At 45.6% G+C, this 144,179-nt stretch overlaps 1 pseudogene across 1 annotated transcript; it reads right to left on the reverse strand.

Annotated features, from left to right (window-relative positions):
- Positions 1-13,302: 13,302 nt before the first annotated feature.
- LOC147111748 (RPA-related protein RADX-like) lies at positions 13,303-112,856 on the reverse strand (annotated as a pseudogene). Its single transcript, XR_015079673.1, has 14 exons — positions 112,298-112,856; positions 83,736-83,878; positions 78,556-78,748; positions 64,718-64,826; positions 62,129-62,220; positions 59,122-59,244; positions 48,106-48,213; positions 42,557-42,724; positions 37,244-37,401; positions 31,890-32,083; positions 19,450-19,562; positions 17,199-17,483; positions 16,984-17,121; positions 13,303-13,472 (listed from the first exon to the last, which is right to left on the reverse strand). The product of XR_015079673.1 is annotated as an RPA-related protein RADX-like (transcript).
- Between the last annotated feature and the right edge of the window lie 31,323 nt (positions 112,857-144,179).

Consider the following 144,179-nt stretch of genomic DNA (forward strand, 5'->3'; position numbering starts at 1 on the left):
ATGGCCACTGCATTTTCCTGAACTTCTTTACCAAATTCTTTACCAGCATTATGCCGGAGGCGGATGCTGCATTGAGGAGGCAATTTAATTTGCAGGAGCTGAAGGTTTGTGTTGCTTCGGCTGTGTACAGCTCTGGACTCGAGCTTCTGTCAACAATCTTCCTGCCATATTTAGTCAGTTCTGTAGACAGTTTTGGACTGGGGACATGGATTTCTCTCTTTGAATCGCTGTATTCCTATATTTTGAATAGGATGAGGATATGGAAAAGGCCAGATTGGAGCTACTCAAAGTGAAGCACCACAGATTATGCTTGTCCCTACATTCTGATGCTCATTCAACAGGGTTTACAGACCAAGTTTAAGACTTCTCTGCCTCAGAAGCTATGCTTCCCCTCCCCCCACCTTCCCCCACCCCTTCCCCACCTTTCCATGCCCCCCCCCACACACACACACACACACACCACGAGGCAACTAGGGAGGTATGTCAACTGCTGGCTGAAGACCTGCAGCCTACGTCCACTAGGAGAACAATTATGTCAGTACCAAAGTCACCAATTTCTTTGCAACTGGATCCTGCCAGGTGGCATCTGGTGACTTTTGCCGCATTACATAGACAGCAGCTCACCGCTGCATAAATAAGGTTACTATGCTCTCTTTAGGGAGGCCGCACAGTTCATTTCTTTCTGAATGGAACCAAATAAACCAAGAGAGTGAACTATCCAACTCTACAGACTGCCAGGGTTCTCACAGGTGCAAGGAACAATGGATGGTATTCCAGCAACACACAAAGCCCCATACAAGAACCCCCTTAATTTCATGAACAGGAAGGACTTTCATTTGATTAATGTGCAGCTAGCATGCAATGCAAATCACCTTATCCTGTAAGTTAATGTCTGATGCCCAGTAAACTCTCTCAAAAGTACTGTTCTGTCATCCAACTTCAAAAAGTTTGAAGCATATTTGCTTTAGCTCCTAGTCTACCACTTCTACCAGGTGCCCCTGCATAAAAGTAGGTTGAGTGGTGGGTGGCTGGGATGGCTCTCCTAGAGCCTTAAGAAGCCTGAGGTGTCTTTCATCTCAGTGAAACAGCAGAGGGACCAATCTTCTGGGTCTGTCGATGGTTGCCAGGCCCATGTCTGAAACTCCCTCGTGTGCAGGCATTGTTGTTGGTCTTAAGGAAGCAAGCTCACTGCCACTCTCTGGACAATGGCATAGGCAGGATTTTGTTTGGTGGGGGTGGCGGAGGGGTTGCTTAGATATGAGCTTGCCAGACAAAGCAAAACTATTTCAAAAGGTCTATATCTGAAATAGGAATTTCACAATAAGGTTCAAATAGAAACAATATTACTTTAATTAATCTAACAATTTAAATATTGCATAGGATTGCATAGGATGTACAGCACAGAAACAGGCCATTCGGCCCAACCAGTCTATGCCGGCGTGTGCTCCACTCGAGAAATAAAGCAAATGAAAAGAAAAAAAATGTCTTGTCAGACAAAACTCTAAAGCACAAAGTCCAAGTACCAGTTATTTGTCGCTAGTCTATCAATAACTTTGATACTATTCACTGTAATATCCAGTTAACACCTAAAAGCACAAGCACAAGTACAACTAATTGTTTTTTTATTGGTCGAATTGTGGAACTAAGTATCTCTGGGAGAAATAAAAGCAGAAAATGCTGGAAATACACAGCAGGTCAGGCAGCATCTATGGAGAGAGTTTTTATTTCAGATTTCCAGCATCCGCAGTATTTTGCTTTTGTATTAGCTCTGGAAGAACATCTGTTGTTTTTGTGTTCTATCAAATGATCTAAGGCATGTTTTTTTGAAAGGAATAGTGTGACAAAAAAAATAGAAATTTTGGGGGTGTTTGAACATCCTGAATAGGGTGATCATTTCTCTACCCTCTGTGGTGGACCAACACTCTCTCCCTATTCCACTCCCAGATCTTCCTGCTCACTGCTTCGCTCAGCGAATATCTTTTGGCTTACTAACTACTTCCTATCGAGTAGTTGACGTACCATGATGGAGTTGACAAGGATGTTGCAGAGGTTGTAGATCTGGACGTGACAACAGTTGTGGATCTGAAAGTGCCCGGGTGGTCATCAGAATGGCCAGCCTTTTCCTCCAAGGAACCCCTTATGAGAAAAACAGAATAGCTTGTTTAGCTGTGCATGCAGTGATATTTCCCCTTGATAAAATAGCAGCTGATTTTATGGGCAGTGTAATACTTTGAGAAAGCACATTAAGGTGAGTACCCATGATGAACCTTGCCAAGTTTCTCACCACCTTGCCTCCAACCTCTTCATCTCCCAAAGCCTGCCTCGTCTGTCTGCTGTTACTTGCAGAGCTGCTTCTTCAACCTCTTTAGCTCCTAACCTAACCCGCAAACATAATTAGGGCCCTGTAGGAAAGTCTAGCAGGCTAGCCATTGGAGTCATGTGGGAAGTCTCAGTCTGTCGCTAACCTGCCAGTTGGAAGAAAGTCCAGGCCTCTGTCTTTCTCTCTCAGCTAGCCACACTTTTGAAATTTATGTAACAAAAGCTACAACAGGTGTGTAATTAGTCGTTACCTCGCTCCCTCTCACACAGAAACACAGAGCCTGTTAAAAAAAAAATCAAAATAAATTTTGCCTGATTAAACCTTTTGAAATTTATCCTCTAGCTATTCTTCAATGACATTTGAACAACAACCAAGTAGGTTTTGTCAGAGACTAGTTAAAATGCTACTAGTGTGTCTTGGGAAATTGTGCACACTGCATATGCTCAGACTGCAGGACCTGCAGACTCCAGACAAAAATATCAGGGGAGAAATTGGCTAACCCCCAAAAACGAGCGTGAGGATCATGGTACGCAATTAACCCATGCCTGTTCATTATGTTGAAGGCAGCTAGTTAAATTCATGCTGTCTGCTCCTTTACATGATTGCTGCATGCAGCCAGCGCTATCCGCACTGTTCATTGGCTGCACGCATCAGCAGCGGGCCCGATATTGCAAGTGGCTTGCGCTACTTAAAGGCAGCTTGCACCTCTTAAAGGGGAGGTGCGTTGTGGCTGCAAGAAGTAGTAGGAGTCAATTGAAAACTGAATCAATGCTGTGATACTTTGAGCAATGACTGAACATGGGAGAGAGCGTGCACCAATATTTTCAGACACTGCACTGGAGGTCTTGGTGGAAGAGGTGGAAAAAATGAGAGCCGTCCTGTATCCGTAAGGGGGCAGGAGGCCCTCCTGACAGATGCTCAGGAGGCAGTGGGAGCAAGTAGCGGTCAATGCCGGGAGTGTTGCTCCAAGAACATAAATGCAGTGCAGAAACATGCTTCACAATCTCACACAAGTTGTCAAGGTGAGTGAATTCATCTTCAACTGGCATAACCTACCAACTACACCACAACACAGCCTCATCCACTGCTCAATTCACGATACCCCCATCACCCATCTACTAACCATCTCTATCAATCAGTTCTCAACCCTAAAATTCATATGCTTTACCTCAACCTCACACACTTAGCACTGTTGCAAGCCTCACACCCACAACTCACAGTTCTTCAACCATGACAGCCACATCACTCAAACAAATTGCAGGACACTCATCGACACACTTCCCTCTTTCTTGCAAGAGAAGGTAGTGCAGGCAGCAGCAAAGAACTGGAGAAGGATAAGTGCACCTGCATGTTTTAACCCTCATTGAGGAGACAGTGGTGACCATCATGGAAAGAGGTATCACTGAGGCCATGGCCACTGACGGGGCTGAAGTGATCGATAATGAGGGTACCTGCATACCAAATCCTTCTTCTCTCATCCCACTTCTCCCTCATCCCTCAATCTCTTCTGACTTAGAAGCTGCAGATGGTGTAAGAACACACTTCTTACTTTTCCTCTCCCCTCACCACAACCCAATCCTTGTCTCTTTTTCATTTCAGATACTTAAGAACTGTAGCCTCCCATCAGTGGAGGAAGAGGAAGAAGACAGTGAAGATGAAGACACACCATTACTCGATCTTAGTCGCATCCACTAGATCAGACAGTGATACTGCGCATATTTTAGTGGCTGATATAGAAGGATCTGCATGTGGTGGGACACTGGCACAAATGCGCAGGAGCCAGAGCGGAAGAAAAGGATAGTACAGGTGCCAGTTCACTGGAGGGCGAGGTCTCACTAGTTCTGCTGCAGAGGACTCAGATGAGGATGTTGATGGACCAGGCTACAGAAGAAAGCTGATGCGCGTACATAACCAAATGCTTGGTGCATTGGAAAGTCTGTGCTCAATGTCAAAGAGCATGGAGGAGTCCTGCACCAACTTGGCACAGGGCTTTGTGCAGACATTGGGGCCCATCCTTTCCAACATGGAATGGATGGGCACCTACATCAGCACACCTGTGGAACCCACTTTGTCGCAGCGTCTGATAGCCGATGTCACAACTTCCATTACAGCACAAATAGCTTCCATCAAAGGTCTGAGTGCTGCAGTGGAAGCTCAGACTGCTGCCATTATGACTCTGGATACCACTGTTCAAAGGGACTTCCAGGGCGTCACAGCAGTCCATCAATTTGTTCTCCAACAGATCAGCAGGATTGCTGAGGCGCTACCCCAGGAGAGTGGCAGTGGCTCCATGGAGCACAAACCTGCTTTCTTCTCTCAGAATGACAGCATTCGTGCTCCCACACCTGCCACTCTGCCAGTGTCCTTGCTGTTGCCCATCAGCCAGCCCAGACCAAAATGGTACAGTCTGAAGCTGAGCCTTCTAGGCCCAGAGCTGCTCAAGGTCACCCTCCAAGGTCATCTGTAGTCTCCTCAACTGGAGATCATCAGCCTTCCGCCACCCATGCTGCAAACACTGGGGAAGCACCTCATAGGAGTACTCGGAGAAAAGGCACACAGAAAACAGGCACTAAGGAAATGCACAAAGGTGATTAGTTTATTTTTGTATGCATTATGTCATGATTTAATTAATACATTTGGATTGGAATGCACTTTCTGGTGGCTTTTATTTTTGTGTTGTCAGAAAGAGGATGATGTGATGGTCAGTGATAGAGGAAAGGTAAGGAGCATGAAACTGTTGGTGAATGGGGAGTTGTGTTTTAGGTTACTGGTATCGCTCATTAATTATTTCATCATGTAGAGCCCGAGCAAAAAGGAGCTGTCTAGGTTGTAGACTCCCTTCCTCCTCCTGTTCCTCCACTTCTTGTTGCACTTATTCCTCCTTCTTGTCCTCCGTACTGCAGGGCTCCTCCAGAGCGGTCAAGGCAGTGGAAGCGTTGCTTGAGGACGCCGATAGTGTGCTCCATCATGTTCCTTATGGCAGCATGGCTCCCATTGTAGGTCTGCTGTGCACATGTGTGTGGATTATGTGAGGTTATGCACTTTGGCAGGAAAAATCATAGAGCAAGTTATTATCTTAATGGCAAGAAACTGGAAAGTACTGTAGTACAAAGGGATCTGGGGGTCCTGGTGCACGAAACTCAAAAAGTTAGTATGCAGGTGCAGCAAGTGATCAAGAAGGCCAATGGAATGTTGGCTTTTATTGCTAGGGGGATAGAATATAAAAACAGGGAGGTATTGCTGCAGTTATACAAGGTATTGGTGAGACCGCACCTGGAATACTGCATACAGTTTTGGTGTCCATACTTAAGAAAAGACATACTTGCTCTCGAGTCAGTACAAAGAAGGTTCACTCGGTTAATCCCGGGGATGAGGGGGTGGTCATATGAGGAGAGGTTGCGTAGATTGGGACTCTACTCATTGGAGTTCAGAAGAATGAGAGGCGATCTTATTGAAACATATAAGATTGTGAAGGGGCTTGATCGGGTGAATGCGGTGAGGATGTTCCCAATGATGGGTGAAACTAGAACTAGGGGGCATAATCTTAAAATAAGGGGCTGCTCTTTCAAAACTGAGATGAGGAGAAACTTCTTCACTCAGAGGGTGGTAGGTTTGTGGAATTTGCTGCCCCAGAAAGCTGTGGAAGCTACATCATTAAATAAATTTAAAACAGAAATAGATAGTTTCCTAGAAGTAAAGGGAATTAAGGGTTACAGGGAGCGGGCAGGAAATTGGACATGAGTCTAGGTTCGGAATGGTCATGGCCCTGTGGGTAGTGGAGCGGGCCCAGGGGCCGTGTAGCCTGGTTCTGCTCCTACTTCTTGCGTTCTAATTCTGTGTTAGATTTCAGGAGATGGTTTTATTCCTGTTCCTGGCTGGGGTGGAGATCGCCTTTACAGAAGGTAAGTACTGTAGAAAATATAGGGACAGAGTGATCTCCTGGAAGAGTTTCGATTGCCTAGATGGGTCGGAGAGGAATTTCCCAGATTTTTTCTCCCAAATTGGCCATTGGGTTTTTTATCTGGTTTTTCGCCTCTCCCGGGAGATCACATGGGTTCGGGTGGGATGGAGAGTGATAGAAGATTTGAGGTTAGGATCAGATCAGCCATGATCTTATTGAATGGTGGAGCAGGCTTGAGGGGCCGATTGGCCTACTCCTGCTCCTATTTCTTATGTTCTTATATGTTCTTATGATTCCAGAACGGAGTCATGAACCATATCATTAGTGCATAACCCTTGTTGCCCAGTAGCCAGTCTTTGACTTGCTGTGGTGGGTCAAATACAGGTAGAACAGAAAACTGCTGCAGAATAAAGAAATCATAACTACTGCCAGGATAACAGGCATTTATTTACCTGCATGATGCACTGCCTGTGGTTGTACACCAGCTGCACATTGAAGGAGTGGAATCCCTTTTGGTTCTTGAAAATGGCCGAGTTCAGATGAGACGCACACAAGGCAGTGTGCATGCAGCCAATGGCACCCTGATCCATGGGGAAGCCTGCAGTCTGAGCAAACCCTCATGCTCGCTCTGCCTGAAAGGGGTAATGGGCTGAAGCTGTCTCTGTGTATATAGGGAGCCTCAGTTATGCAGCAGTGTATTACAAACTGCAAGATGTTGCTTACATCTCCAGCAGCAGCCTGGAAGGAAGTAGATGCATAAATGCTAAGAGCCACAGCCACCTTGACAGCCACAGGCAATGTGATCCTTGCCTTGCTTAGATGTTGCAGTTGTGGCTGCAGCAGTTGGCAGATTTCAGTTACGACCTCTTTAGTAAAGCAAAGACGTCTCAAGCATTGTTCCTCGCTGAAGTTCAATGAATTGCTCCCTATGCTTTATTAGCCATGCATAGAATATAAGAGCAAGGAGGTTATGCTTGAACTGTATAAAACACTAGTTCGGTCTCAGCTAGAGTACTGCGTGCAGTTCTGGTCACCACATTACAGGAAAGATGCGATTGCGCTAGAGAGGGTACAGAGATTTACGAGGATGTTGCCTGGACTGGAGACTTTTAACTATGAGGAAAGACTGGATAGGTTGGGGTTGTTTTCTTTGGAACAGAGGCTGAGGGGAGACCTAATTGAAGTGTACAAAATTATGAGGGGCCTAGATAAAGTGGATAGGAAAGAATTGTTTCCCTTGGCAGAGGGGTCAACCAGGGAGCATACATTTAAAGTAAATGGTAGGTTTAGAGGGGATGAGGGGAGATTTTTTCACCCAGTGTGTAGTAGGGGTCTGAAACTCACTGCCTGAAAGGGTGGTAGAGGCAGAAACTCTCACCACATTGAAAAAGAACTTGGCAGTGCACTTGAGGTGCCGTGGCCTGCAAGGCAACGGGCCAAGAGCTGGTAGGTGGGATTAGGCTGGATAGCTTTTTGTCGACTGGCGCAGACATGATGCACCAAATGGTCTCCTTCCGTGCTGTAAATTTCTATGATTCTAAAGATCCTGGGTGGATATGGCCTCTGCTGTGAGCTCTTCTCCCCCTCCGCCCTCTTCTAGCAGCTTGTCCTGCTCTGCGTGGCATCTCTTCATTCTCCCAGTCATGCTCAATTCCAAGAGGAAGACCTACCATGTCTGGAATCAACTTGTTTCAGCACAAGTTTTTAAATGAACAAAAAAGTACTCAGCACCAGCCAGACCACTCCCTGTACACTACTGAAACTTTAGGCAAGTATAGGAAAGCTCCAAAAACACATAGAATTGCACCAGCAGCCAGAGCAAATAACCTGTAAGGAGTTCATGATCCCTTTAAGTAGCACTGGTGGGGGTTCTTCATGCCATTTAACGTAGTGTTCAGCTGTGCAAGGCATTCAAAAATGGCACTTCTGGTGTCAAATCAGCGTGGCACACTGACTGACGTCATAATCTGCCTGCTCTGCATGCTGCCGGCGGTCATTAGGCACAAACCCCTTTACCAAGGTGGCGTCTGGCACTTCCCTTCAGGGATTTTTGAGCGTTAGGAAGCCACAGAAAACGTGCGTTACAGAGCCCAATTTATCCCCCATTAAGTTCAATCCCAACCTTTTGGAAGGTTCTGAGACCTTAAAGTAAAAACTTTGATGAAGGCATTAAAAGACATAAGATAGTTTAATTGATAAATGTAATCATGTTATTGCAGCATATTTAAATCCTTATTTTGGAAATTAGAACTGTCAATTACCGAGAGAAAAATTGGCAGTGGGAAAATGTGCAGAAAGCAATTTGAATGATACAGCACTACCTAGTGGATAGAGCCAGTAATTACGCAGTGGCAATGGCCAGTTGACCGATTACTTTTTAAAATTTAAATGAGGGGATAGAAATATATTGTAAAATATTGACACAAAGGGAGACAAAAACCATGACAACAGGAAGTAAAGTTTTATTGACAGGAAGTGAGTGCAGACTAAAATGTTTCATTTATTATAGATAGATATATAGGTGACTCATTTTTGTTTACAATGCCTATAATGTTAACCTACACTTTTTTCTTTTCAGATGTTGTTTGATCTGTGTTTCCAGCATTATATTGGCATTTTTTCCCTTTTGTAATGGTTGGCACATTTGGTTGCTGCCTCGAAGAGTGTAATCTGACTTAAACATTTGGAAAATATTTTTAAAATGCAACAGCACTTGTGCAGAGCTTGCCATCAAAACAAAAATAAGATAGCTTTACTAAATCCATCCACACAAATTCAATTACTAAATTGCCCCAGTCTCAACATGAATGAAGAGATCAATTTTGTTGAATTTCAACCATGTAAGACTCATCACAAATGATTTCTGTAAGTGGATTACTCAGCATCAGTGCAAGTCTGTATGGCAGTATCGTGGTCATGGCTAGGATTTAGGATTTAAACATACCATTCTGAGTTTTATAACCTGAGGAGAGTTGAGGTACATTCTCTATACTTTTCAGTGAAATACAATAGCAACTGTACAGCAAAATGATGCACTGAATTATTAAAATAGATCATCATGGAAATATAGCAACTGTGGCAGTAGAGCATTGAACTCCCAATCAGAGGGTTTGCAAACAAATTTTGACATCAACTAATGCTGGTTGCATTTTAATGCTGTTAGTTCAATTGTGAAATGCATTACATATTGCAGTATTTAAAAAGTCTCATTTAAAATCTTCAAATCTAGCACTACTGAAAGTTTATAATTTCTGTAAAAGAGTCTCCTTTTATTTACAGAAACTGTTCCTTGTAACAGAAAATGTGTTAATGTTAACTCTCTAGAGGTGCATTTATAAATGAATTCACTATACTTGTAAATATATTCCATGCTAAGGGCATTTTTCAGGAACCTTTTTTATTTTGTATTTCTTACCACTGTGATCGAAATCTTGTAGTTGGAACATAGCAATTTTTCATACAAAAATGTGAACACTGATACTGAGGTGCAAAAATGTGGATATATCGGTACAGATATAATTGGATTAGAATCTCCACCTATTCACCATGAATGGGTGGAAATTATGGCCCGATAAACCATGCTAAATTTAAAAATGACAAATATTTGTATATAGTTTGTGGAAATTATACATTTCTACACATATTTTATGCACTATAAAAGGCTTATGAAATACAATTTTAATATGTGAAATCAATTTCCTAAAACTTGTAACTGAATACAATGATTAGTGCACAATACAGTATGAGGGCTTATCAATGAAACCTTCTGGAGGATGGTCTTTAGCATTATCTCCTGCTTAACCATTGGCAGCAGACAACACAAATAAATCAAATCACTACACTCTTCTCAACTGATAAATAAGGAATTATCTTACATAATGCTAGGCTGATAACTTCCCTTTTGAGCTGTTAGATTAATTACTTTGTGAGAAAGGAAAAATGCACACCATTAATTTCCTACATTTTAAACAAAAACTACATTTGAGAAGAAATGCATTATGGATATCAAATATACTAATTTACTGTCTGTTTCTACTAAATTTATTGCATTCAATATTTACACATTACAACAAAATAGAATACAATATATAAAATCCTTAACACCATGAATGAAATAACACTTTAGATGAAAACTGACAATATTGCTAAGAGTAAAAACACATTTTATTTATATTTAAAAATAAACATAAGTTAAATACTAATGCCCATACTTAAATTAATATATTAAACCTATAAGTGTTAACAAGTTAAAATCTCTCAATACTTAATGTACCATGTGGAATATATGAAAAATATTGTAAACCATATATTTTTACATTAAACATGCGTGCAATATATAAAGCAATGTTTATTGGTATTCAGCAACCCATGCCATTTTCACAAATGTTTATGCTATAAATATTAAAGTACTTTTCACCTATAGAAAGCTAAATAGGGTGATCTCAAAAACCAGAGAGACTTAAAAGACTGAAGAAACAAAATCGCTGAGAAATATTTTTGAAATGTTACCACACTACCTCATTTGAACTTTGCTTCCATGGGGAAATGCCAAGCAGCGGTCAGTCACCTCCCAATGTTTTTTTGGATGGGAGAATGTGAAGGACATCCCAGGTTGCTTTTGCCATTTCATAGCAGTATAGGCAGAGGCCTTTGTTCACCCAACTGCATTGCTGTGGGAGATATGTGGCTCAGGGAGATTGGATATATAAAAGGGGCTCTCTCAAAACATTCTATGCTTTTTTCATTTGCTCTGAAATGGTGAAATATTAAACAGAACTTTTCATTTACTTTCAAAAGTTGAAAACACTTAGATAAATCACTGAAGGGCAGTCACTAGCTGATGAGCATGGTTGTAGAAAATTATACACATCACATCTTTTCAATGTAGTATCTGATTACACAACTACATAAATAATAATAAAGTATTTGGTGTGGATGTGTGCACGAGTAAGAAAGTTTTAAATATCTTTAACATTTATTGTTCATGTTAAAAAAAATAAGTTAAGGGAATAAACCTGAGATAAAGTTCTTCTCGCATTTATTATTTAGAAAAGAAAATTAACTGAGGAATATATTCTTCTATGTAAGAGGTGACTTACATGTAATTACTTTCCTTCCCATGAAGATTCACTTTAGGCAATCACTCACATCAGGAGGCACATTGATGCCAGATGTTACAGGACAATCCTAAAGTGATTCCATTCACTGATTTGCAAGTCACTGATTCAGTGCAGCTTGGATATCTCCAGCTTGGCATCCAGGTTATCCAAGTACAGGAAACTTTGGTTTATCCGGAGGTTGTATGTCCGGAATACTCGATCTAACGGCAAAAATCAGGAGCCGTTTTCTGTAAGTTTTTTTAGATCTCGTTCTTTTTTTTTCCCAGTCAGCCACTGCAAGGTCTGTAACTATAGCAACAGCTTCAGCTAGAGATGACTCTTTAGAAGCTGTTGCTAAGCAACAGTGTTTGTTGTCAGATACGGAGTTGAAAACCTCCGTATGCTTCAACATTAACTTTGTATGTCCGGCAGTTTTGATAGATCGGCAACACGCCAGTCCCGTCGGTGCCGGATATCACAAAGTTTCCTGTATTAACTCCCACACAAGTGAATGGAATCAATAGGACATCTCCTGTGTCCCAGTGTATTGGACGATTCTGAAACAGATCTGGGTGCAAAAAATTCAAAATAGCAACCTTCCAAGGAAAGGAAATTAACCAATTAAACTAAAGTTATTGCCCACAAGAGTAGGACATTAGTTGCTTACTTTTTTTAATTATATAGATGTGGCATACTTCCCTCACCCCACTAGTTTTATTTCTACTCTGTTCTCTCCCGAAGCCTATGACTTATGCTGAAGCATAAGTCTTCCAGTACCATGTTCAAGTGGCCATTCTTAGTATACAAACTTAAGACAGTGAGTGCTAGGAAGCTTATTCCATTATGGGGCTCCACAATCCTGCATTCACTCAGCACCCATGCTCACATGTTCCCCAGCAGGGATGATCCAAAACTGTGACTGGAAAAGGAAATGTTTTAGGACCTTGGTATTTAATCAGTTATGTTTTCCAAGATACAGATTTATAAACTTGCCAACATATAAAAATATCTTTGATCTAAAATCTACCAGTAGAAACAAAATATTAAGGAAAATATCTCAGCCTATGAGAATTACATAAATTAAATAAAAACCATGGGGTGCTTTTTCAATGAATTAATGTTTTTGAAATGCAAACTAAGTGTAGGTTTTGCTGTTTGATACTACACATTTAGCATTGAAATGGAAAACTTGCTATCAGTGCTTATATAAAAAGTTATAAGCTATCAAGTGTTAGTGGGTAAATGCACAATGTGGGGTGTTAAATTATAGAAGACCAGAAGGTCCTAGGTTTGATCCTCAGTCCATGCTGATTTAACAAATCTCAGCTACGAAAACATTTAGGATGTTACAATTGGCATCAGCACCCCAGGCTAAGAAGGATAAATATCAGCTAGGGTTTGTGTTCTTGATCAGTACACTGATGCCAGAATATTGAGTAAACACAGGATTTGGCTCAATTGTAATGCCCATCAGCACTCTCTGTCTGGGCTTGCATGTGAAGAATGGCCACGTGAGCTAGGTACTGGACTGGTGCCAATGGAAGCATATTCAGCAAGAGTCAGCACATTTGAGAGAAGAGGGGAGAAAAGTTGGTAAAACATTTTTTTAAAGTTTTTTTCTATTTCTGTTGATTTTATGAATCTCTGTTTAAATAATTACTGATGACATTATCAGGGCAACTGGCTGAAAAAACCTATTGAGCCAGATATTGTGAATAAACTGAATTAATGCAGAGTTGATTATTAAAGAACTGTCATTTTAATTCAGCACCTTCATATTATCAGGCTCAGTGATTCTTCAAGTCAACTTACAAGAACTTCAAACACCCAAACAAGATAAATGTGACAGTAGATCAATTTGTTGTAATGTTTTGATTTTTAAAATGAGTACTGAAGGGGAGAGACTCCTTTTTAACAAAAATGCAACTTGCAATACATCACTTGCAGCATCCACTGTTTTGTCATCCTTAATGAAAAATGCTTCAAGACATCTTCCTATATGTGACAAGCACTAGAGAAATGCAAGTTGTTGTTGTTTCAGGATTGAATTAGTTCTTTTCATATGCTCTGCTTAAAATAACCTCCGTTTGATCATTCCCATGATGGTAGAGATCCAAAATGCAGAGGAGGTGTTTTCCATCTAGCTCTGATGCTGTTCTCATGATTCCATGCGAGAGAGAAATCAATCATTAGGTTGATACATATTACAAAGCAAACAGATTAAAAACATAGGCCTAGAAATTCACTAGCCTTAGCGCCGCTTTTGAGGCGCTAGAGGGACTAGCGCCAGAGTTATGGCCAGTTGAAAAATTCCCTGGGGCCCTAAAGCGGCGTTGCACCGGTAGCGCTGCGCCGGCACCGATGACGTCATCGGTGTGCGCAGCGTCCCGGTTGCCATGCCGACGGGCCCCAGCGCCGAAATTCAGTTGCGGCCGCCTCGCCCGTGGCAGCCGCAACTAAGACTCTGGCAACAGAGTCCAACATGTGTTTGCGCCGGCGCATTAAAGGCCCCGCGGCGGCTGGCCGCTTTCCCGCCGGCCGCCTGCCCGCAGCTCCCTCCCCGGACTTCTCCCCCCGCCCCCCCCCGGAACAGATGCAAGCCCGGCACTTGTCCAAGGTGCCGGGCTCATTTTTAAACAGATTTGCGCGGGCCGCGGCCGGGTGCAGGCAGCTCCTCCTTAACGGAAGGAGGAGGCCTGCACTTCCCCAGCCTGCCGCACCGCATTGGGTGCCGCAGCGCCGGAATTGCGGCGCTAAACGGCAGTTAGCGCCCTTTTCCAGGCGCTAAGACCCTTCAGTAGCGCCGGCAGCCGTTTGGGCGCGGCGCTACTGAATTTTTGGCGCGCGCAGGGGGACTTAGCGCCGGCACTAACTTCCGGCGCTAAAGCCCTGGCTAAGCCAAAACCCAATTTCTAGGCCATAGAGTCATAGAGTTATACAGCACAGAAAGAGGCCTTTCGGCCCATTGCGTCCGCGCCGGCCATCAGGCCCTGTCTAATCTAATCCCATTTTCCAGCATTTGGTCCATAGCCTTGTATGCTATGGCATTTCAAGTGCTCATCCAAATGCTTCTTGAATGTTGTGAGGGTTCCTGCCTCTACCACCCTTTCAGGCAGTGAGTTCCAGATTCCAACCACCCTCTGGGCGAAAAAGTTTTTCCTCAAATCCCCTCTAAACCTCCTGCCCCTTACCTTGAATCTATGCCCCCTTGTTATTGACCCCTCTACTAAGGGGAAAAGTTCCTTTCTATCTACCCTATCTATGCCCCTCATAATTTTGTATACCTCAATCAGGTCCCCCCTCAGCCTTCTCTGCTCCAAGGAAAACAATCCCAGCCTGTCCAGTCTTTCTTCATAGCTGAAGCGCTCCAGCCCAGGTAACATCCTGGTAAATCTCCTCTGCACCCTCTCCAAAGCAATCACATCCTTCCTATAGTGTGGCGACCAGAACTGCACACAGTACTCCAGCTGTGGCCTTACCAGCGTTTTGTACAGCTCCATCATAACCTCCCTGCTCTTATATTCTATGCCTCGGCTAATGAAGGCAAGTATCCCATATGCCTTTTTAACCACCTTATCCACCTGTTCTGCTGCCTTCAGGGATCTATGTACATGCACACCAAGGTCCCTCTGATTCTCTGTCTTTCCTAGGGTCTTACCAGTCATTGTGTATTCCCTTGCCTTGTTAGTCCGTCCAAAATGCATCACCTCACATTTTTCAGGGTTAAATTCCATTTGCCACTGTTCCGCCCATCTGACCAACCCATCTATATCGTCCTGTAGCCTGAGGCTTCCCTCCTCGCTATTTACCACCCCACCAATTTTCGCGTCATCTGCAAACTTACTGATCATACCTTTTACATTCACATCCAAATCATTAATGTAGACCACAAACAGCAAGGGACCCAGCACCGATCCCTGCGGTACCCCACTGGACACAGGCTTCCAGTCACAAAAACAACCTTCCACCATCACCCGCTGCCTTCTGCCACTAAGCCAGTTTTGGATCCAATGTGCCAAGGCACCCTGGATCCCATGGGCTCTTACCTTCCTGACCAGTCTCCTATGCGGGACTTTATCAAAAGCCTTACTGAAATCCATGTAAACCACATCCACTGCACTACCCTCATCCACAAACCTAGTCACCCTCTCGAAAAATTCAATCAAATTGGTCAGACATGATCTTCCCTTGACAAAGCCATGCTGGCTATCCCTAATTAATCCTTGCCTCTCCAAGTGGAGACTAATTCTGTCCCTCAGAATTTTTTCCAATAATTTCCCTACCACTGATGTTAGGCTCACTGGCCTGTAATTCCCTGGTTTATCCCTACCACCCTTCTTGAATAATGGTACTACGTTAGCTGTTCTCCAGTCCTCTGGCACATCCCCTGTGGCCAGAGAGGTTCTGAAAATTTGTGTCAGAGCCCCTGCAATCTCCTCCTTTGCCTCACATAGTAGCCTGGGATACATCTCGTCCGGGCCTGGGGATTTATCCACTTTTAAGCCTGCTAAAACCGCTAGTACCTCCTCCCTCTCGATGCTAATATGTTCAAGTATATCACAGTCCCCCTGCCCGATTTCTATGTCCACATCGTCCTTCTCCATAGTGAACACAGATGCAAAAAATTCATTTAAAACCCCACCTACATCCTCTGGCTCTACACACAGCTTGCCACTTTGGTCCCTAATGGGCCCTACTCTTTCCCTAGTTATCCTCTTGCCCTTAATATACTTATAAAACACCTTAGGATTTTCCTTTATTTTGCTCGTCAGTGTTATTTCATGGCCCCTCCTCGCTCTCCTAATTTATTTTCTAAGTATCCCCCTGCACTTTTTATACTCCTCTAGGGCTTCCTCTGTCTTTAGTCCTTTGTATCTGCCAAAAGCCCCCCTTTTTTTCCTAATCCATTCTTGTATATCCCTTGACATCCAAGGTTCCCTGGGCTTGTTGGTGCCACCCTTGACCTTTATGGGAACATGTTGCCATTGTACTCTCTCAATTTCCTTTCTGAAAGACTCCCATTGCTCCGATGTGGATTTTCCTTCAAGTAGCTGATCTCAGTCCACATTGGCCAGATCCTGCCTTATCATATTAAAATCAGCCTTCCCCCAATTTAGAACCTTTATTTCCGGTCCATCCTTGTCCTTTTCCATGACTACCTTAAATCTCACCGAATTATGGTCACTGTCACCAAAGTGCTCACCTACTAACACTTCTACCACATATTGTTCAGCATTTGAAATTACTCATTTTAGAAATTAATAATTCCAAAGAATTCAAAGAAATGCTCAATTAATGCTCCTAATTAACACAAGGTATCTGTTTCTAACTTCTCTGATTACCGAATACTAACTGTAACTGAAGATTTAATTTTAAATATGGAATTAATTTCTAAGATCGGTATCAAGCACGTGTTGTATCGAAATTTGCTAAATGCTTTGCTAACATGGCTCAATTGCTCTTTGCAGATAGGGATCTACCATTGTTCATTAATCTCCTGAACAATATATAGTTGGCGTGATGATTCTACAAACATCAATGAAAGTCAACTCCTCTCTTTTGACACAGTGATTAGATGACCGAGAGCTGTGAAACAAAAGTTTATCTCAGAACTGTCATTTTTTTACATTAATTTTAAGATGAGATGTAAACATTCACATTACCATTTAAGATAGGGGTTTCAGAAGTGTAACCACCAGACAAGATGGAAATAAAAGCGGCATCATTTGCAGAAGTACTGAAGATCTTGTCAGTTTCCAATGGTAGAAAAACAACATCCATAGCAATTTCCTGATTTAGATCTGTCAAAGGTGACACAATGGTGTTGAATAGAACCAGGCACAAATAGTTCTTAATGATCAAAATTATAAATACATACCAACAATAGTCAATGTATAGTAACCATGACTCCAAGCAGTTGTGAACTCCCTAGCACTATTGGAGGAGTCAAGTAGATACGAGGCATATCTTGATGGATGAAGATTATGCTGGCTCATTATTGCTTCCTTCTTTGCATACTCAAACTTTTGTGGACAACTTTCAGGAAGCAGCTGGCCAAATGACAAGAATTCTTTCACTTGACTTTTAATCTCTGACCACTTTGAACTTTCCCACGAGCAATCTAAAGGTTTGGGTTTTCTAACTTCATCCATTTCGGAGACATCTAAAAGAAAATGTGAAAATATTTTTTCATCAAAATAAAATTTTAGTAACAGTAGTTAACCTTTAATCTTGGTAGGCAATGTAGGCCTTATTTCTGAACAATATTAGTGCATGATTTGTTTTGCTTATGTGGTACGATGAAGTATCTGCAATACTGGTGCAAACGTATTCCACTTTTAAAAACAATAGACAAATTTTATAGCTGCACATTATATCAGTAAACTGTACTGATCAGTAGTTCAAAAAAACACAAGTACAATTTTATAGAACTTCTAAGCAATATTAAATGTAATTTAAAATGTGCTAATTAGCACCAAAATTAGTACTGTAAATAGATTTCCATCTAGAACGAAAATACCGCACGCTACAGCACTTAAGGTAACATTGCAGAATTAATTCTGCCCACAAATTAAGAACTAGATTAACAACCATGGACTAAAACAAAGGCCATTTTGTGTAACTGCTTCGATCCATGGGAATTCAGTCTCAACTTCTCATAACTGTCCCTGCTACTTTGTGAGTTTACATACCAACTATGCTGATAACATATGGCTTTACATAGTCTTTTCGTTTTCAGTTATCCGTATCAATTTTTGTCACATGAACAATTACATTCAGGAAAGCCTTGATTGTTATTTTTTTTCTTTTCGCAATTATTCTCATGATGTGGCTGACAATGGCAAAGCCACATTTATTACCCATCCTTCGTTGCCCCAAGAAGGTGGTGGTGAGATAGGCTATACAACTGGGTGGCTTTATAGACCTCTTCAGAGGGCATTACAAGTTAATCACATAGTGCAAACTAGAGTACCCTTATGGACATTAGTAAACCAGTTGGGATTTTATAACAATCTGTCAGCTTTCATGGTGATTTTTCACAACTTGCCACGACGTCTGGGTTATCAATCTAGAATCATAACCATAGACTACAGCGTATGATCGTTAATCTGGGCAATCACAATTCAGAGCTATTATTTAATAGGCAATTCCATCAGTGAAAAAATAGACACTTTTTTTTAAATTCAGAATTTTACATTGGTTAACTTATTGGTGGAGTTGTACATTTTACTCTCAATATTTACCAAACTCCAGTAAATAGCACAACAGTTCCAATTCATTAACCTAAGTTTTAATTTTGTATGAAATGCTGTAGATATCATTTTCCTCATGTTCAAATATTATTCTAATTACCACATATGAACATAATTCATTGGTTCACAGGACAAAGTTAGTTCGGGATCTAGTGACAACATCCCTTTGATGGCTTTGCAAAATATGCCCCCAAAGGCCGCCATCGGTCCCACTCAGTTCCATACAAGGCCTAGTTTTGGACACTGACATGAATCAACTAAGCGGCCTGCGGGTGGCGCTGTCCAGGGAGAGTATAAATACTCGGGCACGGGCCCAGCTTGTGCAGGACATTCTTAACAGGAATTAGTGATGGACACAACTAGACCTCCATGTTGTAACAGTTGATTAAAGCTTTGTTTAACGCTTAGACCAAGTGCCGAGTAGTTTTCTTACGTCAGACACATTCTCAATTCCTTTGGATACATAAGGCGATAGAAAGGCTGAGAGTGCACTGAAACCATAAGGAATTTGTAGCCTAGTGTAGACATCAAAATCTTTAAAGTGAAAACCATGGCTGATATGATTGTTAGAGTTCCTAACAGCTTAAGAGCAAAGCATAATATATACCTCACCCTGGAAGTATTGCATATTAATGACAAAATTATATTGGCCATGTTAACAGCATTGTTAAAAAAATGATTGATTTCTGACTTGTAAGCGGCAAATACACAAACTACCTGGGACCCAAATATAGTCAAGTCTAGTCTGCTACTGAGAAGTAATTCAAAGTGGGTCAATTTTGATTAATTGAGGAGGATTTTGTTTTTGTAGTGAACTCCCACATGTAACTGTTTCTGAGAAGCATCAGCAGAAGAAAAGCCCATATTGAAACAAACCTTCATCAGCAGTAACATATTCATCTTCTGTTTCTTCACTATTGGACAATAAATTTGGATCAGGAGCAGGATTTTTCATGGTGGATGTCTGAAAAGATTCATATTTTCTGAATCTACAATCAGTAATATAAACCAGTTACTTTCAGTTTTCTTCTTAAGAATGCCAGATCTGTTCAGATTAATACGAGAATTAAAATACACGTTTTGTAAATTTTCAAATCAATTGTTTACATAATGCATAAGTTATTCAAGATACATATACTGCCCACCCCACCCTCACCACTGCCCTACTTAAGACTGGCTAAACTACCACAGACCGGAGATCTTCCTGGTCTGCCTGGCTCATTAACCCATTACAACAACAACTTGTATTTATATAGCAAAACGTCCCAAGGCGCTTCACAGGAGAGTTATAAAACAAAATCTGACACCGAGCCACATAAAGAGAAATTAGGGCAGATGGTCAAAGAGGTAGGTTTTAAGGAGCATCTTAAAGGAGGAAAAAGAGGTGGAGAGGCGGAGAGGTTTCGGGAGGGAATTCCAGAGCTTAGGGCCTTGGCAGCTGTAGGCACGACCGCCAACGATTGAGCAGTTAAAATCAGTGATGCACAAGAGGCCAGAATTAGAGGAGCGCAGATATCTCGCGGGGTTATGGGGCTGGAGAACATTACAGAGATAGGGAGGGACAAGGCCATGGAGGGATTTGAAAGCAAGGATGAGAATTTTAAAATCGAGGCGTTGCTTAACCGGGAGCTAATGTAGGTCAGCAAGCACAGGGTGATGGGTGTGTAAGAGTCATGAAAGTTTAAGAAAGAAAATACTTTAAAATATTAGTTAAATAGTATAATACAGTTAATTTACCTGACTGACTTATTGTATTGAGAAACCCCCTCTTTTCTTGTTACAATAGTATAGGCTGAGTGACCCCCTTTATTCTTGCTACAATGGTACAGTCCTTAAGCTTGTCACATGGTATCCAGCCATTTTACAGCTCAAGCACCACGAGGCTGGAGAAGGCAGAAGCTTTGAGGGCTGGAGCAATACAGTTTTTGATTGTGTACGTTTAAACATGTTTTGGTTTGTAATTCTGTTTGTAAGGTGTTACAGTAAACAGTTTAAAGATAAAGTTATGGTTTGGAACGTTTTATTTCGACACGCGTCTACTCGTTGCTAAAGCCTCAAAGCTCAGTGGCTGCATGTTTTGAAACTACGAAGCGCCACTATATTAGTCAAAAACTAGCTCCCTAAGAAGGAAAGGACGGAATTGTCGGCGAACATATATACATGAATGGTCACGGAGCCAGACAACAATATAAGAAAGCGAAGGTACAGTGACTGTTGCTTGCCTTGTTCATTCTATTGAGAAGCTAAATAAGAGCTGCTGGTAAAATGGCCGAGGCCTTATGGAGCCGTGAGGAGCTTCCCCCAGCCAGAAGGATTGTTGGCCAAAAGAGGGAAGTAAAGCTCACCCCAAAGGCAATGGAAGAAAAGTTACATAGAAGCATAGGTGCAAGGAGGGCTAAATTAGCTCAGATAACTGGAAAAATGAAGATAATTGATTGTCTCATGGAAGATAATGCTAATATTAAGAAAGTTGAAGACATAATGCGTTATGATTTCTCCAAGTTACATGAAGAATTTAATGTACTCAATGAAGATGTATTAGCACTTCTGTCTGAAGAAGAGGGAAACGCTGATCAGCACAACTGGTTTGATCTTAAATCATCCAGCATTAAGGACTATGTCAAGGTCACAGAACAGTGGATGTTAAAGATTCGTCAAGATGCTGATACAGCAGAGAAAGATAAAGATGACGATGAAGTCGGACCAGATGATAGCATTTCAGAGACTTCAGCCAGACTGAGCAAAAATCGAAAAGAAGGTAGCTCTGTTTCTGGACACAGGTCAGTCGCTTCTACCACATGCTCGTCGCGACGCATGAGAGAGGAGGTTGAACGGGCAGCGTTGATGGCGCGCGCAACATCTTTAGTGGAGAAGCAAGCTCTTGAACGGGAAGAGGCCCAACTGCAGGCCCAAGAGGCCCAACTGCAAGCCCAACTGCAGGCCCAACAGGCACAACTGCAGGCCCAACTGCAGGCAAAGAAAGAACAGCTGGAGCTAAAAACAGCTATTGCGGTCTCAGATGCCAAGTTGAGTGTGTATGAAGATTATGAAGGCTCACAGGATGGCATGAACGAATACTGCCAGTCAATGTTGTCACACAGAGTTGGATCCAGGGCACCTTCAAGAGTTAAAAGAGAGTCTGAAGGCCATCTCCTGACATTACAGCGTGGAAGAGAGGCCTCTCCACTAACAGGAGCACGTGATGCTACCCCAGACGTCAGACGGTCTAGACTAGACCCTGCTGATGACCACCAGAGGCCTGAAGACACAGGGAGAAGCCTATACCGAGTGATGCAACGTCAGAACGAAATTACAGAGATGCTTGTAAAACAACAGAATCTGTTTCGACTCCCTCAAAGAGACATACCAGTGTTCCAAGGCGACCCTTCATCAGATCCTTCGAACAAGCCATTGACTCCAAAACAGAGAGCAGCAGTGATAAGTTGTACTACCTGGGACAGTACACCAGTGGTAAACCACAAGACCTGGTCAGAAGCTGTGAACACATGAGACCGGACCAGGGATACATAGAAGCCAGGAAGTTGCTGCAGGAGCACTATGGTAACGAGCTGAAGATAACCACTGCATATATTGAAAAGGCTATCAAGTGGCCACAGATCAGATCGGAGGACGGGGAGGCATTGAACACATATGTTCTTTTTCTCATAGGATGTCGCAACACCATGGAGGATGTTGAATTCATGAAAGAGATGGACAATCCTACGACTATGAGAATCATCATCTCTAAGCTTCCTTACAGGATGAGAGAACAATGGAGAAGAACAGCCTTTGAGATAATGGAGAGACGGAAAAGTAGAGCCAGGTTTGCAGACTTAGTGAATTTCATAGACAAACAGGCTAAAATTGCTAGGGACCCATTGTTTGGAAACATCCAGGATGTCAGCCCAACTACTGATGGAAGAGTGAAAGCCAAGCCTGCTGAATCAAAGACTCTCAGGAAAGGTGGTTCCAGGGGAAGCAGCTTTGCAACTATTGTCACTCAGGCTGGGGAAGAAAAGTCTCAGAACTCATCTCCCAAAAAGAGCAGTACAGTGACGCCTGCTAATGCCTTTCAGAAGCCATGTTTACTCTGCCAGAAGAATCATACATTGGATTTCTGCAGTGACATCAAAGCACAGCCACATAAAGACAGAATCGAATTTCTGAAGTACAATGGCCTATGTTTTGGATGTCTCTCTCAGGGGCACCTGAGTAGAAACTGTAAGCAAAGAACAACATGCAGAGAGTGCACTCGGAAACATCCCAGTCTGCTGCATATCCACAAAGAAGAACAAGTCTCTAAGAAGAGTGAAGAAAACAATACCGACGAGAAGGTTGTTTCAAGTGCTCTGGTGTCGCTAGAACCAGAGACTTGTGGATTCACTGGGGCTGGTGACAGTGATTGTATTCTTGCCATCGTACCTGTAAAGATCAAGTCTAAGAGGAGTGAGAAGTTTGTGGACACTTACGCCTTCATGGATCCAGGTAGTTCAGCAACGTTCTGCACAGAATCACTCATGCGACAGCTGAACGTTAGAGGCAGAAGAACAGAAATCCTATTACGCACCATGGGTCATGAGAAGTCAATGCAAAGTTATATCCTGTCAGACTTAGAAGTGTGTGGACTTGAAGAGAAGGACTTCATAGACCTGCCTAATGTTTTCACACAGAGGGAGATTCCTGTTAAAATAGGGAACTTAGCCCTGCAGAAGGATGTGGAGAGATGGCCTTACCTGGAAAAGGTGCATCTCCCATATATTGAAGCAGAAATTGGCCTATTAATTGGAACCAATGCCTACAAAACTATGGAGCCATGGCAGGTGATAAACAGCAAGGATGACGGACCCTACGCAGTCAGGACAGCCCTTGGATGGGTAGTCAATGGACCGGTAAGGAGAGATGATGGCAACAAGTCGAACAAGGAGCAACGACAAAATGTAACAGTTAATCGTATCTCAAAGCTGAACAAGGACCCCGACTTTCACGAAGACTACAAAGGCTTCATGAGAAACATCATAGTGAAAGGCTATGCTGTAAAAGTGCCCGAGGAACAGTTGAACAGAGACGATGGAAGGGTCTGGTACATTCCTCATCACGATGTGTATCACCCAAAGAAGAAAAAGATCCGTGTAGTGTTTGACTGCACCACCTCATTCAGAGGAACTTCACTGAATGACCAGCTGCTTCAAGGTCCTGATCTTACTAATACCCTCATTGGCGTCTTGACGAGGTTTAGACAAGAGCTCGTTGCCATGATGGCAGATATAGAATCAATGTTCTACCAAGTCAGATTCCCTGATGAAGATGCTGATCTTCTGCGTTTCCTTTGGTGGCCAGATGGCGACGTTAGTCAAGCTATGGTGGAATGTAGAATGGCTGTACACTTGTTCGGAGCCACATCATCTCCCAGCTGTGCAAGCTACGCTCTCAGAAAAACTGCAGAAGATGGCAAAGGCAAAGCACCATCAGAGGCTGTGGAGACAATCTTCAGGAACTTTTACGTCGATGACTGTCTGAAGTCCGTGTCAACAGAAGACGATGCCATTGCACTGTCAAGAGACCTTAGAACTCTGTGTTCGATTGGAGGATTCCATCTGACTAAGTGGATAAGCAACAGCAGAGCAGTTCTAGCTTCTATCCCAGAAAAGGAAAGGGCCACTGAAGTCAAAGATCTGGACCTGAGCCACGATGTCCTTCCTATCGAGAGAGCTCTTGGTGTACAATGGTGCATTGAGTCAGACATGTTCAACTTCAGAATAATGGTGAACGAAAGACCATCCACAAGACGAGGGATTCTCTCCGTGGTCAGTTCCATCTATGACCCTCTTGGATTCCTGGCACCACTCATTCTGCCGGTGAAGCTGATCCTACGAGAACTGTGTAGAGACAAGAGAGGTTGGGATGAAGATATCCCAGAAGATCAAGCTCAGAGATGGCTCAGATGGTTGACAGATTTGCAACAACTTTCTAGCTTCAATGTCAGCAGATGCATCAGGCCTGTGAGTTTTGGAGTTACAAAGACGGCTCAACAACATCATTTCTCAGACGCCAGTGAGGACGGCTATGGCACGGCTACTTACCTCTTGCTGACAAATCAAAAGGGCCGGAAACATTGTTCCTTCCTCATGGGGAAATCCAGGGTGGCTCCGCTGAAGCAGGTCACCATCCCGAGACTGGAGTTGACGGCAGCGGTTGTTGCAGTTAAAGTTGACAAGGTGATGCGGAAAGAGTTACAGCTCCTACTAGAAGAATCTGTCTTCTGGACGGATAGCACGACAGTGCTGAAGTATATAGAGAATGAGAAGATACGCTTCAAGACCTTCGTAGCAAACAGAATCTCATCCATTAGAGAAGCTACACAACCATCTCAATGGAGGTATGTAAACACCTCATTAAACCCAGCAGATCAAGCCTCACGGGGATTGAAGGCTGAAAACTTCATGAGGAGCGAAACTTGGATACAAGGCCCAAGTTATCTGCTGGAAACAGAGAGATCATGGCCAGAAAGACCAGATATGCCAAGTCAGATTGCTGAAGACGACGTCGAAGTCAAGAGATCAGTCACAGCAAATCTCATAACTACGAAAGAGAACTTTGACACAGTGAACAAGCTTGTTAACCATTTCTCAGGATGGCACCAGTTGAGGAAAGCAGTTGCATGGTTTCTAAGGTTGAAAGAGTTGCTGCTACACCTGAGCGGTAAGAGAAAAGAGTATCGAGCCACTATCCATCAGTCTGAAAGTAACCCTGATAAGCAGAGAATGCTTCTACAACAATATATGCACCAGCACAAGACCACATTGGGTAAGAATTCATTGACCATGGAGGATTTGGCCAAGGCTGAGATGGAGATAGTTTGCTTCAGTCAAAGACAAAGATATCCAGAAGAAATCGAAGCTTTACAGCGAAATACTCCAATCAAGAAAGGTAGTCATATCTACAAGCTGGACCCTACACTGCAAGATGGAGTACTGAGGGTGGGAGGGCGACTAAACAAATCTGCTATGCCAGAGGAGGCCAAGCCTCCTGCTATCCTTTCTAAGGACCTCCGGGTTGCTACTCTCATTCTTCAGCATATACACCAGAGTATTGGACACAGTGGGAGGAACCACATGCTTGCGAAGCTAAGACAAAGATACTGGATTCCAGGAGCTAATTCTGTAATAAGAAAAATACTCTCTGAATGCATTGTTTGCAGACGGTTACATGCTAGAGCTGGGGAGCAGAAAATGGCAGACCTGCCTGAAGACCGTTTGTTACCAGACAAGCCCCCATTTACAAACGTCGGGGTGGACTATTTCGGGCCTTTCGAGGTAAAGCGAAGACGGAGCCTTGTCAAGAGATATGGTGTGCTTTTCACTTGTTTGACCATCAGAACAGTTCATATTGAGGTGGCACACACGCTTGACACTGATTCCTGTATTAACGCCCTGCGGCGCTTTGTCTGTAAAAGAGGACAGGTGTCCATTATGCGTTCTGATAATGGCACTCATTTTGTCGGAGCAGAGAGAGAACTACGGGAAGCTATTGAAGGTTGGAATCAGCTTAAAATACAGGAAGCCATGATGCAAACAGGAATTAAGTGGATCTTCAATCCACCGGCTGCATCCCACCATGGAGGTGTCTGGGAAAGACAGATACGCACCGTAAGAAAACTACTCAGTTCTGTACTGAAGCTACAAGTGCTTGACGACGAGGGACTTCAAACCGTTCTGTGTGAGGTTGAAGCCATCATTAATGACCGACCGATAACTAAGACATCAGATGATCCTAATGACCTCGAAGCCCTGACCCCGAACCACCTGTGGTTGTTGAAAACACAGCCAGTCATGCCCCCGGGAATCTTCAAAAAAGATCTGTATGCACGTCGGAAGTGGAGGCAAGTTCAGTATATGTCAGACCTTTTCTGGACCAGATGGACAAGAGAATACTTACCTCTGCTACAGGAGCGTCAAAAATGGTCCAAAGTAAAGAGGAACTTCATTGCCGGAGACATCGTCTTAATCGTGGATGATTCAGCCCCTAGAAATTCTTGGTTGATGGGAAAAATAATTAAGACCATGCCAGGCTCCAGAGACGTTGTTCGTCGCGTTTGTTTGCAAACCAAGACCAGTACCCTGGAAAGACCGATCACAAAGCTCTGCCTGCTACAAGAAGCAGCATGAAAGGTTCCTGAACAAAAAGGGGACATTTATATTGTAAATATGTTGAACTCATTAGTTTATGACTCTTAAGAATGTTTGAGTAATTGATATGCTTCATGTGCCTAGTCAATTAGGGGCCGGAATGTAAGAGTCATGAAAGTTTAAGAAAGAAAATACTTTAAAATATTAGTTAAATAGTATAATACAGTTAATTTACCTGACTGACTTATTGTATTGAGAAACCCCTCTTTTCTTGTTACAATAGTATAGGCTGAGTGACCCCCTTTATTCTTGCTACAATGGTACAGTCCTTAAGCTTGTCACATGGTATCCAGCCATTTTACAGCTCAAGCGCCACAAGGCTGGAGAAGGCAGAAGCTTTGAGGGCTGGAGCAATACAGTTTTTGATCGTGTGCGTTTAAACGTGTTTTGCTTTGTAATTCTGTTTGTAAGGTGTTACAGTAAACAGTTTAAAGATAAAGTTATGGTTTGGAACGTTTTATTTCGACACGCGGCTACTCGTTGCTAAAGCCTCAAAGCTCAGTGGCTGCATGTTTTGAAATTACGAAGCGCCACTACAGGGTGAACGGGACTTGGTGCGTGTTAGGACACAGGCAGTTGCGTTTTGTATGGCATCAAGTTTACGTAGGGTAGAACGTGGGAGGCCAGACAGGAGTACGTTAGAATAGTCAAGTCTAGAGGTAATACAGGCATGGATGAGGGTTTCAGCAGCAGATGAACTGAGGCGGGGCAGAGACGAACGATGTTACGGAGGTGGAAATAGACGCTCTTAGTTATGGCGGGAATATGTGGTCGGAAGCTCATTTCAGGATCAAATATGACACCAAGGTTGTGAACAGTCTGGTTCAGCCTCAGACAGATGCTAGGGAGAGGGATGGAGTCGGTGGCTAGGGAATGAAGTTCGTGGCGAGGACCGAAGACAATGACTTCGGTCTTCCCAATATTTAATTGGAGGAAATTTCTGCTCATCCAGTACTAGATATTCGTCAAGCTGTCTGACAATTTAGGGACAGTGGAAGGGTTGAGAGAAGTGGTGGCAAGGTAGAGCTGGGTGTCATCAGCGTACTTGTGGAAACTGATGCAATGTTTTCGGATGATGTTGCCGAGGGGCAGGATGTAGATGTGAAATTGGAGGGGGCCAAGGATAGATCCTTGGGGGACACCAGAGTTAATGATGCGGGAGCGGGAAGAGAAGCCATTGCAGATGATTCTCTGGCTACAATTAGATAGATAAGAACAGAACCAGGCGAGTGCAGTCCCACCCAGCTGGACGACGGTGGAGAGGCATTGGAGGAGGATGGTGTGGTCAACCGTGTCATGGTTGCAGACATTATGCTGTACCAACTGAAAAATCTCCACCTTGCATGGTTTAAAAAAAAATCATAGGTCAATAGCTCATTCTAGTATGTCTGTTTTCATTTACTTCTTACCAATTTTCTTCCCTGCCCCTCCAAAAGAAATTAATTCCTTTAAGTACCCATTCCCCATGTGTGAATCTAAACAGTGAGTCAGCAGGCTATTTGCTTGAAGGAGCCATTACAACCAAGGCAAATCCAATAACCTGACTCCCACAGATACACACTTCCGGAAAGGTGTCACTGGATCGTGATCAGGAAGGGAACCCATGCCAATTTTAGCTCTCTAACTCAGGGGCACTGATGCCAACTGTAGCCTTTACCATTACCCCACATGATAACAGTTAATTCAGCACAGGTCACGCATTAAAACTGGCATACTATTGGTTCGAATGACTAAATTCTGCACTACCATAACCAGCTGAGCTCTGGAGGGGGTGGGGGAAGAGGGGGGGGGAAGAGGAATGAGTCATTTTTATTTTTACGGAGGAACTGCTGCCGATGACCGGAAGCTGCGCAGGAGCATACTACTCATTAATCTAGAAGCTGATATTGATGATGTTCCTGCTTTTTCTCCTCCCCCCCCCCCCCCCCCCCCCAACCAGAGCCCACTCCCTTCCTGGCACTTTTTCCTACAGTCCCGAAGACCCGCTCCCTTCCCGTTTTCCCCCCCCCTACAGTCCCGAAGACCCGCTCCCTTCCCGGTTTTTTTCCTACAGTCCCAAAGACCCGCTCTGTTCCAGGCTTTTTTTCCCTACAGTCCCGAAGACCCGCTCCGTTTCCGGCTTTTTTCCCTACTGTCGCGAAGACCTGCTCCGTTCCTGGCTTTTTTCCCCCCACAGTCTTGAAGACCCACTCCGTTCCCAGCTTTTTTTCCTTACTGTTTCGAAGACCTGCTCCGTTCCTGGCTTTTTTCCCCCCAGAGCCAGTGATTCGTGAAGAGAACAACCAAAAAAACACTTGGGCTGCGCATGCACAACTACTTCAACTTTGTTGGCAGCAGTCGATATAGCCAGGTCAATCTTTAATCAAGTAATAGTCAACAGGTACTCCCTTCTTATGTCAAATCGACATCTATAAATGCTGGATTAAATGGTGTCAGCAATGAATCACCCTCACCCTCAGACGAGATAACTGATCCAAGATACATCAGGAGTTAAAAATAAGGCAGCGACTGCTTGCCAACATTACTTGATTAAAGATTGACCTGGCTATATCGAAGATGTAAGCCAAGATAAATATTTTCTCAGTGTGTAATTAAAGAAAAAATATTTGATTGAGCAGTCATTGCATTCTAACAACTTTAGCAAAACTATTTTCAATAACTTTAGACACATGAAAATATATCCCCCTTCAAACTTTACATTTCTAGGCATCAATTGGGTGATAACATGTATATTCTGAATTATGATTAATGAATCAGTTATCACCACAATTTTATCAAAATATAATGGAGGCATTGTCGCCTGACACATTAAGTATTTGCTTAATTTTCCTTTTATTTCATTTTTTTTCTTTCCTGCCTTATTTCCCTTTTTACTTCTTCATATTTACTTTTTTGTTGGCTTGCTTTGCATCCTTTTTACTTTGTTTTTCTGTCTCTCCCACTATCTTTGCAGCTTGAGAGAGATAATTTACTGAAGATGAAGTTTGTCCATACTCCTTACTATGTGCAAACACTCTCTAATTACTTTAAGTCATTCAGCACTTTATCCTTGTTGAGCAATATGGTAACCTCTGCCTCCTTAGGGGTCCGCGAGAAGGTTTCAAGGGGTCCGCCAAAAATAAGATTCTAGCAGCTAGTATTTTTGGCAGACCCCTTGAAAGCTTCTCACGGACCTCTAGCTGACACTGCCCTCCGCCCAGCACCACCTCTTATCACTGACTGGCAGTGATGCCCTTTGCGCCCTTATTTATAGCGGGAGGTTGGAGCTGTGGGAAAACAGCTCAATGCAACCAATAAGGATTGAGGACGAGGAACGCAGAGCCCATCAGAAGTTGGGAGTATCTCAACCTGCTACAATGCAGCTCACGCAGCACCAGCTCACGCAGCCTGAGCCCGGGGTGTCCACAGCACAGACTTGCACCTGACAAGTGGACGAGAAGCCGATGCCAACCCTCCGCATCAAAATGACAACGTGGACATAGATGTGCTAGGTTGTGAATGGCTGTTCAGTGCCATTCACAACTCCTCAGATAATGCAGTCCATGCCCACATGCAACAAGACCTGGACAACGTTTAGGCTTGGGCTGATAAGTGGCAGGTAACATTCGCGCCACACAAGTGCCAGGCAATGACTATCTCCAACAATCGAGTGTCTAACCACCGCCCCTTGACATTCAATGGCATTACCATTGCCAAATCCCCCACCATCAACATCCTGGGGGTCACCATTGACCAGAAACTTAACTGGACCAGCCACATAAATACTGTGGCAACAACAGCAGGTCAGAGGCTGGGTATTCTGCAGTGAGTGTCTCACCTCCTGACTCCCAAAGCGTTTCCACCATCTACAAGGCATAAGTAAGGAGTGTGATGGAATACGCTCCACTTGCCTGGATGAGTACAGCTCCAACAACACTTGAAGCTCGACACCATCCAGGACAAAGCAGCCGCTTGATTGGCCCCCCCATCCACCACCTTCAACATTCACTCAAGGGGAGGAAGGCCTGCAGTACCACAGCGCACCGTGCCGCAGGCCTTCCTCCCCTTTTTAAAGGGGAGGGGCCTTGTGCAGCGCGATCAAGGATCGCGAGTGCCGGCAAAAGAGCCCGGCACTGAGGAGAAGTGCTGGGCTCATGGAATGCAGTCAGCACTCCGCAAGGGGGGGGGCGCTCAAGAGGCCGGGGACGGCAGCGCGGAGAGGTGCTGGCAGGCGGCCAGCAAAAAAAATGGCCGCCCCGCACCTCTCCTTTAATTAGCGCCTCTACCGCCGCAGGTAGGCCCCCTGAACCATTCGCAAATAGCGTCCGGCGTTAAAGCAGGTGGCGCAACTAAATATTGCGATCGGGGCGGTAGCGGGTTGCTGCGCACACCGATGACATCATCGGTAGCGGCGCAGCGCTAATGGCTAGCGCCGCCGTTAGCGTCCACGGGAGGTGTGGCCAGTGGCTTCCGACCCACTTAGCGCTCTCTTAAGGCGCTAACGGGTGGCGCAGCCCACTGAATTTCTAGGCCAATGACTTCAATGTTAACACCCCTCCTCTCCCACCACCCCCCCCCCACCCCTCACTCACGGTGGGCGGCAGAGGGTCGGAAGAGTTAAATATTTTAATATGGGGAACGTGTCCCCAACATGTCGTGCACGTGCCCGCCTTTTTATGCCGGCAGATCTCCTACAAAAAAAATGATGAGGTCTTGCCGTTAAGTTAGGCAGGACCTCAGAGTCCCCCGCCTTGCTGGATTCTTCAGCCGCTTTCAGCCTCCCCCGCATCCTCCCCGCAAATATCAGGGCCAATTAATTTATTTTTAGCAAAATTGTCCCTCCCTGTTTCATGAAATCACACATTTTATATTCCAGTAAATCTCCTGGTCACATCACATGAAACCATACCACAAAAATATGCAACTTCTAAAATAGTCAATGATAACACATACAGACATTATATAAAACTGATGGGAAAACCTGAAAAGAAAAGTTCAACAATGATAATATGATGTCTCGGATAAGTACTCTTCATCAGACCATTAAAAAAGATATTTCGTAGTTACTTGTGTGTACAAGTGTCTGAACTTCCCAGGCTATTAGATAGTACATATTTTCAACATCAACTGAGGGAAATAAAAATAAATCACCTTAGGTTGTAATGATCTCTTGTGAGGGGCATAACTTCTTCCTCAGACTCCAATATTTGCCTGAAACTTTGAAAGGTCTTACTGATGTTACAGAAGTAATCCTGTGTTGACGATTGGTTACCAGCCACTTTGTCTTTATATTCAGTGGATGAGTCTCTGTCTAACTCATTAGCAGCTTTTTCAGTCTGTATAGGCTGTGTGTAATTCATAAATATCAACAGTCAAAACAGGCAAAGTAGATGATCATCAATTAAGGAATTCCAATAAACAACCAGATTGGACATAATGTTCCTTAAATTAAAAAAATATAGCAACCAAATTTCCAGTAGATAAGTTGTTCCCTATTTAATAGTATTTAGTAAAAGTGTGATTTATACATCAAATTTACACGTTAAAAAAACCTGCACAGATGGCAATTTTCTGTGTCTAAGAAACATAGAAAAATAGGAGCAGGAGTAGGCCATTCAGCCCTTTGAGCCTACTCCGCCATTCAATATGATCATGGCTGATCCTCTATCTCAATACAGGAAACTTTGTGTTATCCGGTGGCTAAATGTCCGGCAAGCTCGAGCCACCAGCAAAAATCAGGAGCCGTTTTTTTTCTTTTCGTTGCTTTTTTCTCAACAGTCAAGCTCTGCAGCTAAGCAACAGCTTCAGCTAGAGACGCTTGCCGACTGTTTAGAAGCTATTGCTAAGCAACAGGGTTTGTTGATTCACACGGAGCTGAAAATCTCCGTATGTTTCAACATTAGCGCTGGAGTGTCCGGCAGTTTTGAGGGAACGGCAACAGCTCGGTCCCGTCGGTGCCAGATAGCACAAAGTTTCCTGTACCATATTCCCACTCTCTCCCCATACCCCTTGATGCCTTTTGTGCCTAAAAGTATTGTAAAGAAAAATACATAGCAATACAGTTCAGTAGACCATAGAGTATTAAGTTGAGGAACAAATAAAAACAAACCACATATTAAAATTGTAACCACGTTTATATTCATTTTAGCATGAACTTATAGCCCGTTTACTTTAAAGAAGCTATTTACTGTATATTGAGGTTCTCAATTCACCCTTCTTACACCATGCAGTGGAATTCAAAGCAATGGTAGCAACCAATTGTGAGCACGTGCAACTCAAAATGATGATTGTGCCTTTAGGATTTGTGAAAAGTAGATCATGCCTGACAAACCTAATTGAATTTTTTGAAGAGGTGACTAAAGTAGTGGACAGGGGAATGTCTATAGATGTTATTTACATAGACTTGCAGAGGCATTTGATAAAGTCCCACATAAGAAACTGTTAACTAAGGTAGAAGCCCACAGAATTGAGGGCAAATGATTGACCTGCTTAGGAAATTGGCTGAGTGGTAGGAGACAGAGAGTAGGGATAATGGGTAGGTACTCAAATTGGCAGGATGTGGCTAGTGGTGCCCCGCAGGGATCTGTGTTGGGGCCTCAACTATTCACAATATTTATTAACTTAGATAATGACATAGAAATTCATATATCCAAATTTGCTGATGACACAAAGATAGGCAGCACTGTAGGCAGTGTAGATGAAAGCATAAAATTACAAAGAGATATTGATAGATTAAGTGAATGGGCAAAACTGGCAAATGGATTTCAATGCAAGCAAATGTGAAGTCATCCACTTTGGACCGAAATAGGATAGAAGAGGGTACTTTCTAAATGGTGAAAAGCTAAAAACAGTGGAGGTCCAAAGAGACTCATGGGTCCAGGTACATAGATCATTAAAATGTCATGAACAGGTACAGAAAATAATCAAAAAGGCTAATGGAATGCTGGCTTTTATATTTAGAGGACTAGAATACAAGGGAGTAGAAGTTATGCTGCAGCTATACAAAGCCCTGGTTAGACCACACATGGAGTACTGTGAGCAGTTCTGGGCACCATACCTTAGGAAGGATATAACAACAGAAAACGCTGGAAAAACTCAGCAGGCCAGGGCAGCATCCGTGGAGAGAGAAACAGTTAACGTTTCAGGTCGATGACCTTTCGTCAGAACTGGAAAAAAGCAGCTGCTTTTTTCCAGTTCTGACGAAAGGTCATCGACCTGAAACGTTAACTCTGTTTCTCTCTCCACGGATGCTGCCCTGGCCTGCTGAACTTTTCCAGCGTTTTCTGTTGTTATTTCGGATTTCCAGCATCCGCAGTATTTTGCTATCGTATTAGGAAGGATATATTGGCCTTGGAGGGAATGCAGCGCAGGTTTAGCAGAATGATACCCGGACTTCAAGGGTTAAGTTACGAGAAGAGATTACACAAATTAGGGTTGCATTCCCTAGAATTTAGAAGGTTTAAGGGGTGATCTGATCAAAGTTTTCAAGATATTAAGGGGAACAGATAGGGTAGATAGAGAGAAACTATTTCTGCTGGTTAGGGATACTAGGACTAGGGGGCATAGTCTAAAAATTAGAGCCAGACCTTTCAGGAGTGAAATTAGTAAACACTTCTACACACAAAGGGTGGTAGAAGTTTGGAACTCTCTTCCACAAACGGCAATTGATGCTAGTTCAATTGTTAATTTTAAATCTGAGACCGATAGCTTTTTGCTAACCAAAGGCATTAAGGGATATGGGCCAAAGGCGGGTATATGGAGTTAGGTCGCAGATCAGCCATGAATGGTGGAACAGGCTCGCGGGACTGAATAGCATACTCTTGTTCCTCTAGGTTTTTGGCTGTACATTCCAATCTCAGAGGAGGGTTTGTACAAGCCACCAATGTAAAAACTCAATTCCTGACCTGTTTGACCAAAAGGAGCATACAGTACTTTAAGTGCAGCCTCTGGTGCAATCTCAAAACACTACTTGCTAAAGTGGTTCTTGGCTCCTTCAGTGGCAATAATATTGATTCATTTATATTACAGTGCTACTTCCACCACTGACTACACCTCAATAGAAACGGGGTACAAGAGGACCCACGATTAATTGGGAAGCTGTCTATCACTATGTCTATAATAACAGTACTGTGATAAACAACTTGAAAACTCATCTGTGTACAAAATATATAAAACACCTCGGAGTTATTTTAGCAGTTCTCAAAGGCTTTGAATATACTAAAAAAGGCATAACATTTGATTCTATGTAGAATAGAACGGTAGTAGAGGCATGGTAGCAATAGCTGCTGATGTGAATCTCCAATAGCAAATATCGGGGTCGATTCTGTGTGGAGCACAGATTGGGACAGGCGGGGCAGATGCCCCATCTGCCGATTAAATCAGTGGAATCCCAAACAATTTTGGTGGTCATGCTTCATTTAAATAGACCAGCTCAGTTGCTAATGTTAGTCAAACTGCTTATTAGGCAGCTCACTGTTTCAGAGGGTGGAAAATCCAGCAAGGCAGACGCTCATCAATAACAAAACAAAAATCGGCCCCATCGTGTTTAATGTGCATGTAGCTGTGTTGGTGATGCAATTGACTGTAACATGAAGGTTTGGTTTTATACAATGATGAAAATATGCAGTTAATAAAGCCTGTGTAATAAATGAGCACAGAACTGTAAGCACAAAGAAAATGCTTCATAGAGAGAGCAAATAACAAAGAGGTAGTGGGAATGTGCCAGAGAAAGATCACCGTGAATTCCTGAAAATCCAGGTTGTCATGTTCCTCTCTTTGCAGCTCACTTACACTACTCCAAGAATTTGGGCAGAAATATAGACTTATGGTAATGTAGTCTACAACCCCCACCACTATTGTTCTACAGTGGGTCAAATACTCTTGCTATTTTTTCCAAGCAGTACACCAAATGAATGGGTGAAATTTGAAATAGCAAGCCAGGTAGCAGAAGTAAAGTTTAAATCTCTTTCCCAGACTTCCTTCCCCCTCACAGAAAGCAGAACCAAACAAGTTACCTCAACCCCATGACCCACATTGCTCCAAGCGTAAACATAGTCATATCAATGCAACCTTCCCGCAAGCACTGTGCCATCATATGTGAATATATATTTGTTGAGAATTCAATAAAAAATCTGTGCATCAAACCTGCAGCAGTATAGCTGCTGAAAAAAATTAAATGTTCCCATTAGTTCCCTTCTTCCAACAATTCTCAAGGACTCTTACTTCTTTCTAGTCAGTCTTATTTACCTGGAACTGCAGGGCAGATTATACCAGTATGCTGCCAGTGCTATGCATTGATGAGTTCATAGGGTATATGCTTTTAGTCGGGTGACACAGATAGATTTAGTTATCTATTTCCTCAGAGGTGGAATGCTAAGTTGTCATCAGGCTCTTCAGTTTAAAGTCTGACCGAGAACTTATGAACCTGACATCATCAGAGACAAGGGGGGACGATTTTGCCAGCCCTGGGGAGGCGGGTAAGGAAGCGGGACTGCCGGGAAAGTGGCAGAATCTGGGGGCGGGTACCCATCCCGCCCCCAACCCACCTCCGTGCCATCTTCCCAGAAGGCGGGTACCCGACTCGTGCTGGGAGCCGCCTCCCTGAGGCGGGAAGGGGATTATTGCCAATTAACTGCCTATTAACAGATAGTTAACAGGCAGTTTTTTTGAGAATCCCTATTTTCAGCCCTGAAGTGTGGGCTTCAGGACGGCTCCGAACCACGTCAAGGTCAGCGAGGCGGGCCGTCGCTCTGCGGGGCTCGAGATGTCCAATGTGCAGGTGAGTGATGGGTGCAAGTGTGGAGAGATGAGTGTGTGAGGTGAGTGTAAAGTGTTTTAATAAGTTTTACTTACCTGCAAGCTTCAATCCTTCAGGTCTCGGGAGTCCCTCATCTCACCGGCACAGAAAGCAGAATGGCCATTAAACTGTCAAAAGCTGCAGCCTTCTGCTTTCTGCTCAGGAGAGATCTCTAAGTAAGCCGGAGTGGAAGGGCTCAACTTAGAGGACAGATTGTCAGTGTTTCACATCTTCACAGAGCCGTCAAACGCTGACACTTCATCTGTCAAAAGCTCTCGACAGATGAAACATCACTCGCTGATGTCACCTGTAACCGGCTTTCCCTTAATTGGCCTGCTAAGCGGGCTTAACAAGGTCAATCAAGGGAAATTAGCGTGAGTTGGCCACAAGTCGAGGAGGCGGGACTAAAACCCAACAAGTGGGAGTCCCGCCTCCAAAAGCTTCCCATTGAGAAAATCCAGCCCAAGTAGTCCAAAAATTCATACAACAATCTAACTATGAAGCCTTCATTATAATGAGTATGCTACTTGGTCGCATCTCATTAACTTTTTTTCTATTTTAACTGGGGAATAAAGATATGATGGAAGGCAGGTGAAAAATAGTCAGAGAGACCATAATTGATGAGCAAACTTGAATGGGGTATTCTCTCCTAAACACTTGAAAAGGCAATTGGAAAGGGGGTAAAGGGGGTTACAGATATGGTTCATACCTGAGTGCGTTTCTTGTCCATTAAACAGCCAATGGAAGTGGTGTGGGTAATATATCTGATAGCAGTAATGATTCCTTGAACAACAATATGCTTATGTTCCCTATAATGCAAACTTTCTACTTTTTCCTTGAACTCATGCAGTGATGTAAGAGTGACCTCTGTTATGTTGAAAGAAAAAATATAAAAATGCAACTCATTACTACATTTCATATGGGAAAATACATTAAAACTCAAAAAATAAAGTATCTGTACAATTTGCTAACAGAAAAACATTACATAAGCTATAATTCTAGTCTTAATTATGGCCTTTAATGCACAATGAGATTCATACCAGTGTTCAAAACTATAAATATATACACAGAGTGGCTAACCTTTTGGGTTTCAAGAGCCAGACAAAAAATATATATTTGGCAAAGAGCTGCACCTATTCAGGCCGTTTAAAATTATAGAGTCATAGGCCTAGAAATTCGGTGGGCTGCGCCACCCGTTAGCGCCTTAAGAGGGCGCTGAGTGGGTCGGAAGCCACTGGCCACGCCTCCCGCTAAATTTAGCGGGACGCTCATGGCGGCGCTAGCCGTTAGCGCTGCACTGCTACCGATGACGTCATCGGTGTGCGCAGCGCCCCGCTACCGCCCTGATCATGATATTTAGTTGCGCCCCCTGCTTTAACGCCGGACACTATTTGCGAACGGTTCAGGGGGCCTACCTGCGGTGGTAGAGACGCTAATTAAAGGAGGTGCGGGGCGGCCATTTTTTTTGCTGGCCGCCTGCCAGCACCTCTCCGCGCTGCCGTCCCCAGCCTCCTGAGCCCCCCCACCCCGCGGAGTGCCGACTGCATTCCAAGAGCCCGGCACTTCTCCTCGGTGCCGGGCTCTTTTGTCGGCACTCACAATCCTTGATCGCGCTGCACAAGGTCCCTCCCCTTTAAGAAGGGGAGGAAGGCCTGCAGTACCACAGCATGCCGTGCCGCAGCGTGTGGCGCTGCGGCACGTTGCGCAGCGATCTTCAGCTGCAGCGCCCCAAGAGGGATGCGGGGTGCCTCCAGTAGCACCGTGCTTCCCTCTGGGGCGCGGAAAGTGAATTTCCGGTGGGCGGCCGTGACTACTTCCGGGGCGCTACTTTTGGCGCCCTGGCGAGGTTGGCACCCCAAATGGGGCGCTACTGAATTTCTAGGTCATAGTGTTATACAGCACAGAAAGAGGCCCTTCGGCCCATCGTGTCTGCGACAGCCAGCAAGCCCTATCTATGCTAATCCCATTATCCAGCACTTGGTCCGTAGCCTTGTATGCTATGGCGTTTCAAGTGCTCATCTAAATGCTTCTTGACTGTTGTGAGGGCTCCAGATTCCAACCACCCTCTGAGTGAAAAAGTTTTTCCTCAAATCCCCTCTAAACCTCCTGCCCCTTACCTTGAAACTATGCCCCCTGGTTATAGGCCCCTCTACTAAGGGGAAAAGTTCATTTCGATCTACCCTATCTATGCCCCTCATAATTTTGTACACCTCAATCAGGTCCCCCCTCAGCCTTCTCTGCTCGAAGGAAAACAACACCAACCTGTCCAGTCTCTCTTCATAGCTGAAGCGCTCCAGCCCAGGTAACATCCTGGTGAATCTCCTCTGCACCCTCTCTAATGCAATCACATCCTTCCTATTGTGTGGCGACCAGAACCGCACACAGTATTCCAGCTGTGGTCTAACTAGCGTTTTGTACAGCTCCATCATAACCTCCCTGCTCTTATATTCTATGCCTCAGCTAATGAAGGCAAGTATCCCATATGCCTTCTTAACCACCTTATCTACCTGTCCTACTGCCTTCAGGGATCTATGAACATGCACACCAAGGTCCCTCTGATCCTCTGTCCTTCCTAGGGTCCTACCATTCATTGTGTATTCCCTTGCCTTGTTAGTCCTCCCAAAATGCATCACCTCACACTTTTCAGGGTTAAATTCCATTTGCCACTGATCTGCCGATCTGACCAACCCGTCTATATCGTCCTGTAGCCTGAGGTTTCCCTCCTCGCTATTTACCACTCCACCAATTTTCGTGCCATCTGCGAACTTACTGATCATACCTCCTACATTCATATCAAAATCATTAATGTACACTACAAACAGCAAGGGACCCAGCACCGATCCCTGCGGTACACCACTGGACACAGGCTTCCAGTCACAAAAACAACCATCGACCATCACCCTCTGCCTCCTGCCACTAAGCAAATTTTGGATCCAATGTGCCAAATATCCCTGGATCCCATGGGCTTACCTTCTTGACCAGTCTCCCATGCGGGACTTTGTCAAAAGCCTTGCTGAAGTCCATGTAGACTACATCAACTGCACCACCCTCATCCACACACCTAGTCACCCCCTTAAAAAATTCAATCAAATTGGTTAGACATGATCTCCCCCTGAACAAGCCATGCTGACTATCCTTGATTAATCCTTGCCTCTCCAAGTGGAAACTAATTCTGTCCCTCAGAATTTTTTCCAATAATTACCCTACCACTGATGTTAGGCTCACTGGCCTGTAATTTCCTGGTTTATCCTTACTACCCTTCTTGAATAATGGTACTACGTTAGCTGTCCTCCAGTCCTCTGGCACCTCCCCTGTGGCCAGAGAGGTTCTGAAAATCTGTGTCAGAGCCCCTGCAATCTCCTCCCTTGCCTCACACAGCAGCCTGGGATACATCTCGTCTGGGCCTGGGGATTTATCCACTTTTAAGCCCGCTAAAACCGCTAGTACCTCCTCCCTCTCAATACTAATTTGTTCAAGTATATCACAATCCCCCTGCCTGGTTTCTATGCCTACATCGTCCTTCTCCATAGTGAACACAGATGCAAAATATTCATTTAAAACCTCACCTACATCTTTCGGCTCTACACACAGATTGCCACTTTGGTCCTTAATGGGCCTTACTCTTTCCCTGGTTATCCTCTTGCCCTTAATATACTTATAAAACACCTTGGGATTTTCCTATATTTTGCCTGCCAGTGTTTTTTCATGCCCCCTCTTCGCTCTCCTAATTTCTTTAAGTACCCCCCCTGCACTTTCTATACTCCTCTAGGGCTTCCATTGTTTTTAGTCCTTTGTATCTGCCAAAAGCCTCCCTTTTTTTCCTAATCCATTCTTGTATATCCCTTGACATCCAGGGTTCCCTGGACTTGTTGGTCCCACCCTTGACCTTTACGGGAACATGTTGGCGTTGTACTCTCTCTCTCTTTCCTTTCTGAATGACTTCCACTGCTCTGATGTGGATTTTCCTACAAGTAGCTGATCCCAGTCCACTTTGGCCAGATTCTGCCTTATCATATTAAAATCGGCCTTCCCCCAATTTAGAACCTTTATTTCCGGTCCACCTTTGTCCTTTTCCATGACTACCTTAAATATCACCGAATTATGGTCACTGTCACCAAAATGCTCTCCTACTGACACTTCTACCACCTGCCCGGCTACATTCCCTAGAATTAGGTCCAGTATCGCCCCCTTTCTTGTAGGACTTTCTGCATGCTGGCTCAAAAAGCTCTCCTGGATGCACTTTGAGAATTCCGCACCCTCTAAGCCTTTCACAATCGGACTATCCCAGTTAATATTGGGGAAGTTGAAATCCCCTACTATTATTACCCTATTATTTCTACACTTCTCTGAGATTTGCGTACATATCTGTTCCTCTATCCGCCCCTGACTGGGGGCCTATAGTACACTCCCAGCAAAGTGCTTGCCCCCTTTTTGTTTTTAAGTTCGACCCATATGGCCTCATTAGAGGAACCTGCTAAGATATCATTCCTCCTTATTGCAGTAATTGACTCCTTGATTAATATTGTGACACCCCCTCCTCTTTTACACCCCCCTCTGTCTCGCCTGAAGATTCTATACCCCGGAATATTGAGCTGCCAGTCCTGCCCCTCCCTCAACCATGTCTCTGTGATAGCAACAATATCATACTCCCAACACCTTCAATTCAGCTGCCTTACTTGTAAGACTCCTTGTACTAAAATAAATGCCATCCAGCCTTGCCATACTCCCTTGTGCCGTTACATGTTTGCTCAGCCTTCCAGATTGACTTGTTTTTTCCTCTATATTTGGCTGTGTATCACCCCCTACTATAGCTCTACTCCGTATCCCATCCCCCTGCCAAGTTAGTTTAACCCCCCCCCGCCCCCAAACAGCACTAGCAAACCTCCCGCAAGGATGTTGGTCCCGTTCTGGTTCAGGTGCAACCTGTCCGACTTGTACAGGTCCCATCTTCCCCAGAAACAGACCCAGTGATCCAGGAAACTAAAGCCCTCCCTCCTGCACCAACTCTTTAGCCACACATTCAGCTGCTCTATCCTCCTATTCCTATACTCACTTGCACGTGGCACCGGGAGTAATCCAGAGATTACAACCTTTGAAGTCCTGCTTTTTAACCTGCTACCTAGCTCCCTAAATTCTTGTTGCAGGACCTCATCCCTCTTTCTACCTATGTCGTTGGTACCAATTGTGAACCACGACCTCTGACTGTTCGGCTGCAGGGCATTCTGAAGGGGGAGGGCGTTCAGTGACATCCTTGACCTTGGCATCAGGGAGGCAGCATACCATCCTGGAGTCACGTCTGCGGCTGCAGAAACGCCTGTCTGCACCCCTCACTATTGAGTCTCCTACCACTGTTGCCCTCCTTCAGAGATTCCTTTTCAGAGGTCCTGATCCCAAAACTGATGCCATTCCTGTTCCTGTGCCCTTTAAAATGTAACCTTCTGCTTTCTAACTGGAGCATGCATGAGTGTGGATGACAGAATCGCACTTAATGAAATCCTGGCCAAACAACCATATGCAGATGCTAAAGAATCACATGCAGCTCGCAAGCTGTTCGTTGGCCACAAGTGATAATAGTCTATGATCTTCACAAAGGTCTTATTATTCCTCTTTGAGACCAGGCAATTAAAAAAAAAATTATACACAGTACTTTGGTCCTAAACTGCCAATCAACTCTCATCATGGAACTGATAAATCCAAATCACAGTGCATCTTCCAAAGCATTAGGCTTTTGCAAAGAAAATAAACCATTAAAATCAGAAACATAAAAGCTGCTGTGAGTTAAATATTTACAAAATGAACTCTCACTTTTGATTGGAATATGTTGTAATATATTTATAAAATGGAAGCATTGACAAAGTGCCAAAAGTACACTTTATATGACACTGAGATTTACAGCACAACATGCTGCTCAAGAATGTTCAGATAAAAACATCTATGTGCAATACATAAAAAAAAAGAGTAAATGCTTTGCTTCTCCGGAAACAATGAACTCTATTATACAGCATCATCTTTCAAACTATACCTTTCATATTTTGACTGTAGACCTGGAAGCTTGATGGCAAGGGAGGAAAGGAATAATATCCTCCAACCAGAGACTTTTTCAGAAAATCTCTTTCATGTTGTGATTTTGCCCACTGAATAAATCTTTTGACTACAGTATCAGTTGTGTATGGTCTTCCCTTGTGATAACCTGCATCCAATATGTTTTACAAATTAGTTAAAGTATTTGCAACTGAAAAATCTTACTATCATATATGACCTTAAAAAAGTAATTCAATGGTTTGTTTTAATTTGCTTATTAGTCTGAAGCTACAATTGAAACATTTGGGCCTAGAAATTCAGTATAGCCACGTTTGGGGCGCTACAGCCGGGCGTTCGCTAAATTTTGCGCCCGGCGCAACTTAGCGCCACCTTCGCCGATATTCAGTTGCATCGCCCCAAGAAGTTGCTGCTGCGCTAAAGCACGTGATGCACGACTATCATAAGGCGCTAAGCCGGCGAGCCGGGGCACTACCACCGAGGGCAAGCGCAGCGCAGGTGCGGCGAGTTGCTGATTGAAGGCAGACACGCTGGCGCCGGTCAGCTCTTAAAGGGGGAGGGTGGATTTGTTTGGCTGCCACGCCTTGCACACTGCAGCCCTGAATCAAGGCCTGAACATAGCTGCTTCAACAGGTCAACGCTCACGACTATGGAGAAGGCCAGGGAGCGAGCGCAGCGCTTCAGCGAGGGTGCCCTGAAGGTACTGGTTGGCGCAGTGGAGCGCAGGCACCTTGTCCTTTTCCCTGATAGTGGCAGGAGGCCGCTGCCCAACGTGTATCGAAAAGCCTGGAGGGAGGTGGCAAACAGGGTGACCTCCAACAGCGTGGTTGGCAGGACTCCTGTGCAATGCAGAAAAAAGTTCAACGACCTCACTCGGGTTGTCAGGGTGAGTACCCTTTCCAGTATCCTCCTCATCCCTGCATGTGCACCTCACTTTATGGCCAAAGGGACCTGAAAGCCCTAATGCCCAGCCTCATCCAGCAGCTATGGGACTGTCATGAAAATCACTTGCACATTCAGGACTTTACACTGTCAGGGCTATTCCACCATGGGAGGCAGTGCAGGCAAGATGAGGGCTTCACACTGTCAGGGCTATTCCACCATGGGAGGCAGCGCAGGCAAGGTCAGGGCTTGACACTGTCAGGGCTATTCCACCATGGGAGGCAGCGCAGGCAAGGTCAGGGCTTGACACTGTCAGGGCTATTCCACCATGGGAGGCAGTGCAGGCAAGATCAGGGCTTCACACTGTACTTAGAGACCGTCCTTTCTCTTGCAGGGCAAGCTGGCCCACAACCGAAGGCAGCAGCGACAGACCGGGGGAGACCATCCTGACCTCAAACAGCTCAGCGACCTGGAGCAGCCTGTGGAGCGCATTATGGCAGGCCGGCTGATTCGCCCCGTCGCCAGTGGAGATGCCGACCCTGTTCTGGGCCCCAATGGTAAGTGCATCACCTTTTTGACCTCTCTCTTTCCACTTGCACCTCACACCAGCATCCTTTGCCACTATCGAACCAATGCAGTGCATAGCAGCACTCATGCCTCCCTCGCTGCCGCCCTGTCCTCACTCTAAAGCAACTCTTGTGTCTCCCTGCTTTCAGATGGTGAATCGCCAGGTGAGGAGGCAGGCCCTCAAGCTGGCACTGTGTCTGATTCAGAAATCGAGGAGGAGGAAGAGGAAGCCGGCCCATCAGTGACACCCTCAGCCGAGGCAGCCCATGGCCATGATGGGGACACGTCTTCCCTGGAGGGGAGCAGGGGGGAAGGGTCTGAGGAGAGTGAAGCTCCAGGGCCCAGCGGGCTGCAGCAACGCGGAAGGGGTGGGGAAGCTCGGCGGCCTTCTCCCCGGAGGGTGAGTGCGGCCTCCAGTCCTGCTACAGTGAGCGCAGAGGAGGTGCGGCTCCTTGCTGAAATGGGCGCCCAGGCTGAACGCAGGCACACTGAGCTCATGGCTGCAGTGGCAAGGATGCCTGACTCCATAGAGTCACTGGCAAGGAGTGTACAGGAATTTGGGGCAGCACAGGCCAGGAGTCTGCAGGATTTCGCGGCAGCACAGGCTAGGAGTCAGCAGGACTTCGCTGCATCACAGGCGGCTTCCAACCAAGTGCTCAGTCGTGCCGTGCATTCACTGACTGGTGTGATGCAGACACAGACCAGGGCCACACGGGCATTAACTGCTGCCACCCTCGCTGGTTCGGTCAGGCATCGCCGGGGCACTCGCCGCGCCGCAGCAGCCCAGCAGTCTGTGCTTCAGCAGATTGCTGCGCATGCTGCAGTGCTGGCACGTGCGAGTGCCAGTGTATCAGCCGACCAGGGAGTGCCTGTGCTGTGTCAGGTTGGCAGCATTCCTGCAGCCAACACTGTCACTCCTCCACTGCAGCTGCCACCACCCGTAGGACAGACTGCTGCCGCCCAAGCAGAGTTGGTGCAGTCAGCAGCCGGCCCCTCCAGGCCCAGAGCTGGTCCAGGCCGACCCCCAAGGGCATCTGCCGTCTCACCATCTGACCCTCAGCAGCCTTCCCCCAGCCTTGCTGCAGCCACTGGGGTCCCATTGAGGAGGAGCTGCAGGGCGGGAAGGGGCCACTTGCGGAAGCGAAACGGATCACCCTCGCAGGGGAAAAAGTAGGTGTGGCCAAATGATTTTTTTATATATGAGGCCGAGAGGTTTTTTTTTTATATATGAAGGCCGAGACTACTGTGTTCTTTTATATATGAAGGCCGAGACTGCTGTGTTCTTTTATATATGAAGGCCGAGACTGCTGTGTTCTTTTATATATGAAGGCCTAGACTGTTGTGTTCTTTTATATATGAAGGCCGAGACTGTTGTGTTTGTTTTTTATGAAGGCCGAGGATCATGGTCATTTTTGTTTAACTGCTTTTTGCATTTTCTGAAGGTTGTGAGAGCCAGTTATGTCTCTGACTGTTTTTTGGGGGGTTTCTCTGAATTAGTTTGTCATGCGGGAAGGGCACAGAGTTTGCACAGTAAAACATTTTCTTTACTCGCATTGTCCATGTTTGCTTTTGGAAGTATTTGTTGCCTTGACCGGCTGAGGGCTTGCGGAGCGGCTACATTCATCTTCTTTCATTGGCACAAGCCATTCCCTGAGAGGCGGCCTAGAACCGAGTTGCAATAAGCCGCCGACGGACGGCCCTTGCACTTTGTGCCTCCCTCCCGTGTTGGTGCTCCTCCTCCTCCTCCTCTGGTGGTCCTCCAATGTCTGCTGGCAGTGGCCGAGTCCTGCGGATAACCAGGTTGTGCAGCATGCAGCACACTACAACGAAATGGGAGACTCACTCAGGCGAGTACTGCAGGGCTCCCCCGGAACGATCCAGACAGCGGAACCATTGCTGGAGCACGCCGATTGTGTGCTCAATGATGTTCCTGGTTGCTTGATGGCTGTCATTGTATCGCTCTTCAGCAGGGGTGCTGGGCGCACGGAGCGGGGTCATCAGCCAGGTGCACAAAGGATAGCCTTTGTCCCCGAGAAGCCATCCTCGTGGGTGAGCCTGGGCTTCGAAAATGTCTGCCACAGAAGTCTGGCGCAGGATGAAGGCATCGTGGCTGCTGCCTGGAAAGCGGGCATTGACAGCTAGTATGAGCTGCCTGTGGTCACACACCAACTGCACGTTGAGCAAATGGTATCCCTTCCGGTTGCGGTAATCCTCGGCATTCTGTAGAGGTGCCCACAAAGCCACATGCATGCAGTCAATGGCGCCCTGCACCATGGGGAAGCCCGCTAATGCTGCAAATCCTATTGCACGCTCTTGCTGCTTGTCCAGGGTCATGGGGAAGGAGATGAACTGACATCTCCTTCTGAAAAGGGCATTGGTCATCTGGCGGATGCAGCAATGTACCGCAAACTGGGATATGTTGGCAATGTCCCCAGTAGCGGATTGGAAGGAGCCGGTGGCATAGAAGTTGAGAGCCACCGTCACCTTCACTGCCACCGACAGAGACGTCCTGCTCCTCAGCTGTGGCTGCAGATCTCTGCGAAGCAGGTGGCAGATCTCAGTGACCACCTCCCTTCTGAATCGCAGCCTCCGAACACACTGCTCCTCAGACATGTTCAGATATGAGAACTGCTGGCGGTATACCCTGGGTGGGTAAGGCCTCCTGTGCCGATGCCTGTTGGCCCTTCTCCGTCTGGCCATGACTGGCACTCTCTCACGGTGTCTCTGAGCCCTTTGAATGCAATGCAGTAAGCCAACGTTTCCACCCATTGCAGCCCCCATTATATGTTTCGAATCAAGGCTATGGCACTGAAAGTTAAATCCAAGTGCAAAGCTCTGGCCTGAAGCCAGAAGTACCTGTGCGAGTGTTGAGTCAAACCAGAAAGCTCTCTCCCTTTGTCTCTCTCCAAATATCTGTCTCTCACAAAGAAGGAGTGGAACAAAATGGCTGCCACTTATACTGCAGGAGTCCCCTTTAATTAGCGCCCCCCGCAGCGACTGGGAACCGTCCCCCTCTACCAGTCGCTGGGGGCGCCAGGCGCACATAAGGGCGGCGCCACTGAAGTTCCGGTTTGGGGTGCACCAAGGGCGTTGCACCATGAAATGACGTCAGGATCTGCGCGTGCAGCTGAGCGGGCGCTGCGGTTTTGTGCCGCCACTAAATCTTAAGTGAAGTTCGCGAGAGGCGCAGATCGCGCCACGCCCGGGCGCTAGCCGCTTAGCGCCCCACTTCTCCTCCTCCTAAGGCGCTAACAACTGAATTTCTAGGCCTTGATTTTTAAACAAATAAAAATTATGTTGGAGATTTGTAACTCACACCAGGCATAACACCGGTGTTGTGGATCATCTGATTAAAATAGAAACCACCTGATTATCATTTCCACTGATTGAAAATCAATGGTTTCCATAATGGATGGTTGATCCGCAATGCTAATTTTACGCCTGGGCAAGTTGAAAATCTACCCCCATATCTCCAAAACATCAGTTTATCTTAACCATCCCTAAGTGAACACATTCCAGGGACACTTATTATTCCCATATATAAATGTACCATTTTCTTTCACAAAATAACAAAACATAAATTGAAACAGAACCCTTCAAAATTAGTATATACTAGCAGAAAAGAAAACATCTCCAAGTTACATAGCTGATTTTATAGTGGAAACAATGCATAGAAAATCCTGAACGGCAATTTTCCGCAACAATTTGTATTATTTAATGCAAAACTCACATAGCAGTTATAGAACGACTAGAAATTTGAAAAGGCAGCGCGGGAATTCCTACATAAAATGTTAAACAGTCTATACTTGAAAAATGATACATTGCAAGGTTATAATGATAGATGCACAATTATTTTGTGAAATACGTTTCAGAAACATTATTGTTGGCACCTCTGATGAGATAACTCCCTTAAACCTTCGAATGCAAATACTTTGGTGACAGGCATCTAAAGTATTCTCATTATAAAGGTATATCTGCCTAACCACACTTATTAAGCACATATTTTACTGTAAAGTACTATCAATCCATAAATACAATCAAATTTAGCAATATGAAACACAGATTTGTTTGGCTACTGTTTACCTGTGATATAAATCTGAGTCTCATTGGATGAAGTCAAATATGTGACACTGCATCCATTATGGAAGTTGTTCCTGACGATCCTCATTTGAGTACACACCAAGAAGGTCACTAAAACAGTCCCAAAAAGAAGTAATCAATTGCTTTAAACCTTAGTGTAGTGTATGTACTTTGCAGAAGGAACTATATTCTGCAGCCCCTGTATACTATAGTACCAGTAGTGACCACCCCTGTATATAAGCTTGCGTAGTAACATTTGCATAGCAGTTCCAGGTTGCCTCCATTCAGTAAAGACCTGTTATAACCAACTCCTGCAGTCGGTGTCTCAATTATACACGGACATAATACTGGCGACGAGCAGATACGAACTTACCTACAGTCTGCACCACCTCATGGGGATCCATCCCTGAAGCGAAGTTATCAGAGGTCGAGGCCAGAAGGAAGAAAGAAACAGAAGAAACGGGCATCGACCATGGGCATCCGCCTCTGAGTCAGCGGAGTTGAAGAATTGCAGGAGAGGCTGTCGAGAGCGGGGCTTGGTTATCCTGTCGATGGTGCTTCAGCTAATCGGGTTGGTGGCAGGTAGTACACTGATCCTTCCTGGGCTGCGGCGGCCTAGAGCGCGAGCGGGTGGCTTTGCAACGGGGCCGAGCAGCGTTGTTGGGAAGAGGAGAGAGAGAGGGTGGAGCACACAGGGCGCGGCCGGTGCTACGAAGCCGGGCAGCGCACAGACCCGAGAAGAGGGAGGCAAGAGTCCGCAGGGTTGTTCCGACGACGGGGAAATAATAAAAATTAAATGCGCAGAAAGCCGCGAGGAGCTGCAGTTTGCCACGGGAACTGCGGAGAGCGGCGTTAGCAGCAGCGCGGGGGGAAGTGCGCGAAGACCATAGGGCGTCGCCATCAAGGCATAAAACGCCAGCAACAGCGTCATCTTAATCCAGCGGGGAAGAAGGCAAAGCACGGGGGGCGCCATTTTGTTAAATCGGGGAAGAAGGCAAAGCGCGGGAGGCGCCATCTTAGATTTCCAAGATGCCGAAGACTGGCAATATCACTGCCTTCGATAATGCAATAGAAGACTGGACCACGTATGTGGAAAGAGTGGAGGTATATTGCGAGGCAAACGAAGTAGCCGATGAGAAAAAGGCATCGGTACTGCTAAACTTAATGGGCGCAAGAACGTACGGCCTATTGCGGGACCTGATTACTCCAGCCAAACCGAAGGCGAAGAGTTTTAACGAAATTGTTGCTATCCTACAGGAACACCTAAATCCTACACCGCTGCTGATAGCAGAAAGATTTAAATTCCACAGGAGAAATCAGCATAACGATGAGAGCAATGCTGATTACCTTACGGAACTACGCAAGCTATCAAAGCACTGCCAGTTCAGCGCAGGACTGGCAGATACCTTACGGGACAAATTTGTCTGTGGACTCCTGAGTGAAGGAACCCAGAAGAGGTTACTGTCAGAGAAAGAGCTGACGCCAGATAAGGCTTTCAGCGTGGCAGTATCGTACAAAGCAGCAGCAAGGGGAGCTGCGGAAATACAGCAAAAGCCACAGGAATACGGCACCCACGAAATGACACGGGAATTTGCAAAATGTTATCGCTGCGGCAGAACAAACCATGACCAGAAGGACTGCTGGTCCAAGGACAAAATATGCAGGCAATGCGGAAAGATGGGACACATTGCACGAGTTTGCAGGTCTGGGAAGAAGACCAACGACAACAAAAAGGCTACTAAGGAACCGTACAGGAAAGTACAAAAGATGACGGACAGTAGTTCCAAAGACCAGATGAGCAATAGTGAATCCGGGAACAAGAGACTAAGCTGTCTCAAACTTCACAACGTAATCGCAAAAGAGGATCACCGAACCATTGTCACCCACACGATAGCAGGGTCCTAAGTCAAAATGGAATTGGATACAGGATCAGCTCTAACCGCCATGAATCGACGAGACTACGAGTGGCTATTCTCACACATACCCTTGAAAGAGACATCCATTGTCTTGAAGACGTATACGGGGCAAAAAGTATACCCCAGAGGAAAAATAAGGGTGCCTGTCGAATACAACGGCAAGGAAAGACAGAAATTGTATCTGTACATACTGCAAGATGGTGGACCACCGTTATTGGGACGTGAATGGATCAGAAAGATAAGTTTAGACTGGCACTCCATTCAGGCACTGACGGTGGCTGGTAAAAAGGATGACAACGTCACTCCTGGACGATTGTCAACAATCTTAGCTAACGCCAAAGAGGTATTTCAACAAGAACTGGGAACTCTTAAAGGCGTAACCGCCTCGATAAAAATAGAAGAGAATGCAATTCCCAAGTTTTTCAAAGCAAGACCGGTACCATATGCAATTCGCCCAGCCGTCGAGGCAGAGCTGGAGAATCTGGAGAATGCAGGCGTGTTATCTAAGGTAGACTGGAGCGAGTGGGCGACACCCATCGTGCCTGTCATGAAGAAAACGTTAAACAATAAGTCTGAGAAGCCAAGGAAGGTTCGCATCTGTGGGGACTTCAAGGTGACGGTGAACCCAGTCCTTCACACAGTACAATATCCTCTTCCAAGGATAGAAGATATCTTCGCCTCACTATCTGGAGGGAAGCGTTTTTAAAAAATTGACCTAGCACAAGCATATTTGCAGATGGAGGTTGAAGAATCCTCTAGGAAGTATCTCATGATAAACACTCACAAAGGTCTTTACCAGTATAATCGACTGGTACTCGGAGTAGCATCAGCTCCGGCGATATGGCAAAGAGCGATGGAACAAGTCCTGCAAGGGATTCCGGGGACTCAGTGTTATTTGGACGACATCCTAGTGACAGGTGAAGATGACAGTGAACACCTTGCCAACCTAGAGCAGGTGCTCACTAGACTACGTGAACATGGGCTACGGGCCAATCGCCCCAAGTGCGAGTTTTTTAAGAAACAGATATCGTATTGTGGCCATGTGATTGATGAAGAGGGGTTACATAAGTCTCCTGACAAAATTGAAGCGGTAGTTAAGGCTCCAGCGCCTGAAAATGTGTCGCAACTGAGGTCATACCTCGGATTGGTGAATTACTACCATAAGTTTTTGCCGAATTTGTCCACAATTCTGCACCCACTGAACGCCCTACTACAAACGGGAGTAGCATGGAAATGGAGCGATGAATGTAAGCGGGCCTTTCAGAAGAGTAAGGACCTAATCACTTCAAGAGAAGTATTGGCTCACTACAACCCATCACTACCGATAAGACTGGCGTGTGATGCGTCTCCCTACGGCATTGGGGCGGTACTGTCACATAAATTCCTTGATGGTTCAGAGAGGCCGATAGCTTTTGCGTCACGCTCGTTAACTTCAGCCGAGCGTAACTACGCCCAGATTGACAGAGAGGTCCTCAGCCTGGTGTGGGGGGTGAAGAAGTTCAATCACTACCTGCACGGTCAGAAATTTACTCTACTTACTGATCATCAACCTCTTGTCTCCATTTTCAACCCTCAGAAGGGCGTACCGATAATGACAGCACAACGGCTACAGAGGTGGTCCCTTTTCCTAGGGGCACACCAATATGACATCGAGTACAAAGGAACTAAACAGCATGGGAATGCTGATGGATTGTTGCGCCTACCGTTGCCGACGGTGGAAGAAGAACTTGCAGTGGATCCAGTGGAGATATTCCACTCGACCATAGTCGAATGTCTCCCTGTGACGAATGCAAACAAAGAAAAGGAAACACGAAATGACCCGACACTCTCCTGGGTCTATGATTTAACGGTGAAGGGATGGCCAGCACATGGCGAACCACTGCTGCCAGCATTCTTGCCGAGAAGAGAACAGCTGTCAGTGTGCAGAGGAACCTTGATGTGTGGATCCAGAGTAGTAATTCCACCCAAATTGAAGGATAGAGTGCTCAATGAGCTTCATGAGAGTCATCTGGGAGGGGTAAAAATGAAGAACTTAGCCAGAGCGTTTGTGTGGTGGCCGGGAATCGATAGAGAAATCGAAGAGATGACCAAGAGCTGTACAGGATGCCAGAAGGTCCAAAACGCCCCACCACAAGCCCCTCTACATCCATGGGCGTGGCCCTCATCTCCATGGCAAAGGGTGCACATTGATTTTGCTGGTCCATTTATGGACTCGATGTTTTTAATTGCGGTGGATGCACATTCAAAGTGGCCAGAGGTAATAAAAATGTCCTCAACCACCACAGAAAAAACTATCACAGTCTTACGAACCATATTCGCCAGGAATGGGCTGCCTGAACAGATTTGCTCCGACAATGGACCACAGTTTGTGTCTGAAGAGTTCCGGAGGTTCTTAAAGAACAATGGTGTTAAGCATTACACATCCGCCCCATATCATCCGGCCACTAATGGATTGGCCGAGAGGTTCGTTCAAACATTCAAGAAGGCTATCAAGGCAGCACGGTGGCATAGGTGGCAGCACGGTGGCATAGTGGTTAGCACTGTTGCCTCACAGCGCCAGGGACCCGGGTTCGAATCCAGCCTCGGGTAACGGTCTGTGTGGAGTTTGCACATTCTCCCCGTGTTTGCGTGGGTTTCCTCCGGGTGCTCCGGTTTCCTCCCACAGTCCAAAGATGTGCGGGTTAGGATGATTGGCTATGATATATTGACCCTTAGTGTTAGAGGGATTAAATACGTGGAGTTACGGGGATAGGGTGGGATATGTGTTGGTGTAGGGGTTACGGGGATCGGGTGGGATATGTGTCGGTGCAGGCTCGATGGGCCGAAATGGCCTCTATCTGCACTGTTGTGATTCTGTGAAGGCAATGTGTAATGAAGATATACCCCTACAGCACAAGGTGGATAACTTCTTCTTTGCCTACCGGAATGCGACACATGCGGTTACCAACCAAACTCCAGCCATGATGTTCTTCAATCGAAGACTACAATGCCACTTGGATTTGGTTAAGCCAAACATCAGAAGAGATGTGGAGAACAGGCAGTTTCAGAATATGAATGAAAGGCCGACCAGGAGTTTTAAGATAGGTCAACCAGTTTTGGCCCGGGACTACCGCACAGAGAAATGGCAGCCAGGAACGATCTGCACACGGCAAGGACCTCTAATGTATACCGTGGACGTTGGAGAGAGCATTGTAAGACGCCATGCTGACCAGATTCTAGAGTCACTGGGAAACGTCAACTCCACACCACGATCTGATACACCTGGTAATGAAATCGACATACCAATTGCAGCTACCGCAGAACCGGTAATATTGGAAGCAGATGAACCAAACAACGACGTTGATCCCGACTCAACGTTGCCAGAAGAACCTGATACCCCAAAGAGGCGTTATCCAGACAGAATCAGGAAGCCTCCTCAAAGACTGAACTTATAATTGCTTAACTTCAACTAATGTATCTAGCAACTGTAATTGTAAATATGTTATTTCATTGCTAATTGAATGTTATGTACTGTTTAGCTAAAAGGGGAGGAATTGTAGTGTATGTACTTTGCAGAAGGAACTATATTCTGCAGCCCCTGTATACTGCAGTACCAGTAGTGACCACCCCTGTATATAAGCCTGTGTAGTAACATTTGCATAGTAGTTCCAGGTTGCCTCCATTCAGTAAAGACCTGTTATAACCAACTCCTGCAGTCCGTGTCTCAATTATACACGGACAGAATACTTAGGTCTATTGTAGAACATACATTCAAGAAACTTCAATCCCCAAACCAAATTATAAGAAACAATTTCACAACACCTCAAGTCGAGTCACAAACTATCAGATTATTTCAGTTTGAATGATGTATATACAGATTACTTCAGACTGCTGTTGGGCATTATTACATTCTCTTCTTTTGAATTGCTTTATTATTGCACAAATGCTCTAGTGCAACAACACATTGAGGAGTTCGTAAATGTACTAGCCTGGAGTTTCTGCTTGATTGCACTGGTTTTTTCAGCGCAATTCCCCTGATATTGGTATTACCTGGTGCAAAAGATTGTGGAATTTTAAGCCCAAATTGCGTTCAACGCTACTCGAGTTTCCACGATCTGTTGCGCTATTTTGAAAACATTGCGCTAGAAGCAGGACCCGCCCACAAAACTGGCCACGCCCCACGGTGAATTAATCAACATTGGGAGTTTCCGCTAATTGCACTTGTTTACAGGCCTTCGAGGAGGCTCCAAAAATTAAACTGGAACTTTTGGGCGTAAGGACACCAATAGATAAATTTTGAATGATTTTTAAAAAATTTACCAAGGAACTCACTACTGTACTAGAAAATCATTTTGTATATTTTTCAAGTAATTTTCAGTCATTTAAAATTGGATTACTCACTCACAGGTGGTGAATTGACACTGATTTTAAATCCTTATTTTTTGATATTAAACCCATTTTCAGCTGTATTAATCAAACTTTACCAAGTTACCACTCTTAAATATATCAAGGAATTTTTTTTTTTAAAGCAAATTTTAAAAAAATTAAATTTTACAACGCTGCCCAATTGCGCTGATTCATGGCAGGTTTTGCGTTGGGCAATATGCAGATGAGTCTGAGCGGAAACTTTGGGGGGGGGGAAAGAGAATACTTTTCAAAATGGGCGCAATTTGCGTCAGAATCGCAGATTGCGCCCAAAGCGGAAACCTTACCTCACTGTGTTTAATCAATAGACTATATGCAAAACTATGGTGTATAACATGGGATAACAATTCATGGTGAGATTGAGAAAAGTTGTACAAGTAATGTTTAAGAAATGTATTACTGCAATGTCATCTGAACTGCAAGATGTGTTACTGTCTTGGCACATATTGATGTATCTTGTACTATGTAGAAACTCAGTGATTTGCTACCACTTTTTTTTCCATCTTTGCCATTAAAGCAAAAACAAAGGGCAGGCTTCTGTGATTGAGGTAGCATATTACTGCTGGAGGATTGTTTATTTCACTGCCCAGTACTGAATGTTGCTAATTCTGAACTCGTCTTATGCCTTGTTTAATAAAACCTATGAAGTGCTACAAGATATATCAACATTCCAATAAATTATGAATTTAAATATACAATTTTCATTTAGGTCAAAATAGAGGTAGAAAAATTGAAAGAGGTTAAACAGGACAAGATAATAAAAATAAAATCAGGATAGGGAAGACAATAAAAGGAAAAATTGTGAAATAAAATGAATCCACACTAAAATGTATGTATATCAATGCCTAGAGTATAAGAAACAAAATTGGGGAAGCAGAACCAGTGATTAAAATAAAAATGTATGCAATAACAGTATTCCTTCAGAAAGGACAGGGAAGGAAGAAAAGGAGTGTCGTGGTATTAATTAGAGATAATATCATCATAGCAATATAGCATAAGGGATTAAATAAGAATTGAACTGGCCCAAACAAAATCCCTTTGGGTTGTGATAAGGAATAGCAATGGGTTTAATCACAATACTGCAACATATTAAAGACTGCCAAATAATGGGAAGGAAATTGAGGATGAAATCTGCAGACAGACAAATTAGAACTGTTTATTAATAACAGTCATAAATTTTAAGAGATTTCAATTCACCAAAAATAGACTGGTTCAGAAAAATGTGTTGTGATGAAAAAAGAGACTTTATTTTTGCAGCAATGTTCAGGAGTGTTTTCTCAGTCAATAAGTTGCTGCTCTATCAAGGAAGGCACTACTTGGCCTGTTTCTGGGAAATGAAGTGGAGCAGGCAGGCAGCTAAAAGTAGGGGAGCATTTGTGAAACAGTGACCACAACATAATTAGATTCAGTGGAATATAGAAAAGGAAAAAGAAAAGTCAAGGACAAGGATACTTGACTGGGAAAAAAAATGATACATAGCAACATAAAGAGAGACCCTGTCCAGGTAAAATAGATGGAAAAATGGCTAAACAGAACCATATATCAGCAACGAGAAATATTTAACCAGGAGATGGAAAGGGCACAAATGAAATCTATTCCAGGAAGAAAAATAAGGAGTTTGTCAAAAGTTAAGATTCCAATGACAACATGCATTTATATAGCGCCTTTAATGTAGAGAAAACATTCCAAGGTGCTTCACGGAGGTAGGGTGGAGGCGGGCAATGTTATGGAGGTGGAAGTAGGCAACTTTGTGATGGAAAATATATAGGATCGGATACTCAGCTGAGAGTCAAATGGGACAGCAAGTTGCAAATAGTGTAGCTCAGCCCAAGACAGTGGCCAGGGAGGGGGATGGAATCAGTGGCAAGGGTACGGAGTTTACAGTGGGGGCCAAAGACAATGGCTTTGGTCTTACTAGTGTTCAGGTGATGGAAATTGCAGCTCATTGAAAACTGGATGTCAGATAAGCAGTCCAACAACAGAGGCAGTGGAGAGGTTGGGAGAGATGGTGGAAAGGTAGAGCTGTGTATCATCAGAGAATGTGTGGAAGCTGACCCACATCTGCAGATATTATTGCCAAAGGGGGGCACATGAAGAAAAGAAATAACTTGCCTTTATATGATGCCTTTAATGACCTTAGGACATCCCAAAGTCCTTCACAGCCAATGAAGGATTTTTGAAGCATAGTTAAACTTGTAATGTAGGAATGAAAAATGGCCCAAAATGTTCTTGGTGAGGGGGCTCTGGTGCAGGGGCAGGAAGAAAAGCCATTGTTGAAGGTACTCCAGCTAAGATCAGATAGAAAAGTCCTATTTGACCCCGAGCAGAGCTTTTGACCCCCATATGCTCTCCATCATCAAGACTACCTACTTCCACGTCCGTAACATCGCTCATCTCTGCCCCTGCCTCAGCTCATTTGTTGCTGAAACACTCCTCCATGCCTTTGTTACCTCTAGACTCCACTATTCCAATGCTCTCCTGGCCGGCCTCCCATCTTGCACCCTTTAAACTTGAGCTCATCCAAAACTCTGCTACCCATACAAAAGTAAAATACTGCAGATGCTGGAAATCTGAAATAAAAACAGAAAATACTGGAAATACTCAGCAGGTCGGGCAGCATCTGTGGAGAGAGAAACAGAGTTAATGTTTCAGGTCGATGATGAGAGATCATCGACCCAAAACGTTAACTCTGTTTCTTTCCACAGATGTGCCTGATCTGCTGACTTTTTCCAGCATTTTCTGTTTTTATTTCTGCTGCCCGTATCCTAACTTGCACCAAGTCCCGTTCACCCATCACCCCTGTGCTCACTGACCTACATTGGCTCCCAGTTTGTCAATGTCTTGATTTAAAAATTCTCATCCTTGTTTTCAAATCTCTCCATGGCCTCGCCCCTCACTATCTCTCTAACCTCCTCCAGCTCTACAACCCGCCGAGATTTCTGCGTTCCTCCAATTCTGGCCTCTTGCGCATCCCCGATTTTCATCGCTCTACTATTGGCAGCCGTGCCTTCAGCTGCCTAGGCCCAAAGATTTGGAATATGCTCCCTAAACTTCTCCGCCTCTCTACCTCTCACTAATTGTTTAAGACGCTCCTTAAAACCTACCTCTCCTAATGTAGCTCAGTGTCAAATTTTGTTTGATAACACTCCAGTGAAGTGCCTTAGGATGTTTTACCATATTAAAGGTGCTATATAAATGCAAGTTGCTCTTGTTGTACGAGTGGAACTAAGTGAGGGTAGTACCACTGAGCAGGACAACGCACTAGATGTGCTGGAGGAGGATGGTGTGGTTGACTATGTTAAAGGTTGCAGAAGTCGAGGAGTGATAATGCACTATGGTCACAGTCACAGAGGATGTAATTTGTAATTTTGGTTATGGCTGTTTTGGCAGAGGCAAAAACCTGATTGGAATAATTCAAACATGGGAAGAATGGGCACGGATTTGGGAAGTGTCAACATATTCAGGGACCTTGGAGAGGAAAGAGTTTTGAGATTGGAGAAGTGGAGGGTGTTTTTTTTTTAATGGGGGCATGGGGGGTCATGAAGCCAATTTTGTAAGCGAGGGGACAGTACCTGAGGAGAGGGAAGCATTATTAGCAACTATGGAAACATAATAAAAGTTTAACAAGTGGCTTTAAACAGTTAATGAAATAAATGTGGAACTTATGCATCAAGTAACTAAAATTAGTTATCAGCAGAAAAAAGCATCAGTAAGCTCTGATATCAGCAGCAGAAGAAAAGACATTAAGTAGCAGACCAGAGATGGAGTCAATGGGCTGGATTTTCATTGAGGAGGCGGGACTACAACTTTCGGGGTTGTAGTCCCGCCTCCATTGAGTTGTAGCCAACCCACGCAATTTTGATTTGATTGACCTTGTTGAGCCCACCCAGCGGGCTCAGCAGGCCAATTAAGGGCCACCCGGCAACAGGTGACGTCACAGATTGTTATTTCATCTGTCAAGACCTTTTGACAGATGAAATATCAGCGTTCGACAGCTGTTTGAAGCTGTCAAACACTGACAATCTGTACTCTAAGTTAATTCCTTCCTCTCAGGATGATTTAGAGATCTCTCCGGAATAGAAAGCTGAATGCTGCAATTTTTGACAGATCGCGGCCATTCTGCTTTCTGTGCCGGTGAGATGAGGGACTCCAGAGACCTGAAGGAAGGATGGCTGTAAAGGTAAGTAAAGCTTCTTTAAACACACCAAACACACTTACCTCTGCACTCATGCACCATCACTCACCTGAACACCGGACATCTTGACCCCTCCAAGCCCTTCATCCCGACGGCCAGCCTCGCTAACTTGGCGTGGTTTGGAGCCGTCGGGAATCCCACATTTCACCAATGAAAATAGGGATTAGGCTAAAAACTGCCTGTTAACTACCTGTTAACAGGCAGTTAATTGGCACTAATCCCCTTCCTGCCTCGGGGAGGCGGGTCCCAGTGTGTGTCGGGTACCCGCCTCCTTTGAAACTGGCATGGAGGCGGGTTGGGTTCGAGCCCCCCGATTTCGGGATTTTAACCCCCCACACGTCTCCAATCCCGCCTCCACGGCCCAATGAAAATCCTGCCCAATATCTCTTGGGAATATCACATGACCAGTTGTCAAAGCTGCACTGGCCCTGTGAATTTATCCTGTATGGTTACTGTACAAACAAGAAATATGAATTTGTGACAAACTCTTCCAAGCTTCACTACCTGGATGAAGCTGTTCGTAAACTTCTGGTTGGGAAGTGCAATAAAGTTCCAGAATAAATGGTTTTGCACTAGTTTCATCTACCATCTCAACAAACCGTCGAACCCAAAAATCCTCACCGTCTTCTACATATATTAGAAAAAATGACACATGATTAGAAACTTTACAAATGTTAGTACTTCCAGAAAAATAGACTACTTTGTAGGATCTTTTTCATTCTTCAAATGACATCCATCCTTCACATACCATAGAAGTGTAAAAAATGCATTAAAATGTCATGATAATGCAGTTAGGCAATCCTGCTGCTATGCCATGTAAAGCTCAAATGCCTATAACATTGTGCCAATTTATTTTGACCTGAAGATAAACTCAATGTAAGCAAACACTCATCTCCAAATGAAAACTATACCTCTGCAGGGACAGATGGGTAGGATCATAGTGTGTGGAAAATTTTACAACGATCTTTCTTATTCATTCTGCATTCCGAACATTTGTAGGAGCATACCAAAGTAGCACAAATTTAGAAGGGTGAAAATCTTGTACACTGGGAGACGAACTACTGTTATGCCAAAGGTATCAAGTGTGCTGCAGTTAAATCTAGACAGTAATGTTCAATGTGTGAAGATTAATCCATGTACACAGCTTTGCATTTTTGATCAACTGGAACCTGAGTAAGGTATGCCCAGGCTGCAGCCGTGAAACTGGAGGGAGTAACCCTTCACTTCCACCTTGGGCTTCAACCCTGCAAGATGGCAGCAGTGTAGATTGTACCCATGCATCCAATTGGCTATCTGCTGCTTAGTCACTGGTTTTGCTTGGGTTGGGTTCTTGCACTACTGCAAATGCATGACTATCAATGCTGTCTAAACTTGTGTGTGGTACATAATAATTTAGGCCTTTGAGCAGCTACATGGTAGAAGCTACATCCCAGTTATGAGTTATGTAGCAGAAGAAACTATGGAACAATTCCTTGATCCAAATGAAGCAACTTTAGGCAAATACTCTGGGCGAGTCCTATGGACTGCCTATTTAGAATGAAAAATCAAATACAAGTGATCTATAATAAGGGCTTGCAGTTCAGAAATTTTGTAAGCCAAATTTAAAGCTAAAATTGTAGTTTTATTTATTCATGTGTTCAAAGAAGCTTGAAAGGTTGGCACAATAACTTGCGAAAAATTAAATTGAGGTCCCAGGGATGGAGTGAAGACCTAACTGGCAACAATTTCCTAATAGCTTACATAACCCAAATGCAAATCTGTCAAATGAAATACTGAATTAGCTGCAATGTGAACCTGAATACAACTAGTTTTATAACTAATAAAAATGAAAGACTTGCATTTATATTGCATCTTTCACGACCACAGGACATCCCAAAGCACTTTACAGCCAATGAGGTACTTTTGAAGTGTAGTCACTGTTATAATGTAGGAAACATGGCAGCCAATTTGCACACGGCAAGCTCCCACAAACAGCAATGTGATGATGACCAGATAATCTGTTTTAGTGATGTTGATTGAGGGATAAGTATTGGCCAGGACACCGGGGATTCCTGCTCTTTTTCGAAATAGTGCCATGGGATCTTTTACGTCCACCTGAGAGAGCAGACGGGTCTTGGTTTAACGTCTTATCCAAAAGATGGCACCTCCGACAGTGCAGCACTCCCTCAGTACTGTACTGGAGTGTCAACCTTCTGACTCAGAGGCGAGGGCGCTACAAACTAAGCCACGGTTAACATGGTGAACTGATGCTGGAGTCCAGAATATGCAGGAGATCATCCGATATAGGATTAATGGACTTAGTAGAACACTATTACCCCAACCTTTTCCATTTGTGTTATAAGCTCAATTAGTGGATTCCCTGTGGGAATTAATTAAGGCAGCTATTACCGAGGAGATGCTCCATGGGGGGGCGGGGGAGGCGGCGGCGAGAAAAAGAACAGGTTGAGCAGAAGTGATAGCATCAAAAGTTGCCCAATGGGGACTACAAAGAAGGCTGCTGCTATTAGATTTAAAGTTAAATAATAACTTTTTGCTGAGATTAATTGTGCAGACAGGGACCATACCTGGGTTACCCATTCTTCCTAGGTAGTGGTATGTGAGTAAAAAGCCCAAGACCATTCAAGATGCTTTTTTGGGTTAATGGAGGCCTTTTAATGCCCTTAGGGGTTATTTACACTTAATTTTGGCTTTCCCTGAAGAAGAAGAGGAGCCTAAAGTGTCACTAGTGCAATAGTATTGGGATTGCTTCAGCAATACTGTTTCGAATGGTGCCAAGACCTAGAAGCTGCGGGTTCCCTCTCTGAGGGAGTTCTATAATACTAGACCTCCAGTTACTTCCTTAAAAGGATTGGGTGTTTAATTTTGATGTATGTAGAGTATGGCACTGGTCAGTGCTGATGATATCTTGACAGCAGTTGGTGTTGACATACTTTCTGTGAACTCTTGGTATGAAAGGTACAAAAAGATCCATGTTGTCTGATGCTGCTGAGTTCTCAGCGTCAGCTGAAGTCAGGGATATTTTGGTGCTGATGTGTGTTCAGAGATGGCCAATTCGGCATGCCTGAATTTCTTAGGCTTACTGTGCTTGCCTAGTTTGTTCCAAATAATGTCAGAATCACAGTGCAGCCATTTCTTACTGCTGTGAACTAAAGATAAATTTAGCAAGTCACAGTATCATTTTTAGATTACAAGCACTTTTACAACAAATAAGAAATATGAACTGTTGCATTTTGCACGTATTGAAAGCTCTTGCCAGATGTTGGTGCAAACATGCCGATATATGCTTATCCTTAAAAGGGCAGCCTAGTATTATAAAAACAATCTGGGTCATACAATGTGAGAGTAGGAGAGCATATGCAGAACCACCTATCTTCAATGTCATCATAACATTTTATGTGAGTCATTGCACATGGTTTCAATGGAACCTTGACTAAGCTGTATGTCTACAGTGTGTGGAGGATGTAAATAAAGAATACTGAGTCTTTTCAAAGGAGCACTGTAAACATGTTACCCTTCTTTCTGATTCTTTCACATCTGCCGACAAAAGTGACAAGGCCTATGACATCGCAAACATAGGTATCAGGCACAGTGTCCAGTATATCCCTGAAAATAAAAGATGCTGCTTAATAATAATGAATAAGGATTCTCATATAGGCAACATACTTTGTACTTTTTACTTATAATATGAAATATCTAAGAGAATGTTAGTCAAATAGCCATGCCTATTTCAATTTCAATAGCACAAAATTTTACATTACTTCAGTTCCTGACAAAATTCATCAGCTACCTATTTAAATTGACAACTTAAAAAAATTCTTGGAAACCCTGTAATTTATTTTAAATTCTACATAAATGCTCATTAGAAAATTAGGACTATACTTTACTAAAGGGTTTTGCAAGTACTGTAAGTGTGACTTTTGCAAACTATAATGATAACTGAAATTTTCCTTGATGAAAATGGTTTTGTTAACTAAAACTATTTTTCTACTTAAGGCTAACTAATTAAGTTTATATATATTATTGAAGCATTGAATGCTGTCCATCCTATATTTGGTTTGCCCTTTTCAGACAACTGATGGTTGATTTTCAAAAAATATCAAGAGGGGAAACCACCAGTTTCAGGAGTCCAAATTCCATAAAGGGAATGAAAAACTCTAATAAAGGCTCCCAAAATATTGTACTTATAAGGACTGTTGAAAATTTTGGGTCTGCACTCGATATTCTCTCAAGTTCAGCATCACCAATTACTCCTGTAAGTGTACCTTGTATTAATTGTACCGTTACTGCCAAATATTTAGTTAAATGATAGCATGAGCCAGGGTTGTAGCAATAAGACCCCTGTTTTACATGCTAGATACTGTGATATTAGCATGTACCACTACATGTGCTTCTCTCTTCCATTGTCTTACCTCGCTGCTCAGGTAAACTGCAGGGTGAAAAGAAAGAGGGCGATTAAGCAACTCAGATAGCAAATAGAAGCAGCCTGGGACCACTGACCAAGGTGGTCAAACAGCAGACAGAGCTACTGAAGCAGCACAAAGAGGGTGGGAACATGTCACTGAAGAGTGGGAAGGAGTGGATGAGGCTTCTCCAACAGCTTGGGGAGGAGGAGATATCTGGTCAGGACCACTGCAGCACCAAGCGGAGTGGGCGGGATCTAGCAGGGCTGCTACAATACCACGGGGAACACAGCTCCGGTCAAACTTTGCAAATTCTAAAATGACACAGGAACATAAAAGAAAAAAATCTTCAAACATGCACAGCTGTGCTGAGGGGATGGGTTTACTGCCAATCGTAAAAACCCAAGCAGCCCTGTCTTTCAATACCAGAACCATTCAATTTCAGTTTATTTTTAAGTGCAGTCATCAGAGCACAAATTCACAAAAAAAAGCAAATTTTGATAGATGATGAATCTGCCTTATCCCCCATGATTTTGCTCAAATTGTGACAAAACTAGGAAGAGAAGCATCTGAAGCTGCTGCAAGACAGAATTGTATTACCAAGGAAGATCCCCATTCCAGCTTAATAGAAACATCTTCCCTGAGAGGGCTGTTGGTTACAGATATTGTTACTTTGAATTAATGTTCATATCTCCTTTTCCCAGAACTTCATGCCAATACCTATGGGTTGTGCAACCTGAGACCAAGCTGCATTAGCCAGCTTTTGGAGGAGACAGTTGATGACTTGAGGCTGATAAGATCCTGTAAACTGAAACTTACATTTTGAATTAAACTTGTAATGAGCAAAGATTAGAAAGTGTAGTCAACATTCTCTATGAAAATTTTAGCTGAGATTTCAACTTCATATTTTATTTCAACCAAAAATTACAGTCCCTTTGCCTTAAAGTCTTAACAAAAATTTACAAAAAAATTAGGGATATCTATTGACAAGAGACAGGCCAAGATTAAAAGAATATTGGCTAAACAAATTTTGATTTAAAAAATGCAGATAGAGACATACACAGAAAGGAATATGTGTATTTGAAAGCACCTTTTGGTGATGTGTGCAATAATTCTTAATTTGAATCAAGAACTGGATTGAAGGTAATAAGATTACGTACTGAGTGAAATGATCAAATACCTCATGAATTGGGGAGGGAAATTTTTCATTGGGGGTGAGACAACTAATTGAATGGTAATGATGTGGGGATGGACATGAATTCTAGAGTGTCACTTCATTAACTTTGGGGATCATGGCAATTTTATACAGGCTTTTTCTCAGATGAAATTTGGTGGGTAGATGCCATGATAGAGTAGACTGTACATTGTCTTTGCAAGCAGCAAGCTTGAGGACCCTAATGGCCTTTTCTCATTCCATGCTTTCTTATGTTCTTCATTAAAATTGCAATCCCTCATCAGTTTAGATATGAAACGCTATGCTCAATTAATATTACTGTGTTCCTTGTTTCCTTAACAATCATTTCAAATTACACTGACTAGACACAGTTACAAAACAAAGCAGTAGGCAAAGAATGACATTTATTTTAAATTAGCTGAGATTTCAACTTCATATTTTATTTCAACCAAAAATTACTTATTATCCCACATAATTAGTGAGTGAGTGAGTACACATATAGAAAAGCATAGTACTGGTAGGTTACCGTGTAATAAAATGATACTTAATATCAGGAAGCCTCCACTCAGGCTTAACTTGTTTTGGTGGAATAATCTTAATATCAGCTGCAGGTTTCCAAGGGTTCAAAGAAATATCTGAAATACAAACAAAATAGCTACAACTATAACACACGTGTTATACACCTATTTAACGTTAAACGACTGAATTTCCCTTCGAATTGCTCACAAATGAAAATAGGTGAAAAACTGTGTTGCGCCTCATCCACAGTGGGTAGACCAAATAAATAAATTTATGCCAATATATTGCAGTTATAAAATAACAAGTGTGTCCCTCACATGGATCAATTACTGAAAAACATGCACAATATATATTAAATCTATTTTAAAAAACTCAAGCCGGCCCACATTAGCGGTCAGCACCATTTGACTTCCTGTTGTCACGTTTTCGTCACATTTATAATGTCAACTTTTCTGTTATAAATTCCTATGTTCATTTATAATGGAAAAGACTTCTGTAAACTCAGATTGTGCTATTTGGCCACTGATTTTTTTCTTCATCTACCATGTTTTCCCCTTAGTAAATGAAATTTTGAGTGACCAAAATTAAGGTTTAACCAAAATTAAAGATATACATATTTCCACAATACAGTAACATGATTAAATTTATCAACTGAATTGTCTTTTGTTTCCTTTAATGCCTTCATCGAAATTTTAATTGAAGGCCTCAGCCTCTCCCAAAAGCAAAGGCTTGGAGTTGCTATTTCACCCAGAACTGTGTTACTACAGTATAAGTTAAATTTGGATTGTGCAGTCTGAGCATGTGCAGCCTACCTAATGTTCTAGGATGTATGAAAATTCGTCAGTCAGTTATACTGAGAAAAAAAAATTGTTTAGCTTTTAGCAGTTTTTCTAAATTATTTGAAGAAAATAAAACATTAATCAGTTAAGAGTTGGAAACTCCAGTTGTAATGTAGCCAGGGAGAGTTTTCTTCCCCTCCAAAGTCAGATGCTGAATGAGATGGGAGTCAAAGGAGGGTTGGCAGAATATGGCTCATGAGGGATGAAAGGAAGTGATAGAAGATGGCTTTGCCAGTAATTGAGACCATAAAAATAGATTAGCCACTTAAATCAATATTTAAGTATTTCTATGTGAGTTGGCAATTGACATTTGTTCAGCAATCCAGCTAGAGGTGACCCGTCTTCTCTCTTTTTATTGGCAAGACAAAAAGTGAATTTAAGGTGCCCATCCAGCCAGCAGTAAACAAATGAAAGTGGTTACCAACTACAAAAATGTCATAAAAAGTATATAAAAATATAATTGGAGAGAATACAGATCTCCAAATTGTCACGTCACTGACACCAGCTGTGGAGCTAAGAAACAGCAAGGGGCAGAAAACATTGGTGGGAGTTGTTTACAGGCCCCCAAACCGTAGTTGTAATGTATAAATCAGGAAATTAGAGGCGCGTGTATCATGAGGGACTATAATCTACATATAGACTGGGCAAAACAAATTTGCACTAATAGCATTCATGGAATGTATACAAGATAGTTTTCTAGATCAGTATGTTGAGGAACCAACTAGGGAACAGGCTATTTTAGATCTAGTATTGTGCAATGAGAAAGGGTTAATTGAGTTTGAAAGTGATTTAGTTAAATCCGAAACTAGGGTCTTAAATCTAATCAAAGCAAACTACATAGGTATGAGGGGCGAGTTGGCTAAGGTAGATTGAAAAACTACATTAAAAGATATGACAGTAAACAAGCAATGACTAGCATTTAAAGAATACATAATTTACAACAAATATACATTCCTTCAAGGCACAAAAATTCCACAGGAAAAGTGGTCCAACCGTGGCTAACAAGAGAGGTTAAAGATAGTATTAGATCAAAGGAAGAGGCTTATAATGTTGCCAAAAAGAGTAGTAAGTCTGAGGATTGGGAGGATTTTAGAATTCAGCAAAGGAGGACCAAGAAATTGATAAGGAAGGAGAAAAAAGAATGAGAATAAATTAGCAAGAGACAAAGGGGTCGATTTTCGTGGAGCCGCCAGGCGGGGTTTCAGGCATGTGGGGGGGGTGGGAAATCCCGATTTCGGAGGTCCCAACACCATCCCGCCCAAAACCCCGCTCCACGCAACTTTCAGAGGCGGCAGGTACCCGCCCTGCACTGGGACCCGCCGACCCCAGGTGGGAAGGGATTAGTGCCAATTAACTGCCTGTTAACAGGCAGTTTTTAGCCTAATCCCTATTTTGAGGGGTTTCGTGTGGGTTTCCCGACGGCTCCAAACCACGCCAGGTTAGGAGGAAGGGGCCGAAGGAGTTGGAGGGGTCGCGATGTCGGTGTTCAGGTGAGTGATGGGTGCATGAGTGCAAAGGTAAGTGTGTTTGGTGTGTCTAAAGTGTGTAAAGAACTTTTACTTACCTGTACTTACCTTCACAGCCTTTCTTCCTGCAGCCGTCGGGAGCCCATCACTCAGCTGCGATCTGTGAAAAGTGACAGCCTTCAGCTTTGAGTGCCAATGTGAGTTCTAACTGAGTCTGTGCAGAAGGACTCATGTCAGAACTCAGACTGTCAGTGTTTGACAGCTTCAAACAGCTGTGAAACACTGATATTTCATCTGTCAAGAACTCTTGACAGATGAAATTGCCGTCTGTGACGTCACCTGTTGCCGGGTGGCCCTTAACAGCCTGTTAACAGGTAGTTAACAGGCATTTAAGAGGATTATCCCCATGTTTCCAGCAGAGGTGCAGTCTTCCTGACGTCGGAAAACCCCGCCAGGGTCACTGGGGCTGCAGTGGGTCTGCGGGGTGCAAAAGTGCGCTGTGAAGGTAAGTAATGGGTGTAAGTGTGGAGAGGTAAGTATGTGAGGTGAGTGGAAAGTGATAGAAAATGTTTACTTACCTTTGTTTCTTCCTGCAGGTTTCAACAGATGGGGAACCGGAGAGTCCCGCATCTCCGTTGCAGAGATGACAGATGGCTGCTGCATTCTCAGATGCAACATTACATCTGATTTCTGCTCACAAAAGAGGTTTGATGAGTCTTGAATACAAGAACTCATCAAACAACAGAGAATGTCAGTGTTTGACAGCTTCACAGAGCTTGGGTGGGCTTAACAAGGTCAATCAAGGGAAAATAGTGTGGGTTGGCCACAAGTTGATGGAGGCGGGACTAAAACCCGACAAGCAGCAGTCCCGCCTCCAACGCACCATTGACAAATTCGCCCCCTTTATATCTGTATCTGAAGACACAAAAAACATTCTGAAAATAATGGGGAACCAAGAGTCTAGAGAGAATGAGGAACTTAAAAAATCAGTATAAGACATAGTTCTGGAGAAATTAATGGGACTAAGTGGCAACAAATCCCCTGGGCCTGACGACCTGTATCCTAGGGTTTTAAAAGAGGTGGCTGCAGAGATAGTGGATGCACTGGTATTAATCTTCCAGAATTCCCTAGATTCTAGAACAGTCCCCAAGGATTGGAAGGTAGCAAACATAACTCCGTTATTTAAGAAAGGAGGAAGAGAAAAAACAGGGAACTATAGGCCAGTTAGCTTGACATCAATAGTAGGTAAAATGCTAGAATCTATTATTAGGGACATGGTAACAGGGCACTTAGAAAATCATAATATGATTAGGCAGAGACAACATGGGTTTATGAAAGAGAAATCATGTTTGACAAATCTGTTAAGAATGTTTTGAAGATGTAAGTAGTAGGATGGATAAGGGGGAGCCAGTGGATATAGTGTATTTGGATTTTCAAAAAAGTATTTGATAAGGTGCCACACAAGAGGTTATTACACAAATTTAAGACTCGTGGGATTGGGGGTAATATAGCAGCATGGATTAAGGATTGGTTAATGACAGAAAACAGAGAGTAGGAATAAATGGGATTTTTTCAGGTTGGTAGGCTGTAACTAGCGGGGTACCGCAAGGATCAGTGCTTGGGCCTCAGCTATTTACAATCTATATTAATGACTTAGATGAAGGGACTGAGTGTAACATATCAAGTTTGCTGATGATACAAAGTTAGGTGGGAAAGAGGAGGATGCAAAGAGGCTGCAGAGAGATATAGACAGGTTAACTGAGTGGGCAAGAAAGTGGCAAATCGAATACAATGTGGGGAAGTGTGAAGTTATCCACTTTGGTAGGAAAAACAAAATAGAATATTTTTTGAATGGTGAGAGACTGGGAAATGTTTGCACTCAGAGAGACCTGGGTGTCCTTGTACATGAATCACAGAAAGTTAACGTGCAGGTACAGCAAGCAATTAGGAAATCAAATGGTATGTCAGCTTTTGTTACAAAGGGATGAGAGTATAAGAGTAAAGAAGTCTTACTACAATTATACAGGGTGTGATGAAATATTCCATTCATCACTGCCTGTGACTGTGGTTGGTTTCAGGTCCCCCCTTACCATTGTATTGCCTGTGACTGTGGTTGGTTTCAGGTTTCTCCTCACCATTGTATTGTGTATTGGAATGTATGGAATGTGTTGTGTGTAGGGCTCCGCCCATACCTGGCCTCTATGTAAGCCAGCTCAGTCTGGCCTCACAGCCAGTACTGCAGACCTCCAGGGAAGATACCTCTCTCCACTGCGTGTTATCTTCTAAGTTAATAAAAGCCTTGTTTTGTTTCGCTAACATCGAGTCTCGGGATTATTGAGGCACATCAATGGGCATTGGTGAGGCCACACCTGGAGTACAGGAAACTTTGTGTTATCCGGAGGCTAAATGTCCGGCAAGCTCAAGCCACCGGCAAAAATCAGGAGCCGTTTTGTTCGGATTTTTTTCTTCTCGTGGCTTTTTTTTCAACAGTCAGGCTCTGCAAAGTCTCTCTGAAGCTGTTGCTAAGCGACAGAGATGCTTCCAAGGTATGGTCGACTGTTTAGAAGCTGTTGCTAAGCAACAGTGTTTGTTGCCAGATACGGAGCTGAAAAGCTCCGTATGCTTCAACGTTAACGCTGGTGTGTCCGGCAGTTTTGAGGGAACGGCAACAGCTCGGTCCCGTCGGTGCCGGATAGCACAAAGTTTCCTGTACTGTGTACAGTTCTGGTCTCCTTACCTAAGGAAAGACATACCTGCCTTAGAAGGAGTGCAACAAAGGTTCACTAGACTGGTTCCTGGGATGAGGGGATTGCCCTATGAGGAGAGATTGAGTTGACTAGGCCTATATTCCCTAGAGTTTAGAAGAATGAGAGGTGATCTAACTGAAACATATAAAATTCTTAAGGGGCTTGACAGGGTTAATGCTGAGAAAATGTTTCCCCTGGCTGGGGAATCTAGAACACGGGTCACAATCACAGAATAAGGGGTCGGCCATTTAGGACTGAGATAAGGAGAAATTTCTTTACTCAAAGCATTGTGAATCTTTGGAATTCTCTACCCCAGAGAGCTGTGGATGCTCAGTCGTTGAGTATATTCAAGACAGAGGTCGATACATTTTTGGGAACTAAGGGAATTAAGGGATATGGGGATAGTGCGGGAAGGTGGAGTTGAGGTAGAAGATCAGCCATGATCTTGTTAGAAGAACATAAGAAATAGGAGCAGGAGTAGGCCATTTGGCACCTCAAGCCTGCTCCGCAAGTCAATAAGATCATGGCTGATCTGATCTTGGCCTCAACTCTACTTTCCCACCCGCTCTCCATAACCCTAGACTCCCCTGTAGCTCCAATATCTGTCTATCTCTGCCTTGAATATATTCAATGACTGCGCCTCCATAGCTCTCTGGGGTAGAGAATTCCAAAGATTCACGACCCTCTGAGAGAAGAAATTCCTCCTCATCTCCATTTTAAATGGGCGATCCAATATTCTGAAACTATGCCCCCTAGTTCTAGATTCCCCCACGAAGGGAAACATCTTCCCTGCATCTACCCTGTCAAGCCCCCTCACAATCTTATATGTTTCAATAAGATCACCTCTCATTCTTCTAAACTCCAATGAGTATAGGCCCAACCTGCTCAACCTTTCTTCATAAGACAACCTCTTCATCTCAGGAATCCACCTCGCGAACCTTCTCTGAACTGTCTCTAATGCAAGTATATCCCTCCTTAAATAAGGAGACCAAAACTGCACGCAGTACTCCAGATGTGGTCTCACCAGCGCCCTGTACAGTTGTAGCAAGACTTCCCTACTTTTATACTCCATCCCCCTTGCAATAAGGGATAACATTCCATTTGCCTTCCTAATTACTTGCTGTACCTGCATGCTAACTTTTTGTGTTTCATGTACGAGGACCCCCAGATCCCTCTATACCGCAGCATTTTGTAATCTCTCTCCATTTAAATAATAATTTGCTTTCTTATTCTTCCTAACAAAGTGGATAACCTCACATTTTCCCACATTATACTCCATCTGCCAAATTTTACCCACTCACTTAACCTATCTATATCCCTTTGCAGACTCTGTGTCCTCCTCACAACTTGCTTTCCCACCTATCTTTGTATCATCAGCAAATTTGGCTACAGTACACTCGGTCCCTTCATTCAAGTCATTAATATAGATTGTAAATAGTTGAGGCCCCAGCACTGATCCCTGCGGCATCCCACTAGTTACAGTTTGCCAACCTGAAAATGACCCATTTATCCCGACTCTTTGTTTTCTGTTAGTTAGCCAATCCTCTATCCATGCTAATATATTAGCCCCAACCCCGTGAGCTCTTATCTTGTGCAATAACCTTTTATGTGGCACCTTATCGAAAGCCTTCTGGAAATCCAAATACACCACATCGACTGGTTTCCCTTTATCCACCCTGCTCGTTACATCCTCAAAGAACTCTAGTAAATTTGTCAAACACGACTTCCCTTTCATAAAACCATGTTGACTCTGCTTGATTGTATTATGATTTTCCAAATGTCCTGCTATTACTTCCTTAATAATCGATTCCAGCATTTTCCCAGTAACAGATGTTAGGCTAACTGGCCTATAGTTTCCTGCTTTCTGTCTCCCTCCTTTCTTGAATAGGGGCGTTATATTTGCGGTTTTCCAATCCGCTGGGTCCTCTCCAGAATCCAGGGAACTTTGGTAGATTACAACCAACGCATCCGCCATCTCTGCAACCACTTCTTTTAAGACCCTAGGATGTAGGCTGATGTAAAAAAGGAGTCTCACACATCAAGGAACTTTAAAGTAAGCTTTAAGCAACTTATAATTATACTATATACAAGAGCGGTCTTCACCATGCCTCTAGGAGAAGCCCTTTTACCATACTGAGCAGTTCAGTATTTATACTAGTCCAAACACAGGAAGTGACGTATGCACAGGAAGTGATGTATGCACAGAGTTCACAGTTCACAGTTCACAGGAAGTGATGTGCACATAACTTCATCCGGAAGTTATTTATTATTATTACATTCTTCCCTCCTGCGAGATTAGAAGGCTGTGGTCTTCCTTTTATTCCGCAGCTGCCGAACGAGGAAGAGTCGCACCCATTTGGGTTCCCGTCGTAGAGGGTCTCTGGTCCGCTTACATGCTGTTAGCCATTGGTCAGAGTCTGTGTGGCCTGGATTACCCTGTGAAGGGTCGGGGAGATCATGGCTTCGTGTACGAGCCCCAATAGGTGCAGAGTTGGTCTGTCTCTGTTCAGAGGGAGGTGCAGAGCTGGTCTGTGGCGGATCAGTACTTTGGTGCGCGGTACTGGGAGGGTCGCAACTTTGAGTATGGGGCTCTACCGGCACCAAGCTAGTTGGTGTTAGATCAGGATCCTGGAGAGGGGTACCCGGTAGGTTCCAAGAGGCTCCTGGTAAAATACCATCACTTGATGTCCCACTAGGTCCTGGTGGGCAGGGAGCCAGATCCCGTAATGATACGGTAGATTCTCGGCCGTCGGGATATCGTATGTATGCATAGGTGGGGTTGGCATCAGTTAGTTCGACCTCGTCTACGAGAGGGTCATTTTTAGACGTCCGAACGTATCTTCAGAGTAGTACAGGTCCAGGAGTAGTTAGCCATGACGGGAGGGATGTCCCATAAGATGAGCGACGCTGTAAGATGAGCGACGCTGGAATCCAAAGAACCGCTCATGAGGTGTAGTATTTGTGGCTGTAGAAAGAAGGGACCGTATAGAGTGCAATGCATCCGGAAGCACTGCTTCCCATTGCTGGTTTGGTAGGCCCCGACATCTTAAAGCAAGATGTACGGAATTCCAGATGATACCGTTATACCTCTCTACCTGCCCATTTCCGATGGGATGATGTGGCGTCGTTTTGCTTGTAGCAATTCCCCGTTCTGAGAGGTAGTCCTTGAGTTCCCTTGACATAAAGGATGGACCCCGATCCGAGTGAATGTAAGCCGCCATGCCACAGAGAGAAAATACCTGCTCAAGGCAGCAGATTACTGTGGACGCCAGCATATTGGAGCAGGGGAAGGCAAACGGAAAACGTGAATATTCATCAATCATGGCGAGCAAATATGTGTTCCGAGTTGAAGAGGGCACTGGGCCCTTAAAATCGATGCTAAGTCATTGCATCGGTTGGGTTGCGTGTATGAGCATACCATCTGAGGGGCGGAAGAACTGAGGTTTTAATTCTGCACAAAGCCGGCATTCTGAGCACATTTTCTTTACATCTCCAGTAGAAAAAGGGAGATTCCGTGATCGTACGAAATGTAGCATGCGCGTAACGCCAGGATGACACAATCCATTATGGACATCTATGAGAGAAGAGGACGACATAGTGGAGCAGAATGCTCGTGTGAGGGTATCCGGGGCCACATTCTCCTTGCCAGGTCGATAGTGAATGGTGTAACCAAAAGAGGCCAGTTCCATCCTCCAAAGCTGTATTTTATTATTCTTAATTTTGGTTCGTTTTCGATTATCGAGCATGAAGGCGACTGATCGCTGGTCCGTGATTAATGTAAAGTGCTGGCGAGCTAGGAAATGGTTCCACTTCCGTACCGCCTCTATGATGGCTGTGGCTTCCTTCTCAACCGGAGGATAATGTAGCTCGGCACCTTCTAAGGTCCTGGACATAAATGCTACAGGACGACCTTCCTGATCTATAGTAGCTGAGATCGCCACCTCCGAGGCATCACATTCGACTATGAAAGGGAGATTCTCATCGATGGAGTGAAGAGCCGCTTTCTCCAACTGTTTTTTGAGAAGGTTAAAGGCTGCAACAGCCGCTGTTTCCAATGGAAATGATCTAGCATGCAGCAAGGGTTGGATTTTGTCTGAAAAATGAGGAATCCATTTAGCGTAGTATGCAAACAGACCGAGAGCCCGACGTAAAGGAGCCGGATTCTTAGGTGACGGGAGCTCTTGGAGCGGGCGAAGTCTTTCTGGGTCTGGCTTAATGATACCATTGCCTACGCAGTAGCTAAGGATGTTGATGGTCGGTTGCGACTCAACAGATTTAGATTCAAAGTTAAGTTACGGTGATGGAGGGCATCCCGAAACTTTTGGAGGTTGGCGTCGTGTTCCTGTTGATTGTGACCTGCAATAGTAATGTTATCAAGATAGGGAAAAGTGTCCCTTAAGTTTTCCTGCTTAACCAGGCCATCCATTGCCCGTTGGAAGACAGCCACTCCATTAGTAACCCCGAATGGGAGGCGACGAAATTGGTACAGCCGTCCATTAGCCTCAAAGGCCGTGTACTGCTTATCTGAGACCTTCAAGGGTACCTGATGATAGGCACTTTTTAAATCGTAAGTTGAGAACACTTTGTATTCGGCCAGTTTATTAACCATAAAATTCTGACAGGTCTAGACAGACTGGATGCAGAAGGAATGTTTCCCTTGGCGGGTGAGAACAGAACTAGAGGACATAATTTAAGGATAAGGGCTAAACCATTTAGGACAGAGATGAGGGGGAATTTCTTCACTCAGAGAGTGGTGAACCTGTGGAACTCATTGCCACAGAGGGCAGTGTACGCCAGCTCATTAAATATATTTAAGAGGGAATTAGATATATTTCTACGGGCAAAAGGGGTTAAGGGTTACGGAGAGAAGGCGGGGACGGGATACTGAATTAAAGGATCAGCCATGATCTCATCGAATGGCGGAGCAGGCACGAAGGGCCGAATGGCCTACTCCTGCTCCTATCTTCTATGTATCTATGTATCATCAATGCGTGGCAATGGGTAGGCATCCAAGTCAGTATATTGATTGATGGTTTGCGAATAATCAATGCATAGTCGTCGTTTGTGAGGTTTTAGAGGGTTCTTGACGATGACGACTTGAGCCCGCCAGGGCGACGAACATGGTTCGATGATATCCTCTGCTAAAAGTCGAGAGATTTCAGCCTCAATAAAAGATTGGTCTTCCTGACTAAAGCGCCGCGATTTTGTTATTATTGGTTTGCATCGAGGAGGAATACTGGCAAATAATGAGGGTTCATCAAGTGAAGCTGCTGATAATGCACAAAACGGTAATTTAGACAGTATATTAGAAATAGTAAGTCCAGGTTTGGATCCGCCGAACTCAATGGTGAGTTTCTTATGCTGTTTTTGAAAATCCAGCCCTAAGATGAGATCACTACATAAGTCCTTGAGCACCGAAAGTCGGGTGGAGGGATACATGCGACTATTAAGTGTCATATCAATAATACAAAAGCCGGAGATTCTGGTATTAAGTGATGACTGAGCCATCGCAATTGCCTGGTCCGATGGGAAGATATGTAGTTTCAATTTCGCAACAATCTGTTCTCTAATGAAACTATCAGTACTTCCTGAGTCAATTAAGGCATCTAAGGTATGCCCATTAATTGAAACTTTTGTAGCTGCATGAAACAGGTTCTGTGGGCAAGCAGCTGTAATTGGTGTGGTTGCACAGAGAGTGGCTGAAACTCTAGGTGTGCTTCTTCGGGAGAGAGCTCGAGAGGAAGCTTGATAGGTCCTAGCCGGAGCATCTTGATAGGCCCTAATTGGGGCAGTTCGGTAGGCCTTAGCTGGATAGGCCCTCGTAGAGGCTCTTGATTGGCAAACTTTTGCAAAGTGTCCCTTTTTATCGCAATGACTGCAGATCGCATTGCGAGCAGGGCAGAATTTCCTAGGGTGAAAAGAATCTCCACAAAAGAAGCATTCCTTCCTAGATTGCCAAGAGGCTGCTAAAGTGGGGTCATCCTCCTCTTCTTCATCAGAATTATCATCAGGATTAGATTCCTCCATGATAGGGTTCACCTGAGGCCACTTGAATCGTCTGGTTGCAGTTACAGCAGCAGATCGAGATCTGGGCAGCTGATAGAGGTCTGCATTTTTCTTTGCCAAATCCAGAGAACAAGCCAGGTCAAAAGCCTTTTGTAGCTCAAGTGTTTTACTTTCTAGTAGACGCTGGCGTATAAATGGAGAGGCAATCCCGCAGATGAAAGCATCACGAATCATTTCTTCGCGGTACAGCTCAGCCGAGGCTGCCTGAAAGTTACAATCTATGCTGAGCCTGCGAAGTTCTTGAAGGAATTCGTTAATTGATTCCCCTGGCCCTTGTCGGGCTGTGGCCAGTAGATGTCTAGCATAGACCTCATTTGCGGTCTTGGCATATAGTTTTTTAAGTGCCCGGATCACCTCATCGTAATTATCCCATTCATCAGCATATTCAAACACTGTTGGGGTCACATAGTTGATAAGTATCCTCAGTTTAGTAGAAGCATTCGCTTTACATTCATCAAGAAAATTCTCAAAAGTACGGTACCAATGCTTCCATACCCTGCCAGCTGCTGGTGCGTTTGGGTCCAAGTCCAGACGAGTAGGTTTAAGGATGTTTTCCATGATGGGTGGTTCCCTGGATCCTTAACTCCGAGTTTGTCCGAAGGTCTAGTATTTGTGAGTGTAAATACTAAGTTGCTTAAATTGATGTAAAAAAGGAGTCTCACACATCAAGGAACTTTAAAGTAAGCTTTAAGTAACTTATAATTATACTATATACAAGAGCGGTCTTCACCATGCCTCTAGGAGAAGCCCTTTTACCATACTGAGCAGTTCAGTATTTATACCATTCCAAACACAGGAAGTGACGTATGCACAGGAAGTGATGTATGCACAGAGTTCACAGTTCACAGGAAGTGATGTGCACATAACTTCATCCGGAAGTTATTTATTATTATTACATAGGCCATCACGTCCAGGGGACTTGTTAGTCTTTAGTCCCATTAGTTTACCTAGTATTTTTTCTCTAGTGATAGTGATTGTTTTAAATTCCTCCCTCCCTATAGCCCCTTGATTATCAATTATTGGGATGCTTTTAGTGTCTTCTACCATGAAGACCGATACAAAATATTTATTCAAAGTCTCTGCTATTTCCCTGTTTCCCATTATTAATTCCCCAGTCTCATCCTCTAAGGGACCAACGTTTACTTTAGCTACTCTCTATCTTTTTATATACCTGTAGAAGCTCTTACTATCTGTTTTTATATTTTTTGCTAGTTTACTCTCAATCTATCTTCTCCCTCTTTATTATTTTTTTAGCCATCCTTTGCTGCTTTCTAAAAATTTCCCAATTCTCTGGCCTACCACGAATCTTTGCAACATTCTATGCCTTTTCTTTCAATTTGTTACCATCCTTAACTTCCTTAGTCATGGATGGTTCCTCCTTCTCGTAGAGTCTTTCTTTCTCAATGGAATAAACCTTTGTTGAGAGTTATGAAATATCTCCTTAAATGTCTGCTACTGCTTATCTATCGTCTTACCCTTTAATCTATTTTCACAGTCCACTTTAGCCAACTCTGTCTTCATACCTTTGTAATTGCATTTATTTAAGTTTAGAACACTAGTTTCAGACCCAAGTTTCTCAATTCAATTCAATTCAATTCAAATCGCTTTATTGGCATGATAAGGTACATCTTATGTTGCCAAAGCATCAAAATACATTTATGGTTGAACACATAAACGCAGTTCTATTCATACAGTGTATAAACAGGTATATCCCTGAGTGTATAAATATACATTCGCATTATTTATATATACTCTTTTCTTAGTTTACTGGTTGTCCCTCTGTTCATGGCAAGCTGTAACATAGTGTGCCGCCAGTGTTACACAGCTTCTCTCCTCCCCCAGTAGGTATGGGAGTTTTTGGTTGTCATTCAGATTTCTGAATTCAGGGCATATTTGTGAGAATTTTTGGTAGAAATTCTCCCTGATGCCCTGATATTTTCCACAGGCTGTGAGGAACTGCATCTCTGTCTCCACTGCTCCCTGACTGCAGTGAGAGCATATCCTGTCCTCTCTTGGCAGCCTGGTCTGCCTTTTTCGATCGCTAGGCTATGTTCGCTAAGTCTGTACCTTGTCCTCACCCTAAAACTGAATTTGAAATTCTAACATGCTATGATCACTCTTCCCTAGAGGATCCTTTACTATGAGATCATTAATTAATCCTGTCTCACTACACATTACCAGATCTAAAATAGCCTGCTCCCTGGTTGGTTCCACAACGTATTGTTCGAGGAGACCTTCCCGAATACACTCTATGAACTTGTCCTCAGGGTTACCCTTGCCAATTTGATATGAAGATATATGAAGATTAAAATCGCCCATGATTATTGCTGTACCTTTCTTACAAGCCCCCATTATTTCTTGATTTATACTCTGTCCTACAGTGTAGCTACTGTTAGGGGGCCTATAGACTACTCCCACCATTGACTTCTTTCCCTTACTATTTCTTATTGTTGAATGGTGGAGCAGGCTCGAAGGGCCAAATGGCCTACTCCAGCTCCTAGTTCTTATGCTCTTGTCATGAAAAAAATATTGGCAAACTTTATTTAGGATGAGAGAACAGCCTCTAGCAGTTATATAATGATCATGTCACAGTCAAGCAATGCTTTCCTTACATAATTATGTCATGCACTTGAAAACAAAGAAAAAAGATTTATAAGCCCCTTTTAACAAAGAGAATTCTCCTTTAATATACTATTTACAACCATATGGAAAACACTATCACATTACCTATTTCTTTGTAGATTTTTAACTCTGGGTAGTACGAAACAGGTTGTGTTCTCATCCAATATGCATCCTTCACAACGTACTGCTGTATAAGTATTACTGTTCCAACCTCCAGACTCCTAAAGAATCTTGGACATAATGAGTTCCACAGAACCACAGACATCATACCTGAACAGTCACCAACTTCAAAGTAAGCCTATAAAACAAAATAAATTATGTAAAGCTTGATCAGAGTAAAAGCAACGGCAACTTGCATTTATATAGTGTCTTTAAGGTAGGAAAATGCCCCATCTGTAAACTTTTAGATGAAATTTATACAAAAATGTTAATGTTTTACTGCTGAATCTGATGAAAAAGTTACAGAAGTTGTTTTATTTGTTTATAAACACACCATCCACAACCTAAAAGTGTTACACTCTAAACACAAACATGCACCAGTTTATTTTACTTGATATACTGCAATATACAGACACATCATTTACTGATATGATTACATTTTCTATTTTGGTGCAGTAATAGTGGTACAGGTTCTAGCTAAGCGGTAAGCAGGAACTGAATGTAATAAGCTTGAGTCAGAGCAGTGTTAATTAATGGGATATCCATTCTAATACAAGATGTTATATATCTCATGCTATAATATTACATTTTTGGGGTTTGATACCAGGGCCTAGAAATTCAGTTGCGTTCGCCAGCCGTTAGCGCCATAAGAGGAGTAGATTTCGAGCGCTAGGCACTTAGCGCCCGGGCGCAGGCCGATCTGCGCCTACGCCCAACTTCAGTTGACATTTAGCGCCGGCGCAAAGTGTTTGCGCCCGCTCAGCTGCGCGCGCAGCTTATGACATCATTTCGTCGTGCAACGCTGTTTGTGCGCCCCAAACCGGAACTTCAGTGGCGCCCGCCCAATGTGGGCGTGGCGCTGTTAAGAACTGTGAAGTGGAACGCAGCAGAGGCCCTGCGGGCCTCGGGGAGCGCTAATTAAAGGGCACTCAGACTGGACTATAAAGGCCAGCCATTTTGCTGCAATGACTTTAGTGCTTTGGATTTCTGGACAGAGACCAAGGAACAGACCTTACTGATTTGGGACAACATAGGAGAGGTATTTTTGGCTTCTGCCAGAGCTTGGAAATTTGACTCATTGTGATTTCACTGTTTGCAAGTATATTATGGGGGCTGCATGGGGTTCCAACCCTCAGTTCCAGCATTATGTGCGAAGGGCTCGCAGACGCTGTGTGAGAGGGGCAGCCATGCCTAGACGCAGAGGGGCCATCAGGCGTCGGCAACGTAGGCCTTACCCACTCAGGGAATACCGGCAGCAGGTGTCCTATCTCACCATGACTGCCGCGCATTGTGTGAAGAGGCTGCGCTTCAGAAGGGAGGTGGTTGCAGAGATCTGCCAGCTGCTTCACAGAGATCTGCGTCCACAGCTGATGTGCAGGACGTCTCTGTCGGTGGAAGTGAAGGTCACGGTGGCTCTGAACTTTTATGCAAGCGGCTCCTTCCAAGCCGCTGCTGGGGACATAGCGAACATCTCCCAGTTCGCCGTGCATCGCTGCATCCGGCAGGTCACCGATGCCCTTTTCGCAAGGAGACACCAATTCATCTCCTTCCCCATGACCCTAGAGAGGCAGGAGCAGCGTGCAGTCGGATTTGCCAGGATCGCCGACTTCCCCATGGTGCAGGGCGCCATTGACTGCACGCATGTGGCTATGCGGGCACCTATCGACAATGCCAAAGATTACCGCAACCGGAAGAGCTACCATTCCCTCAATGTACAGCTGGTGTGTGACCACAGGCAGCGCATCCTAGCTGTCAATGCCCGCTTTCCAGGAAGCAGCCACGATGCATTTATCCTGCGCCAGACTACTGTGGCTGACATGTTCCAGGCACAGCCTCCCCCAAGGGGATGGCTTATCGGGGACAAGGGCTACCCTTTGTGTACATGGCTCATGACCCCGCTCCGCGCGCCCAGGACCCCTGCTGAGGAGGCATACAACGAAAGCCATCAAGCCACAAGGAACATCATAGAGCAAACGATTGGCGTCCTCAAGCAACGGTTCCGCTGCCTGGATCGTTCCGGCGGATCTCTACAGTATTCGCCGGATAGAGTCTCCCAGTTCGTCGTCGTTTGCTGCATGCTGCACAACCTGGCTATCCGCAGGACTCCGGCACTGCCACCTCACGTTGGACCACCACCTCAGGAGGACGAGCAGGAGGACCATGAGGAGGAGGAGTACCAGCCCAGGAGGGAGCCACAAGGTCCAAGGGCCGTCCGCCGGTGGCTTATTGAACGACACTTCTAGGCCCCCCTCTCAGGGAATGGCTTGTGGCAATGAACGCACCTGAATGCAGCCGCTCCGCAAGCCCTCAGCCGGTTAACGCAACAACCACTTGAAACATGACACATGGACAAGCTGAATAAATAAAAAGCTTTATTTAACAAACTCAGGGCCCTTCCCACATGAAACACAAAAACAGACAACACCCCCAAAAAACATTCAAAAACATATCTCACTCCCACAACCTGGGGAGGAATAACAAAACTTGTCCATCCAATTGGCCTTCATCCTCGGCCTTACCAAGACAAACCCCCCCATACAGAACACAAACACCCCCATCTAAAAAAACATTTGCCATCATCTTCGGCCTTACCAAAATAAACCCCCCCCCCATACAGAACACAAACACCCCCATCTAAAAAAACATTTGGCAACACACTCTACTTGGTGTGCCGAGAGGGCGAGTCCTTGTGCAGGCTTCTCCGGCCCCTGCCCGACCTGCTGCTCCGCCTCAACCTGGGCCCTGTGGGTGTTGCAAGGCTGGGGGAAGGCTCCTGAGGGGCACAAAGCGTGACGGCAGATGCACTTGGGGGTCGGCCTAGACGAGGTCCGGCCCTGGAGGGGCCGGCTGCTGACTGCTGCAGCTGTGGCTGGGCAGCATCAGTCTCTCCAACAGCTCGTCGCAGCTTTGCTGGGGGAGTGGCAGTGGCGGCTGCAGCAATGGGGGCAAGCTGGCTGATGCCAGGCGCTCGCTGGTCGCCAGAGACACTGGCACTCGGCCGGGCTGGCACTGCAGCAAGCGCAGCAATCTGGTGAAGGCCAGACCGCTGTGCTGCAGCAGAGCGGCGGGTGCCCTGGCGATGCGTCCGTGACACAGCGAGTGTGGCAGAAGTGAGTGCCCGTACTGCCCTGGTCTGTGCCCGCATCAGACCAGCCAGTGTCTGCACGGCACCACTCATGAACTCTCGACTCGCGTCCTGTGCTGCCGCGAGTTGTTCGACACCCCTGGCCTGTGAGTCCCCGAAATCGGCCACACTATGAGCCAGGGACTCAATGGCCTGAGGCAACTGTCCCACAACCCCCATGAACTCGGTGTGGCGCCGCTCCGAATCCGCGGACATTTGATCAAGGAGGCGCACCTCCTGGGCGAGGACCGTCTCCGGACTGGAGGCCGGACTCTCCCTCTGGGAAGAAGGCCGCCAAGCTGGCCGACCCTTCCCGCGTGGCTGGGCGCCACTGGGCCCAGCAACTGCCCTCCCCTGCAACACTTCCCCCCTCTGGGGAGAAGGCAGCCGTGCTGTCCGACCCTTCCCGCGTGGCTGCACGCCACTGGGCCCAGCAACTGCCCTCCCCTGCAACACTTCCCCCCTCTGGGGAGAAGGCAGCCGTGCTGCCCGACCCTTCCCACGTGGCTGCACGCCACTGGGCACAGGAGCTACACCCCCCTGCAACACTTCCCCCTGGCTCTCCTCCAGGCAAGACGTGTCCCCTCCATTGCCATCCCCTGGCGCGGATGAGGGTTCCCCCGATGTGCCGCCTTCCTCTTGGTCCTCGTCGTCCTCCTCTTCCGAGGGACTGACACTCGCGGCTTCAGGGACCTCCTCCTCACCAGCTGAAAGCAGGAAGACGCAAGAGTAGCTTTAGAGTGAGGACAGGGCGTCAGCGAGAGAGGCATGAGTGGTGGCATTATGCGCATTGGTGGGACAGTGGCAAAGGATGTAGATCTGAAACGCAAGGGGAACGAGAGAGGTCCAAACGGTCATGTCCTTACCATTGGGGCCCAGCACAGGGTCGGCATCTCCAATAGCAACGGGGCCAATCACCCGGGCATGCATGAGTCGAGCCACGCGCTCCTCCAGGTCACTGAGCTCCTGGAACTGGACACGGCCTCCCCCGGTGACAGTCCGGCTCTTCAGATTCTGCGCCAGCTTGGCCTCGAAGTACAGTGTGGTGCCCTGTTGTTGTGTGCACTGCCTCCCATGGTCGAATAGCTTGGCCAGTGTGTCAAGTGCAGAAAGTGCTACTGATGATCATGCCAGTGCCATAGCTGCTGGAGAAGGGCTGGCCATTAGGCCTTTGAGGTCCCTTTGCCCATAATGTGAGGTGCACATGCAAGGATGAGGAGGACACTGGAAAGGGTACTCACCCTGACCAACCGAGTGAGGTCGTTGAACTTCTTGCGGCATTGGTCACCAGTCCTGGGGACATCGCTGTTGGCTGTGACCCTCTGGGCGATTTCCCTCCAGGCTCTCCTGTACAGCCTCTTGGGAGCCTTCTTGCCACTGTCCGGGCACAAGATATCTCTTCTCTTCTCCAAACCCCTAAGCAGCACCCTCAAAGCATGCTCTGAGAAGCGCTGCGCTCGTTCACGGGCCTTCTGCATGGCTTCAGGCGCTATTTGGGTCCAGCAGCAGTGTTCAGGCCTAGCTGGAGGGCTGCAGTATCCAGGGCGTGGCAGCAGACCAAGTCGACCCTTCCCCCTTTAAGAGCTGGCCGGCGTCAGGGTGTCTGCTGTCAATCAAAACATGACTGCACCTGCGCTGCGCCCGGCCTCGGCGTTATCACTCTGCACCGCCGGCTTAGCGCCTAAAGATAGGGGTGCAACGCCAGTTTCAGCGTTCGCCCAAACTCCTTGGCCAAAGCTACTGAATATCGGCGAAGTGGCCTCCACTTTCCGGCGGGCGCTAACTTTAGCGCCCGCCCGAATTTACCGCCCCAAAAGTGGCTATACTGAATTTCTAGGCCCATATGTTTTATATATTACTATAATCAATTTGTTATCTAGTCAGAATGTTGAATATCATTACTTCCAGATGATTGCGATCTTAAACTTGGAGGCTTTTGTCTTATCACAAGGTAGCTCTTTCAACAATTTATCTTAAAGCAGTGTACATAATAGGGCCTTGCCTGATAAGGCCAATCAACGTTCTTGCCAGCTTTTCCATAATGCCGTAATCTGGATTTGTACATTATTCTCACCAACAGTGGAGCCAATTTCAACTTTCCTCTCCAGGTAAGTTCTAACTCCTCAAGTGTGATTATTCTCAGACCTACAGTACAGTAAATTTGCAAAATAAGAATAAATCTACATTTAAATTTATTATGTCAGTGTTGCAACAGATAAATACAACACACACATGCGCTGATCGGGTGATTAAAATGTACAAATCGGCCAAATCATCCGAAGATGGAGGATCAACTTCCACATCTATGCTGATGACAATCAGCTACTTCCAGCTGTAGCTCTCCACCACCCACCTCAGCGCGGTCATACTGCTTGTTCGACATCCAGCCTTAGTTCAACCGCAATTTTCTTCAGCTAAGCATTGGGAAGACCAAAGCCAGTTGTCTTTGGCCCCTGCTACAAATTCTGTATTCTTGCCACTGATTCCATCTTCTTCCTTGGCCACTGTATCAGATTGAGCAAGACTGGACGTTGAGGCTGCAAATTATTTGGCTCCAATCTGAGCTTCAGAATTATATCCTCTCCATCACAAAGACTATCACCTGCCTAACCTCAGCCTATCTGCTGCTGAAACTCTCATCCATGATTGTGTCACATCAAGGCTCGACTATTCTAATGCTCTCCTGGTTTACCTTCCATCCTCCACACTAACTTTCAGCTCATCCAAACCTCTGCTGCCTATATCCTGTCCTGAACGAAGTCCTGTTCATTCATCATCCCTGCGATCGCTGCCCTACATTGGCTCTCGGTCCCTCAATGCCTAAAATGTAAAATTTGCATTCTTGTGTATAAATCTCTTTGTGGCTTTGCTCGTTCCCATGCCTACAACCATCCAGCACTACATTTCTCCCTCCGGCCCCCGCGAACTCTTCATTCCTCCATTCTGGCCGTAGATGGGTCTACCCCCTCCCCACCGCCACTGGCGACAGTGCCTTCTACCTTTTAGGCCCCACACCACAATTCCTTGACTTAACCCCTCTGCCACCCTCTCCATCTTTTTGACTAAGCTTACAGTCACCCCTCTTAATATCACCTTCTTTGACTCGGCATCCATTTTTGTCTGATTAAACTTCTGTGAATGTGTTAGGACATTTTTCTATGTTAAAGGTGCTGTATAAATGCGTGCTGTTGTTGTATTAATGCCAGTTAACTGGGAGTTTCTGCAAATGACTGTTTTGTTTCTTGTACGCTAATTATCAGTCAAATAAAACTTGCACTTTTAAAGAAACTCAACCATAAAATATATTTACCATGAATATTTATCATAGGATGCTACAGCACAGAAGGAGGTCATTCTGCCCATCGTGCTCTTTGAAAGCTATATCCAATTAGTCCCATTTAGGGTGCACTTAGTGTCAGTACAAAGTTATTTTTGCTTTGCACTAATGCTAAACTGGCAATGTAAATCAAAATGAGGATCTGACTCCTTCCAGGGAGTCTCACACCATTTTGGTTTGACTATGTACAGACTGCAAATCCAGTGAAGTGTCAAACCTAATTGATGACGTGCTAACTTTGTAAACCTGCTGAATCTCGCTCACTACAAATTTAAGTTTCCAACTATTGCAAGAGAGGTCGGTCCATGTACCTATCCAGAGATTTGCAGAGCTCTCTTGAACAGGTTAGTTAAAGTTCCATCTTGCAGGAACCAAGCAATGTAAAATGGATTCTGCCTGGCTGAAACACAAATTTCAGCTAACAGTCTGAGATCAGTAGCACTTGGTTGCAGTTGTTTTAAAAATGCAGTCCCCCAAAAAGCTCTGGTCACCATTTTAAAATCTACTGTTGGTATCAGTCTCGTCTCAGAGTCAAAAGGTTGTAGATTCAAATTTCACTTCAGGACTTAAGGAAATAGTCTATGGCCTAGAAATTCAGTTGGGCGCGCCAGCCGTTAGCGCCTTAGGAGTAGATCTCGAGCGCTAGGTGCTTAGCGCCCGGGCGCAGCGCGATCTGCGCCTCGCCCCAACTTCAGTACACATTTAGCGCCGGCGCAAAGTCTTAGCGCGCGCCCTGCTGCGCGCGCAGATCATGACATCATTTCGTCGTGCAACGCCCTTTGTGCGCCCTGAACCGGAACTTCACTCGCGCCGGCCCATTGTGCGCCAGGCGGCCCTAACGACTGTGAAGTGGAACGGTACACAGCCGATGCGGGCCGCGGGGAGCGCAAATTAAAGGGCCCTCCTGTACTAGAAATGGTACGGTTGGCTGGCTGGCTGGGAGGAGGAGGAGGAGTGTGGTGCCGGGAACACATAACACACTGATGGAGAGAAACCCTCCCCAAAACCACAAAGACACCAGTGTCGGCCTTTTAAAAAAACAAATCCACCCTCCCCCTTTAAGAGCTCACCGGAGCCAGAGTGTCTGCCGTCAATCAGCAGCTCACCGCACCTGCCCTGCGCCCAACTTCCAGTTTAGCGCCCCGGCCCGCCGGCTTAGCGCCTAAAGAGAGGCGTGCTGCGCCAGTTTTAGCGCTCGAGCAAACTCTTAGGGCGAAGCTAATGAATATCGGAGAAGTGATCTCGATTTGGCGGCGGGCGCAAACTTTAGCGGCCGCCCGACTTTACCGCCCCAAAAGTGGCTACAATGAATTTCTAGGCCTATGACTCTAGGCTGATACTTAGTGCAGCACTAAGAGTGCTACAACAGGGCAAGATTTTAAACTGAGTCCCTATCTGCCTGCTTCACTGGTTGAAGTGGATGTTAAATAGCACAATTCAAAGAAAAGCAAGTTTTCCTGATGTCCTGCCCAACATTCCTTGCTCAATCAATATGCACAGATAAACTGATCATTCATCTCATTTCTTGTTGTGTGCAAGATAGTCATCACATTCACCCACATAACAGTAAACTGCACAATGGAATTCATTATAAGTAGAATGTTTCTGAGACATGATAATAAGGCAGTATAAAAATGCAACTTCTTCCTTATGCCGAAATCAGCACTGGCTTGCAAATATGTAAACACAAGGACCTGAGAGAAGCATTTGATTTTCTGCCAATCTGCTCCATATCATTAATGTGCAACTTTTTATTTTGGTCAGCTGGCTCTCTGACATACACTGAAATCTCTTATCATTTTTAAGAGTATCAGAACAAAGCAACTGAGAAGTCCACACAGGCGGAGTTTATTTTTTACTTAATATGGAGTGCACATCCTACTTCCCTAAATCCAGAATGTTTAGGAGCAGCATGACAGGTGTAACACTGTCATGGTAAACTTGACTGAATTTAAAAGTGACCAAATGTACCGACAAGCTTTGAGGCAAGAGACTGCTTGGCTAAAACATGATGGCCTAGAAATTGAGTGGGCTTTGCGCCCATTTTGCGGTGCTAGAGGTCATTGTGCTGGACTTACAGCCGGTTCAGAAATTCCCTGGGGCCCTACCATCGGCGGTAGACCGGTTGCACTGCGCCGGCACCGATGACGTCATCAGTGTGCGCAGCGTCCCGGTTGCCGTGGTGACGGGCCCCAGCGCCGAAATTGAGTTGCGGCCGCCTCGCCCATGGCAGCCGCAACTAAGACTCTGGCAACCGAGTCTTACAGGAGTTTGCGCCGGCGCATTAAGGTCGCGCGGCGGCCGGCCGCTTTCCCGCCGGCCGCCTGCCCGCACCTCCCTCCCCGGACTCCTCCACCCCCCCCCCGCGGAACAGATGCTTCTGGGCTGCGAGCCCGGCACTTCCCCGAGGTGCCGGGCTCATTTTTGTGAAGATTTTACCGGCCAGCGGGTGGGTGCAGGCAGCTCCTCCTTAACTGAAGGAGGAGGCCTGCACTTCCCGAGCCTGCCGCACCGCATCGGGCGCCGCAATAGCGCCGCAATGCGGCAGGTAGCGCCCATTTTCAGGCGCAAACACCCTTCAGTAGCGCCGGCAGCCGTTTGGGCGCGGTGCTACTGAATTTTTGGTGCGCACAGGGGGACTTAGCGCCGGCGCTAACTTTCCGGCGCTAAAGCCCTGGCGCGGCGCCAACTGAATTTCTAGGCCGATGTGTTGGCACTTTTCCTTCGAAAGATAAGCTCTTGAAAATTCTATGAGAAATGTGAGTCAACACCTGCAGATGTGAAAAACAATGGGCTGGATTTTGTCAATGGAGGCGGGACTGCTGCTTGTCGTGTCAATGTCCCGCCTCCATCCTCGCCTGACCATTCAGAGGGATTTACCCCGGATTGAGCTTGTTAAGCCCGCCCAGCAGGCTCAGCAAGCCAATTAGGGAAGAAGTCACTGACAGATCACGTCAACGTCAAACGTGCTATCTGTCAAGACTTCTTGAAAGAAGAAATTACAGCGTTTGACAGCTCTGTGAAGCTGTTAAACACTGACATTCTTTTGAGTTTGATTCATTTTTGTGGTGAGGACTGAAAAAACATTGTAAAAAAGTAAATTTCAGATGTCTGATGGATCGGAGGGTCCATCAGCCATTACCTGAAATTGACAAGGTGGATGTCCGCTCTCCTGGTCCAGCACGGCTAAAGGCTACAGAAGTAAAAAAAAGGTAAGTGAACACTTTTTTAAACTTATGACTCACCTTGCATACTTACCATTCCACACTTGCACCCATCACTCACCTCTACACCTTACATCCAGGTGCCTCCGACCGCCGCAGACCTCCTCCACGTCTCCTCCAACCCGGCAGGGTTCTCAGAGGTCGGGAAGCCTTCACCTGTGAAGGTAAAATGGCACTAATCCCTTTTTCTGCCTGTTAACTACCTGCTAACAGGCAGTTAAAAGGATTAAAAGCCTTTCCCGCCTCCAGGAGACGGGACCCAAAGCTGCACATCTTTCCGCCTCCTAGCAAAAGGGCATGGAGGCGGGATGGGGGCAGGTTTGCCACCCACCCCCAATTTCTCTGATTTTATGTGCTGTCCCGCCTCCATGGGGCTTGGAAAATTGAGCCCAATGACTCTCTTTGGATGTCTGGCCTTGGTCAACTAAAATCAAAACAGATAGGGAGAGAGAGAGAGAGAGACCGAAGGAAAATAACATTTGCCACACAGTTTGGGACATGAATGTTGTGGGCCAGTTGCCAAGTTTTGGGTTATGTTATTGGACACTGACATTCGATGCTATAGTCGATGGCGACCTGGTCAGTTGCCAGTTAAAGTTGGCAATACGTCTATCATCATTGAATTGACCTCTCATCTGGTGAATAGTAACGTATGTAGTTTTGCTTATAATCACCTGAGCTTAAAGTAGATGCTTGCTTGTGATAAGTACATGAATTGAGTACAGTTTGTATTCTGGTAATTAATTGTAACCTCTTGTTGATTTTTAAGTAAAAGAAGTTTCACAGATTCATTGGGTTTTGTGTTGTCTGTTCCACGAGTCTGAACTCTATAAACTGTCAGACAATCAGAACATAGAAGATAGGAGCAGGAGTAGGCCATTCGGCCCCTCGAGCCTGCTCCGCAATTCAATGCGATCATGGCTGATCATCCAAATTCAGTACCCTGTCCCTGCTTTCTCCCCATATCCCTTGATCCCTTTAGCCTTAAGAAATATATCCCACTCCTTCTTGAATATATTTAATGAATTGGCCTCTACTGCCTCTGTGGTAGAGAATTCCACAGGTTCTCCACTCTCTGGGTGAAGAAATTCCTCCTCATCTCTGTCCTAAATGGCTTACCCCTTATCCTTAGACTGTGACCCCTGGTTCTGGACTCCCCGACCATTGGGAACATCCTTCCTGCATCTAGTCTGTCTAGTCCTGTTAGAATTTTATAAGTTTCAATGAGACCCCCTCTCATTCTTCTAAACTCCAGCGAGTACAAGCCCAATCGACCCAATCTCTCCTCATACATCATTCCTGCCATCCCAGGTATCAGCCTGGTGAATCGTCGCTGCACTCCTTCCATGGCAAGAACATCCTTCCTCAGATAAGGCGACCAAAACTGCACACAATACTCAAGATGTGGTCTCACCAAGGCCCTGTACAACTGCAGCAAGACATCCTTGTACCAATACTCAAACCCTCTCGCTACGAAGGCCGACATACCATTTGCCTTCTTAACCACCTGCTGCAACTGCATGCTTACCTTCAGCGACTGGTGCACAAGGACACCCAGGTCTCATTGCACTTCCCCTTCTCCCAATCTATTGCCATTCAGATAATAATCTGCCTTCTTGTTTTTGACACCAAAGTGGATAACCTCGCATTTATCCACGTTATATTGCATCTGCCATGCTTCTGCCCAATGACCCAACCTGTCCAAATCATACTGGAGTTTCTCGGCATCCTCCTCACAGCACACACGCCCACCCAGCTTTGTGTCGTCTGCAAACTTGGAGATATTACATCTAGTTCCCTCGTCCAGATCATTAATATATATTGTGAATAGCTGGGGTCCAAGGACCGATCCCTGCGGTACCCCACTAGTCACTGCCTGCCACTCGGAAAAAGAGCCGTTTATTCCAACTCTTTGCTTTCTGTCTGCCAACCAGTTCTTTATCCAAGTCAATACCTTGCCCCCAATCCCATGTGCCTTAACTTTACACGCTAATCTCTTATGCGGGACCTTATCGAAAGCCTTTTGAAAGCCCAAATACACCACATCCACTGGTTCTCCCTTATCTATTTTACCAGTTACATCCTCAAAAAATTCCAGTAGATTAGTCAAGCACGATTTACCTTTTGTAAATCCATGTTGACTTTGTCCGATCCGGTCACTGTTGTCCAAGTGCTCTGCTAGTACATCTTTTATAATGGACTCTAGCATTTTCCCCCTACCGATGCTAGGCTTACCGGTCTGTAATTCCCCGTTTTCTCTCTACCACCTTTTTTGAACAGTGGGGTAACATTAGCTACCCTCCAATCCATGGGTACTGTTCCAGAGTCGATAGAATTTTGGAAGATGACCAGCAATGCATCCACTATTTCTAGGGCCACTTCCTTAAGTACCCTAGGATATAGATTATCAGGCCCTGGGGATTTATCGGCCTTCAATCCCGTCAATTTCCCCAACACCATTTCCCTACAAATACTGATTTCTATCAGTTCCTCCCTTTCATTAGACCCTATGTTCCCCGACATCTCTGGGAGGTTATTTGTGTCCTCCTTTGTGAAGACAGAACCATAGTATGTATTTAATTGGTCTTACTCAGGGTCAAGGCTTTAGTACCCCCGAGTGCGTGCGCTGGGCTTTTGCTGAAGTTTAACTGGCTTAAACTGTACAACCTATTAGCAGAGTAGTGGTAAGCTTTCGGCTGTTTGTCCAGCATGGACCATTAAAACATTCTCTTGCAGTGTTGGTTATCTGGAGCAAAGTGGAAAGAATCCCAGCTCTCAGTGACAGGCCTCCTCTCCAAGTTCTCTCAGATGAGCCAGCCTGGCTAGTACATCACCATCAGTGCCCCAGAATACTGTGGACCTACCTAGACAGGTTAAATCTGATGAAAGGATAAAGATCAAGTTAAGGAAAGAAACAGAAGAAGAAAGGGAACGTAGAAACAGGCTCAAGGAAAAGTTAGAACAGGAGGAGAGGTGGTGTAATAAAGAACAACAACTCGAAAGCCAGTGTATAAATAATCAGAATCAGTGCGATGCCTTGTCAAAAGAACTATCCAAACAGCGATATCGGTCACAGCAGACAGAAAAGATCAATGAGGACCTGAAGGTTGCATTTAGGGTCACCCAGAAACAGGCTCTAGAGGAACGGAGTGCTCATGGGAACCACACTGAATGTAATAAGCGGATTAAAGAGTGGAAGATAAAGAGGGAAAAAGATCTAAGTTGCAGACTAACCAATCTGAAAACTCAACAAAGGAAGGGAAAAAACAGGGATTTGGAGAGCCAGGGAAAGCTGCTGAGACAACAATTTAAAAAGGCAAAAAAAAAGTAACTTAACGTTTTACCGATTGTGCCGACACAAATAAAACACAAGATTTGCTGAGTGAAAGGAACCTTAAAGAGTGCTGGAATTTCAGATTGTGTTAAAATGTAGATGTCTTAAATATGTTCATTACAATTTAAGATTGTGCAGCGAGAATTGGGAGAAACTTTATGATTTGCAGTTTAAATTAAAAACACTGCTGTGGATATATTTTGACTGGGACGGCTTGTACAGCAAACTGTAGAGGCAGTTTGTTTTACAAAAGATAAACTTCAGCCTTGAAGTTACGGTTGCCATGGTTTCTAATCGTGTCTGGTAGAAAATGAATTTGGACTTTTTGAAAGTATCTCGTTTTAATTGGATTACAAAAAAAAGCTATTGTTTGATTTGACAGCCAGAGAACTGTTCATGCACACCAGCCGTCTGTCCGATCGGGACCAGTACCAGCTGCTTGTCACGAGCGGATGTTTTTGCTGTATAACTAGCATGTTATATTCCATCTTAAACACTGATTAAACACAATATGCCCATCATATTGGTTTGTAGTCGATCCTGATTATTTGAAAGACAAGAGATAAGCTACTAATTGGCCTAATTTTTACAAAATGGTGACCGCGGCAGGACTGCAAAAGGGTTATTGTGGAGAAATGAGTTAAAGACACACTCAGTCTATAACGTCACTACATGGCACCAGACGGGACGACTGGGTAGGAAACCTCGAAAGTGGGTGTGTTTTGTCACTGAAACCTAAAACCAAATGGCGGGTGCTTATGATTATGACGGAGTGCTGTGCATTGAGTGCTGCTAGAGTTTGGTAAGAGGGAGAAAAGTAATTTAAGTGTATTTTGTGAATTTTAGTGTGTTAAAAAGTTAATTATTTGAAGTGAGTTTAATTTTTAAGTGTATATTAAACTGTTGGGGAGTTTAAACCGGAAGTAGAATCCGGGTATAAAAGGGGCGGGACTAGTGCTTGTGCACGGAGTGCTGTGCATTGAGTGCTGCTAGAGTTTGGTAAGAGGGAGAGTTCGGGCAAGTGGGAGGTGAGGGTGTGTTTTTTGTTCTGTTTTGTTCCCCACTCCCAGGCTTAGACAGCACTGCGGAAGCGGAGCAGCGAGACGAGGCAACCAAACAGGCCCCACAGACAGTATTCAAGGAGGAGGTTGGTGATCAGCTGGTTGGTTGGTTTTCTTCCATCTCTTTTATTCCTTTAAGTTGTTAAGTCCTATTGAATAGTGGTGTAATAGTATCATCTATATCGGGGCAGAGGGTCTTCATAACTAATAATAATAAATTTAATTAATTACATAGATATGGGTGAACAGGTGATGTGTCACTGTTGCGAAATGTGGGAGCTGGTGGACCCCATTGAGGCACACGGTGATTACATTTGTGATAAGTGTTTGCTACTAGAGGAACTCAAGCTCCATGTTAAAGAGCTTGAGACCGAGCTTCAGACACTGTGACACATCAGGGAGGGGGAGAAGTTCCTGGACTCTATGTTTCAGGAGGTGATCACACCTATGAAATTAATTACTGCAGATGTAGTCCGTGGTCAGGGACAGGACGGTGTGACTATGAGTGAGGAAGGTACAGGGATCCAGGATGTAGTGTTGAAGGAGACGCAGCCCTTGCTCTTGTCAAGCAGGATCGAGGTTCTTACTCCCTGTGAGGGCGTGAGCGGGGACTGCAGGGAGGATGAGCAACCTGGCCACAGCACCGTGGTACAGGGGGCCATTCAAGTGGAGGGAGTAAAAAGAAATGTTGTAGTGGTAGGGGATAGTATCATTAGGGGGATAGATAGGGTTCTCTGCAGTCAAGGGCGGGAGTCCCGAAGGCTGTGTTGCCTGCCCGGTGCCAGGGTTAAGGACATCTCTTCTGGGCTGGAAAGAAACTTGGAGTGGGAGGGGGAGGATCTAGTTGTCGTGGTCCATGTTGGTACAAACGACGTAGATAGGACAAGGAAGATGGTTCTGTTAAAGGATTATGAGCAGCTAGGGGTCAAATTAAAAAACAGAACCTCAAGGGTAATAATCTCTGGGTTATTACCTGAGCCACGAGCAAATTTGGCTAGGATAAATAAAATTAAAGAGTGAAATGCGTGGCTCAAAGACTGGTGTGGGAGAAATGGGTTTTGCTTCTTGGGACACTGGCACCAGTACTGGGACAGGAGGGAGCTGTTCCGTTGGGACGGACTCCACTTGGCCAGTGCTGGGACTAGAGTCCTGGCGAATCATATAACTAGGGCTGTAGAGAGGGCTTTAAACTAATTAGTGGGGGGGAGGTTTCTAGAGAGCAAATAATAGAAATGACAACGGAGAAGGTCATAGACTTAGGTAGCAGTGGGGGAATTAAAAAACAGAACGTGTCAGGAAGGGACAGAAGGTATGGAGTAAAAAGTAAAGTACTAAAAGGGGAAAAAACAGGAACTAAGTGTTACAAAACATATTTGAAAGTTCTTTATCTGAATGCACGTAGCATTCGTAACAAAATGAATGAGTTAACGGCACAAATAACGACATATGGGTATGATCTTGTGGCCATTACAGAAACATGGCTGCAGGGTGACCATGACTGGGAATTAAACATACCAGGTTATTTAACAATCAGGAAGGACAGGCAGGAAGGGAGGGGAGGTGGGGTGGCTATGTTAATAAAGGAAGGAATCACTATAATAGAGAAATGATATTGGGTCAAAGGAGCAGGATAATGAAACAGTTTGGGTGGAGATAAGGAATAATAAGGGGAAAAAAACACTAGTGGGCGTAGTCTATAGGCCTCCGAACAGTTGCAACTCTGTTGGACGGAGTATTAATCAGGAAATAGTTGAGGCTTGTAATAAGGGAACAGCTATAATTATGGGGGATTTTAATTATCATATTAACTGGACAAATCAAATTGGGCAGAGCAGCCTTGAGGATGAGTTCATTGAGTGTATTCGGGATGGGTTTCTTGAGCAGTATGTAACTGAACCGACCAGGGGGCAAGCAACCTTAGATTTGGTCCTGTGTAATGAGACAGGATTAATTAAAAATGTCCTAGTAAAGGATCCCCTTGGAATGAGTGACCATAACATGGTTGAATTCCATATTCAATTAGAGGGTGAGAAGGTTGGATCTCAAACAAGCGTGCTGAGCTTGAATAAAAGAGACTATGAAGGTATGAGAGCGGAATTGATTAGAGTGGACTGGGAAAATAGATTAAAGGGTAAGACGGTACATGATCAGTGGTGTACATTTAAGGAGTTATTTTACAACTTCCAAAAAATATATATTCCACTGAGGAAAAAAGGGTGTAAAAGAAAAGATAGCCATCCGTGGCTAAGTAAAGTAATTAAGGATAGTATCCGACTAAAAACAAGGGCATATAAGGTAGCCAAATCTAGTGGGAGGATAGAAGATTGGGAAGTCTTTAAAAGACAGCAAAAAATAACTAAAAGATTGATTAAGAAAGGGAAGATAGATTATGAAAGTAAATTAGCAAAAAATATAAAAACAGACAGCAAAAGTTTCTACAGTTATATAAAAAGAAAAAGGGTGGCTAAAGTAAATGTTGGTCCCTTAGAGGATGAGACCGGGAAATTAATGGTGGGAAACATGGAGATGGCAAAAACGCTGAACAATTATTTTGTATCAGTCTTTACGGTAGAGGACACTAAGAATATCCCAACACTGGACAAACAGGGGGCTCTGGGGGGGGGAGGAGCTAAATACGATTAAAATCACTAAGGAAGTGGTACTTGGTAAAATAATGGGACTCAAGGCGGATAAATCCCCTGGACCTGATGGCTTGTATCCTGGGGTCTTGAGGGAAGTGGCGGTAGGAATTGTGGATGCATTGGTAATAATTTTCCAAAACTCCCTGGACTCAGCAAAGGTCCCGGCAGATTGGAAAACTGCTAATGTAACACCCTTATTTAAAAAGGGTAGTAGGCAGAAGGCTGGAAACTATAGACCTGTTAGCCTAACATCTGTGGTTGGTAAAATGTTAGAGTCCATTATTAAGGAGACAGTAACGGGAAATTTGGGTAAACATAATTTAATAGGACAAACTCAGCATGGTTTCATGAAGGGGAAGTCATGTTTGACAAATTTGCTTGAGTTCTTTGAGGAAGTAACATACAGGGTGGATGAAGGGGAACCAGTGGACGTAGTGTATTTAGACTTCCAAAAGGCATTTGACAAGGTGCCACACAAAAGATTATTGCTCAAGATAAAAAAATCACGGGATTGGGGGTAATATTCTGGCGTGGGTGGAGGATTGGCTCTCTAACAGAAAGCAGAGAGTTGGGATAAATGGTTCGCTCTCAGACTGGCAACCAGTAACTAGTGGTGTTCCGCAGGGGTCAGTGCTGGGTCCCCAACTCTTTACAATCTATATTAACGATTTGGAGGAGGGGACCGAGTGTAACATATCAAAGTTTGCAGATGATACAAAGATGGGATGGAAAGTAGTGAGTGAGGAGGACATAAAAAACCTGCAAAGGGACATAGACAGGCTAAGTAAGTGGGCAGAGGTTTGGCAGATGGAATACAATACTGGAAAGTGTGAGGTTATGCACTTTGGCAGGAAAAATCATAGAGCAAGTTATTATCTTAATGGCAAGAAACCGGAAAGTACTGTAGTACAAAGTGATCTGGGGGTCCTGGTGCACGAAACTCAAAAAGTTAGTATGCAGGTGCAGCAAGTGATCAAGAAGGCCAATGGAATGTTGGCTTTTATTGCTAGGGGGATGGAATATAAAAACAGGGAGGTATTGCTGCAGTTGTACAAGGTATTGGTGAGACCGCACCTGGAATACTGCATACAGTTTTGGTGTCCATACTTAAGAAAGGACATACTTGCTCTCGAGTCAGTACAAAGAAGGTTCACTCGGTTAATCCCGGGGATGAGGGGGTAGTCATATGAGGAGAGGTTGAGTAGATTGGGACTCTACTCATTGGAGTTCAGAAGAATGAGAGGCGATCTTATTGAAACATATAAGATTGTGAAGGGGCTTGATCGGGTGGATGCGGTGAGGATGTTCCCAATGATGGGTGAAACTAGAACTAGGGGGCATAATCTTAGAATAAGGGGCTGCTCTTTCAAAACTGAGATGAGGAGAAACTTCTTCACTCAGAGGGTGGTAGGTTTGTGGAATTTGCTGCCCCAGAAAGCTGTGGAAGCTACATCATTAAATAAATTTAAAACAGAAATAGATGGTTTCCTAGAAGTAAAGGGAATTAAGGGTTATGGGGAGCGGGCAGGAATTTGGACATGAGTCTAGGTTCGGAATGGTCATGGCCCTGTGGGTAGTGGAGTGGGCCCAGGGGCCGTGTAGCCTGGTTCTGCTCCTACTGTTTTCTAATTCTGTGTTTGATTTCAGGAGATGGTTTTATTCCTGTTCCTGGCTGGGGTGGAGATCACCTTTACAGAAGGTAAGTACTGTAGAAAATATAGGGACAGAGTGATCTCCTGGACGAGTTTCGATCGCCTAGATGGGTCGAAGAGGAATTTCCCAGATTTTTTTCTCCCAAATTGGCCATTGGGTTTTTTATCTGGTTTTTCGCCTCTCCCGGGAGATCACATGGGTTCGGGTGGATGGAGAGTGATAGAAGATTTGAGGTTAGGATCAGATCAGCCATGATCTTATTGAATGGTGGAGCAGGCTCGAGGGGCCGATTGGCCTACTCCTGCTCCTATTTCTTATGTTCTTATAAAAGATGAAGTCATGTACAGTCTCTCAGAGAAGTTAGGGGTCCAGGGGGCCAAGAGGTTATCGGAGTCATCCAAAAACTTTGAACTACAATTTAAGTTAAGCTGGTGTGGCAAAGCGGAGGAAAAAGAAATTTTGTTTAATAAAAGATTAAGTTTCAGTCTAAGATTTAACCTTGGAGTTGTGGTTGCTATGGTGAAATTTTCCAAAGCAGTTTGATTTGATTTGCTTAAATGTGAAAAACTAATTTTTCTTCAGTTATATTCAATGTTTTTACAGTCATTTGGAAAGGCATCTGAAGAAAGGACAATAAGAAATATGACATAATTTGCTGTTTTCTGAGAGCATGTGCTATTTTGTTTTGTTTTATCTGTTTGTGTTTAGTTAATAAAATATTGATCTGAATTAAATTGGAATTAAGGTTAACTAACCTATTAAATTGTGAAAACCCATCTCTCTTTTTCGATCAGGGAAGTTTAAAAACATTTTTTTTACATGAAGTGGCGCAATTGCGAGCACCTGACAATATTTGCTCCGCCGCCTTAAAAATCAGCAAAGGAATTAACCCTTTCCACTGACAGCTGTTTAAGTTCACCAAGCAACAACTTTAGTATTGCTGAATGAAATTTAAAGATATTGGACATTATTGAGGCCCAAGCACTGATCCCTGCGGTACCCCATGAGCCACCACCTGCCATGCCGAAAAAGACCCATTTATTCCTCTCTGTCTCCTGACTATTAACCAATTTTCAATCCATGCCAGTATATTACCCCCAATCCCATGTTCTTTAATTTTGCACACTAACCTCTTATGTGGGACTTTATCAAAGGCCTTCTGAAAATCCAAATACACCACATCCACTGGTTCTCCCTTGTCTATTCTACCAGTTACATTCTCAAAAAACTCCAGGTTTGTCAAATACGATTTCCCTTTCATAAATCCATGTTGACTTTGTCTAATCCCGTTGATATTTTCTAAGTATCCTGTTATCACATCCTTTATAATACTCTAGCATTTTCTCTACTACTGATGTTAGGCTAACCAGTCTGTAGTTCCCCGTTTGCTCTCTCCCTCCTTTTTCAAATAGTGGGGTTACATTTGCCACCCTCCAATCTGCAGGAACTGTTCCATAATCTATAGAATTTTGGAAGATGACAACCAATGCATCCACTAAGTTCATGGCTACCTCTTTTAGTACTCTGGGATGCAGATTATCAGGCCCTGGGGATTTATCAGCTTTCAGTCCCATTAATTTCTACAGCACTATTTTTTTTTTTACTAATACTAATTTCCTTCAATTCCTCCTTCTCACTAGACCCTTGGTTCCCTAGCTTTTCTGGGAAGTTATTTGTGTCCTCTTCTGTGAAGACAGAACCAAAGTATTTGTTTAATTGCTCTGCCATTTCCTTGTTCCCCATTATAAATTCTCCCATTTCTGACTGTAAGGGACCTACATTTGTCTTCACTAATCTTTTTTTTTTACATATTTGTAGAAGCTTTTACAATCCGCTTTTATGTTCCTTGCAAGTTTACTTTCATACTCTATCTTTCCCCTCTCAGAACGAGAGCGCCAAAACCCGGGAGAGTTCAAAAGCAGCGGGAGCACGCTGAGATACAAAGGTTTGGTGAGTGTAATGAAGTAAAAAGTAATCGAAGTGTGACGTCACCAGAAAGCAGGTAAGTGATTGGTTGGTGAGTATTTCACTATTTTTTGCTTTTTCTCCAAACCTGAGCATCGAAATTTAAGTGCCTTGGTGTAGATTAAGAGATACAAGTGTTCCAAATTTTAAAACTAATTAATTAATTGAGATGGGAGACCAGGCAATGTGTTGTTGTACAATAGCAAAATACTGCAGATGCTGGAAATCTGAAACAACAGAAAATGCTGCAAATACTCAGCAGGCCAAGCAGCATCCGTGGAGAGAGAAACAGAGTTAACGTTTCAGGTCTGGGACCCTTCATCAGAACTGGAAAAAGCTGGATGTGGGAGCTCGTGGACACCATTGAGGTCCAGGGCGACCACATCTGCAGCAAATGTTGGCTTCTCGAGGAACTTCGGCTCAGAGTTGATGAGCTGGAGTCCGAGCTTCAGACACTGCGACACATTAGGGAGGGGGAGCGTTACCTGGACACTATGGGGGAGAAATTCGGTTGTTAGCGCCACCGATTAACGCCTAAAGAGGCCGAGAAGTGGGGCGCTAACCAATTTCCGGGGGGGGGGGCGCAAGGCGCCTAGTCCCATATTGAGCATGCATTTAGCGCGCCCGCTCATGGGCGCAGGCTGATTATGACGTCATTTGAGTGTGCAACGCCTTTTGGGCACCCTGGACCCGAAATTCAGTGGCGCCCCCCTCCGTAGCGCCTGGCGCTAATAGTGACAGCTTACCTGGACCTTACCAAGTCGCTCTCGGGCTGGAGGAGCGTTATTTAAAGGGGACTGGTGTGGTTTAAAAGCGGCAGCCATTTTTGGAGCACAACTTCCTCGAGAGCTACAAAGAGTTGCTGAACTGCACACTGAGAGCCATTTGACCACTGAGCCAGCGCAGGCAGACGATCTTCAGCCTTCTGACCATCATCTTGCTGTTGGTGAGCCTTGACAACGGGGAACCTTCCTGTGGGCACTTATTATGGGGGCTGCATTGGAGGGGAACGTCCTGCTGCTGAATCATCTGGAAAGGGCACTGAGACGCTGGGAGAGGGGGGCGGGCATGGCCAGATGGAGGAGGGCCAACAGACGTCGCCACAGCAGACCTTACGCTGGCAGGGTTATCCGACAGCAGTTTTCCTACATGAACATGCCGGAGGAGCAGTGTGTCAGAAGGCTGCGATTTAGAAAGGAGGTGGTGACTGAGCTGTGCCAGCTGCTTCAGCCAGATCTGCAGCCTCAGATAAGGTGCAGGACATCTCTGTCGGTGGCTGAGAAGATGCCTGCTGGCCTGAACTTATCCGCGAGCGGCTCTTCTCAGGCTGCGCGTCAGAGGCTGATCAGAAGTAGCTTCTAGGCCCCTCTCACGGAATGCTTGCTGCCATTCCAAGAACAGGAATGGAACCGGTCTGATACCCCCAAGCCTGTGAAGGGCAAGATGCATGTAAATAGCAGGCATGGCCATTGTAAATGAAGAAAGTGTTTCATTACACAAAATGTGGTTCCTTCAAACATGAGAAAGCTATGGCAACAGAAAGCAAAACTAATACACTGACACATAACTGCCTCTCACACCCGGGAGGCTGTCCAAAACATAAATCACATTCCGACCATCTTCCTTGGCCTTGATTCCACTGCGCCAACCAAAGCATCCAATGCCCCATCAGTGAGGCGTTCCGCCCTCTGCCTCACCCTTTCCATGTCTTGCTAGGCTGGTGCGCCACAGGTAGGCTCCCACCGCTTTGAAGGCCTACAAGGCAGTGAGTGTGTCTGGTGATGCCAATTGACCTGCCCCTTTAAGAGCTGGCCGGCGCCAGTGTGTCTCAGGGAAAGTGATTATTGACAGCACCCTCGCTGCGCCCCGCCGCCGCGAAATTGGGTTGCACCGCCGGGTTAGCACCTTAAGAGTAGCGTGCAGCACCTGATTTAGCGCCGCAATCACCTTTAGGGGTGCTGCAACCCAATATCGCGCTAGGTGGCGCTAAATTGCGCCTGGTGCTGAACTTTGCGCATTGCCAGGTCTAGCGCCCCAAACGCGGCTATACCGAATTTCTAGGCCATAATATGTTCCAGGAAGCAGTCACACCCACTAGAATAATTACTTCCAATTTGGCCCATGGTCAGGGACAAGAGGGTGTGACTACAAGCGAGGCAGGTATTGGGATCCAGGAGGTAGTGATGTAGGAGCCTCAGCCCTTGGCCTTGTCCAACAGGTATGAGAGTCTTGCTCCCTGTGTGGACGAGGCCAGGGACTGCAGGGAGGATGCGCAAACTGACCACAGCACCGTGGTACAGGGAGCCATTCAAGTGGGGGGAGCAAAAATAAATGTTGTAGTGATAGGGGACAGTATAATTAGGGGGATAGATACTGTTCTCTGCAGCCGAGAGCGTGAGTCCCGAAGGCCGTGTTGCCTGCCCGGTGCCAGGGTTAAGGACATCTCCTCTGGACTGGAGAGAAACTTGGAGTGGGAGGGGGAAAATCCAGTTGTCATGGTCCACATAGGTACCAATGACATAGGTAGGACAAAGAGAGAGGTTCTGCTGAAAGAGTATGAGCAGCTAGGGGCTAAATTAAAAAGCAGAACCACAAAGGTAAAATTCTCTGGATTACTACCTGAACCACGAGCGAATTTGCATAGGGTAACTAAGAACAGAGAAATGAATGAGTGGCTCAAAGACTGGTGTGCGAGAAATGGGTTTCGATTTGTGGGGCACTGACACCAGTTCTGGGATAAGAGGGAGCTGTTCCGTTTGGACGGGCTTCACTTGAACCATGCTGGGGCGAGAGACCTGGCAAATCGAATAACTAGGGCTGTCGAAAGGGCTTTAAACTAAATAGTAGGGGGGTGGGGGGGAGGATCCAGGTGAACAGGAAAATAAAAAGTCAATGAGAAATGAGAAAGCAATAGAGCAGGATAGAGATGGGGGAAATAATAAGAGTGCGACAGGGAGGGACAGAATGTTTAAAAATAAGAGTGTAACAGAAAAAAAGTCCAAAACAAGGAGAAATGGTAAAAAGGCAAAGTTAAAAGCTCTATATCTGAATGCACGCAGATAAGATAAATGAGTTGACGGCACAAATAGATACAAATGGGTATGACCTGATCACCATTACAGAGACGTGGTTGCAAGGCGACCAGGGCTGGGAACTGAATATTCCAGGGTATATGATAATTCGGAAGGATAGAAAGAAAGGAAAGGGAGGTGGGGTGGCTTTGTTGGTAAAAGATGGGATCAGTGCAGAGGTGAGAAGTAATATTGGCTCAGAAGATCAAGATGTAGAATCGGTTTGGGTGGAGATAAAAAATAATAATGGGAAAAAGTCTGGTGGCCGTAGTCTACAGGCCCCCGAACAGTAGCAATGCTGTTGGACAGAGTATAAATCAACAAATAATAGAGGCCTGTAAAAAAAAAAGGTACGGTAATAATCATGGGTGATTTTAATCTCCATATTGATTGGACAAATCAAATTGGCCATGGTAGCCTAGAGGAGGAGTTCATAGAATGCATCCGGGATGTTTTCCTAGAACAGTATGTAATGGAACCAACAAGGGAGCAGGCTATTTTGGATCTGGTACTATGTAATGAGACAGAATTAATAAATGATCTCATAGTAAAGGATCCTCTAGGAAAGAGTGATCATAGCATGGTTGAATTTCAAATTCAGTTGGAGGGTGAGACAGTTGTATCCCAAACCAGTGTCCTGATCTTAAACAAAGGCAATTATAATGGCATGAGGGCAGAACTGGCTAAAGTGGACTGGAAAAACAAATTAAAGGCTAAGAAAGTTGAAATGCAGTGGCAGACATTTAAGGAGATATTTCATAACTCTCAACAAAAATATATTCAAGTGAGAAAGAAAGATTTTAAGAGAAGGGAGCACCACCTGTGGCTAACTAAGGAAGTAAAGGATGGTATCAAATTGAAAACAAAGGCATATAATGTTGCCAAGATTGATGGGAGATCAGAGGATTGGGACATTTTTAAAAACCAGCAAAGGATGACTAAAAAAAGAGAGAAGATGAATTATGAGAGTAAGCTGGCAAGAAACATTAAAACAGATAGTAAGAGCTTCTACAGGTATATAAAAAGGAAGAGGGTAGCTAAAGTAAACATTGGTCCCTTAGAGGATGAAACTGGGGAATTAATCATGGGGAACAGAGAAATGGCAGAGACTCTGAACAAATATTTTACATCTGTCTTCATTGTAGAAGACACTAACAACTTCCCAATAATGGATAATCAAGGGGCCACAGGGAGTGGGGAACTAAAGACAATCACTATCACTAGGGAAATAGTACTTGGTGAAATAATGGGACTAAAAGACGACAAGTTCCCTGGACCAGATGGCCTGCATCCGAGGGTCTTAAAAGTGGCTGCAGAGATAGTGGATGCATTGGTTGCAATATACCAAAATTCCCTGGAGGACTCTAGAGGTCCCAGCGGATTGGAAAACCGCTAATGTAACACTCCTATTTAAGAAAGGAGGGAGACAGAAAGCAGGAAACTATAGGCCAGTTTCTGTTGTTGGGAAAATGCTGGAGTCCTTCATTAAGGAAGCAGTAGCAGGGCATTTAGAAAAACATACTGCAGTCAAACAGAGTCAGCATGGTTTTAGGAGAGGGAAATCATGTTTAACAAATTTGCTGGAGTTCTTTGAGGATGTAACAAGCAGGGTGGACAAGAGTGAGCCAGTGGACGTGGTGTATTTGGATTTCCAGAAGGCATTCGATAAGGTGCCACATAAAAGGTTACTGCATAAGATAAGAGCTCACAGAGTTGGGGGTAATATATTAGCATGGATAGAGAATTGGCTAACTAACAGAAAGCAGAGAGTCGGGATAAATGGGTCATTTTCTGGTTGGCAAACGGTAACTAGTGGGGTGCCACAAGGATCGGTGCTGGAGCCTCAACTATTTACAATCTACATTAATGACTTGGATGAAGGGATCGAGTGTAATGAAGCCAAGTTTGCGGATGATACAAAGATGGGTGGGAAAGCAAGTTGTGCAGAGGACTCAAAGAATCTGCAAAGGGATATAGACAGGCTAAGTGAGTGGACAAACATTTGGCAGATGGAGTATAATGTGGGAAAGTGTGAGGTTATCCACTTTGGCAGGAAAAATAAAAAAGCAAACTATTATTTAAATGGAGAGAGATTACAAAATGCTGCAGTTCAGAGGGACCTGGGGGTCCTTGTGCATGAAACACAAGAAGTTAGCATGCAGGTACAGCAAGTAATCAAAAAGGCAAATGGAATGTTGGCTTTTATTTCAAGGGGGTTGGAGTATAAAAGCAGGGAAGTCCTGCTACAACTGTACAGGGTATTGGTGAGGCCAGGCCTCGATACTGCTTACAGTTTTGGTCTCCTTATTTAAGGAAGGATATACTTGCATTGGAGGCAGTTCAGAGACAATTCACTAGGTTAATTCCAGAGATGAGGGGTTTGACTTATGAGGAAAGGTTGAGCAGGTTGGGCCTATACTCATTGGAATTTAGAAGAATGAGAGGTGATCTTATCGAAACATATAAGATACTGAGGGGGCTCGACAGGGTAGGTGCAGAGAGGATGTTTCCCCTCATGGGGAAATCTAGAACTCGGGGGCACAGTCTCAGAATAAAGGGTCGCCCTTTTAGAACCGAGATGAGGAGGAACTTCTTCTCTCAGAGGGTCGTAAATTTGTGGAATTCTCTGCCCCCAAGAGCTGTGGAGGCTGGGTCATTAAATACATTTAAAGTGGAGATAGACAAATTTTTGCAAGATAAAGGAGTGAAGGGTTATGGGGAGCGGGCTGGGAAGTGGCTTTGAGCCCCAGATCAGCCATGATCTTATTGAATGGCAGAGCAGGCTCGAGGGGCCAAGTGGCATATTCCTGCTCCTGCTTCTTATCTCTTGGTCCTTTTTTGCTGAACTCTAAACTGTTCCCAATCCTCAGGCTTAATACTTTTTCTGACAACTTTATATGACTGCTCTTTGGATCTAATACTATCTTTAATTGCTTTTGTTAGCCATGGTTAGGCTGCTTTTCCTTTTGTGTTTTTGCGCCAGAAAGGAATGTATAACCATTGCAATTTATGCATTCGTTCCTTAAATGTTAGCCATTGCCTATCCACCGTCATGCCTTTTAATAAAGCTCTCCAATCTATCATAGCCAACTCACTCCTCATACTTTCGTAGTTTCCTTTGTTTAGATTTAGGACCCTAGTTTCAGATTGTACTTTTTCGCTTTCCATCTTAATGAAGAATTCTGTCATGTTATGGTCACTCTTCCCTAAAGGACCCCGCACAACAAGATTATTAATTAATCCCTTCTCATTGCACAATACCCAATCTAGGATAGCCTGTTCCCTAGTTGGTTCCTCAACATATTGTAAACCACCTAGCCTGGGAATCACTTGTTTCTGAAATTGGAATTGATATTGATAAGATAAATTGATAGAAATGAAATTCAACAATGACAAAACCTGTCAATCCAATAGTACTGTTGTTTGGATTTTGGGATAATTTTGAAATGACAAAATGGACTCGGGCACAATATAGTGGGTTACAAAGATTTTTTTTTTTTTTAAAGTGTTAATAACTGAGACCAAGTGGGAACGTTTGATCTTTGTTTTCTACCTTTAATATTGTACTGGACAGTAAAGTTCCTCCAGGGCTCATGAATGAGATATGAATGGTAATTGATGGGATGTGCAAAACAGGAAAATTACACCATCAAATGGGAATTTTCCTAACTTTCTAGTGAAAGTCAGGGAAGCGTAGCTACGAATAATAAATTGATAGCTTTCTCTTGGAGACATTTGTGTCCCTGCCTATAATGGACTTTAAGAAAACTGAATTTGATAGCCTGGCCACTACCCGAGACATCAGAACCATGCGGTGTAAGATAAGCAAAGATCTCCAGATAATCTTTTGATAAGATACCTAAAAGCCCGAGAATGGCTTGCATCGGATGGCACGTGCGGCATGATATTTTAGATGAATGTGCAACTGTGATTTGTTACGTATGAAGCAATTACCATCCGGAAATGCGTGGTGAATTTGCACTGAAGAACGGGACTCAGACATGCTCAGTTAATTGACAACAGCAAGACATGAAATGGTTAATGTGGCTCAGGAGAGTGAGACAGCTTTTAAAGCATTGACACATACTCAATCGAGAAACTATCTAATTAATGAAACAATCAGAATAGAGTTAAACACACTGGTACCGGTTAGAGGGATTGAAATTGAAGTTGAAGTGGGGAGTTACATGGAATTTGGATTGGGACAATTGAGGCCAAGGAGAAATCATGTTTAGCAAGAATTATCCACAAGATGGATACGAGTAAGAGATCTGGAGAATCTTTTAAGTACATGATTTGTTGATTAGATGCTAAACTGATGTCGCTTAAAATGATTGCAAGACTGAATTTAACTGTGACAGTAATAATTGTGTTTTGTAGGTAAGAGCATGGGGAAAAACCCAGTACGAATCCAGAATGAGGTGGTTTTGGTGGTGCCTCCTGTGTCACTACTACCATGCTTTACAGGTCTAACAGGACCTGTTCAATTAATAGCCCCAGTTTCTGCTTCACACGACATCTCAGCCAACACGTTTTACTCAATATCAAAACCTATGCTCAAGTGAAACTGACAGTAAATGAGATACTTAAGTATGAGCTGCACAATTATGTGGCACAACTGGGTACGACATTCCCCTGTTGTCTGAGAGTTTCAGTGAGCTCATGATGGACTCCTCCCTAAAGCATTTTTATGTTTCGGAGCAAGACAGCTCGAGAATAGATATGGATATTGACAGCATAGGGGACGATTCACACTGGTGGGATATTGGGTTTAATATATCAGTACACCCTTAGGTTTGTATTATTTAACACGCTCTGGTAGTTCTCCAGCTTGTAACCCATGTACAGGAAACTCTCGATTTACCGGCACCTAAATAACCGGAAATCTCGGTTTACCGGCAAAATTCAGGAGTAAGTTCAGGTAAGTTTTGCTTCATATTAGTGGCCGTTCCTGGATCTGTGGCTGTGTAACCGGGGTTCATGCACCTGTTGCTAAGCAACAGGGACGCCTGGATCTTGTGGCCCGGGTTCCTGCACTTGTTGCTAAGCAACAGGGACGCCTGGATCTGTTGCTGTGTACGGGGCTCTCGTACCTTTTACTATACCTCTCTGTAAACCGGACTTTTTGATAAACCGGCACCATGCCGGTCCCGTCGGTGCCAGATAAAAAAAAGAGTTTCCTGTAGTAAGACTTTGATACATAAGCCAATAGTGTACTCATGCCTATGACTAACCAGCACTAACAAATTAATTGAGCATACCGAAAGAGAAGATCCGAAGCAATGTAGAAAAGACCCCAGGGGGGTAAGATCAGGAAAGATAGAAGAAACAGAGGATACCCCAGGCGGGGCAGAATTGGAACACCGGAACAGTTAATTAAATTTGAGTAAGGGGTCAGAGGTTGCTCTTCTCCCTCAAAGGAATGGACTGTAAGAGAGGGGGAAATATTAGTTTCTGAGTCTCCCTACTAACTAACGCCCATGCTGACAAAGCGATAAGTAAATTAGGGGACCACGAGTGATGGGAAGTAGACTATAATGCCAGCCAGCATCCCTGGGCACGAATTATATCAGCAGGCCTAGTGATTGCCCAGTGTCTGGTCTTAATAGTCCTTATTATGATGTCTTGCTATTTGAAATGTCCGATCCTCTAATTGAATCGTCAAACTAACAATTTGGAGCTGGCACGATGTATGCAAAATCGTAAGCGAGAGGTCAAAATAAGAGTTTTCTCCCTCTCAAGGTGGGGAGTATGTTAGAAATCAGGGGTGTTCAAAGCGTATATGATTTTGCGGATAAAACTGTGACGCGAGTAATGGTGTATTTACATGACTGTATTAGAACGAGACAGAAAATCTCTCAGACTAGTCTTAGAATAATTAGATAGATGCATGGAATCTGCTTGTGTTTTGGTTCCCTGCGGATGTTATAGCATTCTGCAGTGTGACGGTCATAAATAATCTTGTTTTCAAGTTAGAATTTCAACCTTGTTTATATTTCTCTAATTTGACCAACCAAGGCCCAACATTCTATTTCTTCCATTACTGCTAATAACCATATTAGAATGCTAAGTTAGGATTTTGACTTTGTTTAACAAAACTGCTTTAAAATGCGTAAATTAACCAGTGTATGAGAATAGAAGATACCTTTGGGAATTTAATGATTCATTCCATGGTACAATAGTCAGATAATTAAATAGTTCGTTTTGCATAGCTAAAGCTGCATGAACAGCATGAACCTAAATAACTGATAACAAGCAGTTACAAACATCTGATGGCCGAGAATGGCATGTCCGACTCCAAACTATGGAGGATAGGGACAAGAGCTATAAGACACGAATTCCAAAGGAAGAACCTTCAGAAAGATTAAACAATAAGACAAATTGAATGAGGTAACGAGACCCCCTTTTGGGGAGGGCTTTCATCCAAGAACCAAGACAAAGAACTTGAGGGGTCATTGGGTGATGAGGTTTTAGAGGAACCTCTATAGGTTAAATGGTCTCGTCAATAACTTGGCCTCCAGCCTAGTCCTAAAAAGAGAATAAAAGTAACACCGAGTGCTTGTTCACACAGACGGTGGAGGGGAGAGCCAAACAGAAGTTGGGCTGGTCGAACGCTCTTTTGAGAGTAATCCTATGCTCACCAACTCGGAGGCCCGAGAGAGACAAAGAGAGACCGGAAGCCGGAGAACTGTTCACACACGCCAGCCGTCTGTCCGATCGGGACCGGTACCAGCTGCTTGTCACGATCGTATGTTTTTGCTGTATAACTAGCATGTTATATTCCATCTTAAACACTGATTAAACACAATGGGGGAAAAATCCTGTTGCTTTGCACCTCCCGTTATGGGGCGCAAAGCAACTAGCGCTCGGGTGCGACGATGTTTGCACACTCGCGAAATTGACCAGGCATTTTACGGCGGCACTAAACACTACCGCCACGATCTCCTGCGCCCGCAGATCGTGACGTCAGTCGAGCGTGCAACGCCCCAGACCGGATATTGAGTGGCGCCCCCTGCCTTACCGCCTGCCACTAGCAAAGACAGGTGGAGGGGAGCGTTTTGCAGTCGGGGAGGTACTGGGGGAGCGCTATTTAAAGGCGACCGTTTCCTGCCTTTTTTGTCGGTGACATTCTTGCACCATGCATTCTGAGAGAGAAAGACTTCTGGAGAGATTCAACGCTGTGTAAAGGAGTTTTGGGTACTAAGCAGCACTTTGCAGGTTCATTTTGATTTGACCTTCCTTGCATCGATTTAGAAAAGCGACTATAGGGGCTGTACTCTGAGCTCTTTCCCTCGGCCTCTCCATTGTCCTTTCCAACAGATTTGATGTACAGGTCTCTCCAGGCCGAGATTCAAGGCTGCAATGAGCAGGGTGTGGATGGAGAGCAAGATTGACCCTCCCCTATAAGAACTGACTGGCACCAGTGTGTCTGTGTCCCATTGCTGACTGACATCACATGAGCTTCGCCAGCGCTCTGAGGTAGCGCCTCGCTCCTCGGCGTTAGCGCCTTGAGAGGTGTGTAGCGGCTGATTTAGCGCTCCAATCACCTCCAGGGGCGATAGAAGCCAAGTTTGCAGTCGGAGGCGATAATTAGCGCCAGGCACTAAACTTTGCGCCCGGCCAATAATTGGGCTCCAAACAGGGCGATACCAAATTTCTCCCCCAATATACCTACCATATTGGTTTGCAGTCGATGCTGATTATTTGAAAGACTAGAGCTACTAATTGGCCTAATCTCTACAATGCAGTTAGTTACCTAAGAAAATCAAATGGTTCCACATTAACCAGATGAAGCTTTTTCAGCCCACAAGCAGGTCAAGAAGACAGCAAGCCACGATTATGAGCAAGGTGAGACGGAATCATCCGCTCCAATGGGATGATGAAGAAGGGGTGCCTAATGGGACACCCCCACCCAAAGAGCCACCCTTGCCTGAATTGGTGCGACCACAGGTACAGTATGATTCAAGTGAAGGTGGACAGGACATGGGAGCTGTAGAAACCTCCTCGCCCCAGGTCCGGAACCACCTCTTGTCCACAGATGAGTCTAACAGACCTCTCCTACTCCACGACGTAGTAAAAGAAATAAAAAGACATCCTTGAAGAATATAGTGGTAGGAGTCAAAAATTGCCCAATACAGAAAAAGAAAAGTAGGAAGTCCCGTTTTGCTTTGTTTTTTAAAAAAAACATCAGTATTGAGAGCCTGAACCATATAAAATGAAATAATTATTCTAGCTAATGATCGAGATTCTGCTCTGTCTCGAAGATCCCACATCAGCCTATTCAGCATACTGGACCACCACTAACTATTTTCCCTATAATAGTTCGATTGCAGTTGCCCCGGAGACACCACCCCGGGACACCACTCGAAACATTACCCTCCAGTACATCAAAGGTGATTGCGAAACCGCGTGTGCAGGGACAGTATGGATTACCACTTATGAGGTCCAGGAAGGTAGGGAGGATATGCATAAAATGCAAAGATTGCCCCACCGCACCAAGGGTGTGGTTTTTACAAGCAGAACCAATTGACCATTCAAGGTACTATCAGATAGGGAACCCTTGGGGGAATGTGGGAAGCTCGAGCAGCGGGAGACATTCTTATGTTGGCCACGGTGGTGGCAAGGAGCATGAGGGAATCTATAGATGGATAAACCTTTCAGGGACGCGGTCAAACTTTACTTTTGTATCCACAGAGCCAACCTATGGAGCTCCTGTCCATTGGATAGGTGGGAAAAGTATTCAAGTGAATGGAATAGATGACAGGGGTCCCTACCAATGGTTCGTGGACAGGGAGGGAAGACCACGCAAGGGATCAGAGGGTTGCACACATCATCATGTGCTGGAATGTAAAAACAGAATACACACGGTGGAATTGAAAGTCCATCCTAACATTCCCTCCCCTACAAATAAAACACAATCGCGGGAAAAACAAGACACCCCGGACCAACAAATGGTAATCCCAACTTGGATGATATTGTACCATGATGTGCATCACAAGGTGGTGCCTGTGGTATTAAATCTGACCGAGGTGGGAATACCGAACTGATGCAAACCAGAAGCAGCGCGGTTATATGGGAGAATGGTGCGGGAATTAATAAAAGGATTTTGGGAAAGAGCCAGCATAACTTTGGCGGAATCAGAATTAGAGCCATTATATCGCAAGGGTTCAGGAGATGGTAACAGATTTAACAATAACTTTGGGGGAAATATTGAGATCACTGAAGGAAACAACATCGGTTACAGGGTTAAAGGAGACCATATCAGAACACGACGGGGACTGATAAATGATGCAGCCACTGCTTTTAAAACCGAAAATGTCATCTTGCCATCTCGCTCCCCACTCAAATGTATTGAACGGTATTAAGTTCCTGTACTCTCTCTTAATCCAAACTTTCTTTCCCTCTCTATTTCACTTTCAGTACCTGATTTGGCATTGAATTCACTATTCCATCTGACACTTCCTGCACTGCTCATTAATGATTCTTCAATCTGATTGGTTAAGGAGTTACATAGTTGCTTGCCCCATTCGCACAGGACCTGATGTCCAGTATCGGGCACTGTGCTTTTTGGATGTCCTGCCAACAGCAACTTGCCATGCAAAGCCCCACAGAAAGTCTACAGGCAAGTGCAAGTCAAACTTGTCGCCGCTCACAGCAAATCTGGCTCTAATTATTAACCACAGCAGGCTTGTTGAGTAATAATCAGAGGCAAATTACACAGCAAGAAATACAGGTAGTTGGTTAATACCAACATAAGGTTGCCAACTCTAGTCGGACATGTTCCTGAAGGTTATCACAGGACCTCCTGTTTCCAACCACGCTGCTCCAGTCAAACAGCCGTGTTTCCCCATCTCTGATATTTTTATAACTAATAAACTAAAAAAAGTGTTCAATAAAAAAAAACCACAATTTTTAATGCCCCTTTGATCTTTCGCCTGGATTGCTCGCAGCAGTGATCAGGAGATTAATAGAAACATAGAAGATCGGAGCAGGAGTAGGCCATTCAGCCCCTCCAGCCTGCTCCGCCATTCAATGAGATCATGGCTGATCATCTAAATTCAGTACCCTGTCCCTGCCTTCTCCCCATATCCCTTTAGCCTTAAGAAATACATCCAACTCTTTCTTGAATATATTTAATGAACTGGCCTCAACTGCCTTCTGTGGTAGAGAATTCCACAGGTTCACCACTCTCTGGGTTTAAAATCTTTAAATTCAGGAGAGTTGGAAACCCTACACTGACCAAGTTTTGGTTTTGAAACGGTGATGGAGCACCAGACCTTCCATGTTGACCTGTTGCTGACCGCAGGCTTGCACCGTCCACTCCTCTCCATAATAGTCACTGTCCTCCCAGAGCGGCAGGTAGTGCTTCGCGCAGCTGAGTAAAGGGCGCGGGACGGGGCGAATGGCGCCAAAGGCGAACGTAGCCGTTGGCAGAGGAGCGGCTCCCCTCAGCACTTCGGCTCTCTCCATCACCCTCAACCCGTCCGGCAGCGCCGAGAAGCAGTTCACCCTGAGCTGGCAGCCCGAGCGCAGCAGGTTTCTCTGCACTAAACAGTTCAGCTGCGGAGACAGTAAACATTTCAGCGGCGCCCGGTCCCGGTCCCCCCCGCTACACAGAGTCACGTCATATCGGTGGGCGCTGGAGCTGGGCTCGTTCAGCAGGTATCGCTCCACCGCCAGCACCCAGAACTCCGCTCCGGTACCGGGCCAGCTCGGCAGGGGCCCGGCCTTCGCTATGGCCATGAGGAGCAGTTTTTGTAGCCGGGCAGATCGAACCGTCCCGCCTGCCACCGGTTTGCTTTAAGCTGCTGCCGCGCGCGCACTCGACCTTTGCTCAACCGGTGAGCCCGGGGCAAAGTTCCCGTGTCCGCTCGCCCGCCCTGCCTAGCACTCAGCATTTTTTGGACGCCAAAAACAACAATTGGTCCGTCAACTGCTCTTAAGTAACTTAAAACAACCCACAAGTGCCAAGGAAACGTGCCAGTTTCAATAGAAGGGAAACGGAAGAGTGCCAACTTGTATTGAGAGTTTTAAAAGTGGGAGCATGAACTTGGGGAGGGTCATGATGGGAAGAAGTGTCTCTGATGTGTCAGCCCTGGCTCAGTTGGTAGCACTCTTGCCTCTGTGTTAGAAGGCTGTGACTCCAAGGACTTGAGCACAAAAATCTAGGCTGACACTCCAGTGCAATGCTGAGGGAGGCCTGCACTGTTGGAGGTGCCATCTTTCGGATGAGACGTTAAACTGAGGCCCATTCTGCTCTCTTAGTTGGACATAAAAGATCCCATGGCACTATTTCGAAGAGCAAGGGAGTTATCCCTGGTGTCCTGGCCAATATTTATCCCTCAATCAACATCACCAAAAACCCAGATTATTTGATCATTGTCACATTGCTGTTTGTGAGAGCTTGCTGTGTGCAAATTGGCTGCCACGTTTCCTACATTACAACAGTGACTGCACTTCAAAAGCCCAGCAGTCTTGCCCCGAGGTCCTGGTTCCAGTGCTGAAAGAAGTTCAATGACCTCAGAGGAGTGGTCAAGGTCAGTGAATGCATATTCAAAAGCCATCTCCCACCAACTGCACCACGAGCCTCACACACTGCTCAATGCACCACACCCCCATCACTCACCTGCCAACAATCCCTATCAATCACCACTCATACCTCACATTCATAGCTTCACCTCCCCTCATACACTTACCACTGCTGTAAGCCTCACACCCACATCTCACACCTTGCACACACTGCCAGCTATTCAACCATGACAGGCACATCACCCAAACACATTGCACCACACTCACTGACATACTTCCCTTTCTCTTGCAGAGCAAGGTGGCTCACAATCGCAGGTGGCAGCAGGTAACCGGCGGGGGACAGGCAAGCCTGCATATCCTGACCCAGCTGGAGGAGACCTTACTTGACATTATTGGAGGTGCCATCACTGAGGCCATGACGATCGGCGAGGCTGTAAACCACTGAAGATGATGGTATGCTCGTACCTAATCCTCTTTCTCACATCCCATTTCCCCCTCATCCCACAATCTCTTCTGACTTGCAAGCTGCTGAGGATACAAGCATGCACATCTTGCTACCCCCCTCCCCTCACCACAACTCAACCCTTTTGCCTTTCTCCTTTCAGATACCCAAGAATTCCAACTTGCCCAGCCAGTGCAGGAAGAGCAAGAGGAGAGCGATAGGGAAGAGACACTGTCACTCGAACTCAAACTCGCAGGCACCAGTTTGGGAACTGAGTCACTGGGCACAAGTGGCCTGCAGCCAGGGCAGGGGGAAAGGGTAGCGCAGGTGCCAGCTCCCTGGAGGACGAGGACGCACACGAGTTCTGCTGCAGAGGACTCAGATGAGGGCTTTGATCGGGTGGCCTGCAAAAGAAGGGTGATGGGCATTCACATAGAATTGCTTGGTGCATTGGCAGACCTGCCAGAGAGCCTGTTCTCACTGTCAAGGAGCATGGAAGAGACCGGCACCAACCTTGCACATGGTTTGGCGCAGAGCTTGGAGTCTACAATTTCCAGGATGGAAGTGATGGGCAACTCCATTAGCGCACTTGTGGACTCAACCATGATGTCGGGTCTGATGGGCAATGTCTCAGCTTCCATTGCAGCACAAGTGGAAGCGACCCAACGTAAGTGCTGCCGTGGAAGCTCAGACGAATGTCATGCAAGCTCAGCTCGCTGCCACGCAAGCTCAGACTGCTGCCATCGTGGTTGCATTTACCAGTGTGGAAAGGGGCTTGCAGGGTGTCACAGCAATCTGTCCTCCAACAGAGCACAAACCTGCTGTCCTCTCTCAGGATAATAGCATTCGTACTTCCACCACTGCCAATCCGCCAGTGCCCGTCTTGCTGTCTGTCAGTCAGCCAGCCCGGAATGCTGCCGTCCATGCTGTGGGGCTGGTGCAGTCTACAGCCAGGCTTTCTAGACCCAGGGCTGCTCGAGGTCATCCTGCAAGGCCAACTGCAGTCTTGTACACTGAAATCAGCAGCTTTCTACCAGTCATGCTGCAGCCACTGGGGTAGCACTTCGTAGGAGCACTAGGACAGGCAAAGACACACGGAAGACAGGCACTAAGGGAATGCACAAGGGTGATGAGTTGACTTTGTTATGCAGTATTGGATTGAATAAATGTGGTTTGGAATGTTTGTTTTGTGGTGCCTTTCATTTCAGCATTGTGGCCAAGAGGACTCTGTGATGTTCCGTGATAGAGGGATGGTAAGGTGGGGAAGTGTTGAGCAATGGCGATCTGGGGTTTCATTCAGGGAAACCGGAGTCTGATGATATGCTCATGGACCGCCTGTCCGGAACATGGATGTGCAGGCTGCCTCATCCCTTCCTCCTTCTCCTCTTCCTTGTCCCCCTCCTTATCTTAAGATGGTCTCGGAACTTGTGGTGAGAAGTGCTGCGCCTTCATGATGAACGTATCATGACTGCTGACAGGATAGCGGACATTCGCCAGCATGTTGTGCTGGGCGTGGTCTCACACCAACTGCAGATTAAGTGAGTGGAACCCTTTGCGGTTACAGATCATCTCACCATTGAGATACTGCGCCCGCAAAGCCACGTGTGTACAGTCGATGGCATCCTGCACCATGGGAAAGCCCGATATCCTGGCAAAGCCATGTGCGTGCTCCTCCTGCTTCTCTGTGTTTAGAGACAATGAAGTCCCCTCTCCTAGTGTACAAAATCTCTGTGACCTCCCGGATGCCGCGATGGATGGCAAACTGCAAGATGTTTGGTATGTTGCCTGTTCCTGCCTGGAAGGATCCAGTGGCAAAAAAATTCAGGGCCACGGTCGCCTTGAAGGCCACTGGCAGCGCCGTCATCGCTGCTCTGAGGCTGCAGGTCTGGTTCCAAGAGGTAGCAGAGTTCTGTGACCACCTCCTTGGTGAAGAGGAGCTGCCGAACACACTGCTCCTGGCTTAGGTGCAGGTAGAAGCAGTGCTCCCTGAAGACCCTAGGTGGGTAAGGCCTCCTGCTGAGAGCCCTCCTCCCGCTCCTCCTCCTCCCTCTGCGAGCAGCTTGCTACCTCTGCTCCATCTCCCTTTCATGCTGCAGTGCGAGGGATCTGCAACTAGAGTCTCCATGACTGGGAGCAAGTGGTGTACTCAGAGGCCTGTCAGTAGCAGCCAAAGCCTTCCCAACATTCTGCAGCACTCCCTGCACACTTTAACAACTTTTGGAATCTCTTACAGCAACCCAGTTCACTGCCACACCTCTTCTAGGAATGCCTACCTTAAAGAAGTTCTGCTCTTCTCTTCGACGGGATCTCCGTTTGGCTCTTCAACCTTGTTCATCTTCATTGCTTTCAGTTTCCCTTCTCGTGTTTGATCAGGTATCTGCCAAGACTCGGTTTCACAGCCACATCATTTTCCTCAGCAACTGTCTCCGGTTCCGACTTATTCCACGTGGTTTCCAACTAAACTTCCACCCTTCGTGTTTCGGATCCACCCAGGATTACAAATATCTCCAAGATATTCATCGTTCCTCGAACTACTGCTCTCGCCGCATCTTGAGATCCATGCTCAATGCCATGCGGTGCCACATGAACACTCTCGACCTCTTCAGCAGCACCGACGCACGCTATTTCAAAGCTGTCCGGGTCCACAGTTCCATTTCATCCTTCAACTCATCCGACGCTTCAACAAAAAACTTTTTTTCTTCCTTTCCGATGTCAAGGATCGCAAGCTTCATCAACTCTTGAACACCAACGCCCCTCCGGAACCTTCCTCTCTTTCACTTTCCTCTGACCCCCCTTCTCCCAATCTCACCCCCTGCCGCGTTTTCACTATCCACTCTGACCTTCCCCTCTCTGACCCCGAACGATCAGTCCTCAGCAAAGGCCTGAGCTTCATCCTCTTATGCCCCCACCTCAATGAATTTCGAGCTCGGCACGATGTTGAGCTCTTTTTCCGCACCCTTCGTCTCCGTGCCCACTTCTCTGGCCAGGAGTCTTCCCCCGGCATGGCTGACCCTTTCTCCCGCTTTCAGAATTCTCGTTCGACCTGGACCCCTCCCCCTGGCCTCTTACCCTCTCTGGATCTTTTCATTGCTAACTGCCGCCGTGACATCGGCCGTTTCCATTTCTTTGCTCCCCTCACTCACTCCAACCTACCTCCCTCTGAACGTGCAGCACTCCATTCTCTCAGATCCAACCCCGACATTGTCATCAAACCTGCTGACAACGGTGGTGCTGTTGTTGTTTGGCGAACCGACCTCTACCTAGCGGAAGCTGAACGCCAACTCTCCGACACCTCCTACCTCCACCTGAACCATGACCCCACTACCGAACATCAAACCACCGTTTCCAAGACTGTCACTGACCTCATCTCCTCTGGAGATCTTCCCCCCACGGCCACCAACCTCATAGTTCCCCAACCCCGCACAGCCCGCTTCTACCTCCTTCCCAAGATCCACAATCAGGACTGCCCTGGTAGACCCATCATTTCAGCCTGTTCTTGCCCCATGGAACTTATCTCTTCCTATCTCGACTCTATCTTTTCTCCCCTTGTCCAGTCTCTTCCCACCTACATCCGCGACTCTTCTGACGCCCTCCGCCACTTTAACAATTTCCTGGCCCCAACCGCCTCCTTTTCACCATGGACGTACAATCCCTCTACACCTCCATCCTCCAACAGGATGGCCTGAGGGCGCTCCGCTTCTTTCTTGAACAGAGGCCCAACCAGTCCCCATCCACCACCACCCTTCTCCGCCTGGCTGAACTTGTTCTCACATTGAACAACTTCTCCTTTGACTCCACTCATTTCCTCCAAATTAAAGGTGTTGCCATGGGTACCCACATGGGTCCTAGCTATGCCTGCCTTTTCGTGGGATATGTGGAACACTCTTTGTTCCAGTCCTACTCGGGCCCCCTCCCTCACCTCTTTTTCCAGTACACTGATGACTGTATCGGTGCCGTTTCCTGCTCTCGCCCTGAACTAGACAATTTCATTCACTTTGCCTCCAATTTCCACCCTTTCCTCACCTACACGTGGTCCATCTCCAACTCTTCCCTTCCCTTCCTCGACTTTTCCGTCTCCATCTCTGGGGATAGGTTATTGACCAACATTCACTACAAGCCCACTGACTCCCACAGCTACCTGGACTACACTTCCTCCCACCCCGTCTCCTGTAAGGACTCTATTCCATTTTCCCAGTTTCTCCGTCTCCGCCGCATCTGCTCCGACGATGCCACCTTCCACACCAGTGCTTCCGACATGTCTTCCTTTTTCCTCAACCGACGATTCCCCTCTACCGTGGTTGACACGGCCCTCGACCGTGTCCATTCTATTTCCCGCACTTCTGCCCTCACCCCTGCCCCTCCCTCCTGGAACCACGATAGGGTTCCCCTTGTCCTCACCTTTCACCCCACCAGCCTCCACATTCAACGGATCATCCTCAGCCATTTCCGCCACCTCCAACGTGATCCCACCACCAAACGCATCTTCCCTTCCCCTCCCCTTTCAGCATTCCGTAGGGACCGCTCCCTCCAAGACACCCTAGTCCACTCCTCTATCACCCCCAGCACCCCTTCCCCTTCGCCCGGCACCTTCCCGTGCAAGCACAGGAGATGCAACACCTGCCCTTATACCTCCCCCTTCCCACTGTCCAGGGCCCCAAACACCTCTTCCAGGTGAAACAGCGATTTACTTGTACTTCTTGCAATCTAGTATATAGCAGCAGCAGCGGCGGCGGCAGTGCGGACCTGGAAGGAGCAGCGAGGCGGCGGTGATAAAAGGAGAGCCCGAGGCACAGGTAGGCTTACCAATCTCAGAGCTCCGAAAGCAGGAGAGAGAAGTAAAAAGTAATCGAAGTGTGACGTCACCAGAAAGCAGGTAAGTGATTGGTTGGTGAGTATTTCTCTCTCGTTTTTTCCAAACTTAAATTTTGTGGTTTACATAGAAACATAGAAGATAGGAGCAGGAGTAGGCCATTCGGCCCCTCGAGCCTGCTCCGCCATTCAATGCGATCATGGCTGATCATCCAAATTCAGTACCCTGTCCCTGCTTTCTCCCAATATCCCTTGATCCCTTTAGCCTTAAGAAATATATCCAACTCTTTCTTGAATATATTTAACGAATTGGCCTCTACTGCCTTCTGTGGTAGAGAATTCCACAGGTTCACCACTCTCTGGGTGAAGAAATTCCTCCTCATCTCTGTCCTAAATGGCTTACCCCTTATCCTTAGACTGTGACCCCTGGTTTTGGACTCCCCGACCATCGGGAACATCCTTCCTGCATCTAGTCTGTCCAGTCCTGTCAGAATTTTATAAGTTTCAATGAGATCCCCTCTCATTCTTCTAAACTCCAGCGAGTATAAGCCCAATTGACACAATCTCTCCTCACACGCCATTCCTGCCATCCCAGGTATCAGCCTGGTGAATCTTCGCTGAACTCCCTCCATGGCAAGAACATCCTTCCTCAGATAAGGTGACCAAAACTGCACACAATACTCAAGATGTGGTCTCACCAAGGCCCTGTACAACTGCAGCAAGATAGTTTATACTTTCTAGGGTCTCTGTTGTGTAGCAGGGACTGCTGTTAAACAAGGGCCCTTGAGTATATCATTTAATTGTAGTGTAATTGGTGGGATTGATTTGATTTAATTTAATTTGAATTAATTAAAGGGTAAGTCATGGCAGCACAGCTCGGTGCCGTGATATGCTCCTCCTGCTCTATGTGGGAAATCAGGGACACTTCCTGTGTCCCTGGCAACCATGTGTGCGGGAAGTGTATCCAGCTGCAGCTACTGGCAGACCGCATTGCGGCGCTGGAGCTGCGAATGGATGCATACTGGAGCATTCGCGATGCTGAGGATGTCGTGGATAGCACATTTAGGGAGTTGGTCACACCGCAGGTAAAGGCTGCACAGGCAGGAAGAGAATGGGTGACCACCAGGCAGAGTAGTAGGCGCAGGCAGGAAGTGCAGGGGTCCCCTGTAGCCATCCCCCTCTCAAACAGATATACCGCTTTGGATATTGGTGAGGGAGATGGCTTATCAGAGGAAGGCAGCAGCAGCCAACTTCCTGGCACTGTGGGTGGTTCTGCTGCACAGGACGGGAGGAAAAAGAGAGTGGGAGAGCTATAGTGATAGGGGATTCTATTGTAAGGGGAATAGATAGGCGTTTCTGCGGCCGCAAACAAGACTCCAGGATGGTATGTTGCCTCCCTGGTGCAAGGGTCAAGGTTATCTCGGAGCGGCTGCAGAGCATTTTGGAAGGGGAGGGTGAACAGCCAGTTGTCGTGGTGCATATAGGTACCAACGATATAGGTAAAAAATGGGATGAGGTCCTAAAAGCTGAATATAGGGAGTTAGGAGATAAACTAAATAGGACCTCAAAGGTAGTAATCTCAGGATTGCTACCAGTGCCACGTGCTAGTCAGAGTAGAAATAGAAGGATATTTCAGATGAATACGTGGCTAGAGGAATGGTGCAAGGGGGAGGGATTCAAATTCCTGGGACATTGGAACCGGTTCTGGGGGAGGTGGGACCAGTACAAAACGGACGGTTTGCACCTGGGCAGGACTGGGACCGATGTCCTAGGGGGAGTGTTTGCTAGTGCTGTGGGGGAGGGTTTAAACTAAAATGGCAGGGGGTTGGGAACCTGTGCAGGTAGACAGAGGAAAGGGAACGAAGGATGGAAGCAAAAGACAGGAAGGAGAAAAGCAAAAGTGGCAGTCAGAGTAATCAAGGGTTTAAATCAAACATGGCCACAGTAAATAATCATTCTAAAAGGTCTAAGAGTGTGAAAAAAACAAGCCTGAAGGCTTTGTGTCTTAATGCGAGGGGCATTCGTAATAAGGTGGATGAATTAGCTGCGCAAATAGTCGGGACCAGCGGGAGCAGCGAGGAGGAGCTCGGGAGAAAACCCGGCGACCAGCGAGGCCCGAGACCAGTCGGGAGCAGTGAGTCGGAGCCCGGTATAAAAACCGGAGAGAGGCGAGGCCCGAGACCAGTCGGGACCAGCGGGAGCAGCGAGGAGGAGCTCGGGAGAAAACCCGGCGACCAGCGAGGCCCGAGGCCAGTCGGGAGCAGTGAGTCGGAGCCCGGTATAAAAACCGGAGAGAGGCGAGGCCCGAGACCAGTCGGGAGCAGCGAGGAGGAGCTCGGGAGAAAACCCGGCGACCAGCGAGGCCCGAGACCAGTCGGGAGCAGTGAGTCGGAGCCCGGTATAAAAACCGGAGAGAGGCGAGGCTTACCAACTCAGCAGCGGGGAGAGAGGTAAAAAGTAATCAGTGTGTGATGTCACCAGGGAGCAGGTAGGTGATTGGTTGGTGAGTATTTCTCTTTTTTCAATACAAGCTTGAATTCTGTGGTGTTAAATTTCTGTGGTGTAGTGGGGATAGTTGGTAAATAAAGCGCCCTAGAGCATACCTGTAACTGGGGTATTGAATAAATTTTTAAAGAAATTAAAGGGGTAAGTCATGGCAGGAGAGTTCAGACCCGTGCTCTGCTCCTCCTGCTCTATGTGGGAAGTCAGGGATGCTGCCAGTGTCCCTGATGACCATGTGTGCAGGAAATGCATCCAGCTGCAGCTACTTGTAGACCGCATTGCGGCGCTCGAGCTGCGGGTGGATGAATTTTGGAGCATGCGCGATGCTGAAAGGCTCGTGGATAACACGTTTAGCGAGTTGTGCACGCCTCAGGGTAGGGCAGCACAGGGGGTGACCATCAGGCGGAGCAACAAAGGCAGGCAGGTAGTGCAGGGAACCCCTGCGGACATCCCCCTTTCAAACAAGTATACCGCTTTGGATACTGTTGAGTGGGATGACTCACCAGGGGAAGGCAGCAGCGGCCAACTTCCTGGCACTGGGGGTGCTCCTGCTGCCCAGGAAGGGGGGAAAAAGAGTGGGAGAGCAATAGTGGTAGGGGATTCTATAGTAAGGGGAACAGATAGGCGTTTCTGTGGCCGTAGACCTGAATCCAGGATGGTTTGTTGCCTCCCTGGTGCCAGGGTCAAGGATGTCACTGAGCGGCTGCAGGGCATTCTGGAGGGGGAGGGAGAACAGCCAGTGGTCGTGGTCCACATTGGTACCAACGACATAGGTAAAAAGAGGGATGAGGCCCTGCAGCAAGAATTTAGGGAGCTAGGTGAAGGATTAAGGAGCAGGACCTCAAAGGTTGTAATCTCTGGATTACTCCCGGTGCCACGTGCTAGTAAGTATAGGAATAGGAAGATAGAACAGATGAATGCGTGGCTAAAGGGATGGTGCAAGGGGGAGGGCTTTAGTTTCCTGGATCACTGGGTCTGCTTCTGGGAAAGGTGGGACTTGTACAAGTCGGACGGTTTACACCTGAACCAGGGGGGAACCAATATCCTTGCGGGGAGGTTTGCTAGCACTGCTGGGGAGGGTTTAAACTAACTTGGCAGGGGGTTGGGGTACAGAGTGGAGCTATAGTAGGGGGTGATTTACGGCCAAATACAGAGGGAAAAACAAGTCAGCTGGGAAGGCAGAGCAAATATGTGAAGGCAAAAGAGAATATGGCAGGGCTGGAAGGCATTTATTTTAATGCAAGGAGTCTTGCAAATAAGGTGGATGAACTGAAGTTGTTGTTGAACACATGGGAGTACGATATTGTTGCTATCACGGAGACATGGTTGAGGGAGGGTCAGGACTGGCAGCTCAATATTCCGGGGTATAGAATCTTCAGGCGAGACAGAGGGGGGTGTAAAAGGGGAGGGGGTGTTGCAATATTAATTAAGGAGTCAATTACTGCTGTAAGGAGGGATGATATATTAGCGGGTTCCTCTAATGAGGCCATATGGGTAGAACTTAAAAACAAAAAGGGGGCAAGCACTTTGCTGGGAGTGTACTATAGGCCCCCAAACAGCCAGGGGGAGATAGAGGAACAGATATGTAGGCAAATCTCCGAGAAGTGCGAAAATAATAGGGTAATAATAGTGGGGGATTTCAACTTCCCCAATATAAATTGGGACAGTCAGAGTGTGAAAGGCTTAGAGGGTGCAGAATTCTTAAAGTGCATCCAGGAGAGCTTTTTGAGCCAACATGTAGAAAGTCCTACAAGAGAGGGGGCGGTACTGGACCTAATTCTGGGGAATGTAGCCGGGCAAGTGGTGGAAGTGTCAGTAGGAGAGCATTTTGGCGACAGTGACCATAATTCGGTGAGATTTAAGGTGGTCATGGAAAAAGACAAAGACGGCCCGGAAATAAGGGTTCTAAATTGGGGGAAGGCCGATTTTAATATGATAAGGCAGGATCTGGCCAAAGTGGACTGGGAGCAGCTGCTTATAGGAAAATCCACATCAAAACAGTGGGAGACTTTCAGAAGGGAAATAGAGAGAGTACAACGCCAACATGTTCCTGTAAAGGTCAAGGGTGGGACCAACAAGCAAAGGGAACCTTGGATGACAAGGGATATACAAAAATGCATTAGAAATAAGAGGGGGGCTTTTGGCAGTTACAAAAGACTAAAGACAGAAGAAGCCCTAGAGGAGTATAAAAAGTGCAGGGGCATACTTAAAAAAGAAATTAGGAGGGCGAGGAGGGGCCATGAAATAACACTGGCGAGCAAAATAAAGGAAAATCCTAAGATGTTTTATAAGTATATTAAGGGCAAGAGGATAACCAGGGAAAGGGTAGGGCCCATTAGGGACCAAAGTGGCAATCTGTGTGTAGAGCCAGAGGATGTAGGCGGGGTTTTAAATGAATTTTTTGCATCTGTGTTCACTATGGAGAAAGACGATGCAGACATAGAAATCGGGCAAGGGGACTGTGACATACTTGAACATATTAGCATCGAGAGGGAGGAGGTGCTAGCGGTTTTAGCGGGCCAAAAAGTGGATAAATCCCCAGGCCCGGATGAGATGTATCCCAGGCTGCTGTGGGAGGCAAGGGAGGAGATTGCAGGGGCTCTGACACTAATTTTCAGAACCTCTCTGGCCACAGGGGATGTACCAGAGGACTGGAGAACAGCTAACGTAGTACCATTATTCAAGAAGGGTAGCAGGGATAAACCAGGGAATTACAGGCCAGTGAGTCTAACATCTGTGGTGGGGAAATTATTGGAAAAAATTCTGAGGGACAAAATTAATCTCCACTTGGAGAGGCAAGGATTAATCGGGGATAGTCAGCATGGCTTTGTTAAGGGTAAATCATGTCTAACAAATCTGATCGAATTTTTCGAGGGGGTGACTAGTGGGGTGGATGAGGGAAATGCTGTGGATGTGGTGTACATGGACTTCAGTAAAGCTTTTGACAAAGTCCCGCATAGGAGACTGGTCAAGAAGGTAAGAGCCCATGGGATCCAGGGTGCCTTGGCGCGTTGGATCCTAAACTGGCTGAGTGGCAGGAGGCAGAGGGTGATGGTCGAAGGTTGCTTTTGTGACTGGAAGCCTGTGTCCAGTGGGGTACCTCAGGGATCAGTGCTGGGTCCCTTATTGTTTGTGATCTACATAAATGATTTGGATGAAAATGTAAAAGGTATGATCAGTAAGTTCGCAGATGACACGAAAATTGGTGGGGTGGTAAATTGCGAGGAGGAAAGCCTCCGGCTACAGGACGATATAAACGGGTTGGTCAGATGGGCGGAAAAGTGGCAAATGGAATTTAACCCTGAAAAGTGCGAGGTGATGCATTTTGGACGGACAAATAAGGCAAGGGAATACACAATGAGTGGTAGGACCCTAGGAAGTACAGAGGGTCAGAGGGACCTTGGTGTACATGTACATAGATCCCTGAAGGCAGCGGAGCAGGTGGATAAGGTGGTTAAAAAGGCATATGGGATACTTGCCTTCATTAGCCGAGGCATAGAATATAAGAGCAGGGAGGTTATGATGGAGCTGTACAAAACGCTGGTGAGGCCACAGCTGGAGTACTGTGTGCAGTTCTGGTCGCCTCACTATAGGAAGGATGTGATTGCTTTGGAGAGGGTGCAGAGAAGATTCACCAGGATGTTACCTGGGATGGAGCGCCTCAGCTATGAAGAGAGGCTGGACAGGCTGGAGTTGTTTTCCTTGGAGCAGAGAAGGCTGAGGGGGGACCTGATTGAGGTGTACAAAATAATGAGGGGCATAGATAGGGTAGATAAAGAGGAACTTTTCCCCTTAGTGGGGGGGTCAATAACAAGGGGGCATAGATTCAGGGTAAGGGGCAGGAGATTTAGAGGGGATTTGAGGAGGAACTTTTTCACCCAGAGGGTGGTGGGAATGTGGAACTCAATGCCTGAAAGGGTGGTGGAGGCAGGAACCCTCACAACATTCAAGAAGCATTTGGATGAGCACTTGAAATGCCATTGCATACAAGGCTATGGACCAAATGCTGGAAAATGGGATTAGACTGGACAGGGATGGATGGGCGGCGCAGACACGATGGGCCGAAGGGCCTCTTTCTGTGCTGTAAAACTCTATGACTCTATGACTCTAAACGGATATGATATGATTGGGATTACAGAAACATGGCTCCAGGGCGACCAGGGCTGGGAACTCAACATCCAGGGGTATTCAATATTCAGGAAAGACAGGCAAAAAGGAAAAGGAGGTGGGGTAGCATTGCTGGTTAAAGAGATTATCACAATTGTAAGGAAGGATATTAGCTCTGATGATGTAGAACCTGTATGGGTAGAGCTGAGAAATACCAAGGGACAGAAAACGTTAGTGGGAGTTGTATACAGACCCCCAAACAGTAATGCGGAGGTTGGGGGTGGCATTAAATGGGAAATTAGAGACGCGTGCAATAAGGGCACAGCAGTTATCATGGATGACTTTAATCTACATATAGATTGGGCTAACCAAATTAGTAACAATATTGTGGAGGTGGAGTTCCTGGAGTGTATACGGGATGGTTTCCTGGACCAATATGTCGAGGAACCAACTAGAAATCAGGCCATCTTAGACTGGGTATTATGTAATGAGAAAGGAATAATTAGCAATCTTGTTGTGCGAGGCCCCTTGGGGCGGAGCGATCATAATATGACAGAATTCTTCATTTAGCTGGAGAGTGAAGTAGTCGATTCAGAGACTTGGGTCCTGAATTTAAATAAAGGAAACTACGATGGTATGAGGTGCGAGTTGGGTAGGATTGATTGCGGAATGTTACTCAAAGGGTTGACGGTGTATAGGCAATGGCAAACATTTAAAGATCGCATGGATGAACTACAGAATTTGTTCATCCCTGTTTGGCATAAAAATACAACAAAAAAGGTGAATCAACCGTGGCTAACAAGGGAAATTAGGGATAGCATAAGATCCAAGGGCCTAGAAATTCACTTGCGTTTGCGCCCAATTAGGGGCGAAAGAGTGGGTTGCGCCGGAAGTTGCGTCGCGCCCGAAATTAGGTGGGCCCTAACATTGGCGTTAGCCGGTAGCGCTGTGCCGGCACCGATGACGTCATCGGTGTGCGCAGTGCCCCGGTACCGCCCGAAACCACGCCGATCCCCATCTTCAGTAGCGGCCGCCTCATCCGTGGCGGCCGCTAACAACATCGGGAGACCGGGTCCTTTCAGCAGCCTTAGCGGGGCGCTTTAAAGTGGAGGTGCGGCCGGCCGCTTTTTCGGCGGCCGCCTGCCCGCACCTCCTTCCCCGGCCTCCTCCACACCGCCCCCCCCCCCCCCCCGCGGCATTGCCGGCTGGTTTCCGTGGAGCCCGGCACTTCTCCGTTGTGCCCGGCTCTTTTGCCGGCACTTGCAATCGGGGCTCCGGCCGTTGCAGGCACATCCCCCTTAAGAGAAGGGGGAGGCCTGCAGTACAGCAGCCTGCCGCACCGCATCGGGTGGCGCAGCGGGACCGGCAGCGCTGAAATTCACTTTCAGCGCCCCAAGCGGGGCGGCCAAACCCTGGAACAGCGCCCGGTTCCGCTTTGGGGCGCTGAAAGTGAATATGGGGCGGGCACAACCGGCTCCGCGGCGGGCGCAAAATTTACGGCGCACACGAGCTGGCGGGGCTATACCCAATTTCTAGGCCAAGGAGAGGACATATAAATTGGCCAGAAACAGCAGCAAACCTGAGGATTGGGAGCAGTTTAGGATTCAACAAAGGAGGACAAAGGGATTAATTAAGAGGGGGAAAATAGAGTATGAGAGTAAGCTTTCAGGGAACATAAAAACTGACTGTACAAGCTTCTATACATATGCGAAGAGAAAAAGATTGGTGAAGTCAAGCGTAGGACCGTTGCAGTCAGAATCAGGGGAATTTATAATGGGGAACAAAGAAATGGCAGACCAATTAAATACATACTTTGATTCTGTCTTCACAAAGGAGGACACAAATAACCTCCCAGAGATGTCGGGGAACATAGGGTCTAATGAGAGGGTGGAACTGAAAGAAATCAGTATTTGTAGGGAAATGGTGTTAGGGAAATTGACGGGATTGTAGGCCGATAAATCCCCGGGGCCTGATAATCTACAACCTAGGGTGCTTAAGGAAGTGGCCCTAGAAGTAGTAGATGCATTGCTGGTCATCTTCCAAAATTCTATAGACTCTGGAACAGTACCCATGGATTGGAGGGTAGCTAATGTTACCCCACTATTCAAAAAAGGTGGTAGAGAGAAAACAGGGAATTATCGGTAAGCCTGACATCGGTAGTGGGGAAAATACTAGAGTCCATTATTAAAAGATGTAATAGCAGAGCACTTGGAAAACAGTGACAGGATCAGACAAAGTCAACAGGGATTTACAAAAGGTAAATCGTGCTTGACTAATCTACTGGAATTTTTTGAGGATGTAACTGGTAAAATAGATAAGGGAGAACCAGTGGATGTGGTGTATTTGGACTTTCAGAAGGCTTTCGATAAGGTCCCGCATAAGAGATTAGCATGCAAAATTAAGGCACATGGGATTGGGGACAAGGTTGACTTGGATAGAGAACTGGTTGGCGGATAGAAAGCAAGAGTTGGAATAAACGGGTCTTTTTCCGAGTGGCAGGCAGTGACTAGTGGGGTACCGCAGGGATCGGTGCTAGGACCCCAGCAATTCACAATATATATTAATGATCTAGACGAGGGAACTAGATGTAATATCTCCAAGTTTGCAGACGACACAAAGCTGAGTGGGCGTGTGTGCTGTGAGGAGGATGCCGAGAAACTCCAGTATGATTTGGACAGTTTGGATGATTGGGCAGATGCAGTATAATGTGGATAAATGCGAGGTTATCCACTTTGGTGGCAAAAACAGGAAGACAGATTATTATCTGTACGGCAATAGATTGGGAGAAGGGGAAGTGCAACGAGACCTGGATGTCCTTGTGCACCAGTCACTGAAGGTAAGCATGCAGGTGCAGCAGGCGGGTAAGAAGGCAAATGGTATGTTGGCCTTCGTAGCGAGAGAGTTCGAGTACAGGAACAAGGATGTCTTGCTGCAGTTGTACAGGGCCTTGGTGAGACCACACCTTGAGTATTGTGTGCAGTTTTGGTTGCCTTATCTGAGGAAGGATGTTCTTGCCGTGGAGGGAGTTCAGCGGAGATTCACCAGACTGATTCCTGGGATGGCAGGAATGACGTATGAGGAGAGATTGGGTCGATTGGGCTTATACTCGCTGGAGTTTAGAAGAATGAGAGGGGATCTCATTGAAACTTATAAAATTCTAACAGGACTAGACAGCTTAGGTGCAGGAAGGATGTTCCCGATGGCCGGGGAGTCCAGAACCAGGGGTCACAGTCTAAGGATAAGGGGTAAGCCATTTAGGACAGAGATGAGGAGGAATTTCTTCACCCAGAGAGTGGTGAACCTGTGGAATTCTGTACCACAGAAGGCAGTTGAGGCCAATTCATTAAATATATTCAAGAAGGAGTTAGATATATTTCTTAGGGCTAAAGGGATCAAGGGATATGGGGAGAAGGCAGGGACAGGGTACTGAACTTGGATGATCAGCCATGATCTCATTGAATGGCAGAGCAGGCTCGAGGGGCTGAATGGCCTACTCCTGCTCCTTTCTTCCATGTTTACTGTATTCGCTGCTCACGATGTGGTCTCCTCTACATTGGGGAGACCAAACGCAGATTGGGTGACCGCTTTGCGGTACACCTCCATTCAGTCCGTAAGGGTAACCCCGAGCTTCCAGTCGCCTGTCATTTTAATTCACCACCCCATTCCCACTCAGACCTCACCGTCCTTGGGCTCTTGCATTGTTCCACGGAAACCCAGCATAAGCTTGAGGCACTTTACAGCCTTCCGGATTCGATATCGAGTTCAACAATTTCAGACCATAACCTCAGCCCCCTATTACATTTTTATATATATTTTTTATCCACACCTTTGTTTTGTGCCCTTCCCCCTTTTTTTCTCTCCCACATGGCAGCTGTCTCTCATTTTGCCAGCGCATTTCACACCTCATCTGGAGCCGTCTTTTGTCTCTTTACTAGTCCTATCACCATCTCGTCTCGTTTTGAATACCTCTTAATGTCTCTTCACTCCTCTTTTGTTCTTTCATCCCCATTTTCCAGCTCCCAAACTGGCCTTTTAATCTGTTTCATTTCCTGTGTTTTCTCAGTCCTGACGAAGGGTTTCGACCTGAAACGTTGACTCTATTTATCTCTCCACAGATGTTGCCTGGCCTGCTGAGTTTTTCCAGCATTTTTTGTTGTTATTTCGGATCTCCACATCTACCCTGTCCAACCATTCATAATTTTAAAGACCTCTATCAGGTCTCATCTAAGTCTTCTCTTCTAAAGAAAAAATCCCCAAACGGGGTTCTATCTTTACCGATAGCTGTAATTTCTCAGTTCTGATACCATCCGTGTAATTTGTTTTGCACTTTCTCCAGTCCTTTTTTTAGAATGGAGACCAGAAATGTGCACAGTACTCCAAGTGCAGCTTGACCAGGGTCCTATACAAGTATAACATATCTTCACTACTTTTGAATTCTATACCCCTACAAGTAAATCCCAATGCTTTCTTAGCGTTTTTTTGCTGATCTGTGGTGGTGATTTTAATGATTTGTTCATTTGTATCCCAAGATCCCTTTGCTCTTCTACCCCATTCAGTTTCTTATTTTCTAAGGTATGGGTGATGTTTCTGTTTTTCCTATAAAGTGCATCACCTCACATTTATCTATGTTAAAGTTCATTTGCCACTCAGCTAACCAGTCTGCAAGTTTTCTAATGTCTTCTTGTATTATGTTGCATTCTTCCTTGGTGTTAGCTATATCTCCCAGTTTGGTATCATCTGCAAATTTTGATATTGAGTTACTTATTCCTAAATCCAAATCATTAATGTAAATTATGAATAACAGTGGTCCCAGCACTGATCCTTGTGGAACACCGCTTTCTACCTTCCTCCAATCTGAATAACTACCCTTTCCTTTACCCCTACTCTGCTTTTTATTTTAACCAATTTGCTATCTATTCAGCTATTTGTCCCCTGACTGCATGTGCCCTAACCTTTGTCATGAGCCTACCGTATAGTACCTTGTCAAAGGCCTTTTGAAAATCCAAGTATATGACATCTACTGCATTAACCTTGTCTACTCTTTCCGTTATCTCTTCAAAGAGTTCTATAAGGTTAGTTAAGCATGACTTCGATGCTGACTATTTTTAATTATATTTTCTGTCTCTAGATGCTCTTCCATCACTTCTTTTAGAATAGAAAAGATACTGGAATCTATCACTGATGTTAAGCTGACTGGTCTATAGTTCCCAGTTTTTGTTCTATTTCCTTTTTTATATATAGGAACATCATTAGCTGTTCGCCAGTCCTCTGGCACTATCCCCTCTTCTATGAAACTTTTGTATATCTAAACTAGTGCCTCTGCTATCTCCTCTCTGGTTTCCTTGAGTAGACGTGGGTGCATACCATCCGGACCTGGGGTTTTAATCCTCTTTTAGTTTTGTTAGTTTGTCAATTACTTTCTCCTTTTTTATCCCAGCTGCATTAATATTCATTTTAAGCTCATCCTCGAGTGAAGTGTCTATTTCATTACATTCTTTAGTAAAATCTGATGCGAAGTAGTTATTCAATACTTCTACTACAGGAAACTTTCTGGTATCCGGCACGGACGGGACCAACGTGGTGCCGGTTCAGCAACAATTCCGGATAACCGAACGCTATACGGAGCTCAGAGCTCCGTATAAAGCAACAAACCCTGTTGCTTAGCTTCAAAACAACGTCCACAAGTTGCAAGCGTCTCTGTAGCTTAGCAACAGCTGCAGCCAAACCCTTGCCTTCCTCCATTTGTTGCTGTGCAAGTAATAAAAGTTGTAAAACTTACCTGAAACCGACTCCTGAATTTTGCCAGTTAACTGACATTTCCGGTTATTTAGGGGCCGGTTAATCGAAAGTTTCCTGTATTTCTCTGTCATTACGTGTGAGTTTATCTTGCTCATCCTTTAGTGGCCCTTTTAATTTTCCTTTTGTTATTTATGTGTCTATAGAACACTATTATTTCTTTTTATATTCCTTGATAATTTGATTTTGTAATTTCTTTGTCTTCCTGGTGTTTTTTTTAAACTTCTCTCCAAGTTTTTCGTATTCCTTTTTGTCTTTTTGTCTTCTCATTTAGTGTCAAAGTACTTTTTATGGTCTTTTTCTTTAGATTCAATTTTTCCTTTCATTCTTTCGTCATTCACGCTGCCTCTTGACTTTTTAGTTACCCTTTTAAAGATTTACCACTGTTTCTCTGTCTCTTTGTTTTTCAAGATTTTCTTCTTTAGTTCCATCCTCATTTCCTCATAATTTGCTCTTTTCCAATCTATTACTTTAGTCTTTGTCCTACTTACATCACTCTCAATCCTAATCTTGAACCTAACTACATAGTGATCTTGGAATGGATCTCCTATCTCTCCGCTGGCTGCAAGAAGTTACATGGCCTAGTAAAACATGTATGGGTAGGAAAAGAAAAGTAAATTAAGGGATTTCAAACCTGTTCAAAAAAGAAATACAGGGTATGCTACTTTCTTGTTGCAAGCAGTAAGAAGAAAGAAATAAGAACCTATGTTTATACAGCACCTTGTCACTTCCTCGGGACATTCCAGATGTTTCACATCCAATTAATTGCTTTTAAAAGTACAGTTACAGTTGTAATGTCATTAAATTAAATAAAACCCAATATCACTGCAGTATAAATCAGAGTTCCATAATATGTAACATGTGATTGCTGGATCTGCCATCCATCACTGTGAGTGGGTGGCACTGTACTGTGCGCCCAGTCAGCTTCACCTCTGACTGTCTCTGAGCGGTTCAAATCGTTCCCACACCCCTGGGTTCTAGACACCGGACTTAGGTACAGGCGGCGATACAGCAAATCGAGTAGACAAGTGGTTTGGTGCAAGAAAACCAAAATTTTATTGAAGGCTGAATAAAACACAATCTTACCGAGAATTACTGATATAGTTACAGGTATAAACAATTACACTTATATGGGAATGGGGAACACATGGCACATCGAGGCAAACAAATACATTAAAAATCCCCTTATCCTTATCCCACCCCCTAATACCTAACTAGATTAAGCTACGAGGGGCCAGGAATTCATGCTCACCAATTCGAAACCTGTTGCTTTAACTGGTTTGGGTTTTGAGGTTCACTCTTTCTGTCCTCTGGGATACTTCGTCGCCACGTGGTCACAGGGCGCGGCGATGGAGTTGTTTATGCGAATCACCCTCCTTTTCCTCAGCTAACGTCATCATCGAGTCGCGATGGGTCTCCTTCTTCCTCGGGCTGTTTGGTCGCTGACAGGTTTTTAAAACGGTTGGGGCTCGGTTGGCGGTTTATACTGTCAAACTGATTTTACTACCCATGCTTTGAACGCCAGTTTATTCGTCATGGACGCTGCTACCCATGCTTCGAACGCCAACTTATTCGTCAATTGGGGTTTTACTGTCCATGCATTCAACGCCAACTTATTTATCAAACGCCAGCTTATAACTAGGTGTTTGTCCCCCAACACGTCTTCCCGCTGCCCTTCTCTGCCCTTATCGGTTTACCGTATTCTTCGTCTCGTCTCGTCTCGTCTGCCCGTTTGTGGCCTGTGTGTCCTGTGTGTTTTCGACTCGGGTTCTCGTTCTCCTCCCACGTTTGGCCCCGGTGTAATGGGCATCCTTGGTGTTGTGCGGGGAGGGAGAAGGGGGCCCGCCATGAGGCACGAGAGCAAGAGGCAAGCGGCAAGAGCTGAGAGATAAGAGCAAGAGACAGAGAGAGACCGATCACTTCCGATGGGCCTACAATTATACCTGGTTCTTCGCCCCTTATCTGCACGCCAAATCAGGTCAGTCCTTTGTCTAACTTTTGGCGGGCTCATTTAAAATGATTACAGCCATTTACATTAACGACTTCTGGGGCAGTTGTCTCCTGGTATCATGGCTTCGATATCCTGGCTGTTTGTCATGTATGAAACTTAATCGGGTTTCCTGACTTGGCAGCTACCTGTGAGCTGTTACCGATTATTTATGCGAAGACTAGATGGCTTTCAGATTAGAGCCATCCTGGCTTGATCTGTTCCAAGGTGAAGAATGCATATTCTGTGTTTACTTATCTGTCTAGCTTTACAAAGTCTTTTCACAGATTCCTGCATGTTAGGTTTCGTTTCAGGGCCTGCCTGTTTGCAGGGCCTTGATTTTAAAATCCTGTCGGTTTTGGTCACGAGGTCTCAGAAGCCATTTTGGGTACCTTTTTTTAAAATAACTTGTCCATACAGGGCCCCTTTATACATAACTTTCAGGGAATGTGGGAATTTTGAGAACCCTACACTCCCCCCTGTTGATACTAAACTTGCTTTAAGTATCATCCTGATAAGGTGAGCAAAATGTCCGACCTTCCATAGTCAATCTTCCCCTGCAATTACCTATCTAAGATACCCACGACACATGCATTTCCCATTCTGTAAAAATGTAGTGTACAGAAGCATACATAGAATAATTACAGTCGTTTACACACATCCAAGCATGGAGGGGGTCCAACACCCCTGCTGTCACTTACCAGACACCAGCTATGCTGTCCATGCTGGTAGTGGGGCGCACCTGTGGTGACACAATATGTCCCACTCCCTATATATGCTACCTGCGGGGGAACATGGCCTTGTGCCATTGCCTCCATGGTACAATTTATAGGTTTTGCGCCAGCAGCTTTAAACCCGCACTGTGGTTTTGAATAGGCGTTCAAGTGCTGGGGACGCAGTATTATTTGTGCTCCCTGGCTCCGGCATCCCGAGAGGTGTAGGGGGTGGCGCCCAGTCAGTTATGCCCCTGACTGTCTGTGAGAAGTTTGAATCGCTCCCACGCCCCTGGGTTCTAGACACCGGACTTAGGTACAGGCGGCGATACAGAAAACTCGAGTAGACAGGTGGTTTGGTGTAAGAAAACCAAGATTTTATTAAAACAAAAAATAAAATCTTTGTGCATTGAGTGGTGCTGGAGTTTTGCTAAGTGGGAGAAAAATCATTTAAGTGTATTTTGTGAATTTTAGTGTGTTAAGAAGTCAATTATTTGAAGTAAGTATAATTTTTAAAGAGTTTTTTAAACTCTTGGGCAGTTTAAACCGGAAGTAGAATCCAGGTATAAAAGGGGAGGGGCTAGTGCAGTGCACGGTGCTTTCTGCATTGAGTGGTGCTGGAGTTTTGCTAAGTGGGAGAGTTCGGATAAGTGGGAGGTGAGGGTGTGTTTTTTGCTCTGTTTTGTTCCCCACACCCAGGCTTGGACAACACTGCGGAGGCGGAGCAGCGAGACGAGTCAACCAAACAGGCCCCACAGACAGTATTCAAGGAGGAGGTTGGTGATCAGCTGGTTGGTTGGTTTTCTTCCTTCTCTTCTCTTCTATACCTTTAAGTTGGTAAGTCCTTTGAATAGTGGTGTGATATTATCATCTATATCCGGGCAGGGTCTTCATAACTAATAATAAGAAATTTAATTAATTATATAGAATGGAGCAGGTGATGTGTTACTGTTGCGAGATGTGGGAGCCGGTGGTCCCCATTGAGGCTCACGGTGATTACATCTGCGACAAGTGTTTGCTGCTAGAGGAACTCAAGTTCCATGTTATGGAGCTTGAGACCGAGCTTCAGACACTGCGACACATCAGGGAGGGGGAGAAGTTCCTGGACTCTCTGTTTCAGGAGATGGTCACACCTATGAAGTTAATTACTGCAGATGTAGTCTGTGGTCAGGGACAGGACGGTGTGACTACGAGTGAGGAAGGTACAGGGATCCAGGATGCAGTGTTGAAGGAGACGCAGCCCTTGTTCTTGTCCAGCAGGATCGAGGTTCTTACTCCCTGTGAGGGCGGGAGCGGGGACTGCAGGGAGGATGAGCAACCTGGCCACAGCACCGTGGTACAGGGGGTCATTCAAGTGGAGGGAGTAAAAAGAAATGTTGTAGTGGTAGGGGATAGTATCATTCGGGGGATAGATAGGGTTCTCTGCAGTCAAGAGCGGGAGTCCCGAAGGCTGTGTTGCCTGCCCGGTGCCAGGGTTAAGGACATCTCTTCCGGGCTGGAAAGAAACTTGGAGTGGGAGGGGGAGGATCCAGTTGTCGTGGTCCATGTTGGTACAAACGACGTAGATAGGACAAGGAAAACGGTTCTGTTAAAGGAGTATGAGCAGCGAGGGGCCAAATTAAAAAACAGAACCTCAAGGGTAATAATCTCTGGGTTATTACCTGAGCCACGAGCAAATATGGCTAGGATAAATAAAATTAAAGAGTTAAATGCGTGGCTCAAAGACTGGTGTGGGAGAAATGGGTTTTGCTTCTTGGGACACTGGCACCAATACTGGGACAGGAGGGAGCTGTTCCGTTGGGACGGACTCCACTTGGCCAGTGCTGGGACTAGAGTCCTGGCGAATCATATAACTAGGGCTGTAGAGAGGGCTTTAAACCAATTAGTGGGGGGGGGAGGTTTCTAGAGAGCAAATAATAGAAATGACAACAGAAGGTCATAGACTTAGGTAGCAGTGGGGGAATTAAAAAACAGAATGTGTCAGGAAGGGACAGAAGGTATGGAGTAAAAAGTAAAGTACTAAAAAGGGAAAAAAACAGGAACTAAGTGTTACAAAACATATTTGAAAGTTCTTTATCTGAATGCACGTAGCATTCATAACAAAATGAATGAGTTAACGGCACAAATAACAACATATGGGTATGATCTTGTGGCCATTACAGAAACATGGCTGCAGGGTGACCATGACTGGGAATTAAACATACCAGGTTATTTAACAATCAGGAAGGACAGGCAGGAAGGGAGAGGAGGTGGGGTGGCTATGTTAATAAAGGAAGGAATCACTATAATACAGAGAAATGATATTGGGTCAAAGGAGCAGGATAGTGAAACAGTTTGGGTGGAGATAAGGAATAATAAGGGGAAAAAAACACTAGTGGGCGTAGTCTATAGGCCTCCGAACAGTTGCAACTCTGTTGGACGGAGTATTAATCAGGAAATAGTTGAGGCTTGTAATAAGGGAACAGCTATAATTATGGGGGATTTTAATTATCATATTAACTGGACAAATCAAATTGGGCAGAGCAGCCTTGAGGATGAGTTCGTTGAGTGTATTAGGGATGGGTTTCTTGAGCAGTATGTAACTGAACCGACCAGGGGGCAAGCAACCTTAGATTTGGTCCTGTGTAATGAGACAGGATTAATTAAAAATGTCCTAGTAAAGGATCCACTTGGAATGAGTGACCATAACATGGTTGAGTTCCATATTCAATTAGAGGGTGAGAAGGTTGGATCTCAATCAAGCGTGCTGAGCTTGAATAAAGGAGACTATGAAGGTATGAGAGCGGAATTGATTAGAGTGGACTGGGAAAATAGATTAAAGGGTAAGACGGTACGTGATCAGTGGTGTACATTTAAGGAGTTATTTTACAACTTCCAAAAAATATATATTCCACTGAGGAAAAAAGGGTGTAAAAGAAAAGATAGCCATCCGTGGCTAAGTAAAGTAATTAAGGATAGTATCCGACTAAAAACTAGGGCATATAAGGTAGCCAAATCTAGTGGGAGGATGGAAGATTGGGAAGTCTTTAAAAGACAGCAAAAAATAACTAAAAGATTGATTAAGAAAGGGAAGATAGCTTATGAAAGTAAATTAGCAAAAAATATAAAAACAGACAGTAAAAGTTTCTATAGTTATATAAAAAGAAAAAGGGTGGCTAAAGTAAATGTTGGTCCCTTAGAGGATGAGACCGGGAAATTAATGGTGGGAAACATGGAGATGGCAAAAACACTGAACAATTATTTTGTATCAGTCTTTACAGTAGAGGACACTAAGAATATCCCAACACTGGACAAACAGGGGGCTCTAGGGGGGGAGGAACTAAATACGATTAAAATCACTAAGGAAGTGGTACTTGGTAAAATAATGGGACTCAAGGCGGATAAATCCCCTGGACCTGATGGCTTGCATCCTAGGGTCTTGAGGGAAGTAGCGGTAGGGATTGTGGATGCATTGGTAATAATTTTCCAAAACTCACTGGACTCAGCAAAGGTCCCGGCAGATTGGAAAACTGCTAATGTAACACCCTTATTTAAAAAGGGTAGTAGGCAGAAGGCTGGAAACTATAGACCTGTTAGCCTAACATCTGTGGTTGGTAAAATGTTAGAGTCCATTATTAAGGAGACAGTAACGGGACATTTGGATAAACATAATTTAATAGGACAAACTCAGCATGGTTTCATGAAGGGGAAGTCATGTTTGACAAATTTGCTGGAGTTTTTTGAGGAAGTAACATACAGGGTGGATAAAGGGGAACCAGTGGACGTAGTGTATTTAGACTTCCAAAAGGCATTTGACAAGGTGCCACACAAAAGATTATTGCTCAAGATAAAAAATCACGGGATTGGGGGTAATATTCTGGCGTGGGTGGAGGATTGGCTCTCTAACAGAAAGCAGAGAGTTGGGATAAATGGTTCGTTCTCAGATTGGCAACCAGTAACTCGTGGTGTTCCGCAGGGGTCAGTGCTGGGTCCCCAACTCTACAATCTATATTAACGATTTGGAGGAGGGGACCGAGTGTAACATATCAAAGTTTGCAGATGATACAAAGATGGGACGGAAAGTAGTGAGTGAGGAGGACATAAAAAACCTGCAAAGGGACATAGACAGGCTAAGTAAGTGGGCAGAGATTTGGCAGATGGAATACAATACTGGAAAGTGTGAGGTTATGCACTTTGGCAGGAAAAATCATAGAGCAAGTTATTATCTTAATGGCAAGAAACTGGAAAGTACTGTAGTACAAAGGGATCTGGGGTCCTGGTGCACGAAACTCAAAAAGTTAGTATGCAGGTGCAGCAAGTGATCAAGAAGGCCAATGGAATGTTGGCTTTTATTGCTAGGGGGATGGAATATAAAAACAGGGAGGTATTGCTGCAGTTGTACAAGGTATTGGTGAGACCGCACCTGGAATACTGCATACAGTTTTGGTGCCCATACTTAAGAAAAGACATACTTGCTCTCGAGTCAGTACAAAGAAGGTTCACTCGGTTAATCCCGGGGATGAGGGGGTGGTCATATGAGGAGAGGTTGAGTAGATTGGGACTCTACTCACTGGAGTTCAGAAGAATGAGAGGCGATCTTATTGAAACATATAAGATTGTGAAGGGGCTTGATCGGGTGGATGCGGTGAGGATGTTCCCAATGATGGGTGAAACTAGAACTAGGGGGCATAATCTTAAAATAAGGGGCTGCTCTTTCAAAACTGAGATGAGGAGAAACTTCTTCACTCAGAGGGTGGTAGGTTTGTGGAATTTGCTGCCCCAGAAAGCTGTGGAAGCTACATCATTAAATACATTTAAAACAGAAATAGATAGTTTCCTAGAAGTAAAGGGAATTAAGGGTTACGGGGAGCGGGCAGGAAATTGGACATGAGTCTAGGTTCGGAATGGTCATGGCCCTGTGGGTAGTGGAGTGGGCCCAGGGGCCGTGTAGCCTGGTTCTGCTCCTACTGTGTTCTAATTCTGTGTTAGATTTCAGGAGATGGTTTTATTCCTGTTCCTGGCTGGGGTGGAGATCGCCTTTACAGAAGGTAAGTACTGTAGAAAATATAGGGACAGAGTGATCTCCTGGAAGAATTTCGATCGCCTAGATGGGTCGGAGAGGAATTTCCCAGATATTTTTCTCCCAAATTGGCCATTTGGTCTTTATCTGGTTTTTCGCCTCTCCCGGGAGATCACGTGTTCGGGTGGATGCAGAGTGATAGAAGATTTGAGGTTAGGATCAGATCAGCCATGATCTTATTGAATGATGGAGCAGGCTCGAGGGGCCGATCGGCCTACTCCTGCTCCTATTTCTTATGTTCTTATGTAAAACAGTCTTATGAGAAGTCACTAGTGTAAAATACAGGCAAATACAAAAATTATACTTATACAGGGAATGGGGAACACACGGCACATCGAGGGAAAAACAACTGCATTAACAATCCCCTTATCCTTATCCCACCCCTATACCTAACTAGATTAAGCTATGAGGGGCCAGGAATTCATGCTCACCAATTCAAAGCAAAGCCAGCTGTTTTAACGGATGCGGGTTTTGAGGTTTGGTCTTCTGTCCTTTTAGGTATCCTGTCGCCACGTGGTCTCAGGGCGCAGTGCTGGAGCTGCTGCTGCAACACACCTTTCTTCTCCTCAGCTACCGTCGTCGTCTCGTCGCGATGGGCTCTCTTCTTCTCCCTCGGGCAGTCGTCGACGGTAACGTTGTGTCTATAGGGCGGTTGGCAGTCTTTACTGCTTAGATTTTACTACCCAAGCGTCAAACGCCAGTATATTCGTTGTGGCGTGGACACCTGTGTTTATTCGCAGTGTTCAACAAGATTCTTCCCCCCCAAGCGCCAGCTTATAACTAGGCGCTTGGCCTTTATCGATGCGTTTTCCGCTGCCCCGCTCTGCTCTTATCGAGTTGTTACCTTCTTCTTCATCTCTACTCGTCTTATCTCATTTCGCCTCGTTTCCTCTGCCCTCTCTCGTGGCCCGGGTGTCCTGGGTGACTTTGGACTTGGGTCTCGTTCCCCTCCCCTGCGCTTGGTATGGATGTCCTTGACTGCTGGAAACTTACTGCGGGGAGTGAGGAGAGAACCCGCCACGAGGCCAGGGCACAAGTACGGGTGGCGGCAGCCCAAGGCCCGACAAGAGGTCAGAGTTGAGAGCAGAGCAAGAGTCCAGAGAGCGATTGCTACTGAAGGCCTACAATTATACTTCTTTTGATGGCCCTTATCTGCGCGCCAAATCAGGTCAGTTCATTGTTTCAATTTTGGCGGGCTGTTTTAAATGATTATAGCAATCTAAGTTAACTGGTTTTAGATGGCCATTCATCGCACCTGATGGCCTTAGGCCTAGAAATTCAGTTGTTTGCGCCAGCCGCTAGTGCCTTAGGAGGAGGAGATGTGGGGCGCTAGGCGGCTAGCGGCCGGGCGCAGCGCGATCTGCGCCTCTCCCCAACTTCAGTAAAGACTTAGCGGTGGCGCAAAGTCTTTGCGCGCGCTCAGCTGCGCGTGCAGATCCTGACGTCATTTCATCGTGCAACGCCCTTTGTGCACCCCAAACCGAAAATTCAGTGGCGCCGGCCTATTGTGCACCTGGCGCCCCTAGCGACTGGTAGAGGGGAACGGTTCCCAGTCGCTGCGGGGCGCAGGGGGTGCAAATTAAAGGGCACTCCTCCTGCAGTAGAAATGGCAGCCATTTTGCAACACTCCTTCTTTGTGAGAGACGGATCTTTGCAGAGAGACAAAGGCAGAGAGCTTTCTGGTTTGGCTCAACACTCGCACAGGTACTTGTGGCTTCAGGCCACAGCTTTGCACTTCTCTTTAACTTCAGAGCCATAGCATTGATTGGAAACATATAATGGGGGCTGCAATGGGTGGAAACGTTGGCCTTCTCCATTGCATTCAAAGGGCTCAGAGACGCCGTGAGAGAGTGGCAGTGTGATGAAATATTCCATTCACCACTGCCTGTGACTGAGATCGGTTTCAGTGTCATTTCCCTTCCCCCAGACCTCATTGTATTGTGTACTGGAATGTGCTGTATTGTATACTGGAATGTGCTGTGTGTAGGGCTCCGCCCATACCTGGCCCCGTTTGGAAGCTAGCTTCAGTCTGGCCTCAGTCTCCAGAAGGAAGACATCTCTCTCTCTTACGTGTTACTTTCTAAGTTAATAAAAGCCTTGTTTTTGTTCTGCTAACTTCGAGTCTCGGAATTATTGAGGCACATCAATTTTATTAACTTATTTTTCAACACTATGGATCAACTCCTGAAACCCGAACGTTTGGATTTGGATCAACATGCTCCGGACGCATCAGCACGCTTCGGACACTGGTTTGAGTGTATGGAATTCTTCCTGGACAATTCCGCAGCCGTCAAAGACGCTACGGACGCTGCGAGGATGAGACTCGGAATTCTGCGGAATTGGGTAAGCCACCGGGTTTACCTCCTCATCCAAGACGCCGAGACGTACCTGGCCGCCTGCGACATCTTAAAGGCGCATTACCAGCAGCCTACGAATGAGGTGTATGCTAGGCACCTGCTCGCACCTAGGCACAGCGACCTGGGGAATCGGTGGAGGAGTTCCTAAGCACCCTGAAAATGCTTGGCAAAGACTGCAAGTGCCGAGATGTAAAAGCCGCAGTGTACACTGACGAGCTTGTTCGCGATGCCTTCATCACAGGCCTCAGCTCCACTTACATCCGGCAAAGACTGCTGGAAAAAAACGGGGTTGGACCTGAAACAGGCTGCGGACACCGCGCGATCCCTGGATGTGGCCCAGAGAAACTCGGACGCCTACTCTTCAGCCCGCGCCGTCCACGCCGCCACGTGTGCACCGAGGGTGCCACCATCTTGGAAGGCATCTTCCCCGCCCGACAGCCCGACACCGGCTGGGCCCCGCTCTCCCCCCAGAAGCCCTACGACAGCCGCGACGCGTCAGGGACCCAACTGCTACTTCTGCGGGCAGCCAAAGCACACCAGAAACCTGTGCCCGGCGAAAGGCACCACCTGCTTTAAGTGCGGTAAGAAGGGGCACTTCGGGAAGGTGTGCCGAGGGAACCCCGCCGGAAAACCAACCGCTGGAAAACCCGCCACCGCCGCGTGTGCGCCGTGGGAGCGGCCATCTTGGACGCCATCTTGCCCGACCTCGTGGGGTCCGCCATCTTGTGAGCAGACAGCGTGGACGCCATCTTGTATCGATCAGGGCCCTACAGTGGCATCGGTCACAGTGGACCAGACCAGGCCGCACCCGCTATCCAGATCAATGGTGGACATCGAGGTAAACGGGTGCCGGGTTAAATGCTTAATTGACAGTGGAAGCACGGAGAGCTTTATCCACCCAGAACTGGCACAACAACTCTCCCTAAAGGTGGTCCCTACTCAGGGTACCATCTCTATGGCTGATAAAACCCAGACATCGACCATTCTGGGTTACTGCACGGTACAATTGTGCGTTAACGGAACTGTATATGATAATTTTAAAGTATTAATCATGAAGAACCTATGTGCGAGCGTGATCTTGGGCCTGGATTTCCAGTGCAACCACCAAAGCATCACGCTCAAGTACGGTGGGTCCCAGCCGCCCCTCAGTGTGCGGTCTGGCTACCCTGAAGGTAAAGCCGCCTTCGCTATTCGCGAACCTTACCCCTAACTGCCGGCCAATAGCGACCAAAAGCAGGAGGTACAGCTGGGAGGACAGGCGGTTTATCGCGACCGAGGTAGACAGGCTCCTGAAAGAGCGCATTATTGAACGCAGCAACAGCCCGTGGCGCGCCCAAGTGGTAGTGGTAAGGGGTAGCGAGAAGAAACGGATGGTGATCGACTATAGTCAAACGATCAACAGGTACACCCTACTAGACGCCTACCCGCTACCCCGCATATCAGAAATGGTGAACCAAATCGCCCAATACCGGGTGTTCTCCACCATCGACCTCAAGTCAGCGTACCACCAGCTCCCTATCAGACCAGAGGACCGCCCGTACACCGCCTTCGAGGCGAACGGACGCCTCTACCAATTCCTCAGAGTCCCCTTTGGGGTGACGAATGGGGTCTCGGTCTTCCAGAGGAAGATGGACCGCATGGTCGATGACCACCACTTGCAGGCAACCTTCCCCTACCTCGACAACGTCACCATCTGTGGTCACAACCAGCAGGATTACGACTCGAACCTCGAGAGGTTCCTGAAAACCGCACAAAAACTCAACCTCACCTACAACGAGGACAAGTGCGTTTACAACACCACGCGCCTCTGCATACTAGGCAGCATGGTGGAGAATGGGGAAATCGGGCCAGACCCCGACCGATTGCGCCCCCTACGGGAGCTGCCCCTGCCCAACACTCCCAAAGCCCTGAAAAGGTGCCTGGGGTTATTCTCTTATTATTCCCAATGGGTCCCCAACTACTCCGACAAAGCCCGCCCCCTCTTGAAAGCATCCTCTTTCCCGCTCTCTGCTGAGGCCCACGCCGCCTTCAAAAGCATTAAGCAGGATATTGAGCGGGCCACGCTACAGGCAGTGGACGAGAGCACTCCATTTCAAGTGGAAAGTGATGCGTCTGACTTCGCCTTGGCGGCCACCCTCAACCAGGCGGGGCGGCCCGTAGCTTTCTTCTCGAGGACCCTCCAAGGGCCCGAGATCAGACACTCCTCCGTGGAAAAGGAGGCCCAAGCCATCGTGGAGGCAGTGCGCCACTGGCGCCACTACCTAGCCGGCAAACGCTTCACCCTACTTACCGACCAGCGGTCGGTAGCGTTTATGTTCAATAATGAACAGAGGGGGAAGATTAAAAATGATAAGATTCTTAGGTGGCGGATCGAGCTCTCCACCTTCGAGTACGACGTCATTTACCGGCCAGGGGCCCTTAACGAATCCCCTGACGCCCTCTCACGAGGGATGTGTGCCAGCGCCACCGGGGATCGGCTACAGACCCTCCACAACGACCTCTGCCACCCAGGGGTCACGCGGCTGTTCCACTTCATAAAGCCCCGTAACTTACCCTACTCAATTGAGGAAGTTCGGTCCCTGACCAGGAACTGCCGCACTTGCGCTGAGTGCAAGCCTCGGTTCTACCGCCCAGATAGAGCCCACTTAATCAAAGCTACACGGCCCTTTGAGCGGCTCAGCTTAGATTTCAAGGGCCCCCTCCCGTCCGTCGACCGCAATGTTTACTTCCTGAACATTGTGGACGAATACTCCCGGTTCCCATTCGCCTTCCCCTGCCCAGACATGACCAGCGCCACGGTCATTAAATGCATCAACAGCCTGTTCTGCCTGTTCGGTATGCCGAGCTACATCCATACG

This window comes from Somniosus microcephalus, chromosome 10 (genome assembly GCF_052327205.1).
Source record: "Somniosus microcephalus isolate GS21.2 chromosome 10, FLI_Smic_1.0, whole genome shotgun sequence".
NCBI classification, from domain to species: domain Eukaryota; kingdom Metazoa; phylum Chordata; class Chondrichthyes; order Squaliformes; family Somniosidae; genus Somniosus; species Somniosus microcephalus.